The sequence below is a fragment of the Anomaloglossus baeobatrachus genome, chromosome 1 (assembly GCF_048569485.1).
Source record: "Anomaloglossus baeobatrachus isolate aAnoBae1 chromosome 1, aAnoBae1.hap1, whole genome shotgun sequence".
NCBI lineage: Eukaryota > Metazoa > Chordata > Amphibia > Anura > Aromobatidae > Anomaloglossus > Anomaloglossus baeobatrachus.
This window is the reverse complement of record NC_134353.1, coordinates 887,219,454-887,363,632: the sequence shown is the minus strand read 5'-3', so window position 1 is coordinate 887,363,632 and position 144,179 is coordinate 887,219,454.

The following is a 144,179-nucleotide window of genomic DNA, read 5'->3' as shown; positions in this document are numbered from 1 at the left end:
TGGAAGGATGATGGGAGGCCCAATGCATATTACTGCTCTAGTAAGACAAGCGAGTGAGGTGGCCAAGGTTTAGTTTAGTCTGTAGAGACATTAAAGTATAACCTTAAATTAAGACTAAATTCTCAAGTTTGAAAAGATTTTTTTACAGGTTCTAATTAAAGATATAGATTTCACCATGTTTTCATTATAGTGGTTTATTCATTGGTCAGTGTATTAAATTATTATTCAATGATGAAATACCAGAATAAGTAGTCATAGCACCTAAGTATGCTCAATTATGCAATGATTAAAAGCAGGAGCCTGAAACGCGTTTGCTAATCATAGCTGGTACTGGAGTTGCGATATTTTACTATTAAACAGTGTTTTTATTGAAGATTTGGATGCTTGATTTCCTTCCTTCTATTTCCGATATTTGACATATGTCTCCTATCCACAGAATAAATCAAAAAAGTCTGATTGTTAGAAGTCCCAACATTAAGGATCCTCACTGATCCTTACATCAAGGGTTCTTAACAACCGGTTCTTGCTTACTGTAGGACTGCAGTGAGAAACAGCTTGAAGGAAATTGTGGTCAAGCAATTAGTAATATTGCTGCTACATTTCATGTCTATTGATATGAACATATAACGCATATATGGGAAACAGAAAGGAGAATGTGCAACTGCACCCTACTGGCCTCTTTATAAACTATAAGACCATATCCCCATAAGTAACAGCACCACCTCAGACCTGGCTCCCTGAATGGCCATTAAAGGGTTTCTCATGCCTCCTCAGGAACCAAAGAGGAAGCTGCAGACACTGCCTACAAGGGGGGGACAAAGGTGTGCATGAGCAAACAGAACCCCAGTGTTAGGCAAACTCAAACTAGTTGAAATAAAGTGCAAGGATGCATGGCAGGGTAGAAAACACATTAGCAGCAGAATCAAAACTTATGCTTTCTTCAGAGATAAATCAGTATGAAGAAGGGCTGGATATCCTTGGAACATGTCCAAATGGAATTGTAGACAGCAAAGAAACATATATATCCCCACCCAGTTTGTGATAGATCAAACCAAAACAGGACAATGAAAACACCTGAAAAAGATAAAGCGCAGAAAGGAAAAACAAAGGTTATAGCAACCAGTAGCATTAGAACGAAGAGTAAAGGCCCAGTCACACACAACGACTTACCAGCGATCCCGAAAACGATGCGACCTGATAGAGATCGCAGGTAAGTCGCTGGGAGGTCGCAGGTGAGATGTCACACAGTCAGATCTTACCAGCGATGCAGGAACAATACAGGTTGCAGTAGCGACCTGTATAACGATCTCAGCAGTCACTGTGACCCTGTCACACAGTGTCAAACACAGCGATGTGTCCTGCCCAGCAGGACGTCGCCTTTGAAGAAAATGACCTGGACCATTCAGTAACGACTAGCGATCTCACAGCAGGGGCCTGATCGCTGGTAAGTGTCACACATAACGAGATCGCTAACGGGATCGCTACTGCGTCACCAAAACGGTGACTCAGCTGCGATCTCGCTAGCGATCTCGTTATGTGTGACAGTACCTTAAAAGACCATTATGAAATAAGAGGTCAATGGATTGAATACCCAAATCAAGCCATGATATCTATAAAGAGGAAACAGTTTAGCTCTGTAATCAGATGTAGAGATGAGTGGTTTCATTGAAGCCTAGTTTGCCGGCAGCAAGCAAACCTAGCTCGACAGGCTCAAGCTTGACCCTGGATCAAGTCACAGATTGGTAGATTGAGTCTCCACACACATACAGCCACCCATAAGCAGATAACTTTCGGGGGAAGGTGGGCAGGCTTTTCAAGCTGTTGTTGCCCCCAGTGTTTATCATTCAAACACTGCAAGCGTCTTGCACAGGGTTGAGCACCAAGCGTACCTAAGAACAACTTTACTCATGTGAGTTTTGTTCGCATGTAAAGCATCAAAACCCCAAACCTTGATTTTTAAGTTTGGTTTTCAGTTCAAAAACCGAACCTCAGGTTATCTCATGTTTATTCAGATGTCTCCATGAGTCTTAGGGGTTTTGAAGAGTGGCATGGCTTAACCATTGGTCTATTTGTCATTCTCATTGTGTTCATGAATTTTAAGGTGGCTCAGGATTACCCATTCTGGAGTTATAATGAAGAGCTCAGACATTTATCATATATCTGTAGGATAGGTGATACATTTCCATTGTATTATTGAATACTTACAGAAAAACCCCACTGTTCCAATTGTTCTTTCCTAGGCATCAGCTGGAATCTATGGTGGTCAAAATGACACCTCTATGCTAATCTTGAGAAAGCTTTGATTTGGTAAATTATAGGACTTGGTAATATATTTGCAAGAATTAAAAGTGACATAAGTGAAAAAGTTGAAATGTACTGTACACATATAATCATACTTGTCAACTTTCCCGGGAAAATGCTTCTAGAGAAAGGAGTGGCCTCCTAGACTCTAAACAGAGATAAAACTGATTTATCTTGACAGTCAGCATGGCTACGGCATTTACTTGGGTGCCAACTGTAAAAAAAAGAAAAGCACTTGCTACCCACAGTAAAATTTGGTGGAGGTTCCATCATGCTTTGGGGCTGTGTGGCCAATGCCGGCACCGGGAATCTTGTTAAAGTTGAGGGTCACATGGATTCAACTCAGTATCAGCAGATTCTTGACAATAATGTGCAAGAATCAGTGACGAAGTTGAAGTTACGCAGGGGATGGATATTTCAGCAAGACAATGATCCAAAACACCGCTCCAAATCTACTCAGGCATTCATGCAGAGGAACAATTACAATGTTCTGGAATGGCCATCCCAGTTCCCAGACCTGAATATCATTGAACATCAGTGGAATAATTTGAAGCGGCTGTCCATGCTCGGCGACCATCAAACTTAACTGAACTGGATTTGTTTTGTAAACAGGAATGGTCAAATATACCTTCATCCAGGATCCAGGAACTCATTAAAAGCTACTGGAAGCGACTAGAGGCTGTTATTTTTGCAAAAGGAGGATCTACAAAATATTAATGTCCCTTTTATGTTGAGATGCCCATACTTTTGCACCGGTCAAATTTTGTTTAAATGCGGATTGCACATTTTCTGTTAGTACAATAAACCTCATTTCAATCTAGAAATATTACTCAGTCCATCAGTTATTAGTAGTGATGAGCGAGCATGCTTGTCACTACTCGGTACTCGCACGAGTATCACTGTACTCGGGCTGCTCGGCGGGGACCGAGTAATCTCGCGATACTCGTGCTTTACTCGTGGTCTTCATTTCTGCATGTTGGCGCTCTTTTGAGAGCCAGCCCTCATGCAGGGATTGGCTGGCAGACCACTGCAATGCCACAGCCCTGTTAGTTGTGGAATTGCAGTGATTGGCCGGCCTGCACAGCGTCACCGAGCCTTTATATAGGCCGGCGCGCTGTGCTCTGCTCACAGCTATTCTGACAGTGAGTGTAGGGAGAGTGTCGCTGATTCAGGGAAAGCTTTGCGGCCCTTTATAGTTAGTTCCGGAGCAGGGCTGCAAACAGTGTGACCAGAAGTCCTTCTCAGGACTATTCTAGTTGTATACAGGCAGGCAGGGTATAGCCAGGTCGGAGTACAGTAGCAGAGTCCTTCTCAGGACTATTGTTGCTATATACAGGCAGGGTATAGCCAGGTCGGAATACAGGCTAGTGACCAGAAGAGTCCTTGTCAGGACTATTGTAGCAGTATACAGGCAGGCAGGCAGGGTATATATAGCCATTCCTAGTGGTGACCGTATACCAGCCTTCATCATATCTGGGGCTGGTGTACACAGTGTAAAACAGTCCAGATAGTGTCAGACTTCTCAGTAATTGTCGCTCCTAAAAACCAGTTATGTTCTTATTGCGTCCGTGCTTGCATTTAAAAACAGCACGTGTGTGGCAGTCGGTGGCAGGGTACAGGTGCGCGTTTTGCACAAACTATTATATAACGCACAAGTCTAGTGTATAATACACGTCAGTCAGCAGTGTCTGATAGTGTCAGACTTCTCAGTAATTGTCGCTCCTAAAAACCAGTTAGGTTCTTATTGCGTCCGTGCTTGCATTTAAAAACAGCACGTGTGTGGCAGTCGGTGGCAGGGTACAGGTGCGCGTTTTGCACAAACTATTATATAACGCACAAGTCTAGTGTATAATACACGTCAGTCAGCAGTGTCTGATAGTGTCAGACTTCTCAGTAATTGTCGCTCCTAAAAACCAGTTATGTTCTTATTGCGTCCGTGCTTGCATTTAAAAACAGCACGTGTGTGGCAGTCGGTGGCAGGGTACAGGTGCGCGTTTTGCACAAACTATTATATAACGCACAAGTCTAGTGTATAATACACGTCAGTCAGCAGTGTCTGATAGTGTCAGACTTCTCAGTAATTGTCGCTCCTAAAAACCAGTTAGGTTCTTATTGCGTCCGTGCTTGCATTTAAAAACAGCACGTGTGTGGCAGTCGGTGGCAGGGTACAGGTGCGCGTTTTGCACAAACTATTATATAACGCACAAGTCTAGTGTATAATACACGTCAGTCAGCAGTGTCTGATAGTGTCAGACTTCTCAGTAATTGTCGCTCCTAAAAACCAGTTATGTTCTTATTGCGTCCGTGCTTGCATTTAAAAACAGCACGTGTGTGGCAGTCGGTGGCAGGGTACAGGTGCGCGTTTTGCACAAACTATTATATAACGCACAAGTCTAGTGTATAATACACGTCAGTCAGCAGTGTCTGATAGTGTCAGACTTCTCAGTAATTGTCGCTCCTAAAAACCAGTTATGTTCTTATTGCGTCCGTGCTTGCATTTAAAAACAGCACGTGTGTGGCAGTCGGTGGCAGGGTACAGGTGCGCGTTTTGCACAAACTATTATATAACGCACAAGTCTAGTGTATAATACACGTCAGTCAGCAGTGTCTGATAGTGTCAGACTTCTCAGTAATTGTCGCTCCTAAAAACCAGTTATGTTCTTATTGCGTCCGTGCTTGCATTTAAAAACAGCACGTGTGTGGCAGTCGGTGGCAGGGTACAGGTGCGCGTTTTGCACAAACTATTATATAACGCACAAGTCTAGTGTATAATACACGTCAGTCAGCAGTGTCTGATAGTGTCAGACTTCTCAGTAATTGTCGCTCCTAAAAACCAGTTAGGTTCTTATTGCGTCCGTGCTTGCATTTAAAAACAGCACGTGTGTGGCAGTCGGTGGCAGGGTACAGGTGCGCGTTTTGCACAAACTATTATATAACGCACAAGTCTAGTGTATAATACACGTCAGTCAGCAGTGTCTGATAGTGTCAGACTTCTCAGTAATTGTCGCTCCTAAAAACCAGTTATGTTCTTATTGCGTCCGTGCTTGCATTTAAAAACAGCACGTGTGTGGCAGTCGGTGGCAGGGTACAGGTGCGCGTTTTGCACAAACTATTATATAACGCACAAGTCTAGTGTATAATACACGTCAGTCAGCAGTGTCTGATAGTGTCAGACTTCTCAGTAATTGTCGCTCCTAAAAACCAGTTAGGTTCTTATTGCGTCCGTGCTTGCATTTAAAAACAGCACGTGTGTGGCAGTCGGTGGCAGGGTACAGGTGCGCGTTTTGCACAAACTATTATATAACGCACAAGTCTAGTGTATAATACACGTCAGTCAGCAGTGTCTGATAGTGTCAGACTTCTCAGTAATTGTCGCTCCTAAAAACCAGTTATGTTCTTATTGCGTCCGTGCTTGCATTTAAAAACAGCACGTGTGTGGCAGTCGGTGGCAGGGTACAGGTGCGCGTTTTGCACAAACTATTATATAACGCACAAGTCTAGTGTATAATACACGTCAGTCAGCAGTGTCTGATAGTGTCAGACTTCTCAGTAATTGTCGCTCCTAAAAACCAGTTAGGTTCTTATTGCGTCCGTGCTTGCATTTAAAAACAGCACGTGTGTGGCAGTCGGTGGCAGGGTACAGGTGCGCGTTTTGCACAAACTATTATATAACGCACAAGTCTAGTGTATAATACACGTCAGTCAGCAGTGTCTGATAGTGTCAGACTTCTCAGTAATTGTCGCTCCTAAAAACCAGTTAGGTTCTTATTGCGTCCGTGCTTGCATTTAAAAACAGCACGTGTGTGGCAGTCGGTGGCAGGGTACAGGTGCGCGTTTTGCACAAACTATTATATAACGCACAAGTCTAGTGTATAATACACGTCAGTCAGCAGTGTCTGATAGTGTCAGACTTCTCAGTAATTGTCGCTCCTAAAAACCAGTTAGGTTCTTATTGCGTCCGTGCTTGCATTTAAAAACAGCACGTGTGTGGCAGTCGGTGGCAGCGTCAGGCTCCACGTTGTCCCTGGATAGAGACGTGCATGAGGGCCTCAAAACATTGTTCCCATTGCAAAGGAGTGGGTCTCCTGTCGTTGTAATGTCCATTCTGCAAAGAATGGGCGAAAAAATTTACCACTGGGGGTATACCTGAAACAAAGGCCTAAGTATTGCAATTTGTAACGGTCATCATCATGGTGGCGCATGAGGAGAAGGAGGAGCAGTCCAGCGATTAGCCAAACTCCAGAAGTGTGTACCCATGGGTGAGTGGAGGTACATGGCAAACTTTAAATTCCGCTCTCATTTGCTGGTGGTGTGGTGAAGTCTGGCCCAATCCAACCCTTGTTCATCTTGATCAGAGTCAGCTTGTCAGCATTTTCAGTTGACAGGCGGGTGCGTTTATCTGTAATGATTCCACCTGCGGCACTAAAAACACGCTCTGACAAAACGCTAGCAGCAGGGCAGGCCAGGCCTTCCAAGGCGTAGAGAGCCAATTCATGCCACGTGTCCAGCTTGGATACCCAATAATTGTAAGGCACAGAGGAATGTCGGAGTACAGTTGTTCGATCTGCAAGGTACTCCTTCAGCATCTGGGCAAACTTAGGATTTCTTGTGGCACTACCCCGCACCTCAGGGGCTGTGGTACGTGAGGGGCTGAGAAAACTGTCACACATCTTAAAGACTGTTCCCCTACCTCTGGCGGATTGGACTTGTGCCTCTCTCGGCTGTACGCCTCGGTTGTCCACTGATTCATGACCTATGCCGCTAGCGTTTTGTGAGGGGAATGCTTTGCCTACTTCCGTGACTATGGCCTTCTGGAACTGCTGCATTTTGCCTGACCTCTCCGCCTCGGGAATAAGAGACATAAAGTTCTCCTTTTAGCGTGGGTCTAACAGTGTTACCAACCAGTAATGATTGTCGGCCAAGATGTTCTTAACGCGAGGGTCACGAGACAGGCAGCTTACCATAAAGTCAGCCATGTGTGCCAGACTCTTAACAGCCATCACTTCAGTATCCTGACCGACACGATGACTGAACATGCTGTCCTCCTCCTCCTCATCATCTACCCTGTCCTCTGGCCAGCCACGCTGAACCGAGGATATGACTGCATGTCATATCCTCAATTTGGCCAGAGAGTTGCTCCATGTCTTCATCCTCCTCCTCGTCATAGTCCTCCACTGCACGTTGTGATGAGACGAGGCTGGGCTGTGTGTTATCATCACCCACACCCACTACTGTTTCTTGCTGAAACTCATCGCGCTCCGCCTGCAATGCATCATGTTTGTTTTCTGAGCAGAGACCATTTTAGAAGGCAGAGAAGCGGTATGGTGACGCTAATAATGTCGTCATCGCCGCTCACCATCTTGTTGTAGTCCTCAAAGTTTTGGCGGATGGTGCATAGGTCGGACATCCATCTCCACTCCTCAGGTGTTATGTGTGGAGTTTGACCCATTTCCCGACGGCTTAGGTGATGCAGGTACTCAACAACTGCCCTCTTCTGCTCACATATCCTGACCAACATGTGCAGAGTTGAATTCCAACGCGTGGGGACATCACACACCAGTCTGTGTGCCGGAAGATGCAAACGGCGTCTTAAGGCGGCAAGGCCGGCTGAAGCAGTAGGTGACTTTCGAAAATGTGCAGACAGGCGGCGAACTTTTACCAGCAGATCAGACAGCTCTGACTATGACTTTAGAAACCGCTGAACCTCGAGGTTGAGCACATGGGCCAAGCATGGAACATGTGTCAGCTGGCCTCGCCTCAAAGCCGCCACCAGGTTCCGGCCATTGTCACACACCACCTTTCCTGGCTTTAGGTTCAGAGTTGTGAGCCAGTGATCTGCCTGCTGTTTCAGAGCTGTCCACACCTCTTCTGCATTGTGGGGTTTGTCACCTATGCAGATTAGCTTCAGCACTGCCTGTTGCCGCTTCGCCGAGGCAGTGCTGCAGTGCTTCTGTGTCGCCCTGGACAAGCCAGGGGCCACAGAGCACAACACTTAAACACCCCACACTCCCTGCAGGCATATCATAGTCAAAACACAAAATCCTTGTTGCCTTCCCCAGGGGCTGTTGTCCACACCAGGGTGTGGAGCCAGGCGGTTGGTCTCCACCCACCGAGGAGGAGGGAAAACACAGGCAGTGAGAGTTAAGCTAAGGAAGTGGAAGGAGGAAAGTAGTAGAGAGGAGAAAAGTGACAGCAAAGAGCCTGAAGTTGGTCCGGGTGTGTGGCCTGGACAGGACAGCAAGGTTGGCAGGATGTGCTGACCGTCTGCAGTGGAGGCCGATTGGAGTCTGCCGTAAGGACCGTGGACGGGTGGTGACCCGGCCGTACCGGACCGGTATACAAAGCGAAGCCAGCACCATTGGCAGAGGACTTTCGGATCCCGGCAAGGCTTGGTGTCGCCGTGAATTTGCCAAATCCGTTATTGAAGGGGACCTCAGGGTTTCCAAACAGCCAAGTCCAGATAGAAGGCAACCGTACAACCGTGAAGGGGAGACACAGCCACCGGCAAGGGCAACCGTCTCCCAGGGCCAGCGCCTGTGGGCAAAAGGGGCTCCTCCGGCCCATATCCAGGTCAGGGAGCGGGTTACCGTTGGGAAACCATCACTACCAACACTTAACTTCGGTGCAGGGAGAGACAGTCATCACTAACCTGCAGGGAGGAACAACCGCAGCCGTCCGAGTGACCTGTCCATCCAGCCACTTGTTTTACCCTGAACTGTGTCATCATCATTGGGCTGAGTGAGTACCTCCGTGCCATGCGGCACAGCGCTGCCCCTGCGACCATGCACTTCATCAGGCCCCGCAACCCGCCTGTCATCCATCTCTACCCCATCACCAGGCCCCGGGACAACCAACCCCCCTACCCACGTAGGGGAGAAATAACAACAAAGCTGCTCCCTGTCACAGGCTCCCGGGATCCCCGTCCAGAGCAGCGGTGGTGTCCACACAATCACCACAACCGTGGGTGGCGTCACGGACAATATCCCCAAAACCCAAACCACCCCTTTTCACTCACGGGCGAGTAGCGCCGCTCGAGTCCCCGGGATCCGGCCATCGCTCGAGCCAACGAGCAGCAGCAGCCGTAGAGCTGCGTCAGCCGGACCCGAGCAGTGGGAGAGCGCACCGTCCCCTCCTCCGCCAGCGACACTTACAGCTTGGGACTGGTGTGGAGGGTAAAGTGGATCAGGATGCGCAGGAGGAGGAGGAGGCTGAGGAGCATGACATTCCGGAGCTGTAGAGTGTGTGTGAAACCCTGACTGAGGTAGGGCCTGCAAAACTTGGTGTGTGAAGGACGTATTCCGTCCCTCGCTCAGACTGGGTCCCAGCTTGCACAATATTAACCCAGTGTGACGTCAACGAGATGTAGCGGCCTTGCCCACATGCACTTGTCCACGTGTCTGTGGTTAGGTGGACTTTGGCTGAAACAGCGTTGTTCCGGGCACGTGTGATGTTTTGTGACACGTGGTTAGTTATGCAATGCGGGGACGGCACACAGGGAGAAATAGTGGCGGCTGTGGACCGAGTAACGTGGGACAGCTGCCACCATCAGTTCGCGGAATGCTTCTGTCTCAACCAGCCTAAAAGGCAACATTTCCAGCGCAAGCAGTCGCGAAATGTTAGCATTTAGAACTGTGGCATGTGGGGTGTTGGCAGTGTATTTGCGCCTGCGCTCAAAGGTTTCCTGAATGGATAACTGAACGTTGCGCTGGGACAAGGACGTGCTTGATGATGGTGTTCTTTCTGCGTAGGCAACTGCAGGTGCAGGAGTGGAGGAGGCTTGTTCGCAGGCAGCATGGACAGGGGATTGGCTCGCATGCACAACCAGCGAAGACGTAGCAGTGACATCAGCAAGCACTGCTCCTCGACTCTGTTGTACTTCCCACAAAGTCGGGTGCTTGGCTGACATGTGCCTGATCATGCTGGTGGTGGTCAGGCTGCTAGTTTTGGTACCCCTGGTGATGCTGGCATGGCAGGTGTTGCAAATGGCCTTTTTAGAATCATCTGGAGCCAACTTAAAAAACTGCCAGTGTCAGAGTTCCTGGTTTTCCAGTTTTCTTTTGAAAGAGCTTGCCCTTTGTTAACATGGAGTTTTCTGTTATGTTGCCCTACTTCCTGTCCATCTGTTTAAAAGCCGCCCCTAAAGCTTAGTCCAGTGCCTGAGTATACTGCTTCCTGTGTGCTCCTGCCCTGCTGCTTTTGGTTCCTGATTGTTATTCGGATCCTCTTGGAAAACAACCGACACCGACTCTGGACTTCATCTGGTATCATCTAGCTGTACCTGGACTCCGTTTGCCGTCTTTGGTCGGAACTTCTGCCCGGTTCCTTCCGTTTAATACCACTCTGGACTCACATCACGTACAGACATTTTTCGACTTACCTATTGCCCTTTTGTGTCCCGGCTGCTGCGCATTTAGGGCTTCTGGGGTGATTGCCAGACAGTCCCTGTATAGGGGTTTGCTGTTGGTGGTCTCCCTGGGGGAGTCCGGTGCGCGGTACCGGGAATTCCCTTTCGCTCAGTCCCTGGAAGGTATTTCCTGTATTTATGTTCTACTGTGTTTTTGTTCCGTTTATGTACATATTTGCTGGTTGCATATTATAAATGTCTTGCACCAAGAACTCGTCTCTGGTTGTCATTGCCCTAACGCAATCGAAATCCTCAATACATACAATAGTATTACAGCCAGACTCGGGAAGACCTAACATTTGTACAGGCACCTTGTGTCGTGTTGTTCCGGGGAACAGTTGACTGACGTCTGCCTGGGGCCACCACTCTGCTTCTTACTGCCTGTTGTGATGCTACGCCTCCCTCCCCCTGTGCACTGCTGTCCTCGCTCTGCATATCCTCCTGCCAGGTTGGGTCAGTTACTGGATCATCCACCACGTCGTCTTCCTCTTCCGCACCCTGCTCCTCCTCCTGACTTCCTGACAATTGTGTCTCATCATCGGCCACCCCTTGTTGAGACACGTTGCCAACTTCGTGAGAACGTGGCTGCTCAAATATTTGTGCATCTGTACATACAATCTCGTCATGGCCCACTTCAACAGGAGCTGGCGAGAGGCCAGAATTTGTGAATGGAAACGTGAACGAACAGCTATTCCGAGTGTCCAAGTGTGGGATCAGTAATGTCCGTGGACGTGTACTCGGCCTGGTGGTAGGAAGGAGGATCAGGTTCTGAAATGTGCGGTGCAGTATCACGGCTACTGACACTTGACCGTGTGGAAGACAGAGTGTTTGTGGTGGTGCCAATCTGACTGGAAGCATTATCCGCTATCCAACTAACAACCTGTTGACACTGGTCTTGGTTCAAGAGGGGTGTACTGCTGCGGTCCCCAAGAATTTGGGACAGGACGTGCGAGCGACTAGATGTGGCCCTTTGTTGTGGCGAAATTAGAGCTTGCACACAACCTCGGTGTCTGCCTGCACCACCATCACGTCCACTTCCTTGTTCGTTGACAACGCCCTTGCGCATTTTGCAATGCTGTGCTGATGTGTATTCACTAGACTTGTGTGTTATATCCAAGTTTGTGCAAAACTCACACAAATGCAGCGGAAAGCTGCCACCAACAGGCACACACGTGCAATTTTTAAATGCAAGCACGGAGGCACTAAGAACCTAACAGGTCTCTATCCAGGGACAACGTAGAGCCTCCCAATGTTTGGCTTCCCTGCCTAAGGGCTATACTATAATACACCCACTTCCTTCCAATGGGCACTTCAGGTTTACAGGCCTTCATGCACGTCTCTATCCAGGGACAACGTGGAGCCTCCCAATGTTTGGCTTCCCTGCCTAAGGGCTATACTATAATACACCCACTTCCTTCCAATGGGCACTTCAGGTTTACAGGCCTTCATGCACGTCTCTATCCAGGGACAACGTGGAGCCTCCCAATGTTTGGCTTCCCTGCCTAAGGGCTATACTATAATACACCCACTTCCTTCCAATGGGCACTTCAGGTTTACAGGCCTTCATGCACGTCTCTATCCAGGGACAACGTGGAGCCTCCCAATGTTTGGCTTCCCTGCCTAAGGGCTATACTATAATACACCCACTTCCTTCCAATGGGCACTTCAGGTTTACAGGCCTTCATGCACGTCTCTATCCAGGGACAACGTGGAGCCTCCCAATGTTTGGCTTCCCTGCCTAAGGGCTATACTATAATACACCCACTTCCTTCCAATGGGCACTTCAGGTTTACAGGCCTTCATGCACGTCTCTATCCAGGGACAACGTGGAGCCTCCCAATGTTTGGCTTCCCTGCCTAAGGGCTATACTATAATACACCCACTTCCTTCCAATGGGCACTTCAGGTTTACAGGCCTTCATGCACGTCTCTATCCAGGGACAACGTGGAGCCTCCCAATGTTTGGCTTCCCTGCCTAAGGGCTATACTATAATACACCCACTTCCTTCCAATGGGCACTTCAGGTTTACAGGCCTTCATGCACGTCTCTATCCAGGGACAACGTGGAGCCTCCCAATGTTTGGCTTCCCTGCCTAAGGGCTATACTATAATACACCCACTTCCTTCCAATGGGCACTTCAGGTTTACAGGCCTTCATGCACGTCTCTATCCAGGGACAACGTGGAGCCTCCCAATGTTTGGCTTCCCTGCCTAAGGGCTATACTATAATACACCCACTTCCTTCCAATGGGCACTTCAGGTTTACAGGCCTTCATGCACGTCTCTATCCAGGGACAACGTGGAGCCTCCCAATGTTTGGCTTCCCTGCCTAAGGGCTATACTATAATACACCCACTTCCTTCCAATGGGCACTTCAGGTTTACAGGCCCTCATGCACGTCTGTATGCAGGGGCATTGGTGAACCTCACAATTTAGGACTGCCCTGGCAAAGGAAAATACTACAAAGACTCACTTCCTCAAAATGGGCACATTAGACTCAAGAGGCCTTCATGTACGTCTCTTCTCAGGGACATCGGAGTGCCACACAATGTTTTCACGTAAAATCTTTCATGTATTGATCTCAAAAAGTAACATACACCAGCTCTATCTCACTATTGGGTATGTGCCCTTAACATTTCCGCCATGAAAAATCATTTTGGGGTCATTTTGGAAGGTTTTCTGGTGAGTCCGTAAAAATGGCGTAAAACGCGGACAAAATTGTTCACAGCTGTGACTTTTGAGTGATAAATGCTTCAAGGGGTCTTCCCCATGCTGTTGCCATGTCATTTGAGCACTCTTCTGAGACTTTTGTGACATTTTTAGGGTTTCTCCATGCTGCCGGGAGGTCATTTCACAAAAATACTCGGGTCTCCCATAGGATAACATTGGGCTCGTTGCTCGGGCCGAGTACACGAGTATCTTGGGAGGCTCGGCCCGAGCTTCGAGCACCCGAGCTTTTTAGTACTCGCTCATCACTAGTTATTAGATATATGAAACTGAAAAAGCTGTTGCAAAACCCCAAATTGTTATAAAGAAAAAAGGTTAACATTAATAGGGGTTGTGACGGGGTGTACAGCAGAGCAAGGAGAGAAAACAGGCCGAGGATGATCCAACAGGTTTACTAACAGGAATACAGGAACAGCACATGACAAGTCCAAATAAAACAGATTCGGGGGCATCTCCCGATAATCCAAAGTGCCAGATCACGACGTAATAGTCCTTTTCAGAGTCCCAGAAATCCCACACAATCCACTGGACGGTGAGATCTGTCCGCAGAATCAGATCTCGCTCCCTTCCTCTTCAAAGCTCAGCTCCCAACTGCACTTAGAAACAGGAGTGTATTGTCTGAGCTTGTGGGCCCGCCCCTCAAGGGTAGGGGTCTATGCAATGGTTGGGCCCACTAGAAGATTCTAGAAGGTTGGCTCCGAGATGTCTACAGGTTTGTGTATTTGGCGTTATCCACTGCTTACGAAACAATGGGAAGTTCCCCTGGCTGTGTGGACAAGAGATAATTGCATTATGGGCCCAGAGACACAAGAGATGGGGGGAAGGTATGGTTACTTACATCCCAAGACATTTCAAAGTGTTCAGTAAGTACAACCAAAGGAAAGTTACATCACATCCTGACATAGTATTACAGCAAATACAGTGAGAAGGTAAAATACATTACATGGCATCTACAAAAAATATGGGATGGAGAAAAGCACATACATCATGACAGGGGTGCCCAAACTTTTTCATATGACTGTAAAATTATCCTAAGTTTTATGTTGGCACTGTCTGTCTGTACAATATTATCATTGAGCTAGAAGCTTAATTGTAGGCTTCGGAGAAATGTCATCTGCATATGGAAAGATTAGAGGGAACCTGTCACTAGATTTGGCGACTATAAGCTGCAGCTACCACCAGTGGGCTCTTATATACAGCATTCTAATATGCTGTATATAAGAGCCCAGGCCGCTTTGTAGAACGTAAAAATCACTTTATAATACTCACCTAACAGGCTGTGTCGTGCAGACCAGTCAGATGTGTGTCTCTATTCTCCGGTATTGGTGCCTCCTCTTTCGGCCATCTTTGTCCTTCTTCTTCTAAAGCCTGAGTGCATGACAGCTCCTACGTCATGCACACTATCCAGTCCTGTACAGGCGCACTCTAATACTTTGATCTGCCCTGCCCTGCGCAAGACCTCAATGTTGGCTAGTGTGCTTGACGTAGGATGTGTCATGCACCCAGGCTTCAGAAGGAGGACAAAGATGGTCGAAAGAGGAAGAACTGTATCCGAAGAACGGAGACACCCATCCAACTAGTCTGCACTGCACTGCCTGTTAGGTGAGTAATATAAAGTGATTTTTGCGTTATACAGCGTGGCCTGGGTTCTTATATACAGCATGTTAGAATGTGACTTGGTGACTATAAGCTGCGGCCACCACCACTGGGCTCTTATATACAGCACGTTAGAATGCTGTATATAAGAGCCCAGTGGTGGTGGCCGCAGCTTATAGTCACCAAATCTGGTGACAGGTTCCCTTTAACAGATCACATAATTATCGACCTTAAAAAAAACAGAAACCGTAAAGAGATCAGCCCATTGATAAAACAGAGTAAAAAATCTGCAGTACATTTAATATTTATCATTTATCAGTTTATATTAAAAATCATTTTGTATCTTCCCATCTTAACTATGAACCATATGAAATATAGATTCACAAGCAGATAACATTTCTGAAATGTATTTGATCACAATGAGCAAAATCCTTGTGCATCCCTCTTAGTGCTATTTCAAGGCCACCCCACGTAATTTCAGGTCATTCATTACATGGTTAGTAGGGAAGGACCTCACTGCTGGGTAGATGTATATAATGAAATGGCCACTTTTTGCTATGGAATTAAAAGGTGTACACTCTAAGTAGATTTGTTCCTGGAATGCTAAAAGCATAGTAGTATGTGCTCAGATTCAACTTTGTTTTTATTAAGTCAGCATAATGAATTGACTTTAGAGTAGGTATGTGGCATATTTTTTTCGAGTGCATCAATATTGTAGTGATGCACTTTAGCAAGTGAACTTTTTTCCCCTCTATTCTCTGTGCAGAGATATAGTTTTATGAGACCGAGAAATAAGTGCAGGCTGCTGCCATTTGTTCGGAGAGCAAAAATCAATAGGTGCTCCACAGCTGTTATTGATAGTTGCATTAGGAGCACTATGTGTTATTACATTTATACGGCTCTTCACTTTACAAATGCTATCTCTAGAAAGCTGCATTTATTTATTGAGGTAACTTTACATTTGTCACCCAAAATAATGTATGATAACTGCCAATTCATTAATGTAGCTCTGGTATCACAAGCACTTTAGGAGTTAAATTATGGTAAAATGACATTTTCTCCTTCAACATATAACAGTGAAATCATTTTATGCTTCCATAATTTCCTTGTAGGTGTTCAGTATTTTTAATGGGGTTGTCTCACCGGCTAAAATCATGTCCACTTTGGCATATACATTGAGGACATTACATAGATTTACATTACCTAGACGTATGCCAAAACAGGGTTTATTTGGTGACTCCTTGCCTCAGTGGAATCAATTACTGTAATTGTTTGGCACAAAAAAAATTATTATTTTTACAATATATTTATTTTACTCGTCTATATAGCACCATTGATTTCTGCAGCACTTTACAGACGTGATCATCACTCTACACATTGGGGCTGACAATCTAAATTCCCAACTACTATACTTTTGCCACTGCACCAGGGCAATCGGGAAGAGTTGGGCAAAGTGCCAGAAATGGCGCATCTAATGGATGTTCCACTACTGGGGCAGCTACATTGTTTTTCTGTGTTAGTAATGGAGTTACTAACTCATGGGCTTGACGCCAGCTGACATTACACAGCTGTCATCAACCACATTTACCTATTGCCACCGCACCAAGAAAATCAGGAAGAGCTGGGCAAAAGTGCCAGAATTGGCGCATCTGATGTGATATGCGAATTCTTGGGCAGCTGCTATTTTTAGGCTGGGAAGGGCCCAATAACCATGGGCCTTCCCACCCTGGTAATATCAGCCCCCAGCTGTCTGCTTTACCTTGGCTGGTTAACAAACATAGGGGGGGCCCTATGACATTTTTTTATATAATTTAAATAAATAAAAAAATGGTTTGGGATCCCCTCTATTTAAGGATAACCAGTCAAGGTAAAGCTGACAGCTGAGAACTGCAGGCCGCAGTTGACTCTCTTACCTGTGCTGATTATGAAAAATAGGCAGGAGCAAATGCCATTTTTTTCCACAGCAGTGTACAGTCATCTTCCCCATGTAATAAAGCCTTTCAGCAAACAGTATGAACAGTACTAGAACACCAAACTCGAACACTTTTTTTTAAAAGTCCATGTTCAAGTCTGAGCTCGGTGTCCGATATGAACCTCAAAATTTACATTTTTGGTTTGCTCATCTCTACCCAGGACACCAGCACTACAATGCTAATTTAAACACTACAACAACTCTTAAGAAAGGGCTGGATGATTTTCTCATTACACACAACATTGTCAGTTATAGATAATTTAGTGGCACAAATACAGAATTGGTGGAGGAACGTTGAACTTGATGACCTAGGTCTTTTTCTAACCTAAGTAACTATGTAACCACTGAGTCACCATACTGCCCAATGGAAGTAAATGCAGGGTTGCCAACCTTCTGGACAGTCAGAAAAATAGAGGACTTTTTCGCCCTGTCTGTAAAAAATGTTTAAGGCATTTGTGATTTTTTTTTGGAGCTAAAGAAACAATTTCATAGGACAACAGGCAGAAGGATCAAGCATGAAACATGGAATCCCAGATAAGTAAAATTTAACTTTTAATAATCATTTAAAAGCTCCAGGAATGATACTGGCAAAATGGTAAATGCAGGACACAGATAATGGATTTACGCGTTTCCTCACGCAGCTTTACTCAAGACCTCGAATGCACATCCACCTCAAATAGCTGCTGGCGTTGGTGGGTGCCCTCCTTGACTGTGATCATTACGCCTCTGACTAGGAAACAAGTAAGGACATGGACCACTTAAGTGTATCCTATTTATACAGAACCTGGGATAATGATTGTACTTTGTCAATGTTGGATTCTCCTATTGCTTGTAACAAAGAAGCCTTTTAGTGTAGGCCTTTTGCTTTGAGAAGACCATCCATTTAGAAGACAATTCTAAGCAGCTGTTTTTGGTTATCATCTATAAAATGTTGAACTTTAATTAATATTACCTTCTACTTTATCGAGTTTTAAAGTGAATGAAATGGATAAACTTTGTTCCTCATCTAAGGAGAGGAAAATCGAACTAATAGTGAAATATGTAATTTTCAGACCATACATTTAGGTGAATGGAACGAACCTAAATCAACAATAATATTTTTCTTCTGTTTGCAGAGTACTATTAAATGTGAAGGTTTAAAGGAGTAAATTATATATGGGGACGCCCATGAAATCTTGACTTGACAGCCATTGTAGAACAATAAATTGCAGAGCTTTTGGTTGCACATAAAATATTATTTTAATAAAAGTAAAACACTTGGCCTTCTTTGACATATTTAACCAGAAGAAAATGGAAGTGTGGTAGCATTGTTACAACTTTCTCTTTTTATCATGCACGAAACCTCTTTTGACAACCAGTGTCAATGAAACAGTCTCATAGAGTGGGTCCCCTACAAGACGAGCGTCTATATACAAAGGAAATAAGGGAGCACAAATTTCTAACATAAGGATGCAATCTAGATCTCGGGTAGTCTTTCAATGGGGTGGCCATTTGGGAAGGTTTAAATCAAGGGTTGGGAACATATGGCTCGTGAGCCAGATGTGGCTCTTCTGATGACTTTATTTGGCTCGCAGACAAATCTTTAGTAAAAAATTTTGTATTTTTTGGTTTGTAATATGCTCTTTTTCCCCAAAAACTGAGGAGAAATAGTGGTGCATCTTACAAACCGCATATGGCTTACCAGGGCATCAGTGGTGGCGCAGGGTCGGTGATACTGCAGGCTTGTGGGATGTCATAGTGGCAAGCTGCGTTATATCTCCCACAATTGACAAGATCGACTTCAAGAAAATGGCCGCAGAGGCGGCATGTACGCAGATAGGACTCCGCTGCTATTTTCTTGAAGTTCATTTCGTCAACTGCGGTTGAGTCAAAGCAACCAGCTGGCAGATAAATGATGCCCACCACCATGACACTACACGAGCCCACAACAGTATCGACCCTCCACACACTGACCCTCTTGATCCACAGTATCTCTTCCTCCATGCCCGCAGCATCACCTACCCCGCCTCCTGGGACCTTCTGAGCCACTCAACGATTGCCACTCCCCAATGGTGAGCATGGCTCTCAATGAATTATATTTTAAAATATGTGGCGTTCATGGCTCTCTTAGCAAAAAAGGTTCCTGACTCCTGGTTTAAATGTATGTGTTAAGATTGTCTCTTGAGCATTTTTTAGATTGCAATCAACTCTGAGACAAGGATATCTAAAGGTGGTGTCACACACATCGACAACGACAATGACGTCGCTGCTACGTCACCATTTTCTGTGACGTTGCAGCGACGTCCCGTCGCTGTCGCTGTGTGTGACATCCAGCAATGAGCTGGCCCCTGCTGTGAGGTCGTTGCTCATTGCTGAATGTCCTGCTTCATTTTTTCGTCGTCGCTCTCCCGCTGTGAAGCACACATCGCTGTGTGTGACAGCGAGAGAGCGACGAAATGAAGCGAGCAGGGAGCAGGAGCCGGCGTCTGGCAGCTGCGGAAAGCTGTAACCACTGTAAACATCGGGTAACCAAGGGAAGACCTTTCCCTGGTTACCCGATATTTACCTTCGTTACCAGCCTCCGCCGCTCTTGCTGCTAGTGCCTGCTCCTGCTCTGTGCACATGTAGCTGCAGTACACATCGGGTAATTAACCCGATGTGTACTGTAGCTAGGAGAGCAAGGAGCCAGCGCTAAGCAGTGATCCGAAAAATACGGTATATCTTTGTTTAATAACAGAAGTATCCTTTTAGTATTTGCCTATGAGCAAGCCATAAACTTGGCTCTGGTGGCCATTTTTGTACTTTCAATATGGAGCATAAGTCACATTACATCAAGTACAGAAGGACAGAAGAAGCCTCCTGAAAGGTGTCCTTTGAAAACAACTCTCAATTAGCTAAAATAATTTATCCCTCTTCTCAACCTGAAATATCAATTTGTTAGATATGTCTAATAATTACAGTATTGAGAACAATTAAAACAATAGCTTCCAGTAATATCGGCCGTGTCTGGTCCAATATTTAGTACTCCACTCCAATAAAATGATATAAAAGTGTGACTGCTTTTATTTCAACAGCTTTAAAATCCTCACTAAGTTATTTTAATCAATATACTTCTTTTAAGTAAAAGCCATTTAATCTTATGACTTTTACATTAACCTTCCATTAAGTATTAGTGAAGAAGTTTAATGTACCTTAGTCAATAATGCTAATGCAGAAACTGTGGCATTACCTATGGAGAAATGCGTATTCATATTATGTTAAAGTGCCTATCCTTAACGATTAGCCATTATACGTCAGGAAACTGATAATAAATTTGAAATATTCCTCTAGAAAATGAATTATAATGTTAAAACTGAGTTCTTGGTACTATAATAATTTTGAAATTAGGTCATCTGCTTATTCTGGTCAGTGCCTTTTAAGGCAATGATATTGAAGTGATGAAGCTACCCCTGGTGACATTTTCACCTCTCTCTACAGTTCCACATCTTACTGTCTGATAAATGAGTCTGGTAATTGAACCATATTGCACTGAAATAGATTAATCTTTTCAATGTAGAGATGGAAGGAGATTTTTTTTAACTGCGCGCTATATATTTATAAATTTGGTTTGTTCTTTTTTTTGTACAAACTTAGAACTATACTTTGTTAAAGACGACCTGTCACCCAATAAAAAGTGACCAGTTTTGGATGTTTTAATATACTGCTCAAAAAAGGAAACACTAAAATACCATTGTGTTGCTTAAGTGTTCCCATTATTTTTTGAGCAGTATACTATATTTTTGTTGTTCCTTTGAGTATTCAGTTGTTTGTTTTTTATAAAAGCACAAAAACATTTTTTTTTTCTGTGCAATTTTTATGGTCTTTACTGGAGTTGAGCAAGTACCTAACTATTCATACTCGCTATACTCAAAACGAGTACTGTCTAATACTTGCGTATTCATTCCGAATAGCGTGTGCAATGCAAGTGAGTGGGGAAAACTCGAAATGTAACGAGTAACCTGAATTCCGCACTTTTCACTACTCACACGAATAGTATGGCATTCGGATTACTTGTTACTTTGCGAGTTTTTCCCAATTGACTTGCATTGGATACGCTATTCAGAATGAATACGCAAGTATTAGACAGTACTCGTTATGAGTATAGCGAGTACGAATAGTTAGGTACTCGCTCAACTCTAATATTTACCAAAGTGGGTATGACTTAAAGAGTCATTCTACAGAGCAGAAGACAAGACAAGCTTCTCCCCCAGAATCCTGTGCATAATACCTCCATATTAAACATGTCTCACATAACCAAAAAACAATAAACCTTATTGATATTAATTAAAAAGAACCAACCATCAGGATTTTTTATATGAACTAAAGGCAGTGCCATACTGGCACAAAGATGCTGAATGCAGGCATGCCTGTTGTAGAAAGATCCAATGCTTGGTTGATGAAATATCTTGAATCAAAGTTGCAAAAATGCACTGTACTTTGATAATGGGGTGGACCTTTGTGGGTTAGATCCTTGGCATTTATTCCTCCTCCAACAACCTCCTGGCCTCCTCCATCTTCTTTATTTGAATAACGTGCCATGCTGCCATTGCTGTTGTTGGCAGCATGTGTGCATTGTCACAGTAAGTCTGTCTTCATTAACATGGTGCCGGAGTCCGCACATGCGCATACCACAATCTTCGGTGCCATTTTATTGCAGACACTGTGGTGAAGACTATGAGAGGCATCGTCGTGTGTGCAGATTTTTTTTTTTACATCTCCACACACTCCCCTGCCTTTTATAGTCTTCACTGCAGTGTCTTCAATAAAATTGAGCCGGACATGCGCGGACTCTTGCGCCATTTTAATGAAGACAGAATTACAGTGGCAATGCGCACAAACTGCCAACAGCAATGGCGGCGAGGCGCAATATTCAAATAAAGAAAAGGTGGTAAGTCAGGAGGATGCAGGAGGAAGAATTAATTCCAAGGACCTGAATCACAAAGGCCTGCACCCGTTGCACCCGTCAATCAAAGTGCAATGCATTTCTGCAACTTTGGTTAAAGATATTTTATCAACCAAGCAACCGATCTTTCTATAACAGCTATGCCAGAATTCAGCATCTCCTGCCTGTATGGCACTGCCTTTACTTCCTATAGCAAAATCCTGGTGGTTGGTTCTCTTTAAAAGGAAAAAAACCCTATAGAGTTCCAAAAAGAAAAAGTATAAAATTGGCACCATACAATTACAGGACCGTTGGGTTGAGGAGGCAAAGGACAAAAAAAAATTGTAATTCTCAGTGGCTTGGCGGAAATAAAATAAGAAAAATCTGACTGCTTGTGACCTGATGAAAGGTCTTCATTAAATACATACATAAAATATTCCAAAGTCAAATATATATAAAAATGCTTCACATACTTAGCATTTCTGGTGTCTCTATCACCATTACTTTTTGTCCAAAAAATATTTATTGTAGAAGTAGACCAATAAAAGTTTTTGGAGGACAAAAAATTTATGATGACTCATGTGTAATCTTACTTTAAGATCAACAAATTTATTGGATAATTTAGGTTTTTTTTTTATCCCAAATGACGTGAACATGTATTTAATTATGAGTATCTCCAAGGGTATAACTAGTAATGAGCAAGCATTGTTATGCTCCTGTGCTCAGTACTCATGATGAGCAATCACATTCTTGGATAGGCAAGACTTGAGTATCTGAGTATATTGAAAGTCAATCGGAAACTCGAAAATTTTCTTGTATGATCTTCGGGAAAAATGTTCGATTTCCCCATTGACTTGCATTATACTTGGTCCTTGAGTTGAACCACTCTGAGTGTACGACTGCTCACTATGAGTATCGAGCACCTGAGCATGGTAGGGCTCACTCACCACTAGTTATAAGTAATGATAGGTGAGCACTAAAATGCTCGAATGCTCGCTACTCAATTAGAGCTGGTCAGACACTCCGATGAACTTGAAGTGAGTAACAAGCATTATGGAAAGTCAATGAATGGCCTGAGAAAGAAAAAAACACTGGTGACCTCAACAATGCAAAAAGTCCTGGACACCCACAGAAGAGAACAGTGCTGGATAATCGGACAATAATTACCATGGTGAAGAGAAACCCCTTCTCAACATCCACCCAAGTGAACAACACTCTCCAAGATGTAGGAGTATCAATATCCAAATCTACCATAAAGAGAAGACTGCATCATCTGTAAAACACGGTGGCGGCAGTGTAATGGCCAGACTGGCATGGCTGCCGGTGGCACTGGGTCCCTAATGTTTATTGATGATGTGACACAGGGCAGAAGCAACCGGATGAATTCTGGGGTTTTCAGAGATATTGTGTGCTCAAATCCAGCCAAATGCAGCCAAAATGTCGGTGTTTCATAATACAGATGGACACTGACCCAAAACATAAAGTCAAAGCAGGAGGTTATTAAAGCAAAGAAGTGGAATATTCTTGAATGGCCAAGTCGTCACCTGATATCAATCCAATAGAGCCGCATTTCACTTGTTAAAGACAAAATTAAGACTGAAAGGTGCAGAAACAAACAGCAACTGAAAACCGCTGAAGGAAAGGCCAGCAAAGCATTATCAAGGAGAAAACACAGCGTCTGGTGATGGGCATGAGGTTAAGACTTCAGGCCGTCATTGCCAACAAAGGGTTTTCAACCAAGTATTAGAAATTAACATTTTATTTCCAAATATTTAATTTGTTCAATTACTTTTGAGCCCCTGAAATGAAGGTATTGAGATTAAAAAATGCTTTAGTTCCTCACATTTTTATGCAATCATTTTGTTCGACCCAATGATCTAAAGCTGAAAGTCTGAACTTCAACGGCAGCTGAATTGTTCAAAATCCATTATGGGACTACCTAAATTCCTATATATAAAAGCACATCTTTATTTCGTATTCTTTTAAAAACAAAGTCACAAACAATCCCACACCGTGAACACATAACCCGATAGGACCAGGACCACAAAGAGCGTTAGTCAAATATAGATACTTGAATAAAGATATTTCATTGGGATAATAAACCAATATTCATTAATAATAGATTCTAGGAAGACCCTTGCTAGTTCTCTCCGCTACCTAGCAATGGAGATATAACTGATGTTACACGCACCCTAAATGAAAATTGGTGCCCCCATTCCTCGGCGGCTGTCCCTCGGTATCTATCGCTATATCTTCTTCCTTATTGATCAGGATACATAGGATGATAAATATGATAACAGAAAAAAATGGTACTTATCTCAGACGTTTTCAAGAGAACACCTCCATTCTACTTATTCTCTCCAATATTCAAAAATTCCCACGCTCTCCATAGTCCTTATCCAAATCAGTAATACATATCAAAGTCTCAGTCTCGACACGTTTCTCCCTACTTATATATAGGGTTCATCAGGAGACAGTTACGGCTCAATCGCCTGTGGAACAGATAGTTAACTTAAGAACCCAATTCACAGAAAAAAGTGTGACCAACATCATATATCAAAATCCATACATACTACAATAAAAATTCAGCTGCACATGTAGCAGCACATGCCTCTCTGGGACGTCCCAGAGAGGCATGTGCTGCTACATGTGCAGCTGAAATTTTGTTGTGGTATGTATGGATTTTGATATATGACGTTGGTCACACTTTTTTCTGTGAATTGGGTTCTTAAGTTAACTATCTGTTCCACAGGTGATTGAGCCGTAACTGTCTCCTAATGAACCCTATATATAAGTAGGGAGAAACGCGTCGAGACTCAGACTTTGATTTGTATTACTGATTTGGATAAGGACTATGGAGAGAGTGGGAATTTTTGAATATTGGAGAGAATAAGTAGAATGGAGGTGTTCTCTTGAAAACGTCTGAGATAAGTACCATTTTTTTCTGTTATCATATTTATCATCCTATGTATCCTGATCAATAAGGAAGGAGATATAGGGATAGATACCGAGGGACAGCCGCCGAGGAATGGGGGCACCAATTTACATTTAGGGTGCGTGTAACATCAGTTATATCTCCATTGCTAGGTAGCGGAGAGAACTAGCAAGGGTCTTCCTAGAATCTATTATTAATGAATATTGGTTTATTATCCCAATGAAATATCTTTATTCAAGTATCTATTTTTGACTAGCGCTCTTTGTGGTCCTGGTCCTATCGGGCTATGTATTCACGGTGTGGGATAGTTTGTGACTTTGTTTTTAAAAGAATATGAAATAAAGATGTGCTTTTATATATAGGAATTTAGGTAGTCCCTGGATAAAAACTGATTTAACTGATTTTCCTGGTTTGGTAGAATTAATCTGATAAAAATGATAATTCTACCCAAAGCTCTTTACCTTTTACAAACCCTCCCAATAGATATCACTCAACATTTTTTTAAAAAAATGAATGCTATAATATCAAAGTTTGTATGCGCAGGGAAAAGTCATAGGATTAAACACAAAATTCTAGTAAATCCGAGACATAGAGGAGGTCTTGACCTTCCAGATTTCGAAAAATATAGGACCGCAGCACATATAGCAAGTGGTTGAGCTTCAATCCCACACATCAACAAAACTTTGGACGATACTTGAACTGAGCAATTTACATAGAGGATTTCTACATTACTTGTGGCCTACTTCTTTTAATAAATTCAAATACAACAGTATCACAAATCCTTATACCATAACAACTCTCAAACTTTGGCATAAAACAAATAAAAAAATGAATCTGATACCAAAGATTTGCAAAGCCACTCCTATTCTTCACCTAAGTCCCAATAGCTACAGATCACTCAAAAAAATACTCAGCCACCTGGATCAATATAAAACCATGCCAATACAGTCATTAATAGACAAAAAGGACTCACTGAATAAAGGTAAAATTAATGCACTTATTTCCACACTAAAGCTGGAGAAAGTAGATATTCAGATCCTACAAGATACGATAAATCTATACCTTCCAGATATCTCTTCCTCAACTACGGACCCACCATTACTCAAACTCTTTCTAAACACAACAAAGAATGAAAAAATAATATCCAAAATACATAAAAACTTATCCCAAGATGTTGATGTTCCAGACTTTTTGAACAAATGGGAAAACAGAATTATATACAAAATTCCTCCAAGAAGAAATCCAAATAATTCTAGGGAACATTAACTCCCTCACTATTTCGGTGAGGTATCAAGAATTAAACTACAAAATAATCTCAAGATGGTATAAAACTCCAATTATATCAAATAAAATAAACAGCTCAATTTCCCCACTCTGCTGGAGATGTGGATCTGAACTAGGTACCATGTCACATATCTGGGTGAAATGCTCAAAAATCCAAAATTACTGGGAAAAAATTAGAAACCATATTAAAAAGTTGACCAATGCGGAAATACCCTTATCCTCCGAATTCATTCTCCTCAACTTAGATCCCTCAAAGTCACTGCTTAGGAAAAATTCTCTGTTACCACAAATACTTAATGCTGCTAAAATAGTCATAACAAGACATTGGAAGAGTGAAGTGCCACCCTAATTTAAAGAATGGATCAGAGAGACAGTCCAGACAGGTACACTTGAAAAAATCAGACTGTCAAAAATCAAACATGGAAAAGATTTAAATGACTGGGAGGTTTGGCTAAATGCATCGTTATCATACTAAGAACTTAATTAAAAAGTTGTGTTTCATCAGCATGCAATGAGAGATCTCATTTTGATAAAAAAAACCATAAACTTGGCAGGTTTTCTTTTTTCTTTTCGTCTTTGCTCCTGTTGCTCCCCCTTTCTTATCATACTCTCTCACGTATTATACCCCTATATTCTTCCTCATAATTCCCCCCCATCCCCTTCCACCTTCTTCTTCTTAGTAGGTAGTAGAAGGTGATCCCCAAATGTTCCCTAATTTACAAAACCCTCCACCAGGCTTCAATCTACCAAGGAAAACATGGGTTACTCTAAATCGTATCAGAACAAACTTTGGCGTCTGTGCAGATTTTATGTATAAGTGGGGAAAATATGACTCTCCGACCTGTGACTGTGGAGCAGATCGTCAAACTATCCAGCACATTGTTGAGGAGTGCCCCCTGAGATCCTACCATGGTGACAAGAAGGATTTCTATATTGTAAATGATAACGCTATTGCATATATAGAAAATCTTGATATTCAAATTTGATTTTTATCCTTTTGATATTTTTCAATCACTGTCTATTATCTGGTGTTTATTTTTATATGATGGTAAGATATACGTTCATACGATTAAATAAAATTCTTCTTCTTCTTACATCCCCTTTTCTTTATTCCTGAAACCACCTGACAGTTTTATAAGTTGTTAATATACTTAATGTTTTTTCTGAATCCACATTGTCAGAATTTGTAAGAAAGTGTCATGATGGTTCCCTACCCATGTATGTTGTATCTAAAATGTTAAATAAAGAATTATAAAAAAAAACTAATTTAACTACCTTACAGTATATGATTTTCTTTTTCTGGTTGTCAAAATCCATTATGGTAATGTACAGAAGAAAAAGGTGAAAAATGTTGTATCTGTCCAAATATATATGTGGACCTAACCGTGTATACACAACAAAGCGTCTGATATGAGGCTTACAGGTTGGACTTTTCTCGGCCATCTATTACTTATAAGCCCATATTAATAGTTACCCTTTAAACTATAAATTACTAGAGTTGCAAGCAGAGGGTATAATGAGCGGGGATTTTTAATTCATTTTGTGGTGGGAAATGTAGCCTGACTTCTTTCCATGGTTTACGGATGGTCTACTAATTTTTATCATTTACACCCCTTTGTTCATGTTTCTTATTATAAACCAGTCCTATTGGTGGTGAAAGCATGTGAAGAGTAAACTGCAGCATTCATCTAGTTTACTGTGGACACAGATAAAATATCCTGTTATTATATTCATTATCAGGCTCTCTGAGAATAGTCAATAACACTCGGTTCCAAGGAGAAAAGTCACACAGAGGTGATAATAACCTTTAACAATACTGTAGTCATTCATTCAGGAACTATTGCTTCCTTTAAGAAAATTCAATAAACATTATGGGTAATAAAGTCATTGAAAATAAGCACAGAAGGGATGCTGATGTTTACACTGCTTTGGTAATTGTGCATTGTTCCTCTCTGCATTAGGCTCATTTGTCCAATTTTTACATAGTCAATATGTTGTGTTTTTTTTTCTTTCTCCACAGCTAACTCGTGTTGTTATGTAGTTTCTATCATCCAAGTAATCTATACAAATTTATCTTCACACTAACAATAACGTCAACATATAGGAAGGAATGCGCAAAGGTAATCTGCGCTTTGGAAAAATCCTCGCTTCAGTGAAGATTTCTTTATGAATGCCTTTGTTAGTGGCATTTTTTGGTCCAAAGCCAAGGTTTTTTTTTTTTTACTTATTGTGTTTTAGCACCTGATATTTTTTCTGGCTTTTTTTTGTTTTGTTTTTCATGAGTCATGTAATTTATAAATTATAAAATTCCAAGATAACTTCTTTAACCAAGGCGATTTTCCGTTTTTCATTTTTGTTTTTTGCTCCCCTTCTTCCGAGAGCCATAACTTTTTTTTTTTATTTTTGAATCTTGCCATATAAGGGCTTGTTTTTTGTGGGACAAGTTGTACTTGTAAGTGAAACCATAAGTTTTACCATATAGCGTGCTTGAAAAGGGGAAAAAAATTTCAAGCGCGGAAAAATTGCAAAAAGAAGAGCGATTACATAATAGTTCTTGGGATATTTATTCACCGTATTCATTATATAGTAAAACTAATGTGTTGGTGTGATGCCTTAGGTTGATACAAGTTCGTAGACACCAAACATGTATAGGTCTACTTTTACCTAAGGGATTAAAAAAAAAAACAATTTTGTCCAAAAAAGTGGCACCCTTTTTGTGCCATTTTCCGTGACCATAGCATTCTCATTTTTGAGGATATGTGGCTCAGTGATGGCTTATTTTTGGTCTCAAGCTGAAGTTTTTATTGGTATCCTTTTTGCGCAGATGCTACCTTTTGATTGCCTGTTATTGCATTTTGCGCAAAATTTGCGTCAACGAAAAAGCTTAGTTTTGACGTTTGGAATTTTCTGCCTCTACGCCGGTTACCTATCAGATTAGTTAATTTTAGATTTTGATAGATCGGGCATTTTTGAATGCTGTGGTAACAAATGTGTGTATATTTTTATTTTGTTTAACCCTTTAATTTTTAATGGAGCGAATGGGGGTGATTTGATCTTTTTTTGTACAAATCAGCAGACATGTGCGGGGATCCCCACCGCCACCCCGCAGCAGCCGGTGGTGATCATCCCTTCATGAGTTACTATGTACCGTTACGTCCTCTGTCGTGAAGGGGTTAATCATGATTTTTATTGTTACACAAACATGAAAAAAAGCCATACAATACACAAGACACATTAATACATCAGTCTAAAAAAACTTGCTATGGGATTTAAACACCAATAGTTTAATAAAAAAAAACCTCCATTTAGGAAGGTGGTGAAGTAGGAATGACAAAAACAAAAGAAAATCCACAAGACAACTAAAGTGAAGGAATATGCTAATTATGCAAATATTCTACATGAGCTAGAGTTCTAGTGCATGTTTTACCAATAACGTTTAAGCTTATATTTCTTAAACTTCATTTATTATGTGTTTTGGACACTTTTTATTCTTTTTTTTTTAAACTGTTTATTTCTAAAATGGTTTTTATCTTTTCACAAAAGCAGGGTGCAATACTAGTCACTACTTACAGACAGTATAGACGGAAGCAGTATCGGACTGGCTATCGGAGACACCTCCAGTAATACCAGGCCTGGCAGCGGTTACCTGGATTTAACTCTGGAGCTCTCACCTGAGCTCCGGAGTTCAGCCTGGATGGAACTCAGGGTTTGCAGGACTGAACCGCGAGTGCCGACTGATGCCCCGGCGATTGCGGATAAGTTCATGACAGCTGCGGACAGGCCGAGCTGCACTCTGGAGCTCTCACCTGAACTCCGGAGTTCAGCTCGGCCTGTCCACAGCTGTGAAATGAACTGAACCGCAATCACTGGGGAATCAGTCGGCGCTCACGGTTCAGTCCTGCAAACCCAACTTCAGTCCAGGCTGCGCACCGGAGCTCAAGTGAGAGTTCCGGAGTTCAACGCAGGTAACCGCAGCCAGGCCTGGCATTACTACTCTGGTAGCCAGTCCGATTCTAGATTGAAGGGTAATCAGACAATGCAGAATCAGAAAACAGGAGGACACAACAGGACTCAGTGAGTAAGCAGAAATGCAGTCAAGAAACAGACTGAGGGTCAGAATTCCAGAAAAGTACGTAAGGTTCAGGAGCAGGCAGACATGGGGTCAGGTAATGAACCGAGGTCAGAAGCCAGGAGGTAACAACAAGAGCAGGGAGCGAGCAGAGAGGGATCAATAAACAGTCCGGGGTCAAGAAGCCTAGATTAGAACACAAGCACAAACAGGAGCTAAGGCCACAACTGCAGAACCAGAGAGTATGACAGGCGAAGTTTTGGGAGAGCATGCCTAGTAATGAAACAGAGCAATTACCAGGAACGTGGAACACCTGAGTAAGCATCTCCCAGAACCAGTATGGAAACCTGTGCTGTCAAACAACCATGCTAAATGCTCTGCACAAAGGAAACATGTAACTGCTGGCTCTGTAGTTCAGGAGAGTGTGGCTGAGCATCACCAATGTGCAAGATGCTCTGCACAGCGGAACTGTGACACAGGGTTGGCATAGAATCAAATACAAAAGTCAATCAAAGTTTTTGACAGATTACGACATAAAGGAGGAGACACACAACACAAACACACGTGGAGGGGAGGAAATATGGTAAGTCAAGCAATTCAGTGTATCAAGGTGTCTCTGTCAACCATCCGCATCTTTCAGGCAGCGGTATATATGTCCCAAGAGGTCAATATCTTCTGAAAGGAGTTGATTATTAATAGAGGCAGGGAGGCATTCCATCCTTCTTGTGCCACAGATCCTATTCTCCAAGTCTTGAAGGGTAGGCAGGAGAGTCGTTTTTCAATGTGCAGTTATAACACATTTCTCCAAGGTACAAATATGTAAAAATAACCTGGCTGCATCCCTAGCAATTCCCACTGGAGGATCATTGAATAGATAATTAAGGGGATCTAGATAAACCCTAAGGCTATTCTATTTCTTATCAGACAAGGGTGAGCCCAAAAATATGCCAACATTTTGACATAAATTTCTGTAACAAAATAAGAAAACTAATAGGTTGTGTTAACTTAGACTTAGGGTGGCTTTACATGCTGCGATATCCGGCCCGATATCGCTATGCATGCGACCCACCCCCATCGTTTGTGCGAAACGGGCATATCGCTGCCCGTCGCGCACAAAATCCGGCACCCCCGTCACACATACTTACCTGCATAGCGACATCGCTGTGACCGGCGTACCGCCTCCTTTCGAAGGGGGCGGTCCGTTCGGCGTCACAGCGACATCACTAAGCGACCGCCCAATGAAAGCGGAGGGGTGGAGATGAGCGGGACATAACATCCCGCCCACCTCCTTCCTTCCGCATTGTGGCCGGAGGCAGGTAAGGAGATGATCTTCGTTCCTGCGGCGTCACACACAGCGATGTGCACTGCCGCAGGAACGAGGAACAACTTCGCCCCTGCGACAGCAGCGATAATTGGGAGTGGACCCCCATGTCAACGAGGAGCGATTTTGGACGTTTTTGCAACGATCCAAAATCACTCCTAGGAGTCACACACTACGACATTGCTACAGCGGCCGGATGTGAGTCACAAAATCCGTGACACCAATGAGATCGCTGTAGCGAAATCGTAGCGTGTAAAGCCCGCTTTATGGGAGGCAGTGGGCACCAGAAAATACACCCAATTGATTGACAGAGGAGTTTAATACCTTTAATGGATAACCTGCAACAGGCACAGCCACCACTTACAGTGCATGGATTTGAGCTATATTTTTGAGCCCATGCTATACAATCGTCCTATTAAAGGAAGAGGGTAAAGATTAATTAAAATTATGTTCCAATTTCAGTAAAATATTTCATCACCTTTATATGTCTACGCTGTCATATTCTGAAGAAGTGTTAATCAGTATAAACCTCTTGTATATTGCTTTGTTATAAATCATTCAATTTTAACATAAAAGAAAGTCAAGAACATTAACTCATTAGTTCCCATTCAAAGGGTTTGGTCCTATTTAGAAAATCTTTGTTTTCTGTCTGCAACATTTTATAAAATAACCAGTGATGGGCAAGCACTTGAATGCTTGAATGCTTGTTACTCAATTCAAGCTGGTCAGACGCTCGGAAAAGCTTGACATTAGTAACAAGCATTATGGAAAGTCAGTGATTGGCCTGATCGGTACTCTACTCACTTATAGCTCGCCCATAAACAGAGTATTTCCCTGGTGCGAGGTAAGGCCGAGGTTTTTTTGAGGGATCACACCACCTCCAAGGACATTGGTTTATCTGGTTGAGCCATTTAGAGACTGCAGTCAAATTATGTCCAGTGTTTCAATATTTTGTATGGCCACTATTATGTTCAAGCACTGCCTTAACTTTCTTGGGCATGAAGCTCACTAGAGCTTCACATGAGCCACTGGATCGTCTTCCATCCTCCATGACAACATCCTGGAGCTGGTGGAGGTTAGAGATCAGAGATCTTGAGCTTCTCCGCCTTCCATTTGAGGATGCCCCACAAATACTCAATATGGTTAAGGTCTGGAGACATGCTTGGCCAGTCCAGCACCTTAACCCTCAGTTTCTACGGCAAGGGATTTATCATCTTGGAGGTGTGTTTGTAGTTATTATCATGTTGGAATTTTGCCCTGTGGCCCAATTTGCAGAGGGAGGGGATCATGCTGTGCTTCAGCAGGTTTAGTCAATGAACTGTAGTTCCCTATAGCTGGAACCATGTAGCCTGAACCATGTAGCCTCAAACCATGACACAACACCCTGCTTGACTTTAGGCAAGACACCGTTGTTTTTGTACTCCTCACCTGGTTGCCACCGCACATGCTTGACAACATTGGAACTAAATAAGTTTATCTTGGTCTTATCAGACCACAGGACATGGTTCTAGGAATACATGTCCTAGTCTGCTTGTACTCAGCAAACTCTTTGTGAGCTTCCTTGTGCATCAACTTTAGAAGAGGCTTTCTTCTGGGATGACAGCCATGCAGACCATTGTGATACAATATGTGGCATATGATCTCAGCACTGACAGGTTAACCCCCCCGACCCCTTTAACCTCTGCAGCTATGCTGGCGGCACTCAAATGTCTAACTTGAAACGACAACCTCTGGATGTGACTCTGACTACGTGCACTCAACTTCTTTGGTCAACCATGGTGAGGCCTGTTCTGAGTAGAAACTATCCTGTTAAACTGCCGTGTGGTCTTGCACGCTCCACATTCACACATGAGGACATGTAACACTAATGAGTCACATGACATCTGAGAGGGAAAGTGTCTAATTGGGCAATTTTTGGTCATTTTCACTTAGGGATGTATTCACTTTTTTTGCCAGTGGTTTTGATATTAATGGCTGTGTTGAGTTTTTTAGAAAACACACCAAATTTACACTGTTATATAAGCTATACACTGACTACTTTATCTCGTATCAAAGTGTCAAATCTTTATTGTTGCTCCATAAAAACAAATAAAATGTTTACAAAAATGTGAGGGGTGTACTCACTTTTGTGATATGCTGTACATGCGTGTGTGCATGTTTGTGTATATATGTCTGTGTAGTGTGTACAGTTGATACCAGACGTTTACATACACTATCTAAAAATACACATACGCATATTTTTCTCACGATCTGACATGAAATCGGAATAAACCTTTTCCGTTTTAGGTCATTACTAGGAACCAAAATTATTCCCCTTTAGCCACGTGCGTCCGCCCGTTGGAGATTTTCTCTATGTGGGACGCTATTGTAAATGTATGCTAGATGACGTGTTGAGGTGACGCACTATGGAAAAAGGGGGGGAGGCGTTCCTCCCCTCCTATCATCTCTGTCTACTGACAGCCATGGGCGGTTCCTGGATGAAACGCACGCTGAGCAGCTTTGGACGCTGCTCTACAGGTGCTGAGCACTAATGGGATTATATCATTATCTACACAACACTAATGGAATTAAACATCAGGTGAGTTGTCCCTCCTGATTAGAGGAGCCACATTAACGCCATGTTTAAAAGACCCCACTTTATATGAGCCAGACTCTTTTGACATCTGAGGCATGTGAGGGCTGGCAGTGAGGACCTGGTATATTTCTAATATGTCCCCTGAGGAGTCGATGTGGACGAAACGCGTCGGGACACTAACAGGGTCAGCTTAGGGGTCCAACCTTGCATTAGATGTGGACCATCCTTGTTAGGACGGGAGTCTGGGGTGGCAGGTAATTTGTTATTTTATGGTCTCCTGATTGGACAGGGAGAGTGAATGCTGGATCAGTATGCTGAACCCAGGAATCCAAAGGAGAGACTGCCTGCCCCCTATCTGTGGAAGGAGTTGGTGAGACCATTCCTGTTATATGCCTAATATATGTCTATAATTGTGGTATCTGACCGCTGTCAGTATCATATAATAATTGATGAATTTTTGTTAGGTATATTTCGTTTTTTATGCTTAAGTTTTTCTATCAAATTGGACTAACGCCCGTTGATCTGGCATAATCACCTTTGTGTTTGTATATTATGTTGGTTTGTTTATTTGTTTTTGAACTAGTGGCCTCCACCATGATGTTCTAAATGCAGGAGGAATTGCCTTAGGTTATCTGGGCACGCATATGATTATACATGGTGAAGGCTTTGTGAGTTGACGATATTTGAATCAGAGGAATTGGGTTCCCTTTTTAGAATATATTAATAAAGGATTAATTTTAATGCTGTCATATATATCTATCAATTGGGATTGCTGTATTACATATTTGACAAATGCCAGAATAATGATAGAGAATGTTTAAGGCATTTTTATTACTTTCGTACCATTGCTCTTAAACTGAATGATTTGGGTGAAACATTTTGGATATACTTCAACAAGCTTCTCAAAATAGTTGGTAAGAATTTGAGCCAATTTTCTCCTGACAACTGGTGTAACTGAGCCATGTTTGCAGGTCACCTTGTTTGGAGCAGCCTTTTCAGCTTTGCCCATGAATTTTCAATAGGATTGAGATCAGGGTTTTGTGATGGCCACTCCAAAACATTGACTTTGTTATCCTTAAGCCACTTTGCAACCAGTTTGTCAGTATGCTTCAGGTCATTGTCCATTTGGAAGACCCATTTCCACCCAAGTTTTAAGTTTCTGGCTGATAATAATAATATAATTAATAATTTTATTCATTTATATAGCGCTATTAATTCCACAGCGCTTTACATACATTGGCAACACTGTCCCCATTGGGAGTCCCTATATGTATGTTTTTGGAGTGTGGGAGGAAACCAGAGTACCTGGAGGAAACCCACGGAAACACAGGGAAAACATACAAACTCCTTGCAGATGTTGTCCTTGGTGGGATTTAAACCCAGGACCCCAGCGCTGCAAGACTGCAATGCTAACCACTGAGCCACCGTGCCACCCGCTGATGTCTTGACATGTTGCTTCAGTAATTCCCTTCACTCCCTCTTTTGCCATCAATTCATAGACTTCTTATTTATGATTCTGAATTCCTATTTGCCTTCCCCCTTGTCCTCTTACACATGGTCTCAGTTCTTAATGCAGCGTTATATGGACACCTAGCTATATATTTCTGTGGGGTATCTTTTTTGTCTCATTGTACTTGAACAGCAGTATCAGTAGACACAGCACCCACTCGTGCATGTATTTTAATGCACCCCTGAAACACACTGTTTCTTTGTGTACCATCAATGGACATGATAGACATGCTAAACATGCTAAACATGCTAGAAATAGGAGGAAACCCCTATGGCTAAATAGAGCTGTAAGGGAAGCAATAAAAGAAAAAAAGAAAGCCTTAAAAGAATTAAAGAGGGTAGGTAGTGATGAGGCATTATATAATTATAGAAAATTAAATAAAATATGTAAAAAGCAAATTAAGTTAGCTAAGTTTGAGACAGAGAGACTCATTGCGAGAGAAAGTAAAAATAATCCTAAAATATTCTTTAACTACATAAACAGTAAAAAACTGAAAAGCAATAGTGTTGGCCCCCTTAAAAATAGTCTTGGTGAAATGGTGGAAGGGGATGAGGGTAAAGCAAACCTGCTGAATGACTTTTTTTCTACGGTTTTTATACAAGAAAATGCCATGGCAGATGACATGACCAGTGATGCCATAAATTCACCCTTGAATATTACCTGCTTAACCCAGCAGGAAGTACGCCGCCGCCTCGAAATCACTAAGGTTGACAAATCTCCGGGCCCGGATGGCATACACCCCAGAGTACTACAGGAATTGAGTTCTGTGATAGATAGACCATTATTTTTAATCTTCTCAGATTCCTTAATAACAGGGTCGGTACTGCAGGACTGGCGCATAGCAAATGTGGTGCCAATATTCAAAAAGGGGACAAAAACTGAGCCGGGAAATTATAGGCCGGTAAGTTTAACCTCTACGGTTGGTAAAATCCTTGAGGGTTTCTTGAGAGATGCTATACTGGAGTATCTCAAGAAAAATAACCTTATGACAGAGTATCAACATGGGTTTATAAGGGATCGATCCTGTCAAACTAATTTGATCAGCTTCTATGAAGAGGTAAGTTCAAGCCTGGACCAGGGAAATGCAGTGGCTGTTGTGTATATGGACTTTTCAAAAGCTTTTGATACAGTGCCACACAAAAGGTTGGTACATAAAATTAGAATAATGGGGATAGAGGAAAATATGTGTAACTGGGTTAAAAACTGGCTCAGTGATAGGAAACAAAGGGTGGTTATTAATGGTACGTACTCGGACTGGGTCTCAGTTCATAGTGGGGTACCACAGGGGTCAGTATTGGGCCCGCTTCTTTTCAACATATTTATAAATGACCTTGTTGGGGGCATGCGGAGTAGAATTTCAATATTTGCAGATGATACTAAACTCTGCAGGGTAATCAATACAGAGGAGGATAATTTTATATTACAGGGAGATTTATGTAAATTGGAGGATTGGGCTGAGAAGTGGCAATTGAAGTTTAATGTAGATAAATGTAAGGTCATGCACTTGGGTAGAGGAAATAACATTTATGATTATGTACTTAATTGTAGAACACTGGGTAAAACAGACACAGAAAAAGACTTGGGTGTATGGGTGGATGGTAAACTTCACTTTAGTGGACAGTGTCAGGCAGCTGCTGCCAGGGCTAATAAAATAATGGGATGTATTAAAAGAGGTATAAGTGTTCATGAAAAAAATATAGTTCTACCTCTGTACAAGTCACTAGTGCGACCGCACTTAGAATACTGTGTACAATTCTGGTCACCGATATATAAGAAGGACATAGCTGAACTGGAGAGGGTGCAGAGAAGAGCGACCAAGATTATTAGAGGAATGGGTGGGCTGCAATACCAAGACAGGTTATTAAACTTGGGGTTATTTAGTCTGGAAAAACGAAGGCTTAGGGGGGATCTAATCACAATGTATAAATATATGAGGGGACAGTACAGAGACCTTTCCAAAGATCTTTTTACACCTAGGCCTGCGACTGGAACACGGGGGCATCCGCTACGTCTTGAGGAAAGAAGGTTTAATCATAATCACAGACGAGGATTCTTTACTGTACGAGCAGTGAGACTATGGAACTCTCTGCCGCATGATGTTGTAATGAGTGATTCACTACTAACATTTAAGCAGAGCCTGGATGCCTTTCTTGAAAAATGTAATATTACCAGTTATGTATATTAGATTTTATGACAGGGTATTGATCCAGGGAACTAGTCTGATTGCCGGATGTGGAGTCAGGAAGGAAATTTTTTCCCCATTGGAACTTGTTTGCCACATTGGGGTTTTTTTTTGCCTTCCTCTGGATCAACATGTTAGGCTACGGGTTGAACTAGATGGACTTAGAGTCTCCCTTCAACCTTAAAAACTATGATACTATGAATGGAAAGTCAAAAGAAATCAGCCAAGATCTCAGGAGGAGAATTGTGGACTTGCACAAGTTTAGTTCATCCTTGGGTGCAATTTCGAGATGCCTGAAGGTGTGTTGTTCCTATGTACAAACAATTATATGCAATAACAAACAAGATGGGAATGTCCAGCCATCATGCCGCTCAGGAGGTGGACTTGCTTTAGTCAGACATGTGCCTATCGACCCAAGAACAAAAGTAAAAGACCTTGTGAAGATGCTGTCAGAAGCTGGCAAGATTGTGTCATTATCTACAGTGAAACGTGTACTGTATCAACATGGACTGAAAGGCCACTCTGACAGGTGGAAGCCATTTCTTCAAAAGAAAAATAAAAAAGGCAGATTAATGTTTGCAAATGCCCACAGGAACAATGACCTTAATTTTTGGAGACATGTCCTGTGTTCTGACAAAACTAAAATTTAACTGTTTGGCAATAATAAGCATCGTTACGTTTAGAGTAAAAACGATGAAACTTTAAAGCCTAAGCACACCATCCCAACTGTGAAACACGGGGGTGGCAGCATCATATTGTGGGGTTGTTTTGCTGCAGGAGGGACTGGTGCACTTAACAAAATAGATGGCATCGTGAGGAAAGAAGAGTATGTGGCCATACTGAAGCAACATCTCAAGACATCAGCCAGGAACTTAAAGCTTGGGCGGAAATAGGTCTTCTAAATGGACAATAATCTGAAGCATACTGCCAAACCGGTTACAAAGTGGCTTAAGGATAGCAAAGTCAATGTTTTGGAGTGGCCATCACAAAACCCTGATGTTAATCCTACTGAAGATTTATGGACAAAGCTGAAATGGCCAGTACAAACAAGGCAACCTACAAACATGGCTCAGTTACACTAGTTCTGTCAATAGGAATGGGCCCAAATTCTTAACAACTATTGTGAGAAGGTTGTTGAAGGATATCCAAAACGTTTCACCCAAATCATACAGATTAAGAGCAATGGTACCAATTACTAATGAAATGTTTGTAAATTTTTGACTTTGCAGAAAGAAATAAAAATTCCTTGCAACATTCTCTCTCTTATTATTCTAGCATTTAGCAAATATAAATAATTTTGGTTCCTAATTGACCTAAAACGGGAAAGGTTTATTCTGATGTCATGTCAGATAGTGAGAAAAACCTTCAAATGTGTCTTTAAAGAGAGTGGAGGGAAAAACCTTTAGAATTGTCTTTATACAGAGCGGATGTACACTTCTGGCTTCTACTGTATGTATGTTTGCTTGTGTGTGTGCAGTGTGTATATGCGTATGTGTAATGTGTCTAACCCTTGTTTTGTTGAACCTTGAAAACCTTTAAATGTGTTTCCCCAAATCAATACAATAAAAGACTATTTCTGCTTTTAGAAATGTCACTATATGTATTGCTTCACCCTAAGTGAATTATTCTTCTCTTTAATATCAATTATTCTCATACAGAACAATTTAATGACACCATGGCTGTGCCACCATCATTTGTCCTTGGATAGTTTGACCCTTTTAACTTAGAAGTTCCTTGCCTCCATCCATTTTACAATAAATTTCCCTCTGTATGAGCTAACTAATTGCACTCCTTTATTATATCTTATCGAGAGCATAGTCTATCACTTTCCTTTCACCCCCATTTAAGCATACATGTCATATGTATTGATTGGCATCGCATAACACAACCAGAACATGGTTCTTTTCTTAGCAGATAGGAGCGAGTGCAAAGCATGTATAAAGGCAAATGGCTCTGAAACCTGTGAATTAACATGCTAAAAACGTCATTAAGTCTGGAGGATTTGTCCTTACAGATAAAAGAACTGCTAAAAGGATGCTATTAAAAGAGCGTTATAAAGAACTGTAATTGTGAATTCTTCAATAGTGATTTCTATGAAGTTGTGTTCACTTTACATTAAGCGACCAGGTCCATTTGCGTCTTCAGGAATGTAGTAACATCATAAGACCTTCTGCAGTAATTTATTATATGGTAAATGGTATTGTAACACTTATGCATATAAACCTCGAAAAGGACGTAAACAGCAATTCAATTTTACGTCCACAGTGAAAAAGTAAAATAAATAAATAACTTGTAGGTTTTGTAGGAAATCTATATGTGGAGCATTATGATCATGGCACTCATAATTTGGATTAATCTATAAAACTAATTACTATATTTTCCAGATTGTAAGACACGCTTTTACTTCCCCAAAGCTGGAGATACCGGGGTGGAGGTGGTGGAGAGGGGTCATAGGAGACAGGGTCAGAGAACGCGGTTTTGGGTATAGCGGCGGATGCCACTGATTTGCGGATGGGCTGTGGCGGTGTCACAGGATGGGGAGTCTCAGTGGCGGGCTCTATTGAATCGCCCGCAGTTGGCACAATGAACTTTAAGAAAAGGGCCGTGGAGGCAGCATGTGCGCAGATTGATGAGATGGACTTCCATAAAATGGCCACAGAGTCCTATCTGCACACACACCACCTCCACAGCCATTTTCTTGAAGTCTATCTCGTCAAACTTGGGCTATTCAATGGAGCCCACAGTCAGCTCAATGCATCCGCCGCCGAGAGACCCCGTCCTGTAAAACCCCTGCAGCCCGCCCGCAGATCAATGGTGCCCGTCATGACAAGCCCGAGCACGTCCTGTGACTCTGCCTCCTATGACCCCACTCCGCCAACGCTGTCCTGGTAACCATATTTGGGGTATTTAACAGAGCCCGCAGTCAGATAAATGGCACCCGCCACCGACATACCCCATCCTGTGTCCCTCGATCCTGTGACCCTCCTGAGTCGCTCCACTGCAGTTTCACCCCTGCAGTCTGCCTGCAGATAAATGACTCCCACTGCCGTGACACCCCCGCAGCCTGCCAGCAGATAAATGGCGCCTACTACTGCCACAACGCCCCCAAGCCCACAATAACGCCAACCCTTCTGAGCTGCGACACCCCCTCCTCTGAGTCCACAGCATAGTACTGCCTCCTGTGACTTTCCTGAGCTGCTTTTCCAACACTGCTCCCCTGTGGAGAGCATTAGGATTAAGACGCACCAGGATTATAAGACAGACCCTCATTTTAACATAATAATTATTTTTTCCTATTTTCTTCCTCTAAATTTGGGGACGCGTCTTACAAAATGAAAAATACAGTATATTAAAAAAAAATTGTTCATTTGCTTAGAAGAGGTTGACATATCAAATAATAATGAAGTCTATCTCGGCTATCTAACTATCTATCTCGACGATCTATCTATCCATTTGAAATGGATCCACTAAGCAAGAAAAATAATAAAGATCCGTTTCAAATGGAAGTAAAATGGATGGCTAATCTATATCATCTGTCTTTTACACAGACTACAATGTTAAAAAAAGATCTATCCAGTTTCAATCCAATTTTTTTCATCTTCACAACTTTTTTGTCCTCTTATGATTTGTGTTCTTATGATTTGTCCTCTTATAATTCCTAATGGATCCGATTCAAATAGATGATTATAAGACATGTGAGCTCCGCCTAATCGAATTATCATATCCTACCCCACTATAGAGGTTATCACAAATCTACAGGAATTGTTCAATATAAGTGAATATTTGGAAATTCAACTTGACCATCTTTCTAGAATTTTCCAAGGAGATTTGATTCACAGTGAATCGATTCACAGCAAATTAAAAATACACCAAAACTACCAATTGTTTAATAAAGACATGTATGACACAATTTTCTATTCCTCATTAGAGATAAAGGAATCTTTTCAAATTTGTATACTCCTACTTTGCCGAATTTTCACCCAAAATTTGATTCACATTGAAAAGATGTGCGTGAATCTCAAAGACTGGAAAGCTTGTAATTGCTTGAAAAATAGACATGGGGGAGAAAAAAGACAGACCACTTGTCCATTATTATTATTTATTATTATAGCGCCATTTATTCCATGGCACTTTACAAGTGAAAGAGGGTATACATACAACAATCATTAACAGTACAAAACAGACTGGTATAGGAGGAGAAGGACCCTGCCCGCGAGGGCTCACAGTCTACAGGGGATGGGTGATGGTACAATAGGTGAGGACAGATCTGGTTGTGCAGTGGTGTACTGGACTGAGGGTCATTGTAGGTGTAGGTTTGTTGGAAGAGGTGGGTCTTGAGGTTCCTCTTGAAGCTTTCCACGGTAGGGGAGAGTCTGATATGCTGAGGGAGAGCATTCCAGAGTATGGGGGAGGCACGGGAGAACTCCCTAATACTGACAGACCTGACAATTTACAGGTGAGAGAATCGACCCTGCTGCCCAAAAGAGCTTACACTCTACAGGACACAGTGATAGAGAGAGACAGAGAGAGAGAGGACCACACTGGCCATAAGCGCTTACACTCTACAGGACAGAGAGACAAAGAGAGAGGACCACACTGACCATAAGAGCATACACTCTACAGGAGAGAAAGAGAGTATCTTGCTGATCTTAAAGCCCGCTTTACAAGCTGAAATGTATCTTACGATGTGTCGGCAGGGTCACGTCGTAAGTGACGAACATCCGGCATTGTAAGTTACATTGCAGTGTGTGACAGGTACTTGCGATTTCGATTGAACGTTAAAACGTTCATCGCATACACATCGTACCTTTCTCTAGAATTGCACGTCAGATTGTTCATCGTACCCGGGGTAGCACACATCGCAGTGTGTGACACCCCGGGAATGATGAACAGATCTTACCTACGTCCTGTGGCTCCCGGCCCACAATGCGGAAGGAAGGAGGTGGGCGGGATGTTTACGTCCCATTCAGCTCCGCCCCTCCGCTTCTATTGGCCAGCTGCCGCGTGACGTCGATGTGACGCCGAGCGTCCCTCCCACTCCAGGAAGTGGATGTTCGCCGCCCACATCGAGGTCGTATGAACGGGTAAGTATGTGTGTTGGGTGTTAATCGTTTCTGCGGCACATTCAACAAATTGAACGTGCCACACATACAATGGGGTTGTTGCAAATCGCATACGATATTGTATGCGAAATTGCAACGTGTAAAGCAGGCTTAAGAGCTTGCTCTCTACACGCTACAATATGAGCCGGAGACCCGGCAGTGATTCCAGGGGTACAGCGCAGGATACCCCACGGTCAACATGACTTCAAAGCACAAAAAGAAGCATAGACAAAAGCATGTAAAAAAAATGCACAAACGCAATAAAAAATGCGTGTTTTTTTCAGTTGCTTTTTTTCCTGCCAAAACAAGCGTTTTTATGTTCAGATTTTCTACACATAAAAACGCAATGTGTGCACAGAGCCTAATACTCAATGTGTGCATGGGACCGAACAAATGGCCAAGGATCTATCATAGTCAAACTTTATGTTTACTTCTACTTTCTTTATACATAGAAAAATGTTCTGCTCTTTTTCCTGATTTTTAGTGAATTGTAGATTCTGATTGCCACGTATTAGTCCAGCATTATAAAGACTTCACCGCGGCTTAAAGATAACACTAACACAAATAAGGATAAAAGTATATTATTTTACAGAGTTTCAGGAGAGTATACTGATCTTCCAATTATAATTACACCCGCTGATCTGCAGCCAGTTTTATGCTGTTATACAGCTCTAACAATAAAAATGGCAAATAATGAGACAGAAAATATCCAATCATATAAAGTAACAATGCTCAAAATTGGTCTCTGATAGCTACAACCCCTATGGCTACATAGCAACTGTCACAATAAGTCTCCATGCAGACAGACCTCTTGTGTAGCATACATGAGTGATTTATACCCTAGAAAGACTCAAATAAACACTAAATCACATTTTCAAGGAAAACTATTATAAACCCATACATTTTACTTCTGGAAACACAAGAAATATATATAATGTGTATTATTGAATTGCACAATTAGTACCTGAAATGTGCCATAGCCTCTATAGAAGTCATTCTTGTGTGCAGCATAGATTACAATGTTTAAGTGGCTGAGAAAAAATAATTTATTTCATATACAAATGAGAGTATTTTGGTGCACCTTTGAATTGTCCAAGTAGTAGAAGGATTGAAACTCCCCATTAATTTGCATTCTTGGAACATCTTATCATGATTGACAGTGCTTGTGTAATATCTGCCCTTGACCACAGACTCAGGATGACTGTCACGGACAGACTGGGGCTAGCCACCAAGTCGTCAGGATCTCAAGAACCCTGAAACCCTTTAACCCCTGTACAGGGATTTGGATTTACACAAGGTCCAGGAGATCACTGACTTTGGATGGCTGAAATCTGGGAAAGAATGGTTGTCAGGCAAGGTTCATACCAGGAGACAATAAAAGGGACAAAATTGCAGGCAGAAGCGTAGTCAGGAAATCAGGCAGAGGTCAAAACTGGAGATGCCAGTGAGGTACAAAAACGGTTGGCAGGAGAGTTGTCAAAGAGTAGGCAAAGGTCAAAACACAGGGATCAATAGTCAGAATAGAACAGGAACCAGACACTAGCAGGAATACAAAACTATATCTGGCAGTGACCAGCAGACAAGAGGGGGAATTAGAAGGGTGTGGTGTCTTTCCATTGGCTGTAGCTGAATGGTGGCAACTTCAGCTGGAAGAAACATGCCACCTACAGTCAGCCAGTGGTACTGCAGGTCCCAGGGGAACCCAGCTTAGTGGATGAGCGGAACCTGCACCCACTAGAGCCACTGGCACCAACTCCTCTCCTATTACCAGCACAGTACATGGCGGGAATACTGCAGCACCTGGTGACCAAAGCAGACGTCACAAGAGCGGACTTCGGTGAGAACATGCCAGCTTGCTTGCCAAGAAGGTGCACTGCTTAAACTCATTCTGAGGAACACCAACACTAAAGGATCCCAGCAGCACACACATATTGTGGATGTGGGTGCTCTCTAATTACTAATTCTTGTCTATAACTGTAAGAAGGCAATTGAACAGGTCCTCGAAGGGAGATGTATCACAGAGTTGGTTATCCTCTGTGATGTAAGCAAGTTCCAATTTGATATAAGATTAAGGCTACTTTCACACATCAGTTTTTTGCCATCAGCTTCAATCCGGAAAAAAACGGGTAAAACGGATCCGGTACCGCATCCGTTTTTTCCCCATAGACTTGCATTGTTACCGGATTGTACCGGATGGCTTTGCGTTGCATCCGTTTTTTTCCGGATGCGGCAAAATTAGTTAAAGCGGCGGCCGGAGGCAACGTAGCTTGCAACGTTTTTTTGTCCGGCAAAAAAACCGCATCGCGCCGGATCCGGCGCGATACGACGTGTTTTACAATAGAAGCCTATGGACGTTGGATCCGGCGTAATGCGGTAAAAAACGGATGCGGCTGCCGGATCCGTTTTTCTAAACTGAGCATGCTCCAATGTAATTAACAAAACGGATCCAGCCAAAAAAACGGACGAAAAGGATGCAAAAACGGATGCAAACCGTATCCACCGGATCCGTTTTTTAACGGATCCGGCATAACGGATCCGTTAAAAAACGGATCCGGTGGATACGGTTTTCACTTTTTTTTCAGGATCCGTTGGATCAGGAAAAAAAAGGACTGTGCCTGAATACAGAAAACTGATGTGTGAAAGTAGCCTAAGAGGGTAATAGGACTAACAAGAGCCATGTTTAAGAGCAATGAGACAGATAAGTGGGATTGACTGCTCACATATCCCCATCCTGGGGTATGGTACTCAAAGTAAAATTTAGACTTGTAGTCTCAGAGTTTGCCTGTGTGTGGAGGTGTGAAGACCTCCAGTGCAGAGTCGGACACTATCCTGAATAGGCAGATTTTGCATTACCCTAAAAACTTGTTATTTTTTGCTCCTGTCCATTACTTTGTATCTGGAAAAGGTTATTTATGGTCATTCTATGGCGCGGTTTATGAAGATTGAATAAACCAGACGATATTTAAATAAATATGGTTCCTTTATCTTCCTTAACGAGCAGCCAAATGAGTTGTATTATTACAGGCTGTTACTTGATATTCTGATACACATGTGAATGTAGCGAGAGGGAGTTGCAGAAAGGACTTAGGAATGAAAGCACGCCTACACCCAAATTGTGCTTGCACCCGAATTGACACTAACTGGGTTCCTTTAGTGTCATTGTGCCATGGATTGAGTTGAGGAAACACTCACCTGCTCAGAACGAGAGTTGTCAATCAGGATAAGGGGAAGTGCTCAAAATGCAGGTTGTGGGGGCATAATGGTGCACTGAACCTTTGGTCACACCAAGATTGCATCAAGGGACCCTCATTTATATATGAAATAAAAAGCTTTTTTCTCAGTCTCTAATACACTGTGTGCACAATTATTAGGTAAATGAGTGTTTTGATGACATGATACTTTTTGTACATGCTGTCCTACTCCAAGCTGTATAGGCTGAGAGCCAACTTCCAATTAAGTAAATCAAGTGATGTGCATCTCTGTAGTGAGGAGGGGTGCGGTGTAATGACATCAACACCCTATATAAGGTGTGCTTAATTATTAGGCAACTTCCTTTCCTTTTCAAAATGGGTGAGAAGAGAGATTTGACTGGCTCTGAAAAAGTCCAAAATTGTGAGATGTCTTGCAGAGGGATGCAACAGTCTTGAAATTGCCAAACTGTTGAAGCGTGATCACCTAACAATCAAGCGTTTCATGGCAAATAGCCAACAGGGTTGAAATAAGTGTGTTGGGCAAAAAAGGCACAAAATAACTGCCCATGAATTGAGGAAAATCAAGCGTAAGGCTGCCAAAATGCCATTTGCTACCAGTTTGGCCATATTTGAGAGCTGCAACTTTACTGGAGTATCAAAAAGCACAAGGTGTGCCATACTCAGGGACATGGCCAAGATAAGGAAGGCTGAAAAATGACCACCTTTGAACAAGAAACATAAGATAAAACTTCAAGACTGGGCCAAGAAATATCTTAAGACTGATTATAAAAAGGTTTTATGGACTGATGAAATGAGAGTGACTCTTGATGGGCCAGATGGATGGGCCAGAGGCTGGATCAGTAAAGGGCAGAGAGCTCCACTTCGACTCAAACGCCAGCAAGGTGGAGGTGGGGTACTGGTATGGGCTGGTATCATCAAAGATGAACTTGTGGGACCTTTTCAGGTTGAGGATGGAGTAAAGCTCAACTCCCAGACCTACTGCCAGTTTCTGGAAGACAACTTTTCAAGCAGTGGTACAGGAAAAAGTCGGTTTCGTTCAAGAAAAACATGATTTTATTTTCATGCAGGACAATTCTCCATCACATGCATCCAACTACTCCACAGAGTGGCAGGCCAGTAAAGGTCTAAAAGATGAAAAAATAATGACATTGCCCCCTTGTTCACCTGATCTGAACCCCATAGAGAACTTGTGGTCCCTCATAAAATGTGAGATCTACAGGGAGGAAAACAGTACACCTCTCGGAAGAGTGTCTGGGAATCTGTGATGGCTGCTGTACGCAATGTTGATCGTGAACAGATCATGCAACTGACAGAACCTATGGATGGTAGGCTGTTGAGTGTCGTCATAAAGAAAGGTGGCTATATTGGTTACTATTTTTTGGGGGTTTTGCTTTGGCATGTCAGAAATGTATATTTCTAAATTTTGTGCAGTTACAGTATATTGGTTTACCTGGTGAAAATAATCAAGTGAGATGGGAATATATTTGGGTTTTTATTAAGTTGCCTAATAATTCTGCACAGTAATAGTTACCTGCACAAACATATATCCTCCTAAGATAGCCAAATCTAGAAAAAAAACCACTCCAACTTCCAAAAATATTAAGCTTTGATATTTATGAGTCTTTTGGGTTGATTGAGAACATAGTTGTTGATCAATAATAAAAAAAAATCCGCCTAAATACAACTTGCCTAATAATTCTGCACACGGTGTACACTGTAATTTACACTGCAAGTAAAGGGGTTAATTCCACTATAACAGTATAAGTACTTTAATTTGCATTTTGGGGGTTACAGACGCTTAATGTTCACATACCTCAGTTAATGTTCATATCTCTCCGATTTTAAGCTTCAGAATTTTACATGTGAAGTCATTTTAACAAGAACAGCATGACATGATAATAGGAAAGAGGCGAGAATTAGTTAAAAAACATTTCTAAAATTCTTATACCACCATTAGAGACATATTAAAATTCCCGTAGTAGTTTAGCCGCAAGCAAACTAGGAAGTCAGAAAACATCATAGATGATTTATACAACTTTCTAGTCTCATGATGTCCTTATCTTAAATACTTTAAAGGAGACTCAGCAAAACAGAAGTTTCGACAAAATGCTTGAAAAAAGCAATTATTATTCAAAAAAGTAACAGTAACACATAAATGATAATATATAAAATATAAAGCACCAAGGATGAGCGAATTTGCTAAATTTGCATTTTTTCAATGCAAATATAATGTGCCTTAATATGTTCTGAGGTTTCTCGAGATTCAAGGCCATAATAAAAGATGAAGAATTAAGAAAGTAGAGAAAAACGTCCGGCACTCATCAAAGGTGAATCTAGGTTTGCTGGCACCTGGGGCAAGAATTTAATTAGGAGGCCTCTCACATTCGGGTCAAGCCATATTAGTAGTCATCATATGACCGCTTAAATGTGATTTGAATACTTACAGTCACATGCCAACTGGTTACTCTTTCTAATTCTCTCAATGTTCAGTGAAATACTAAAGCCTCTGATTCACTGAGAGAAACAAGAAGATAAGCTAGTTCTCACATGACTCTAAGGGGCACTTTGCACACTACGACATCGCAGGTGCGATGTCGGTGGGGTCAAATTGAAAGTGACGCACATCCTTCGTCGCAGGCGATATCGTAGTGTGTAAAGCCTTTTTGATATGATTAACGAGCGCAAAATCGTCGTAATCGTATCATCGGTGTAGCGTCGGTCGGTTCCATAATTTTTAAATGACCGATGTTACGATGTTGTTCCTCGTTCCAGCGGCATCACACATCGCTGTGTGTGAAGTCGCAGGAGCGAGGAACATCAGCTTACCTGCGTCCTGCGGCTCACACCAGCTATGCGGAAGGAAGGAGGGGGGCGGGATGTTTACGTCCCGCTCATCTTCGCCCCTCCGCTTCTATTGGCTGCCTGCCGCTGATGTCGCTATCATTAAGGAATAACGTTTGGAACTCCATTCTATGTCTGAACTGGGTGCAAAAAACCTAAAAAAACATCACTATGGGGAGATAAGGTATGCACACCAGTGACTATGGAAGGGGAATACATGGAATAGCAGAAACTGCTGTGTGAATACTGACATGAAAAATTCAATAGCTATTTGTAAGAATGAAATGTGAAAAATGGAACCTGCATTACTGCCATGAATATATGAATAAAGAGAAATTTAGCTACTGAATTGATCAATGCAATAGAGCCCCAACACTACGCCAAAGTATTTCTCTACGTTGGGGTCCCTAGCTTGTGTGTGTCCTCTCATGCAGTTAAAAAACTTACCGTGTATGGGAGGCTGAGACCCAGGCTATATATACGATGTGGATTGGCAATAGGTGTGTATGGGGAGGGTTCACAAACGAAAAACTACTAACATTAAGGAATAACGTTTGGAACTCCATTCTATGTCTGAACTGGGTGCAAAAAACCTAAAAAAACATCACTATGGGGAGATAAGGTATGCACACCAGTGACTATGGAAGGGGAATACATGGAATAGCAGAAACTGCTGTGTGAATACTGACATGAAAAATTCAATAGCTATTTGTAAGAATGAAATGTGAAAAATGGAACCTGCATTACTGCCATGAATATATGAATAAAGAGAAATTTAGCTACTGAATTGATCAATGCAATAGAGCCCCAACACTACGCCAAAGTATTTCTCTACGTTGGGGTCCCTAGCTTGTGTGTGTCCTCTCATGCAGTTAAAAAACTTACCGTGTATGGGAGGCTGAGACCCAGGCTATATATACGATGTGGATTGGCAATAGGTGTGTATGGGGAGGGTTCACAAACGAAAAACTACTAACATTAAGGAATAACGTTTGGAACTCCATTCTATGTCTGAACTGGGTGCAAAAAACCTAAAAAAAACATCACTATGGGGAGATAAGGTATGCACACCAGTGACTATGGAAGGGGAATACATGGAATAGCAGAAACTGCTGGTAAGTTTTTTAACTGCATGAGAGGACACACACAAGCTAGGGACCCCAACGTAGAGAAATACTTTGGCGTAGTGTTGGGGCTCTATTGCATTGATCAATTCAGTAGCTAAATTTCTCTTTATTCATATATTCATGGCAGTAATGCAGGTTCCATTTTTCACATTTCATTCTTACAAATAGCTATTGAATTTTTCATGTCAGTATTCACACAGCAGTTTCTGCTATTCCATGTATTCCCCTTCCATAGTCACTGGTGTGCATACCTTATCTCCCCATAGTGATGTTTTTTTAGGTTTTTTGCACCCAGTTCAGACATAGAATGGAGTTCCAAACGTTATTCCTTAATGTTAGTAGTTTTTCGTTTGTGAACCCTCCCCATACACACCTATTGCCAATCCACATCGTATATATAGCCTGGGTCTCAGCCTCCCATACACGGTAAGTTTTTTAACTGCATGAGAGGACATACACAAGCTAGGGACCCCAACGTAGAGAAATACTTTGGCGTAGTGTTGGGGCTCTATTGCATTGATCAATTCAGTAGCTAAATTTCTCTTTATTCATATATTCATGGCAGTAATGCAGGTTCCATTTTTCACATTTCATTCTTACAAATAGCTATTGAATTTTTCATGTCAGTATTCACACAGCAGTTTCTGCTATTCCATGTATTCCCCTTCCATAGTCACTGGTGTGCATACCTTATCTCCCCATAGTGATGTTTTTTTAGGTTTTTTGCACCCAGTTCAGACATAGAATGGAGTTCCAAACGTTATTCCTTAATGTTAGTAGTTTTTCGTTTGTGAACCCTCCCCATACACACCTATTGCCAATCCACATCGTATATATAGCCTGGGTCTCAGCCTCCCATACACGGTAAGTTTTTTAACTGCATGAGAGGACACACACAAGCTAGGGACCCCAACGTAGAGAAATACTTTGGCGTAGTGTTGGGGCTCTATTGCATTGATCAATTCAGTAGCTAAATTTCTCTTTATTCATATATTCATGGCAGTAATGCAGGTTCCATTTTTCACATTTCATTCTTACAAATAGCTATTGAATTTTTCATGTCAGTATTCACACAGCAGTTTCTGCTATTCCATGTATTCCCCTTCCATAGTCACTGGTGTGCATACCTTATCTCCCCATGCTGATGTCGCTATGACGCCGCACAACCCGCCCCCTTAATAAGGAGGCGGGTCGCCAGCCAGAGCGAAGTCACAGGGCAGGTGAGTACATGTGAAGCTGGCGTAGTGATAATGTTCGCTACGCCAGCTATCACCATGATATCGCAGCTGCGACGGGGGCAGGGACTATCGCGTTCGGCATCGCAAGCATCGGCTTGCGATGTCGTAGTGTGCAAAGTGCCCCTAAGTATGAAGATCATATATGGGTGGTCATGTGATGGCTGCTGAAACTAGCAAAAAGAGCTGAATCTGGACAGTTAGTATATTACACACTGTTAGAATTTGGCAGGCTAAAGTGCTTAATGTTATATTTAAAAAGGTTGTCAGGGTTTGTGATGAAAGTCTACAGTCACTATAGTTGACTATAGGTCACTATATTCTCACAGCGCCCGCACTGCACATTAATATGGTTCTCCAATGCTGACGGCAAGTGTGGATCGGCATGTGACTTCCAGTATGTGATTTGCATACTTCTGGCCACAATCCGACTAGATGTGTCTGGTTTTGCTCAATTCACTTGTATTAAATGAGGCCATGCATGTCTGGTCGGCATGTGTTCGCATGTGTGCAAATTGCATACTTGCGGCTTTCTGACCTCCAACTCTAATTGCCAGCACCAGAGAATCCTAACAGTGTGGAGTATGCAAGCTGCGAGAATTCAGAGTGACTGCAGAATTTCATCACAAACTTAGACAATCCCCTTAATGTTGCTAACATAAATACAATCATAGAAACCTTTAACTTTTCAGATGACACAACACTTTATTAATATAGTCATGTATTAGATAATCTTATAAGTTATGGATTGTTACATATTGATAGGATGAGACTCAATAACAGCACAGGAATACATCACTAGAACCCACTTTAGTAAAGAAATTCATAATCAAAACTACTAGTAGTACAAAAATACATCACCAGAACCACCATCGGTGCATGAATAAATCAACAGAATCAATAGAATCACAATTAGCGGATTAATACATCACCTAAATCACCATTAATACATGAATTCAGCACCAAAACCCCCATCAGTTCATGGTACATCAATTGTAATATCAGATCAGCACCATAAACATTTGCATTGGATAAACCTTTAACTCCAAATATGTCTTTAAGAATGGTAAGGTGATCCTGGGAGCTGTGGTTATCAGTCATCATGAGACTAAGGACCATTCAGGTGCAATAGTAGTAAGGAGACACAGGCAGGATCACACTTAAACATTTACATCTAGGTGCTATATAGATAGATGACATTCTCTGATTGGATTATTTTCTTTATTTTCTTCTTCCCCTCGTCCTGACTGCATGATGACTTTTCACATCCACAGCTTGTCTGCACACTTGAAATTTCCAGGATTTCTGCAGCAAATCCTGACAAGGTGCCCTTAAATATAGCGGCATGATTAGCAATGTGCAAAATAAAAATATCTGCCCTGTACTGTACTCGTGAATAAATAATAGCTCCTTACAGTGTTCCCTGCACCAAATATGACTCACATACTGTCTCTTATCATAGAAGCCCATCACACTGCCCTCTCCATTTCATATCCTCTCACACTTTGTCCCCCTATACTGCTCATTCTCTACACTTTGTCCATTCATCTCATTCTTCCTATTCAGGACACTGTCACTCCATTCTGCCCCCTCTCTATACCACCGCCCAAACTACTCAATCTCTATTAAATGTTACCTAACACTTTTCTCCCCCCATAGTGTGTCTTCTCACAAGTCCAATCAATAGTCTCCTCACACATTTTCCCCTGCCTTCATACTATCTCCTCACACTCCTCTCCATTCACAATAGTACCTCCTGAAATATTTTCTCCCCCTCCATATTGTCTCGTTACACAACCCTTCTCCCTTCTTCTCCTCTTACTGTTTATTCACCCCTTACCCTAGCTCCTCATACTGTTTCCTCATGCATCCCCCACTCTCTCCACATAAAATCTCACACATTTCCCAACTCCCCCAATTCACCATACTGTCTCCTCATACATCAACTTACCACATATTGTTTCTATCTGCATCCATTCCCCTCTACTCATACTGTTTCCTCACAATTATGCGGGCTTCACATGGTACGATCTATCGAGCGATCGTATCTGCCCCCCGTCGTTTGTGCGTCAAGGGCAATTAGTTGCCCGTGGCGCACAAAGTCGTTTAACCCCCGTCACACGTACTTACCTGCTGAGTGACCTCGCTGTGGGCGGCGAACATCCACTTCCTGAAGGGGAGGGACGTTTGGCGTCACAGCGATGTCACACAGCGGCCGGCCAATAGAAGCGGAGGGGCGGAGATGAGCGGGACGTAAACATCCCGCCCACCTCCTTTCTTCCGCGTTACCGGTGGGAGCAACGGGACACAGGTAAGCTGTGTTCATCGTTCCTGGGGTGTCACACGGAGCAATGTGTGCTGCCTCGGGTACGATGAACAACCGGCACCATTAAAAATAAACAATTTTTTAAAAATAAGCGATGACTACACGACTCACGATTTGTGAGCGATTCTGCGTCGCTCAGAGATATCACATGAAACGACGTCGCAAGCGATACCGGATGTGCGTCACAAAAACCGTGACCCCGACGATGCATCGCGCGATAGCTCGTCTCGTGTGACGCCCGCATTACATTCTCCAATTTTTGTCTCCACATTTCACCACCTCAATATCTATATTTTATCTCTATGCACACCTCTCCTTTGCTCCCATGCTGTTAAACAGCCATTCCCCTCTCAAATCCATAACAATTCCTCCCTGTTCCTCATATTGATTTCCTAGCCATTACTCCCCTTGCACTCCCCATCGTGTCTTCAGTCATTCCCCCTTATATTGTTTTCACAGCAATTCCTCACCACCAATTTATAGTTTCCACACCCATTTTTTCTCTCTCTCCTCTCCCTCTCTCCACATTTATACTGTTATTATTTCCCCTCTCGCATCATATTGTTTCCACAGCCATTATTCACCCCGTTTCCCATATTGTTTTCATAGCCATTATTTTTCCTCCACCCAGCATCCATATTGTTTCCAAGCCACTATGCACCCCCTTATCTCCATATTATTTCTACATTATTCCCCCCTGATCCCAATATTGTTTCCACAGTCATTATGCCCCCCTGCTCTTTATATTATTTTATTATTTTCACAGCCATTATTCCAACTCCCCCCCATTTATAATACATCTTTGGTACTTTCAGCTAACCAGATTGGTGTTCTTCATGCCTCTGAGGTGGCAGAAAGTAAAAACAGCAGCATGACCAAGATGACCTGATCATGGTAGTGATGTTACCGTGACCTGAAAGTGATGGCAATAAGGGCTTAATTTATACTCATGTCTTACAGACCCGAGTACAATTGATTGCTGGGAGCCAGCATGTTACACCTTCCCTGTTCCGGCTGTCAGTTTGTCAACTGGCTCAAAAAATGGTGGAATCCCAGTACAGGGAGCAGCAAAATGCAGCCAATGGAGAGACACCTCCGAACACTGCATTAGGCGGCCCGACAGCGCCTCCTGCCGGCTGTGCAAATGTTATGCAAATTTTCCTCTTTTTGACATTTTTTGACAAATCACAGCTGTCGTTAACCCCTTTTATTACTCCCATTGCTACCACACCAGGGTAATCAGGATTAGAAGGGTAAAGTGCCAGAATTGGGGCATCCAATGTGATGCACCAATTCCATGGCAGCTGCAGGTTGCTATTTTTAGGGCCCAATAACCATGGATTTCCCCAGTCTGAGATTACCAGCCACCACCTGTCCACCAAAAGTGACAGCGGACCTCATAACTTATTTTTTTTTAATTATTTATTTAAATAATTAAAAAAAATGTATTGGTCCCTCATATTTTGATACACAGCCAGGAAAATGCACACAGCTTGGGGCTGCAGCCTCCAGCTGTCTGTTCTATATGTGCTGGGTATACATTTTTTCAAATTAATTATTTTTCCATTCCACTATGGGGACCCAGTTAGCTAGTCTGAGGGCAACCAATCACACATGTTGGCACAGAGGGTGGGTGGGGGAAGCAGGACTGCAACCAATCACAGACACTGTTACAGAGGGTGGTGGGTGGGGAAGCAGTGCATATTCATGAACTTTAACGATCGGATCAGGAAGCCGTGTGACAGCCATGGGGAAGCTGAATAAGTATAATTCTCCTGCTTTAATCCCCGTTATACTCTGACATCATTATTCCCAGAAACCAACTGAATCAGAAACATATCCAGGCATCCTCTTCATGCTGTTCCCATTCAGTTTCAACATTTTTCCATCCATTGCAGCATTTTTACAGCCCTCCCAGACTTACTTTCAAGGAAAATTATTTAAATTCCCATTTACTTGTATTAAGTTCGTTATTTGGTACAAATATACAAGTAATAAAAATTATTTGGCATGAAGAATTCATATCAAATGGTCCTCACATTCTCTGTGCAACTGCCCATCGGAGTCACATAGTAAAGCTTCTCTATACGGTCTTTGGTCTTCATCCTCACCGTTCCAGCCCAATCGTTGTGCTTCTGGCACTGACTAGACCTTATGATGTCAGTAAGTCAAGTGAAACCTGTTTAGCACTGACATCATTGAAGATTGACATGAAACTGTGAAATGAAGACTGAAATCCTGTGAAAAATAGGCTGGATGGGAACTGTTAGGAGCAGGCATTGAGCTGAATAGACAAGTTGAGAGCCGTAGATTGATGAGTATAACTTTTTAATTTTTTTTTGTTACCCTGCCCTGTTAAATTAAGCAAAATACCAATCTCTGTATTCGCAAGAATGATTAGCAAAAATTTCAGATTCTGGGAAATCTGAATATTGGGGGGGATTCGAGGGGATTTCGATCACGTCTAATTGATTTGCTTATCTTAATTACAAAGCCATTTGGACAGAGCTATCTAGATCATGCTAAATCTAAATAATATTTAAAAGGGTTTTCCCACAAAGTTAATTTTAATCAATAGATCTTGGAATAATAATATTTTTCTACAATAAACTTTAAAATTAATTTAGTGGGAAAAACCCTTTAAGGCCTGTCAGTGGAGTTGCTCATTACCAAATGAGTGATCATCCAGCCTTTCATCTGCCCAATGGATGGTTTGATGGAGTGCAGTAAACAGTACTCAGAAAACAATATTGCAACTAAGGGGTACTTTGCACGTTGCAACATTGCTACTGCGATATCGTCGGGGTCAAATCGAAAGTGATGCACACCCGTTGCCGGTAAGGACGTCGCAACGTGTAAAGCCTCGGACAGAAGTTGAACAAGCGTGAAACAGTCAAAAATAGCTGATCTGTGTCACGTCGTTCATTTTCATAATGTCGGTGCGTCCGCAGGTACGATGTTGTTTGTCGTTCCTGCAGCTCCACACATCGCTGTGTGTGAAGCCACAGGACCGACAAACATCTCCTTACCTGTGCCCGCCGTCCACCGGCAATGCGGGAGGGAGAAGGTGGGCGGGATGTTTACATCCCACTCATCTTCGCCCCTCCGCTTCTATTGGCCATCTACCGTGTGACGTCGCTGTGACGCCGCACGACCCGCCCCTTTAGGAAGGAGGCGGGTCGCCGGCCAGAGCGACGTCGCAGGGCAGGTAAGTGCGTGTGAAGCTGCCGTAGCGATAATGTTCGCTACGGCAGCTATCACAAGATATCGCATGTGTGACGGGGGCGGGTACTATCGCGCTCGGCATCGCTATCATCGGCCAGTGATGTCGCAGCATGCAAAGTACCCCAAGCCTGTTCAGATGAATTTTGAAGAAGATGGTGGGCTGCAGTATAGATAGAACCACAAATGTATCGACATCGCCGAGCTTTTTTCCTGCTGATTGCTGTTTTTTATTTAACAGGCAGGAAAGTTCAATGGAACTATTACAATTTTGCAATTGTAAAACATTGTGTTTAGAATCATTTTCAATGCACACACACGTTTCCACCCCACTTTTTTAATAATTACTATATCAGGTAATACACCAGTAACATAAACAAAACAATCAGTTTTACATATCTTTATAACCATTGAATGTAACTTATCATCATCACCCATCAGGAATAATTTGCCATGTTAATGAAGTTTTTTTGGAATGCAGCATAAAGGACATTTATCTCAAAATAATATTTAATACACACTATAATGTACAAATCAAATAGCACGAAAGACGTATTCTGTTTATATAATATTGTTTAGTTTAGTTGAAAAATACAGTTAGGTCCAGAAATATTTGGACAGTGACACAATTTTGGCGAGTTGGGCTCTGCATGCCACCACATTGGATTTGAAATGAAACCTCTACAACAGAATTCAAGTGCAGATTGTAACGTTTAATTTGAAGGTTTGAACAAAAATATCTGATAGAAATTGTAGGAATTGTACACATTTCTTTACAAACACTCCACATTTTAGGAGGTCAAAGGTAATTGGACAAATAAGCCAAACCCAAACAAAATATTTTTATTTTCAATATTTTGTTGCAAATCCTTTGGAGGCAATCACTGCCTTAAGTCTGGAACCCATGGACATCACCAAACGCTGGGTTTCCTCCTTCTTAATGCTTTGCCAGGCCTTTACAGCCGCAGCCTTCAGGTCTTGCTTGTTTGTGGGTCTTTCCGTCTTAAGTCTGGATTTGAGCAAGTGAAATGCATGCTCAATTGGGTTAAGATCTGGTGATTGACTTGGCCATTGCAGAATGTTCCACTTTTTTGCACTCATGAACTCCTGGGTAGCTTTGGCTGTATGCTTGGGGTCATTGTCCATCTGTACTATGAAGCGCCGTCTGATCAACTTTGCGGCATTTGGCTGAATCTTGGCTGAAAGTATATCCCTGTACACTTCAGAATTCATCCGGCTACTCTTGTCTGCTGTTATGTCATCAATAAACACAAGTGACCCAGTGCCATTGAAAGCCATTCATGCCCATGCCATCACGTTGCCTCCACCATGTTTTACAGAGGATGTGGTGTGCCTTGGATCATGTGCCGTTCCCTTTCTTCTCCAAACTTTTTTCTTCCCATCATTCTGGTACAGGTTGATCTTTGTCTCATCTGTCCATAGAATACTTTTCCAGAACTGAGCTGGCTTCATAAGGTGTTTTTCAGCAAATTTAACTCTGGCCTGTCTATTTTTGGAATTGATGAATGGTTTGCATCTAGATGTGAACCCTTTGTATTTACTTTCATGGAGTCTTCTCTTTACTGTTGACTTAGAGACAGATACACCTACTTCACTGAGAGTGTTCTGGACTTCAGTTGATGTTGTGAACGGGTTCTTCTTCACCAAAGAAAGTATGCGGCGATCATCCACCACTGTTGTCATCCGTGGACGCCCAGGCCTTTTTGAGTTCCCAAGCTCACCAGTCAATTCCTTTTTTCTCAGAATGTACCCGACTGTTGATTTTGCTACTCCAAGCATGTCTGCTATCTCTCTGATGGATTTTTTCTTTTTTTTCAGCCTCAGGATGTTCTGCTTCACCTCAATTGAGAGTTCCTCAGACCGCATGTTGTCTGGTCACAGCAACAGCTTCCAAATGCAAAACCACACACCTGTAATCAACCCCAGACCTTTTAACTACTTCATTGATTACAGGTTAACGAGGGAGATGCCTTCAGAGTTAATTGCAGCCCTTAGAGTCCCTTGTCCAATTACTTTGGTCCCTTGAAAAAGAGGAGGCTATGCATTACAGAGCTATGAATCCTAAACCCTTTCTCCGATTTGGATGTGAAAACTCTCATATTGCAGCTGGGAGTGTGCACTTTCAGCCCATATTATATATATAATTGTATTTCTGAACATGTTTTTGTAAACAGCTAAAATAACAAAACTTGTGTCACTGTCCAAATATTTCTGGCCCTGACTGTATATGCTTTATATGCATGGGACGCAGACAATGCAAGCATTTACCTATGCATAAAATTATAAACTCAGCAGAGAAAAGTCGAGCATAGTGCCATTTGTGCCATTAATAAATATTAACTATTATTTAAGAAGATGATATACAAGCAAATTATATACAAAGTAACATTACACATCTGCACCTTCAAAATTCTGGATCTTTGTACAAGTTTACCAGGGACGGACACTAAGGGGTACTTTACACGTTGCGACATAGCTACTGAAATATCGTCGGGGTCGCTGTTGTTGTGACGCACATCTGGCGCCGGTAGCGACATCGCAGCATGTAAATCCTAGTAGCGAGGATGAACGACCGCAAAACAGTCAAAAATCGCTGATCTGTGCCACGTCGTTCATTTTCATAATGTCGTTCCAGCTGCAGGTACGATGTTGTTTGTTGCTCCAGCGGCGTTACACATCGCTGTGTGTGAAGTCGCAGGAACGACAAACATCTCCTTACCTGCATCCACCATCAATGCGAAAGGAAGGAGGTGGGCGGGATGTTATGTCCCGCTCATCTCCGCCCCTCCGCTTCTATTGGCCGGCCGCTTAGTGACTTCGCGTTGATGTCGCTGTGACGCCGAATGCACCTTCCCCTTGAATGAGGGATTGTTCGGCGGTCACAGCGACGTCGCCGACCAGGTATGTGCGTGTGATGCTGCCGTAACGATAATGTTCGCTACGGCAGCAATCACAAGATATCGCACGTGCAACGGGGGTGGGTGCTATCGCACTGGACATCGCTAGCCGATGCAAGGGATGTCGCAATGTGTAAAGTATCCCTAACAGCTTGGGGGCCCTGTGCAAGAAATAGTGCCTGGGCTCCCCTCCTGGATAAGCAAGCTACAAATATAGGTATATATGTAAATATATTGTATAGTGCCCTCTCTTGTTATGTACAATACTTTCCTTTATATATCGCCTTCTCTTGTTATTTATGCCATTTATTGACTCTGTCTTTATTTCATAGCGTCTTCTCTTGTTAGATATAAAATTACAGGACTGCTGATGGAGGAGCTGATGGACTGGTCTTCTGGTCTGATGTTGCTCCATGTACAGTAATTTTATATGTAACAAGAGAGGATTGTATAATGAAGAGTACAATAAACAATAAAGAGAGGGGGCTGTGAATAACAAAAATATATATTGAGTTCTGGGGTGGTGAGGATGCTATGAAGCCCAAATAATGAATTGTGGGGTTGGAAGGATGCAAGGAGGCCAAATAATAAATTGTGGGGTGAGGAAGACACTATTAGTGTCTTATTATAACATATGGGGTGGGGAGGATGTTATGAGGGTCATATAATGAATTGTGGAGTGGGGAAGACACTATCAGGGTCATATGATAAACTGTGGGATGGGGAGTATACTATGTGGGCCATATAATGAATTGTGGAGTCATGAGGATGTTATCAAGACCATATAATGAATTGTGGGGTCAGGAGGGTGCTATTAGTGGAATATAATTAATTGTGAGGTGGGAGAACACTATCAGGACCAAATAAAGAATTGTGGGGTGGTAAGGATGCTATCAGGGGCATTATAATGAATTTTGGGGTGGGGAAAACACTAAAAGGGTCATATAATAAACTGTGGGGAAGTCCCTATGAGGAGGGCGTATGGCACTCCTGGTCTTAAGTAGGTGCTCGGATAGGATCCAACTCCTTATTTAGCTCAAATAGAAAAATCCAGCACTCAAGATATGATGCAAGGTGAGTATTTATTTTCTAGACAGGTGTAGTGTCTAGAAAATTATCTTCACAATTATTTTGGTGATTGGGATCATCCTTTGGTAAATATTATTCTAGGGTAAGGTAGGGAACAGCCGACGAGGAGATGGGGGGCACCCTAAACATTATAGTGCAACTCCGCTGGTAGGCAGGTGACAGTGAGGGATAATTGACAGACATAGTGCCCCTGATTACTAGTACAATCTATGTAAGTGTCGGTGAACACTGTCACCCCTTTTCCCACTTTATTGTACCCTATCTTACGTCTTGCACCTCACCCCCTTCACTTGACTACGGTCTGATAGAATTATATTGATGGTTCTAAGGTATACCGTTTTAATTAATAGAAATAAAGTACTGTTTTAGGGGATTTTTTCTTTGGTCTTTATATGATTCACTCAAGTGAACAGTACTGTGCTTGGGTATGAGTGATGCACAGCCCTGTGCGAGCCACGTGTAGTATTTGATTGGCTCACATTTGGGGTAAAATCAACGTGATCAGATGTAGTGTACACACAACCCCCCCAAAAAAAAGAAAAATAAACCCCGCCCCGGAAGTGTTTTGCAAAACACTTCTGGGCCAGAGTGGGCGGTGTTTAATTTTTGTTTTTTGTGTGTACACTGCATCTAATCATGCTAATTTTACCCCAAATATGAGCCAATCAAACACTGCACATGGCTTGCACAGGGTTGGGCTCATACCCAACCACAGCACTTGGGTAGATCATACTCATCACGGTTTCCGAACCTAAACCTTAAACCTCGAGCCTCAGGTTCGCTCATCTCTACTCCAGGGGCACAGTGCATAAAGTGAAAAATGTTTTTTATTTCGAATCAGGTAAAAAAACCTCTAAAATGTCTACTAATGGTATTGTACTATATATGAATAACAAATATAGGCCATTATTAGGATGTTATTTAACACTGTTTTGTGCATTTGAAACACATAAAAAATGCAAGTAAAAAGATGAGTATCATATTAACATTCCCGGGCGCAAAATTGTATATTATATAGAATATTATTGAGGTTTTATAAAAAGATATTTTTAATTCTTCATTTCTTTTCACGAAACACATAACAGCCCTTAGCAAAGAAAGCCCCTTTTTTGATAGTGTAAATATTTGCTTTGGAAATGCTGGATGAAGGATTAGTTATTTTATACTACAAAAGCAAAATTGCTAATAATGATTGGTTTCGAGTAATTAAATGCTTTTATGCAAATTCATGAACCGTAAATATGACCTGGGAACAAAAGACTGCTTAACACTTAGTATTAAGCAACACATTAGTGTATCAATTAAACAGAACGCCGTTTGGATAAAAAGGATGTGTAGATGTGTTACCATGGAAACCTGAATGGTGTAAGGCGTGACACCCAAATTGAAATGGAGATACGCAACAAAATGTTTGCAAATATGTCTTCAAACTTATGTTCATTTACAAATTACTAATTGAATGTAATTTTCACAGCAGGAAACACAAACATTTCTTGATTTTTTCTGTTTACTGGTTACTAAAGTGGAGAAAAAAGTTTCAATGTTCAATGTAATTCAAGTACAAATCTTACTGATATAAGTAAAGTTTTGAGTTTAAGAATCTGATTTATACAAAAGAGAGAGAAAGAAAGGAAGATGTAAGGAGATTTGTAGCAGGGCTGAATTTGTCATGTCTCTCTCCTGGGGAGCAGCGTCGGACTGGTTACTGGAGGAATCTCCAGTAATACCAGGCCTGGCCGCGGTTACCTGCACTGAACTCCGGAGCGCTCACCTGAGCTCCAGAGTGCAGCCTGAAATGAACTCGGGGTTTGCAGGACTGAACCACGAGCGCCGAGTGATTGATTCCCCGGCGATTGCGGTTCAATTCATGACAGCTGCAGGCAGGCCGGGCTGCAAACCGGAGCTCAGGTGACAGTTCTCTCTCTCCTGGTTGCGAGCAGGTGATGTCACTTAGTTCACCGGAAGTCACATTCGATCTCCCCTGCTGCGCTCAGTAAAAGGGAGACTGGATTGGATCATGACCTGCAATCCAACAACCAGCATCACTTTCACGGACTTATGTGGTGTTTGATGTTGGGGTAAAGTTCAGCGTCATGTTTTCTCACCAATCTCAATTTTTTTTTTTTCCCGTGTGGGGTCAGCGAACCCAATTAGCCCCATATTCGCTCATCACTAGTCAAATGTTTTCCCTGAAATTTATGTGTGATGATTCAATTCACAACAAATTTCCAAGTCACCTCAACCTATATAGCTATGGGTATATGGGTAAATGCTGTTTTTATCTAGTGTCCCTTCACACACACTATTTGTAAAGCTGGGTTCACACATAGCGACAGCGACAACGAAGTCGCTGTTGCGTCACCATTTTCTGTAACGTAACAGCGACCTTGTAAGTCACTGTTATGATCGCTGCTTAGCTGTCAAACACAGCAGAAGCCGCAGCGATCATAATGACGCTGTGCTACATGTGCAGAGAGCCGCGCTTAGCGCTGGCTCCCTGCACTCCTAGCTACAGTACACATCGGGTTAATTACCCGATGTGTACTGCAGCTACATGTGCAGAGAGCAGGAGCCGGCACTGGCAGCGAGGGCGGACGCTGGTAACGAAGGTAAATATCAGGTAACCAGGGAAAGGTCTTCCCTTGGTTACCCGAAGTTCACCCTGGTTACAGCTTACCGAAGCTGCCAGACGCCGGCTCCTGCTCCCTGCTCGCTTCATTTCGTCGCTCTCTCGCTATCACACACAGCGATGTGTGCGTCACAGCGGGAGAGCGACGACCAAAAAATTAAGCTGGACATTCAGGAACGACCGGCGACCTCACAGCAGGGGCCAGGTCGTTGCTGGATGTCACACACAGCGACGGGATGTTGCTGCAACGTCACAGAAAATGGTGACGTAGCAGCGACTTCGTTGTCGTTGTCGCTGTGTGTGACACCACCTTAAGGTTTATTCAGTGTTTGTTAGATTTCTATCCCTACCTGTATAGCTAAGCTTTAAACAAGATGTGACATCACCTTTCTAACCAGATTGAGCACAAAATAAAATGGCTGTTGCTTTCCCTCCCTCTGCTTTTATACATGCAATGATAGTACCTTTTGATTGGCTGTGGTTTGTGCATCTTCTGCACTTAGCTTATCTTTTACGAGAACTTATTACCTGTAAAACCTGTTTGCTATTGAATCCATACCCTGTGTTTGTGCATGCTCAGAAAAGAACTGTTCTCTTTCATCTGCTGAGATTTGTAATGTTTGGGGTCTATTGAGTGAATGATGGGATTCTCAGGGCTTGCATTCTCACTGATCTCCAGACAGTTAAAGAGCCTGCCTAAAATGAAAAATCATATTTAAAATTCAAAGTTGAATTAATTTTTAAAGCGCCTGGGGACTGATCAGTTCCTGAACTGCTTTTGAAAAAAAAAAAATTGGAGAAAACTGGGGCGTGATTTTGCTCCAAACCAAAACAAGCAGAAGCCTGTTCAACCTGGCAAATGATTGGTGTCCTGATTCTTAGACCTCTGTTATTCAGCATGTGATTAAATATCTTAGAAAAATGACCTTACTAGAGATGAGTAAATGTTTCTAAATTCAAATTTGCCAGTTTCGCTGAATTTTCAAAAAAAAATGTTATTTGCTGCAAATAAATTGACCTACATTTTAATACTGCAAAGCTTTAAAGTCCTCAGAAAATACATAGAGGGGAGAGAACCCCACTGATCGTAAGAGGTCACACTTTACAAGTGAGTGAGAGAGAGGCTACCACCGAACATAGGAGCTTACACTCTACAGGAGTAAAGAGACCCCACTGACCATAAGAGCTTACACTCTACAGTAGTGAGGAGACCCCACCGAACATAAAAGCTTACACTCTACAGGAGTGAGGAGACCTCACTGACCACATAAGAGCTTACACTCTACGGTAGTGAGGAGACCCCACCAACCATAAAAGCTTACACTCTAGAGGAGTGAGGAGACCTCACCGACCATAAAAGCTTACACTCTACAGCAATGTTCCCTAACTCCAGTCGTCAAAGCCCACCAACAATCCATGTTTTCAGGATTTCCTTACTATTGCACATATGATAATTCAATTATCTGCAAAAGTGATGCTTCTAACAGCAGAGCAACGCCAAGGATCCATAAAAACATGCACTGTAGGTGGGTTTTAAGGACTATAGTTGAGTAACACTGCTCAACAGGTGTGAGGAAATCCCACCAAGCTTACATTTTACAGGAACGAGAGAGAGAAGACCTTGTTGACCATAAGAGCTTACACTCTATAGAAGAGAGACTTACCCAGTGACTATTGGAGTTAAAAACAACACTGCCCTAAAATTATTGCTCCACTTTGAACTGCTGATCTCACATGGCCCAGGTTCACAGACTGTATTACAATCCATAAGGTGTCCTAACTGCAAAGCGTTATGGGGAGGCCAGCACAGCAATGAAAAATGGCATTTGCCGTCAAGCACCACTCCAGCATTTAGTTTTCCAGTGCAGGAGTGGCACTTTAAATCTAAGTCCCTACCCCTGGTATTATACTCACCCTTCGGCATTTTAATACTTTTTAGCATCACCCCGATCCCGTGCTGCCATTTTGCGACTGCAGCTTCTTATTGGCCATAAATCAGAAGTTGCATCCCAAGCTGGCAATGCAAGTCTGAGAGTCAAAAAGGGGCCAGAACGAGATTCTCATAGTGATGCATTGCGTTTTGACCTCAGGGAAGATCCATGAAACACTGAAGCTGATGGTAGGTAACAAATTGCCAGAGATCAACAGAAGCTGCAGTGATAATGTGACGCCCTAGCCGGGCTAGGTAGTCACAAATAGGGCCCTGCATTACACCTGTCCCTCATAGGTAACATACAGCCAAACATTTAAATCCTAGCAACCCCCCTCAGAGCTTGATGGACATACCAGGGGGCGTAACCAGGCAGTTGGAAGACGCCCACCGAGGAGTTCAGATAGCCTGAGGCGGGAAAGTAAACAGATCGAGTCTGGAGTTCAAATTGGAGAGGTGTGTGGGCTGGAGCTGTGTGCAGCTCCAGCAGAGGAGAGAAAACCCAATTTGAGCAGGTGCCAGGGTAGGAGCCCTGGTACCTTTGGCTAGGAGGCAGACGGAGGCCTCTGTCTGCAGGAGTCGGGAAGACGGCTTGGTGGAACCGAGGTGGACCGGGACAGGGTTGTAACCCGCCGGTACTGACCCGGGGAACTGACTCGGAAACCGGAGCACAAAGGGGGGTACTCAGACCCTGAAGCTAGGTCCAGAAGCTACTGGGGGCTAGCTAGTTAACTGATTGCGGCCAGGACTAGAGGTCCTGTCCCACCCAAAGTCCCGACTGAAGGCAACAGCCCAACGAGGGGGATAGAAAGCCACCGCTACGGCTCGGAGATCCCACAGGCCAGCGTGTGCAGACAAAGAGCTCCTCAGGCAACCACAAGCCAGGAGCGGACTCCTGAAGTTGCAAGCGCAGGTAGTCCACCATTACAAACAGGTGCGGGAGAAAGACAGAGACCACCAGCCGGGTGGGGGACCAGACTGCAGCCACCACCTCCGACCACCATCACCTTGGTTTACCAGAGACTCGTGTGTTTACTAATTGTGAGTACATCAGTGCCCTCCGGCCGCCCATCTCCCTGCACCGCCAAACATCCCCCCAACGGGTCCGGGGGCCACTATCCCTGCCCACGGAGGGGTTAACAGCTTGCTGCGCAACATCTCCCCGTAACTGCAGTGGTGGTGTCCATCTTCACCACATCCTGTGGGTGGCGTCACAAACGTAACACGGCTCCGGCCGTACAACTACGTCCCCAAACCACAAACCCCATTTTGATTGGAGTGACCGCAGGACCCTCGGGTCCGGAAACTGAGAATGGGGTGGTACAATAACATAAGAACAGAAGGAGACGGGGGCATGAGAGTATAAGAAAAGGGGCAGGGGACTTGGATTTCAAATGCTACTCCAGCAGTGCAATAAAAATCTGCTGGAGTGGTGCTTTTGGATGGTGTACAGGCTCAGCCACCCCCACAGAGGTGACAGAACTATGTATAATTATGTTTAATAGAATCATTACATGTTGTTGTGGGGCTACTGAGTGCCAGCCTGGCTTGATGACTGCTTCCCTGGGCTCTTTGGTTAATAAGGGGTTCGTTATGGGAGGGTCGGCAGGATATAAAAGGGCTAGACAGGAGGAACAGGGTAGGAGAGTCCCGAGGAAGGAGCAAGTGCGAGATAGCCCCAAAGACATTGATTAGTGCTGGTCCTCAGGATCAATCCCTCAGCATGTCCGAAGAATAAGTGCAAACCCCTCTGGGGTAGCAGTCTGGATGACGGGAGTGGCGGCTGTACCTTAGAAAAGCTTTCCCAACAATTCCCCTTGCTGCAAGTGTGCCCCTTTAATAGGGTGAGGGTCAATGTGGGAGCAGAGAAAAAGCTCACTGCGAATGTCAAAGTTAGCGCAGAGGATTTGGGATCTAGTGGAGCTTGCTGAGTCCCAAGTGCCAGGAGAGCAGTTGGCCAGGAAATTACAAGAAGTAGTGAAGTCCAAAGGGAACCCCAGTGGGGTCCAAAGTGGCGCTCTCATGGTGTGAGATAGAGATGGAGAAGTTGCCCAGTAAAGAATCAACTTTGGAAAAGAAATCCCGTGTCCAGTTTATTGACTCAGAGGATGGATGAGCAGGTGAATGAACTGTGTTGTACTTGAGTGGTGACCGGAGCTCGAGAGGGTAATATCCGGCTGCACTGTGACCTAGTAATTCCTTTGAAGATGACTACCGCAGCCACCACTAGCCACCCTTACACTTTCTGTAGTGTTGGAAATTTCAATACATTCCTCAATCCACTTATCTCTTGTCCTTAGTTTCAACCACTGGAAAGTCCCTGAGAACTTCAGTTTTCGGCTTCAAGTTCTAAACAACTTTGTATCATTTTGTTTTACATGAAATCTAAAAAGATATCCGTTTTGAGAACTTGCCCAAAAATGAGTACTACATAAAGTCCAAAAGAAAATGACTAGTGCAAGAAACAATTAAAACAATTTTCACTCTACAAGGACACATTATTGCAAAAATATTAAGCCAGGTTTTCTGAAAAATTCCTAAGGCTTCCTAATTTCACAAAAATGGCTGCTGGCAGTGTTTTCTCCGGCTGGTCTCCCCGAGATCAGTGATTGTTTTGTCTTGTTGGTCTACTAGGCATTGCTTCCACCTGGCCAGAATCCTACTCCACACTGATGAGGGGCAATACCCCGAAACAGCTGTCTGTGGATGGATACCTGGCCTTGGTATTTCCCTTGTCATATCTTTAAACTTGTCAAAGAGTTGGATATTGACTAAAAGGGCCACTTAATATGGAGGTTATGGTGGTCTCCTAAAAAGAGCCACTCCTTGGCTAGGTCCTTCCCGGAGGGATATTTGGCTAGTTTCTGTGTCGAGACTCCTAACAGAGGCTCCACGGACTTTTTTGATTTGAAGAAACAATTAAAACAATTTTCACTCTACAAGGACACATTATTGCAAAAATATTAAGCCAGGTTTTCTGAAAAATTCCTAAGGCTTCCTAATTTCACAAAAAAACAACATCATAAAAGAGCCATTCAATTGCCAAGGATTTCCGAAATACAAAACAAAAAATTAATAGTCTTCTTTAGAAAACACCTCCATTGAAACTTGGATTTCCAATTTAAAGATGGACCAAAATGCATAGTGTGCATATATAAAATGTGAATGTCAAACGATTTTAATAAGTTTCACAATATTTATTGAATCGTAATTGGTTTTCTTTTGATAATCTCCATCATTCAATTTGGATTTAGGAAAATGTTATACTATACCAGATTATTTAACAATGGAATCCAAAATAACAAAAGGGAGGCTCTTCACATTGTATAACACAATGGAATTGGAGAAGCACTCGACATTTAAGAAGAAAACAAAATCAGAGGTTTTATGCTACATGTCCCGTCCTTGATAAAAATTTTATATGAACTGAGGATTTATGGTATCAAATATGTCTTTTGTTCTGAGGGTGTCTAAAAGAAAATCACTAAAGCAACAGTTTCGATTCTGTAGATCTATCTGAGCCGAAGACCGAAAGGACACACATCACAGAACAATAAAATGTTAATTAGTAATGGTACTATCCAAGATATAAACATGTTTTTGTAAAATAAATTAATGCTTTAAATTAGAAAATAAATAACATAAATAAATAAAAATTACGCACTCTTAATCCACTGTTGCGCTGGTCATTCCCATCAGTCTCAGTTTAGTTATCTAAAGCTAATCACATGCCATCTAGCCACATAACTCTTGCATCACTAAACTCATTGATCTTTTCTGTACATACAGTAATCATTCTTGAGGTCAGTGACTGGCTGCAGCAGTCACATAGTACGACAGCACATGATCTGCCATTGATAATAAACAGTGACCAATGGAGATCACTCATGCTGTTCTTGTTTTGATTTCAAAGTATTCATGAATTTTATTTTAAATCTTAAAAGAGGGTTTTCCAAAACCGATAAGAAATAATTTTTGGATTGTTTTGGGGAGAGTGCAACGGTTGGTACACCCAACAATACTACGAATGTGGCTCCAAAGACTCATTTTGAATGGAGCAGTGCTGCACGAGCTCAACTTTTGGATTATTGTCCATTAGCCTGCTGGAGAAAGTCGAGTTCAGCACTAACCTTTTCGCAGTAGTCCTATTGAGAAGATGGATTTGCGTAGAGCCCCATTTTCAAAGTTTCAAAATCTGTTTCATTCTCGGGATCCCTGCGTAGACCAGCTGTCATACCCCTAGTGATCACCAAGCTGATTTACTAGCATTAATTTAGGAGATAACTTATGAGTTTGGTAAAATCCCTGTAAGAATACAATGTTCTTTTTAGAAAGCTGTTTTATACTTCCTTAACTTGGTGCCCTAAAATTCAAATCCAGGCTGCAAAATAAAGAAAAATAGTACAGCCTTATCCTATTTCAGCAGATCCGAGACATCAACTTGGAAGTATCATATTTTATAGAATCAGAATATAAGACACACTCTTTCTCCCAAACATTTGTGAAGAAAATGAGGGGTGCATCTTATAATCCAAGTGTAGTTTACTGGGAGGTAGTGGAAAGGGGTAGCAGGAGGTAGGGGCAATGATGACGGCGCTGTGCTGCGGGTGCTGTGCTGGGGCTCTGGTGCTGCTGTTTTTCTGTGGGCTATGATGCTTCTGTGTTGTGGATTGCAGTGCTGCTGTGCTGTGGTAGTGAGGCAGGGGTCATTCTGAAAATGTCAGCGGTGCGGTCTTCAAATAATGGCGCTCAGATTCGCCACATGCGGAGATGGCGCTCTCAACTCAAGAGCTTATGTGTGCTTTGCTGCCTCTGGCCTATTGATCTCTCAACAGCAGACTTAAGGAAAATTGCGCTTTGAGGTGGCGCGTACGCATATCAGATCTCGGCTTGTCATTGAGCCGATATCGCAATCTGCTCATGTGCTGATTCCGGGCACCATTTCTTTGAAGACTGCACCACCGACAGTTTCTGAATGTTGCATAGCTCACAGAGCCCACAGCGAGCATCTTTTGACAATCGCTGCACCACCCGCAGCATTGCCCTACTCCACCACCGTCCCTGCCTTCTGTTACAACACTTCACCACCGCTGCCGTCCTACCCAGTAAGACACCACTGGATTGTAATACAGATCCCATTTTTTTACCTTTCTTTTCTCTAAATTTGGGTGCGTCTTATAAAACAAAAGTACAGCATATTAAAAGGAAATCGTATTCACCCTACCAAATTCTATCTACGTACATAAATTGAGCTTTGAAAAGTAACCCCCTATGTATCGTTCTTTCACTGTTGTCAATATCCTTAGATATAATTTCAATTTGATGCCTCGGATCTTCTGTAATTGTATGAGACCATTTTGCTTTACTTTGCAACCTGAATTTGTTAATATAGATGACAAAGCTGAAGTATATAAATGACCCAGCCGTTTCTTGTATTAAAATTCATCAATAAATCTTAATTGCAAACGTTGGATACAAATTAGCAATAGCAGTACATCCAAGAAGAATATAATTTATTCTGTTCAGTCTATGTTAAAGGGAATCTGTCAGCAGGTTTTTGCCACCTCATCTGAAAGCAGCATGATATAGGCAAAAGGATCTTAAATTCAATGATATATCACTTAGATTACTGGCTGCAGCCATTCTGATAAATCCAAAGGTTTTAGTTTTAGCATGTAGTAGAGCTTAACAAGCTGCCCCTGCCCATCCCAAGGTTTCAGCATACATTTCCATAGACAGAAGATGCTGACCACAGAAGGGGCCGGAGTCGGACTTGAGCTCACATGCTCCTGAGTCCACTAATGATAAAGCAAGGAAGATTAATCTAACATTACAGGTAAACAAAAACACGCTTTGTAATAAGAGACACATGGATGAAAACTTTGTGTTAACCCTTACAGCATTTATTACTATTATTATTATTTCTTATTATTATAGCTCCATTTATTCCATGGTTATTTATTTGTGAAAAGGGGTTTACATAATAGGGACAAGTACAATAATCATAAACAAAACAAGGCACAGACTGGTACAGGAGGATAGATGACCCTGCCCGCGAGTGCTCACAGTGTACAAGAGATGGGTGAAGATACAGTAGGTGAGGGTGGAGATGGTCATGCAGCAGTATGGATGACTGAGGGCTACTGCAGACTGCAGGTTGTAGGCTTGTCGGAAGATGTGGCTTTTCAGGTTAATTTTGAAGCATTTCAAGGCAGACGAGAGTCTGATGTGCTGAGGCAGAGAGTTCCAGAGTATGGGGGATACATGGGACAGCATGCTGTCTTAAGATTACATAGCAAAAACCTGCTAATAGATTCTCTTCAAGTCTCTATTCATAGATAAGAAACTTGAATAGTTAACTTCCACTGTAGTCTAAATCATCCCTTATTACAATAAACTGCCACATGTACATCTGAGAGGTAGTACCTCTAAAGCCATATGACGATCAACAGTAAAAAAAAATAATAATAATTGTTCATGTACCCAATACTACAAGTCCAAAAATCTCTGTGTTACAGATGATTTTTTTGAGACCTGGGAGATTAGAGCACTGGCAAAAAAACATTAGTGGATTGGTCTAGTGAACTCGGATTCTGGTCATATAGTCTGGTTAGACATAAAAATAACAGAACCTCCTTCTCCATCTCTCCTGCACCCTTATCTCCTCTTCCCACAATCGCATACAAGATTTCTCCTGTGCCACCCCCATACTCTGGAATGTTCTACCACAGCACATCAGACTCTCGCCTACCGTGGAAACCTGCCAAAGGAACCTGAAGACCCACCTATTCAGGTAAGCCGACAACCTGCAGTAACCCTCAGTTCACTGTACCACCGCACGACCAGCTCTACCTTTACTTATTGTACCCTCACCCATCGATAGCAGACTTTCAGCCCTCGCGGGCAGGGTCCTCTCTCCTCCTGTACCTGTCTGTGCCTTGTATTGTTCATAATTATCGTACATGTCTATGTATGCCCCTTTCACATGTAAAGTGCCATGGATTAAATGGCACTATAAACTAATATATAAAGCTGAATGTGTGTATGTGTGTGTGTATGTCCGGGATTGGCATCCGCACCGTCGCAGCTACAGCCACAAAATTTTGCACACTCACACTTTTGGACCCCAAGAGCGTCATAGGCTATGTTTTGAGGGGAAATTTTAACCCCGCGCTTTACAGTTATTCGCCAAAAAACCTGCCTCCATTAAAGCAAATGGAGCTGGGAGTCACAGTGCAGCCAGAACTTCAGAAGAATGCGCAGCCACGCCCTTATATGGAATGTTGGCGTGTTACAATGCAACCAGGGAAAGAGACAGACACAGACAGGGAAAGAAACAGACATAGACAGGGTAAGAGACAGACAGAAAGAGACAGACAAAGAGACAGACTGACAGGGAAAGAGAGGGAAAGCAAGAGACAGGTTAAGAGATAGACACAGACAGGTAAAGAGACAGACACAGACAAAGAGATAGACACAGTGAAACAGACAGACAGGGAAAGAGAGGGAAAGAGACACAGGGTAAGAGACAGACAAAGACAGGTAAAGAGACAGACAAAGAGACATACACAGGGAAAGAGACAGAGGAAAAGAGGGAAAGAGACAGGCAGGGAAAGAGAGGGAAAGAGACAGACAGAGAAAGAGACAGACAGGGAAAGTGACAGAGATAGATAGACAGACAGGGAAAGAGATAGATAGACAGGGACAGAGATTGAGACAGACGGAGAAAGAGACAGACAGTCAGAGACAGACAGGGAAAGAGACAGACAGACAAAGAGATAGAAAGAGAGACAGAGATATATACAGAGGGGGAGACAGACATTATAATTACATTTATATCTATTTGTTTTGTGGTTTTTGTGTGCAGAATACATTTTTGTTAATACATTCTATTTTGTTAACAGCAGTTATTAACCCGGGCGAAGCCGGGTAGTACAGCTATAATAAATTATTTTAACATCCTTTTTGATATGACACCATGGGGAACCTTTCTAAAAATTCATATACCAGCCGGATGCAGAAGAGTAATGGAATACATTGCATCAAATGAATTAATAAGTACATATTTCTTAATAAATGTGCCACATCCTTGTCTGACTAGTAAAGCAATTCAAGCTATAAGCTAATAATGTACATTTGTGCTATAAATGGCTCCAATTTTTGGCCAAGTTTTTGAGCCATAGTACACCCCTCCCCCTACTCACTATATCCTGACCAATTTTTGCTTCCCTTTTCCAAAAGTGACTAGAAAAATGTAAAACAGCAAAAAAGTTTAACCTTTCTTTGCACCAGAAAAGTGGTCTACAGACCTTGATAAGTCGACGCGGCCTCCCCCCATATTTCCTGTTGCAATATGAAATAATGACAGAAGTAAGAACTTTGTAAACAATGTACTCAAGATCTTTCCATCTACTGTAATAGATAAACTCATTACCAATCCAGGCACTTATCCACTTCACAATGTGAAATTCTACTAAATATTATTGTAAATAAGCATGTCATGAATATTTTCTAGATATTATCGTATTAGTTTCAGAGGTTTACAAGTGTATATTACCATTACAGAACAGTAAGCTCAAGATAAGTGATTAATAATATACACATTGCCCTAGTAGAAAAATGTTAATGGATTATAGCGCACGGCAGAGTACAATTACTGGAACAAAGAACCATGTCAGTCATTGTCTCATTTCTCCTTCATTTGCATTGTTTTCAACCTGAACGATTCTGTTGTTCACTTCTACAGCAGAATTAGCTTCACTGCTTCATTAATTTACTCTCTAGTAAGTGGTATGATGCTGAATAATACCTTATTTTAGTATATTTAAGCTATAGTTGAGATTTTTTTTGAACTTTTGATTTCTAAGAAAATATTGATAATAGAGAAAACTGAATAATAAATAACCCCATATATCTCCTAACAAATCTCCCAATATCTTCCCACATGGAATCTCTAGTCCTCCCAAGACCTTCTTCTCTCCTCCACACTTGTACGTTCCTCAACCAATCGAGAATTTAAAATGTAGACATATGAACAACAAACACCTTAAGGCTATACATATAAAAAGTAGCAAATAGCATACAACCAAAATAACAAAAGACTCCAGCTGGTTATATAGTAGAAAGACAGGTGATATGCCCAAAATAGGGGTAGATATATCACTCCGTCAATCAACTCACTATATCTTTATATCGAAAAATAAATAGTGTAAATTTGGTCCAGGTACTTTTACATTCCAGAGCTCCCCATCAAATCTAATAGTAATAATGTAATCTGGATATCAAAATATGAGTATAAATACAGACACCTGATTGATAATATTGGGTGATATTATCAATCAGGTGTCTGTATTTATGCCATAATAATTAATGTCATAGTATATTTGCACTAGGATTCCAGAGATATATGGTCAGGATATATACATTCTATGTACTCTCATATTTCTACATTTTAAATTTTGTATAATAAAGATTTGGTATTTTAAAAGTGACTTTTTTTCTGTGAAAAATTTACCCTTTTTGTTGATTTGGCACATTTCTCTTCTGTGAATTGTCCTCAACCATTCGACTTCAAAACTTCTCCCAGAATCCACCATCCTCTGGATTTTTGTGCCCAATTTTCTCCAACATTTTTAACATTCAGATAGAACTTAAAACCCATCTATAAAAAAAGAATGCTTCAAGCCTGCAATGACTTCGCTGCCGCCTCTTTACCACCACTGGAACTGCCACAACCCACTGACCTACTGTCTCCTCCCCATTACCTTGTAAGCCCGCAAGGGCAGTGCAGTCTTCCCTCTGTACCAGTCTGTTGTTGTTAGTTTGTTCATTATAATTTTCTTTTTGTATTTAGTATGTAAACCCCTTGTTAAGCTCGCACTGCGAGCAGGTGGTTAGCGGACCCACTAGGCTATAACACACAGAAAACCCAGAGGGCTTTGACTGCGGAATCACATCTTGTTTTCACCAGAGCCTCTAATAATGAAGATGTTACACTGAAGGTGTGAGACCGGGGGCCACTCAGGAAGAATGATGCTGTGATGGCTGGCCCCAGGGGTAAGGGAAGAACAGTCTCTGGATGGATGGGTGCGGTAGCAGCGACCAGAGAAAATATTTGTGGCAGCGGGTATTGGGGTAGGCCGCCAGCGTGACAGCTTGTAGCAGCAGCAGACTAGGGATAACAGCAGCACACTAAAACATAGACTCAGTTCAGCAGCAGAATATAACATACTACAGCAGCAGCAACAGTGCAATAGGACCTGAGAACTAGCAACATAACTGACTCATTGTCCAGGCACCTCCTTTAGGGGAAAGGTGCCTTAAGTACCTGCAGCCTTTTAGCTGACCTGAGAGGCACTTCCAGGTTAGGATATGCTGGCCCTTTAAGAAAAGAGGTGTAGCTGTGCTCTCATCCTTCGAGCAGAACCAGGAAGGCTATGAGATGTGGACAGCCTCTGGGAGACAGCAGCATGGACTGGGGAGAGGGAAGCCACCGAAGGATGTCCAGATGGGTTAGAGAGCTGATGGCCTTCTCGGAGGAGTGGGCAGGACAATGCAGGGATGCCGGTATGGGTGTTACACCCTTTTTACATCTACATCACTATGGAACCAATAGAGCTCTAATAATCATAATAATAATAATAAAAAAAAAAATAGATGGATAGATAGTTTATAGATAGGTAAAACTTTATTCTTTAAGGCTATGTGCCCACGTGGAGTATTTTCATGCAGTTACGCTGCGATCTGCACTGCAGCGTAACTGCATGCGTCCTGCGTCCTCAGCACAATCTATGAAGATTGTGCCAAATTCATGCCCACGTGGCGTATTAGAAAGCAGCGATTTGGCTGCTGCCGAAGCGCTGCATTCTAATAAGTGACATGTCACTTCTTTCATGCGCTTTGCCTGCATCCCCCGCTCTGTCTATGGGAGAGGCTGCACTCAGAGCGCATGAAATCGGCTTTTTATTACGGACTGTTTCTGCAGCGATTTGAAGCGCACTTGTGCTGTTCAAATTGCTGCAGAAATTTCTGCAGGGACAAAACGCAACGTGGGCACATAGCCTAAGACAGCTTATATTGTAGCTATATAAATGGTGCAGAGGTAAAACCCATTCCCTTGTATTCGTGACACACACCGAAACGTCTCTCTGCTACATGGGAAAACAGCAGTAGGAATATGTATTTAGGATAAAGTAATATAGACAATGAATATCTGTAATAAAACAGTATATGGAAAAGCAATTTCAGGCAATAAACTTGTATTGGATTTTGGATACATTTTAAACAATTAGCCTTGTGTAGTCGCTATCCAAGTAAACCGCTGGGAATCACGTCTACCGTCATTACTCATTAGAAAGTCTTATCTCTGTCATGACAGAACATCAGGGAATAGATCATCATAAATTCAGAAGGCCTAATGGACCACATAGGTGTTTCCTACATAAAATGCTCTACAGCCCTTGGTCATATATATGAAATATAAATCAGTTCATGAAATAATCGCATAGTAGACCAACAGAACAGTTGCAGCGGTATATCAAGGGATAAACACTTTTATTACTATAGGAAAGAACTGCAGTGAAATCTTTCACATGAACATCCAAAACAGGGGCATTAATTCAAACTATGAAACTGCTGGATCATATAGAAGAGATACAGGAGGAAGTGAGATGACAAAAGAAAATACAAAAATTAAAAAGATGGACCTGAAATAATTGGAGTAGTTTTACACACTTCCATAATGCATCCAAAATTATGATCCTGTCGGAGTGTAAAGACTTAGAAGATCTATCGTGCGATAGATCGTCGGTGTCACGGTTTTTGTGACGCACATCCAGCATCGCTGGCGATGCCGGCCTGTGTGACACCTCCTAGCGACGCAGTATCGCTCACAAACCGTGAGTCGTGTACTGCTCGTTAGGTTTCAAAATATCGTTTAATTTAATTGTTCATCGTTCCCGGGGTAGCACACGCCGCTCCGTGTGACACCCCGGGAACGATGTACATCGCTTACCTGCGACCCGCGGCTCTCGCCGGCTATGTGGAAGGAAGGAAGTGGGTGGGATGTTTACGTCCCGCTCATCTCCACCACTCCGCTTCTATTGGCCGGCGGCCGTGTGGCGTCGCTGTGACGCCGAATGTCCCACCCACTCCAGGAAGTGGACGTTCGCCGCCCACAGCGAGGTCGGACGAGAGGTAAGTACGAGTGATGGAGGGTTACCGACTTTGTGCGTCACGGGCAGCGATTTGCCCGTGACGCCAAAAGGACGGGGCCAGGTACGATCGATTGTGAAATTGCACAATCGGTCGTACCGTGTAAAGCAGCTTTTACTGATAACCAATTTGGAAATCAATATCACAAACCTTAAGAAGTGCTAAAATTTATCAAATTGGTGTAAATACAAATTGGATGTTGTCATTCAAAATCTTTCCAATAATGTGCACCATGTTGTCTTCTCTCCTTGCTTCTCTTGTAACCATCTTACCTCCAGTTGTAGGACATCTATCAACATAACATAGGAAGCTAGGAGATATAAGCTCACAAACATCTGAATGGCTGAATCCTTTTTTATTATGGAGAGTTGTATTTAAAACGATCATGAAAAACAACTTAGCAGAAAGGAATGGTATCAAGTCGTTGTTCCATGTTCCTTTACAGTCTGTAGGAAACAAATGTCAATGCCAAGATTAGTCATCTGACTCGTTACCATAAAAGCAGTGAACATGGCGAATAGTCACCATTTCTGGAATGGAAGAGGAGGCAGATTAAGAAACAAAGAAAGGTAAAAAGAGTGATGATACTCATTTATACAAGAGAAGCAACTAAAATGTGGGAATCTCAAAAATGTCATATGAGTCCCAGGAGAGGCAGTGCCTACGCCGCTGGAATGGCTCTGGGCCTGGAGATGGGTATAAGTATTATTTTTTTACAAGGGGGATATATAGGGATGGGGAAGGGGTTATCCAAGTAGCTGACAACCTTTTTAAGCAACCACAAACTTGGCAACCCATGTGATGTTCTGGACACCAGCTGCGCTCTGCTCCCTTCTATGGCCACTACCATTTGTTTTGCTTCACATTGGGTCTTACAAAAGCCCAGTGTTCCTCAGGGACATGATCTCCCAACCTTTTTTAAGGTCCACTTGAACACACCACTGTTTCTTAGAATTGCGACTATAATGTGTTTGGTTGCTGTTTGGAATTTGCCACTATTCAGTGTCTTGTGTTACTGAGATATCTTCACACTCCTGTTCTGATGCTTACATGCCCATTGTAGACACTACATTGAACAACGACCAGCATGGCCTTAGGCACCAGTGTGATGCTTTTTGTGTTTTGAAATTGTACTTTTCTATGGTAGCCAGTAGTTACTGTGTGTTATACTATCATTTCCTTAGGATTTGACCAGAAATGCTAGCCTTTGTGACCTATGTGCATCAAAGAAACTTCTGAGTCCTTCCTTAATTCACTTTTGGTACGTACAAACCAGCACATGCCAGGCACATCCTATAAGACTGGGTTAGAGATCTTCTAACCCAGTTATATAGCTTTCAGAATTTGGCTCATCATTGTTTCTCCTTACCTTAAGGCCCCTTTACACACTGCAACATCGCTAACGACATCGCTGTAACGTCAACAGTTTTGTGACATAATAGCGACCTCCCCAGCGACATTGCAGTGTGTGAAACGCATCAGCGACCTGGCCCCCGCTGTGAGGTCGCTGATCGCTACAAATCTTTCAGGACCATTTTTTGGTCATTTGTTTCCCACTGTGCAGCATGTATCAGTGTGTTTGACACCGTTACAACGACTTCGTTAGCGACTTCCCTTTCAAATAGCTGCTTTGACACGTCCCCAATGACTAGCTAGGTTGTTCTGCAGGTCCGGGATTGCTAGAAAGTCTCTAAACACTGCTGCGTCGTTGGCCAGGTATGCCTGTTTGACAGCTCACCAGCGACTCACCAGAGACTTTGTAGCGATCCCGGCCAGGTTGGGATCGCTGGTGGGATCGCTAGAAAGTCTCAGTGTGTAAAGGCCCCTTTACACAAAAAAATGGTCCTGAAGGATTTGTAGCGATCAGCGACCTCACAGCGAGGGCTAGGTCACTGATGCGTTTCACACACTGCAATGTCGCTGGGGAGGTCGCTATTATGTCACAAAACCGGTGACGTTACAGCAATGTTGTTAGCGATGTTGCAATGTGTAAAGGGGCCTTAAAGGGGCCTTTTCTCTTGCCTTTTTTGTTGCTTCCAACACATCAGTTTTAAGAACTGATTGGTCACGTCCTGCCTGTAGACTTGTTGGTTTACTCATTGTTTGCAGAAAACAATAAAAACTGTATGCTGCATTGATCTTAGCAAACACCTATTTGTTCTACAAACCCTCTCTGCTGGGAAAAACATGAGCAGCAAGAATTGACTGTTTACATTTAGCTGTTATCTGCTGGAAATTGTGGCATCTACAGCTGGGTGCTGCTTCAGACCTGTTGTTTTTCTTTGTCATATGACTCCCTCATTCTGTGGCTTTCAGTGTGTCTTGCCCACCTTCCTTACCCATTGTCAGGTGTCATTGAAATGAAAAAATGATATCATTGACTTCTGGTTTTCTCTTGTCCAGATTTACCATTGTCACTAGAGCTGAGCAGACTAGCAAAAAAAATGGGACTGGCGGGTCCCTGCTAAATTTAAAAAAAATCCAGATCTGGTCAAAAAATTGGTACCCATATACCGTAGGTTTATTGCAACCAGAATCCGGAGATTAAAGATGTTGGTATAAGGGATAGGGAGGTAGGAGCGCGCGTGGTGTATTCACCAAAGATCCGTCATGGCGGGAAGCTGCTTCCAAGTCACGTATTCTATTCCGGAGCCGACAATTAACCCTCATTGAAAATTTACTGCTTTCCCCGCCCACCGGTGTGTGTAATTGGTTGCAGTCAGATGTGTCCCCACCCTGAGTGACACCCGGCAGCTGACTGCAACACATCACAGATGCCAGGATGGCCGGTGGGCGGGGAAAGCAGTGCAAATGTATGTGGGTCAGTATTGGGGTATAAAAATAAATTAATAAATAAAGCAATCGGCATAGGGCCCCCGTATTCTGATACTGTGAGGCCCCTCCAGTGTTGTGTCGGTGTCGGTGCATTACCTTCAGGGACTCCACGTTGCTGGATCTCCGTCACTGGTAGGAAATCTTCTTGTTTGATCGTGACGCCACTCTCAGTATTGCGGTCAGTGGGGACCGCCACTGCAGGTTAGGGGACGCCTGGGGCTGATGGTGGGTGCAGTCGGATGTAGTAGCCTCCTGAGAGTGAGGCAAGCCCCAGGGCCCGGTGTAGGTTTGTAGTACTACAAGTCGCAGAATGACCACACAGGCAGAGTGTCTTTCAGGGTTTTTACTCACATTTGATGGCAGGGTGAGTAACCCGGGCGTAGCTGGGACGAACCAGGTGGAACCAGGTATCCTTCAGGCTGACTTTATGAGGGTGACTACTGACTCGCCTTCCTTAGCCCTTGGTGGTTTGGGGTAACCCCGACTTTGAGTCCCTATGGGGGTCACCCAGGGAAGATGCTCCAAGCCTCTCTCCCCTTCTTGTTTAGCCGTGTGCTTGTTCCCCGGACCAGGCCACTCCAGCCTCTTGCCTCCTATGACCTATGGGCCCTAACTTGCGGTTACGTGGCTGCGGCTTTTGTAGTGTTGTGGTGTGGGCTTTAAGGGCCCCACACCGGCAGGTTTAGCAGAAGAAAGTTGAATCTATCCCCGCTTCGGGATCTGCCGCCCGGTTGGGCCTGGTGCTCTCTAGCAGTCTCCTTACTTCCCACTCCATTGCACTCGCTAGCTGAAGCTGGCTTTCAGGCAGCACTCCTAGTTGACCGTTCTCCCCCGTCTGTAGCCACTGCGCGGACGCTGTCAGATTGCACAGCTCCAGGGATCTGCTCCTCACTTGAGCTCCCTGGACTCTACACTGAACTGGCTCACTGCTCCTCCTCTCCTGTTCTTGCCTACGCCACCTAGCAACCAGACTCTCCACCACACCCCTTGAGAGGAGATGGAGGCTCTACCCCCTCCACTATTCCAGTGAAGGTGAAGGCTTGCCCCCTCCTGGGATCCCCAGGGGTCCTCTCATGGGTACATGTGTGAGACCTGATCACTATGCGCCTGTGTTCCACACCCCAGTCAGCCTTCTGGATTACCTGTATTGTACTGTCCCCAGCATGGGTGCAGTACTCAGTGGTGCCTGACCAGGTCAGGGGCGCCACATTCCCCCTTAGTTATCACCAGCACGTCCTCGGGCTGCAAGACAACATTTTAAAATGCATAAAACATTAAAACATGTAAAACATTTTTAAAACCACCAGGTATCAGACATCACCACCCTCCACCCACAAGTCCGTTAACCCACCCAAAACCCTCTCAGGAGGCAGGTCACCGGTCCTGTTGGTAACCAGGTCTGGGCCATCCGTTTCCCCAGACCTTTCCTCCAATCTTCCTCTCCCGTTGGCCGCGACTTCAGCCACTTCTGGCAGGATGTAGAGGCGGCTTTCATGGGCTGGTGGTTTCAGGGTATACCTGGCCTGGTGGATCCGCGCCGTCAGCCTCTTCTGGCAGGATGCAGAGGCGGCCTCCACAGTTGGTGCTGACCAGGTACCCTCTTTGTGGTGGTGAGCCAAGGCCCCATAAACAGGCGTGCTCTCTGGTCGCAGGTGAGCCAAGGCCCTTTTCTACGGACGGGCCCCCCTGGTTGCAGACGAGCCAAGCCCCTAAACAGGCTGGCCCTGGTGGTGGTGCCACTGGTGTAACTATTTACACTGCGAGAGTTTGTGGCTATAGCAAGTTCATAGCCTTAAAGTTTATTTCTCACAATAGTTTTTGTGGGCACATGCTTAAACGTTGCAAAACAAAACTTTTCAAAACTTTAACTTCTCTTCTTACTTTACTTTACTTTTCTCTACTCTACTCCTCCATTTCACCAGGGCGTGGGCATGTAGGGCACCGGCACCTGTGACTTTCTTGCTCCTTGTCATCCTCTGAGGTAGTTTCATCTGTAGGATCTTTATCTTTCCGTTCTTGGTCTTCATCTGTTTCTACATCTGGTTCTTTATCTCTGTCTTTTCTTTCTTGTCTTGCTTGTCTTTCTTGTCTTTCTTGTCTTTCTTGTCTTTCTTGTCTTTCTTGTCTTTCTTGTCTTTCTTGCCTTTCTTGTCTTTCTTGTCTTTCTTGTCTTTCTTGTCTTTCTTGTCTTTCTTGTCTTTCTTGTAGCATGGGATGGCTGTAAGGTTTGGTGGGACATAACGCTACGTCCAGGGCATACAATCCCCTTTCGCCTTGATGCTTGGTGAACTGAACTGAGTCTCCCATCTTTAGATTTCTGCCAGGGTGTCCTCTAGGCAGATGAGCGCTTACATCTCTCCTGTTAACAAATATCCCCTCCTTGATGCCAGGGGCTACAATGAATCCATAACCACTTTTCAAGTTGAAATCTTCCACTACGCCATAACACAGGGGTCCTCTGGCCTGGGCTTTGGACCTTCTTAGGCACCTTTTCTCCTCCAGGTCTCTGACCGTGACCTCTCTCTGCTCTGGAGACTGTGGTGTTGGAGGATACTTTGTTCTGCTGCGCCGTGTCTTGCGGGCTGGGTTCATGTCTGCGGGCTCCCAGGTGAGGTCTTTGGGCTGATCTTCGTCTGCAGACGGTGTCAAATCTTCCTCATCCCAGCGAGAATAGGGCAGCATCTCCGGCTCTAAGTATAGATCCACTGCTGGTGGCTCCGGAGTCAGCTCCTCAGCTTCCTGGCCTCCTCTCCCCCTTAGTTCTTCGCTGCACTCCTTTGGTGGCAGTGCTGGGGATGGGCTTTCTTCAGCTGGTCTGGGCGGTGGACTCTCTGGCGCAGCTGCAGGGGTTGTCTGAATCTCCTTGGGGGTATACGGAGGGAGCAGGTACCGATCCACCATCTCTTGTGGGAACTGGGCCTCTAGGTCAGCCTTCAGCTTCCAGTATTCGGGGTCCTCTCCTATCAGGGTCTTCCTAGCAGGGACCTCTGTGGACTGGGGAGCGGTGTCTGCTCTGGCCTTGCAGGCCGGGGTAAATGGCGAGGTAATCTCTTCTTGGCGGGCCGCGCCTGGCATGGCGGCGGCCTGGTCTTGGCGGGCCGCGCCTGGCATGGCGGCGGCCTGGTCTTGGCGGGCCGCGCCTGGCATGGCGGCGGCCTGGGTTGGCGTTTCTGTCGCGGCCGGTTCCTGGCGGGCCGGACTGGACACTGCAGCCGCGGTCTCACTTGGCGTCGCAGCCTCGATGGGGTCCGTGCAGGCTGAGCCGGGCGTCGCTGCAGTGATCGGAGCTTGGCGGGCCGCACCCGGCGGGGCTGCGGCCTGGTTCAGCATATCACTTGCGGCGCGGACGAGCGTCGCTGCTGCGTTGGGGTCTTGGCGGACCGGGTTTAGCAGGGTGGCAGCCTGGGTCAGCGTCACACCTGCAGCACGGATGAGCACTGCCGTGGTGGTCGGAGCCCTGCGGGACAGGCGGGGCATCGCTGCAGCGGCCTGGGCTTGGCGGGCCGCACCTAGCGTGGCTGCGGCCTCACTCAGCGTCGCCGCACCGGGCGCCTCCTCTGGGACCGCGGTCGTAGCAGCTAGGGTCGGGGCTCTTGTTCTAGCCGGGGCAACACCGGACTCACCCATCGGGGTCTGAATCGTCGTCGCCGCTCGATCCGGCAGGCTCCGCGCGGCTCTCTCCTCATAGGTCCGGACCGCTGCAGCCATCTCCAGGAGCTCCTTGCGTTCTTCCCTAAGCTGTCGCACAATCCCGGCCTCCAGCCGGTCACAGAAGAGGGCAAGCTCCCGGCACCACCAGGCAGCAGAGCCTGGTTCTGGGTATCCGCGTCTGGATTCCATTTCTGCTCTCCGCAGCAGCAGGTTTGTGGCTTCCCTTCTCTCCCGCCGTTTCTGGACGCTTCCGCTCTCATAGCCGGCAAGGTCAGAACTCTGCAGGGGATCTCTGGGTAGCCACACCTCTTCGTGGGCGGTAACTTCTCCCAGCGCGGGCTGCTGTTGTTTTTCAGCGCGCTTTTCATGGTGGCAATATGGCGGCGCTTCCAATCTTTCAAGCGAACCGCCCAGGCACATGGTCACCTGTCTCAACAGGTCTAGTCCTTATCCTGTTCGTGACGCCAGATGTGAGGCCCCTCCAGTGTTGTGTCGGTGTCGGTGCATTACCTTCAGGGACTCCACGTTGCTGGATCTCCGTCACTGGTAGGAAATCTTCTTGTTTGATCGTGACGCCACTCTCAGTATTGCGGTCAGTGGGGACCGCCACTGCAGGTTAGGGGACGCCTGGGGCTGATGGTGGGTGCAGTCGGATGTAGTAGCCTCCTGAGAGTGAGGCAAGCCCCAGGGCCCGGTGTAGGTTTGTAGTACTACAAGTCGCAGAATGACCACACAGGCAGAGTGTCTTTCAGGGTTTTTACTCACATTTGATGGCAGGGTGAGTAACCCGGGCGTAGCTGGGACGAACCAGGTGGAACCAGGTATCCTTCAGGCTGACTTTATGAGGGTGACTACTGACTCGCCTTCCTTAGCCCTTGGTGGTTTGGGGTAACCCCGACTTTGAGTCCCTATGGGGGTCACCCAGGGAAGATGCTCCAAGCCTCTCTCCCCTTCTTGTTTCGCCGTGTGCTTGTTCCCCGGACCAGGCCACTCCAGCCTCTTGCCTCCTATGACCTATGGGCCCTAACTTGCGGTTACGTGGCTGCGGCTTTTGTAGTGTTGTGGTGTGGGCTTTAAGGGCCCCACACCGGCAGGTTTAGCAGAAGAAAGTTGAATCTATCCCCGCTTCGGGATCTGCCGCCCGGTTGGGCCTGGTGCTCTCTAGCAGTCTCCTTACTTCCCACTCCGTTGCACTCGCTAGCTGAAGCTGGCTTTCAGGCAGCACTCCTAGTTGACCGTTCTCCCCCGTCTGTAGCCACTGCGCGGACGCTGTCAGATTGCACAGCTCCAGGGATCTGCTCCTCACTTGAGCTCCCTGGACTCTACACTGAACTGGCTCACTGCTCCTCCTCTCCTGTTCTTGCCTACGCCACCTAGCAACCAGACTCTCCACCACACCCCTTGAGAGGAGATGGAGGCTCTACCCCCTCCACTATTCCAGTGAAGGTGAAGGCTTGCCCCCTCCTGGGATCCCCAGGGGTCCTCTCATGGGTACATGTGTGAGACCTGATCACTATGCGCCTGTGTTCCACACCCCAGTCAGCCTTCTGGATTACCTGTATTGTACTGTCCCCAGCATGGGTGCAGTACTCAGTGGTGCCTGACCAGGTCAGGGGCGCCACAATACCAGCATAGAAAAAGCCCACGGTTACAGTCTGCAGATGTCAGGCTTTATCTTAGCTATGTCTAAAAATAAGGCCAGTGTCACACTTACAAGGGTCTCTCACGAGTCTGGCATCACATCACCCGGCACGGCCTGATGCTCTCCGGACACTAGCGTATAGCTGCATAGAAATACATGCAGCTGACCCACTCCTGTCGCTGGGTGAAGTGAAGTGAAGTGAGACTCGTGAGAGTCCCTTGCAAGTGTGACTCCGACCTAAGAGGAACCGCATGCGGCTTTTTAAAAAAATATTTAAATAAATATTTTTAAAAAATGACGTGCGGTTCTCTCGAATTTTTGATACCCAGCCAAGATAAAGCCTGACAGCTGGAGGCTGGTATTTTCAGGCTGGTATCTGCTTACAAGTACATTTGGCCCCCTTTTTTGCTAATTAACTCATTTTTTTTTTTAATTGTTTTTGTCAGTAATGCATATTCATATTCCAATATTCAACATCTACAGTCTTGTTTTTTTCTCCTTCCCTTTACTTGAGTACAACTGCTATTTTGGATACTGAGATCAATGAGGTCACCTGAGGTCAGTTTACCTGCGGTTATAGGTGGAGTACTTTGAGAACCTTCAACTGTGACTGCAGATAAACTGAGTGACATCATCGCTCATAGCTGAGGCTCAGTCAGTGTCTGCCTGAAGCCACAGCGTGCAGTCATGTATTCTAATGTGCCTGCTCTCTATGACTTTAGTATGACTTTAGTATAAAGCAGAACCGGGATTTTTGTGAGACTTTGTGTAGATTACATTGGACCTGCAAGGGTATTTTGGGGGTTAATACATTGGATAAAGAGGGTGTATTTTACTTCAAATAAAGGATTTTTCTAGTGTTTGTGTTTATTTCTTTTCACTTACAGTATTAGTAATAGGGGGGTCTGATAGACCCTCCCCAATACTAATCTATGGCTTTATGGCAGCTGTGAGCTATTATTAACCCCTTATATTAACCCGATTGCCACTGTACCAGGGCAATTGAGATGAGCCAGGGTAATTGGGATGTGACAATTCTGAGTGTCTGCAGGCTGCTATGTGTAGGCTGGGGGGTGCAATAATTATGGGTCTCCACAGCTTGAGAATAACAGCCACCAGTTGTCAGCTTTATCATGTCTGGGTATCAAAATTGTGGGGGACTGCACGCCATTTTTTTAAATGAGTTACTTAAATATTAATTTTAAAACTGCATGGGTCCCTCTTATTTTGATACACAGTCAAGATAAGCACATGACTGGGGGCTGCAGCCTCTAGCCATTTGCTTTATCTGCACTGGGTATCACAATATGGAGTGACCGTCCTCCAATTTAATTTATTTATTTTTACAACACTATAGAAGCACACACAGAGTTGGTAATTCCAAGCAGTGCAGACTGCAACGAATTAGAGAAACCGGGAATGCAGGTGGGTGAGGGAAGTAGTGAATATGTATGAGGGTAATAAGTGGCCCTGAAAGTAGTATTATCATCACGCAGGAGACTCAGTAAGTATAGCGTGCCTGCTCTAATCCCCCTAACTTTCAACCACCATTTTAAAGCACACTATTCAAGTCCCCATAGATTTATATGGGGATTGGCTTCTGGAAAGATATCCAGAATTAATTCTGGTCCCTTTTTTTCTTTTTTTTTAAGATCTGGTTGGACCCAACGATTCCAGATCTGCGTTTCACCCATCACTATTCATAAGATTTGGAGTTGCATAAAATATTATTCGCCTCCCAGATGTAGTCCTCCATATCTTGTATCACGATCACCCCCTTTATCCGCTTGTCTGATCACTAAATTGTTTTTTGTGTTCGAGGCTGTTTAGTGCTTCTCCTTCTGATTTTGTGAGGTTGTTTTCCTGACCCTGTTTATTTGAATTCAGATGTCCTTTACAATACCTATGCCGAATAGGGAAGAAGTTTGAAGGAGCCTTTACACCCTGATGTAAATATGCATCAATGTTGTCACTTGATAAGGTTTCTAATTTTTATTGCTTGATGTAATATTTCATTCCTTTTACTCTTTTTTTTTTTTGATTTGTTAAAGTCTATGTAGTGTTAGTTTGCGCACAAACTAATTTAGATCTAAAAAGAGTTGAAAATGATTGCTTTTCTGTGTGAGATAGAAATTCAGAGCTTTATTCGGCAGGTTCATTTTGCCTGCGTTTAAATTGTGTTTAGACACATTGAATACTTTTACTATTTGTGTACTTTGCGCTGGGGACTTCTGCATGCCCTTATTCCTTCTTGTGCCCCCCCCCCTTCCTGCATCCCCTAGTCTTCCTTTTCTTTTGGGATGAGAAGTAAAGGGGTGCAAAATATTTCTATATCATATTGGTCTGCTTGATCTCTGATGATTGCATTTGTAGGCCCGTCTTTACAAGAGTTGATAGATGAACTAGAATGCTGTTGAGAAATTATGTTCTTGTGGGGCACAGCTCTAAAAAATATATATGGGAGAAGGTACTCGCAGGTGAGGGTTCAGGTGTAGGCTTTTGGATAACTGTATTGTACAAGAAGGATGTACATGCTTCTTCGTGTAAGGTAAGATCACTGAGATTGAGACTTGATCAGAATCTTCAGAGGAAATGAGTGAATGAAGAGGATTGAGAGGTGGAAAGCATGGATTTAAAGCTGGAACCGGCAGGTGGGACAAGATAGAACCCGAAAGTGGAGAGGAGGGGGTGGGGGTTAGTTCCCTCTGCAGGAGCAGTGGAGGATAATTGTGTGGAAGTGCCCAAGGATTGGTGTGTAGAGATGGTAATTTTGAATTGGTCCACAACATCCATGTCCTTGATTTCCTACTCAAAAGGAAAACAGAGCTCTCAGTGTCAGATTGGGGTCAAGTTCTGGATGTGTAGTTGACTTACCTCCTAGGTGAGCCAGAAGAATCTATGATGGATGTTTGTTCCCTTTGAAATGTTCAGACTTTTTGGCAGTGATGTCCTTTTTAAAGTCTCTTAACCGCATTGTAAGATCGGTGTTTAAATGCTCAAATAATAGTGTGGAATTTTTTCTATTAATAATTTCATAAGGCCAAAGTAACAGGTCTACAATAGACTGTCCCATTTTTCAATGAACGGAAGATCCTCAGGAAAAAATTAATTGTGCCTCATACATAACTCCAAGAAGTCCACATCTAATTAATGCCTAATTTCCAATCTTATGTTTTAGTCAAAGCAACTAAATAGTTGGAATATCATTTTCTTCTCCAAAATGTTGCTCATGCGACCCTTTGGACTTTCATTAGACAAAGTTTAGCCCATTAGAGATCTGATTAGACCATTCATTGTTTGAAGTCTTGATGAGAAATAATCCATCCAATTTTTTACATATGGAAAAAAAATCAACATATGGAGTTTTTTATATTTTCAATCATTTATTAATTTTTCATTAGTTACCATATTTTAACTTTTATTGGAATTTTTTCCTTTCTGGTTTTAATATTTTTATTTAAATGACTATTAATTATGCCATTGGTGATATAGGTGGAATTCATGGTTCTTGCTGGTTAAGGTTTAATCTGAAATCTCTAACGCTATATATTTTAATGTTGACTGGTTGTATTTCCCCTTCATCGTTAAAATTCAAAGGGATAGGGTGTATTCCCAGTGGATTCTAATAGTCTAGGATTAATTGTATTTAATTACACCTAAACCACCCCTGTTGGTGGGGTTTCTGGGAAAGGAGTGCATATTTTCGTAACCCACATTTGGATTAGAAACATGCATCTGTGCCTGAAAAAGGCATCTGCAGAAACACGTTGTACAGTTTACTAAATCTTCATTTAATAAATATTTTTTTTTTATTTGAGATTTCTTCACACCCACCTTGTGTTAATGCAAGTTCCAGCCACAAGTGGTGCACACCGTCTTCATTACGTTTACTTTGTTTTTTGTCGGAGTCTACTGGAGGACCCCTATTTAGCAAGCTGCCATTGTCATATTGGTTCCCCCAAGCGATATATGGTCAACCCTGCAACGTTTAGGGGAGTGCATTAACCTACGAGCACTCTCCCTTGGAATTTAACTACTAAACCTAGAAAGCGACATATCACTCTCCATTACAGGTCTTCACCCAGACATTTTCTCTCTTTCTTCCGTAATCTTTCCCTTCTCATTTCAAACATGCAGATATAACCCTTTTCCTAAAAAATACATCCCTTGATCAGAAGTGCTCTGCTAATTACTAGAGTTGAGCGCGGTTCGCGGTTCGAGGTTCTCCAGTTCTAGGCTCGAGTGATTTTGGGGCCTGTTCTAGATCGAACTAGAACTCGAGCTTTTTGCAAAAGCTCGATAGTTCTAGAAACGTTCGAGAACGGTTCTAGCAGCAAAAAAACAGCTAATTCCTAGCTTGGTTTCCGCTGTAATAGTGTAAGTCACTCTGTGAATCACACTATTATGACATTTTAGTGTATAGTGTGCGGGAACAGCGCCTTCAGATCACTGCTGTTTCTATAATGGCGATCGCCATTTTTTTTTTTTTTTTTCCTTGTCTTCCTTCCCTAAGCGCGCGCGTCTTGTGGGGCGGGCCAGCATGCCAGCCAATCCCAGACACACACACAGCTAAGTGGACTTTTAGCCAGAGAAGCAACGGCATGTGTGATAGGATGTCCATGTCACATGTCCCTGCATTATAAAACCGGACATTTTCCTCCAGGACGCCATTATCTCTTCTGCGTCTTTGGTGTCAGACATCACTGTCGCAGCTCCGTCCTTTGTCCTATCGCCGATACAGCTGTATGCGCTCCATACACAGCGCTGGACAGCTTAGGGAGAGCACTTTCTATCAGTCCTTTTAAGGGCTCAAACCGGTAGGGTCAGAGCCATAGGTGACAGGTCCTGAAAACAGAGACAGCGTCTGTGTAGCCAAGGTCAGGGATTTCGTCGCTGCATTTCACCATTAGGAGGGAATAGAAAGGCAGGCTTCCATTCCTCTACCCAGAGCCCCACAATCCTGGCACTATACCCTCCTGTCCTCTGCACACTCCAACTCTTTTAACTAAGCCATTATGCTAGCAAAAAGTCAGTGTACCTAGTGGCATCCTAAACGTGGCTATTGTACTTTTGTGTAGTCACACTAGTGGAAAGATATTTGCAGCACGTCTGCCTGCATTGCACACTCAAACTCTTTTTAACTAAGCCATTATACTAGCAAACAGTCAGTGTACCTAGTGGCATCCTAAACGTGGCTATTGGACTTTCGTCTAGTCACACTAGTGCAAAGATATTTGCAGCACCTCTGCCTGCATTGCACACTCAAACTCTTTTTAACTAAGCCATTATACTAGCAAACAGTCAGTGTACCTAGTGGCATCCTAAACGTGGCTATTGGACTTTCGTCTAGTCACACTAGTGCAAAGATATTTGCAGCACCTCTGCCTGCATTGCACACTCAAACTCTTTTTAACTAAGCCATTATACTAGCAAACACTCAGTGTACCTAGTGGCATCCTAAACGTGGCTATTGTACTTTTGTCTAGTCACACTATTGCGAAGATATTTGCAGCACCTCTGCCTGCATTGCACACTCAAACTCTTTTTAACTAAGCCATTATACTAGCAAACAGTCAGTGTACCTAGTGGCATCCTAAACGTGGCTATTGGACTTTTGTGTAGTCAAACTAGTGGAAAGATATTTGCAGCATGTCTGCTTGCATTGCACACTCCAACTCTTTTTAACTAAGCCATTATCCTAGCAAACAGTCAGTGTACCTAGTGGCATCCTAAACGTGGCTATTGGACTTTTGTGTAGTCACACTAGTGCAAAGATATTTGCAGCACGTCTGCCTGCATTGCACACTCAAACTCTTTTTAACTAAGCCATTATACTAGCAAACAGTCAGTGTACCTAGTGGCATCCTAAACGTGGCTATTGTACTTTTGTGTAGTCACACTAGTGGAAAGATATTTGCAGCACCTCTGCATGCATTGCACACTCAAACTCTTTTTAACTAAGCCATTATACTAGCAGTCAGTGTACCTAGTGGCATCCTAAACGTGGCTATTGTACTTTTGTCTAGTCACACTAGTGCAAAGATATTTGCAGCACGTCTGCCTGCATTGCACACTCCAACTTTTTTTAACTAAGCCATTATACTAGCAAACAGTCAGTGTACCTAGTGGCATCCTAAACGTGGCTATTGTACTTTTGTCTAGTCACACTATTGCAAAGATATTTGCAGCACCTCTGCCTGCATTGCACACTCAAACTCTTTTTAACTAAGCCATTATACTAGCAAACAGTCAGTGTACCTAGTGGCATCCTAAACGTGGCTATTGTACTTTTGTCTAGTCACACTATTGCAAAGATATTTGCAGCACCTCTGCCTGCATTGCACACTCAAACTTTTTTTAACTAAGCCATTATACTAGCAAACAGTCAGTGTACCTAGTGGCATCCTAAACGTGGCTATTGGACTTTTGTGTAGTCACACTAGTGCAAAGATATTTGCAGCACGTCTGCCTGCATTGCACACTCAAACTCTTTTTAACTAAGCCATTATACTAGCAAACAGTCAGTGTACCTAGTGGCATCCTAAACGTGGCTATTGTACTTTTGTGTAGTCACACTAGTGGAAAGATAATTGCAGCACCTCTGCCTGCATTGCACACTCAAACTCTTTTTAACTAAGCCATTATACTAGCAAACAGTCAGTGTACCTAGTGGCATCCTAAACGTGGCTATTGTACTTTTGTCTAGTCACACTAGTGCAAAGATATTTGCAGCACGTCTGCCTGCATTGCACACTCAAACTTTTTGTAACTAAGCCATTATACTAGCAAACAGTCAGTGTACCTAGTGGCATCCTAAACGTGGCTATTGTACTTTTGTCTAGTCACACTATTGCAAAGATATTTGCAGCATGTCTGCCTGCATTGCACACTCCAACTCTTTTTAACTAAGCCATTATACTAGCAAACAGTCAGTGTACCTAGTGGCATCCTAAACGTGGCTATTGGACTTTTGTGTAGTCAAACTAGTGGAAATATATTTGCAGCATGTCTGCCTGCATTGCACACTCCAACTCTTTTTAACTAAGCCATTATACTAGCAAACAGTCAGTGTACCTAGTGGCATCCTAAACGTGGCTATTGTACTTTTGTGTAGTCACACTAGTGCAAAGATATTTGCAGCACGTCTGCCTGCATTGCACACTCAAACTCTTTTTAACTAAGCCATTATACTAGCAAACAGTCAGTGTACTTAGTGGCATACAAGAAGTGGCTGTTGTACTCCATTAGTGCCCCACTGGTGCAAATCTATGTGCAGCACCTGTGCAGGACACCCTCCTGCTCTGTTTTTAATAAGCTATAATGATAGCAAAAAATACTGCCATTTAGTGGCATCATAGAACTGGCTGTTGTATTCCATTAGTGCCCCACTGGTGCCAAGCTATTTCTAGCACCTGTGCAGGACACCCTCCTGCTCTGTTTTTAATAAGCTATAATGATAGCAAAAAATACTGCCATTTAGTGGCATCATAGAACTGGCTGTTGTATTCCATTAGTGCCCCACTGGTGCCAAGCTATTTCTAGCACCTGTGCAGGACACCCTCCTGCTCTGTTTTTAATAAGCTATAATGATAGCAAAAAATACTGCCATTTAGTGGCATCATAGAACTGGCTGTTGTATTCCATTAGTGCCCCACTGGTGCCAAGCTATTTCTAGCACCTGTGCAGGACACCCTCCTGCTCTGTTTTTAATAAGCTATAATGATAGCAAAAAATACTGCCATTTAGTGGCATCATAGAACTGGCTGTTGTATTCCATTAGTGCCCCACTGGTGCCAAGCTATTTCTAGCACCTGTGCAGGACACCCTCCTGCTCTGTTTTTAATAAGCTATAATGATAGCAAAAAATACTGCCATTTAGTGGCATCATAGAACTGGCTGTTGTATTCCATTAGTGCCCCACTGGTGCCAAGCTATTTCTAGCACCTGTGCAGGACACCCTCCTGCTCTGTTTTTAATAAGCTATAATGATAGCAAAAAATACTGCCATTTAGTGGCATCATAGAACTGGCTGTTGTATTCCATTAGTGCCCCACTGGTGCCAAGCTATTTCTAGCACCTGTGCAGGACACCCTCCTGCTCTGTTTTTAATAAGCTATAATGATAGCAAAAAATACTGCCATTTATTGGCATCATAGAACTGGCTGTTGTATTCCATTAGTGCCCCACTGGTGCCAAGCTATTTCTAGCACCTGTGCAGGACACCCTCCTGCTCTGTTTTTAATAAGCTATAATGATAGCAAAAAATACTGCCATTTAGTGGCATCATAGAACTGGCTGTTGTATTCCATTAGTGCTCCACTGGTGCCAAGCTATTTCTAGCACCTCTACATGACACCCTCATGCACATTTTGCTACGCTAATGTTATAGCAAACTCAGGGAATTCATTGCTGCATTTGATAATTCGGAGGGATAGAAAGTCAGGCTTCCTTTAGCTTTTCCTTCTGTTCATAGACAGCATCTCCAAGAGCAATTTCCCCTCCACGTCTAAGTGTGGAGAGGCAGCTAGTGTGCATGCGTGTGCCGATTTACCCCAGCTGCAACCTAATTACAGTGTTTCGCCTAGTGAGTATGCTCAGCCTGACTGTGCCATTCCTGACGCTAAGTCTTCATTTCGGGATACAGCGCATGCTCCCACACTAAGTGTGAAAAGCCTCTTTGCACAGGTGCTTGCATTCCGTGCCGGGTCTAAGTCCTGTTTTGTGCCTAGACACCATGCTAAAGCTGATAGTCTTTTTTCAGAGACTGTATTTCATGCTACTGAGCATGCTCAGGCACTTACTGCATCAGAGACTAGGTCCGGTAATGAACTCTTTGGCCCTGCCCCTGATGTGGGGGTCCCATATAGACCACAGGGCATCAGGTGTCCTCCCAAATGGCTTGCAGAGGCCCACCCCTATGACTTGTCACCGCATTATTGATGGTCAGACGATGACTGGTGAGGTGTTTGGGTCATGGCAGCCATGAGGTCATCATTGAAGTTGCGGTTCCAAATAGGACGCTAGTTATGCCACTCATGACGTGTCACTCTACTTTTGTCTCCAGGAGGTGCATTGTGGTTCACCCTGGTTTGGGGCGGACCCAGGTTATAAAAGGGGCTGGAGTCAACAAGGAGGTGCGCAGTCTTCTATTATGCTCCGAAAGAGCACACCTCCATGTGTTGAACCCATTGCGGCTTTAGGCCAGAGGTAGGCAGGGATAGGGTGTCGATGCAGGCCACCACCACAGTTGGTAACGCAGAACGGTTAAGACCAGCTCCTGTCCTACCAGTCCTGCCTGTGCAGCCCAGTGGCATTAACAGGCCTGCTGCTGCTGATGCGCCTGCTGTCCACAGGTGTGCCCCTACGCACACGGTCAGCGTACTCAATGGCCCCTGTGTTGTTAACAGGGAGTTCCTGGGCTGGGTGGGCATGTGGACCCTGTGACGCTAACAGGGCTCCCAGTCTCCAGATCCGAATGGCGTCTAACTCGGTTCAGGCTACTATTAGTTTCATAGCCACACAGCTCTGTATCCTCCACCAAACCTTCCAGTTGCCAACCTCTCCTTTTCCAACTGGGAGCACGGTGGACACTGACTGCTGATGGGGATATATACCTTTCTCTTTCTTTTCTTATTAATTTTCGTTATATAGCGGTAACATAGTATATACCACTTTATCCAAATCTGCCAGTCCCACTGTAACAGATCGTGTTTCTTCAGCAAATGTTACTGTTGCTTAACCACCAAATCCACGGACCAAAACTTTTTTACCCTTTCCAACACACCTGTTCCCCTTTCCACCAGCATCTGTCCTTTTTCAACTCATTTTGGTATATGACTAGTGATGAGCGAGCATGCTTGTCACTACTCGGTACTCGCACGAGTATCACTGTACTCGGGCTGCTCGGCGGGGACCGAGTAATCTCGCGATACTCGTGCTTTACTCGTGGTCTTCATTTCTGCATGTTGGCGCTCTTTTGAGAGCCAGCCCTCATGCAGGGATTGGTTGGCAGACCACTGCAATGCCACAGCCCTGTTAGTTGTGGAATTGCAGTGATTGGCCGGCCTGCACAGCGTCACCGAGCCTTTATATAGGCCGGCGCGCTGTGCTCTGCTCACAGCTATTCTGACAGTGAGTGTAGGGAGAGTGTCGCTGATTCAGGGAAAGCTTTGCGGCCCTTTATAGCTTTTTCAGTTGCAGGGCTGCAAACAGTGTGACCAAAAGTCCTTCTCAGGACTATTCTAGTTGTATACAGGCAGGCAGGGTATAGCCAGGTCGGCGTACAGTAGCAGAGTCCTTCTCAGGACTATTGTTGCTATATACAGGCAGGGTATAGCCAGGTCTGAATACAGGCTAGTGACCAAAAGAGTCCTTGTCAGGACTATTGTAGCAGTATACAGGCAGGCAGGCAGGCAGGGTAGTGGTGACCGTATACCAGCCTTCATATCTGGGGCTGGTGTACACAGTGTAAAACAGTCCAGATAGTGTCTGACTTGTCTGTACTGTAATTGTCGCTCCCCAAAAAAACCTGTTAGGTTATTATTGCGTCCGTGCTTGGTTTTTAAAACCGCACGTGTGTGCCTGTTGGTGGCAGCGTACAGGTGCACTGGTGTGCGTTTACCAAACTATTATATAACGCACAAGTGTAGTGTATAATACACGTCAGTCAGCAGTGGCTGATAGTGTCAGAGTTCTTAATTTTTGCTCCTAAAACCTGTGTTAGGTTATTATTGCGTCCGTGCTTGGTTTTTAAAACCGCACGTGTGTGCCTGTTGGTGGCAGCGTACAGGTGCACTGGTGTGCGTTTACCAAACTATTATATAACGCACAAGTGTAGTGTATAATACACGTCAGTCAGCAGTGGCTGATAGTGTCAGAGTTCTTAATTTTTGCTCCTAAAACCTGTGTTAGGTTATTATTGCGTCCGTGCTTGGTTTTTAAAACCGCACGTGTGTGCCTGTTGGTGGCAGCGTACAGGTGCACTGGTGTGCGTTTACCAAACTATTATATAACGCACAAGTGTAGTGTATAATACACGTCAGTCAGCAGTGGCTGATAGTGTCAGAGTTCTTAATTTTTGCTCCTAAAACCTGTGTTAGGTTATTATTGCGTCCTTGCTTGGTTTTTAAAACCGCACGTGTGTGCCTGTTGGTGGCAGCGTACAGGTGCACTGGTGTGCGTTTACCAAACTATTATATAACGCACAAGTGTAGTGTATAATACACGTCAGTCAGCAGTGGCTGATAGTGTCAGAGTTCTTAATTTTTGCTCCTAAAACCTGTGTTAGGTTATTATTGCGTCCGTGCTTGCATTTAAAAACCGCACGTGTGTGCCTGTCGGTGGCAGAGTACAGGTGCACTTGTGTGCAATTTCCAGAAACTTTGATATAACGCACAAGTAGTGAATATACACGTCAGCAGTGCACAGCATTGCAAAATGCGCAAGGGCATTGGCAAGGAACAAGGAAGTGGACGTGATGGTGGTGCAGGCAGAGGCCGAGGTCGTGGGCAAGCTCTAATTTCGCCACAACAAAGGGCCACATCTAGTCGCTCGCACGTCCTGTCCCAAATTCTTGGGGACCGCAGCAGTACACCGCTCTTGAACCAAGACCAGTGTCAACAGGTTGTTAGTTGGATAGCGGATAATGCTTCCAGTCAGATTGGCACCACCACAAACACTCTGTCTTCCACACGGTCAAGTGTCAGTAGCCGTGATACTGCACCGCACATTTCTGAACCTGATCCTCCTTCCTACCACCAGGCTGAGTACACGTCCTCCTCGGACATTAATGATCCCACACTTGGACACTCGGAAGAGCTGTTCACGTTTCCATTCACACATTCTGGCCTCTCGCCAGCTCATATTGAAGTGGGTCATGAGGAGATCGTCTGTACAGATGGCCAAATATTTGAGCAGCCACGTTCTCACGAAGTTGGCAACGTGTCTCAACAAGTGGTGGACGATGATGAGACACAATTGTCAGCAAGTCAGGAGGAGGAGCAGGGTGCGGAAGAGGAAGACGACGTGGTGGATGATCCAGTAACTGACCCAACCTGGCAGGAGGATATGCAGAGCGAGGACAGCAGTGCACAGGGGGAGGGAGGCGTAGCATCACAACAGGCAGTAAGAAGCAGGGTGGTGGCCCCAGGCAGAAGTCAGGCAACCGTTCCCCGGAACAACACGACGACACAAGGTGCCTGTACAAATGTTAGGTCTTCACGAGTCTGGCAGTTTTTTAAGTTGGATCCAGATGATTCAAAAAAGGCCATTTGCAACACCTGCCGTGCCAGCATCAGCAGGGGTACCAAAACTAGCAGCCTGACCACCACCAGCATGATCAGGCACATGTCAGCCAAGCACCCGACTTTGTGGGAAGTACAACAGAGTCGAGGAGCAGTGCTTGCTGATGTCACTGCTACGTCTTCGCTGGTTGTGCATGCGAGCCAATCCTCTGTCCATGCTCCCTGCGAACAAGCCTCCTCCACTCCTGCACCTGCAGTTGCCTACGCAGAAAGAACACCATCATCAAGCACGTCCTTGTCCCAGCGCAGCGTTCAGTTATCCATTCAGCAAACCTTTGAACGCAGGCGCAAATACACTGCCAACACCCCACATGCCACAGTTCTAAATGCTAACATTTCGCGACTGCTTGCGCTGGAAATGTTGCCTTTTAGGCTGGTGGAGACAGAAGCATTCCATGACCTGATGGCGGCAGCTGTCCCACGTTACTCGGTCCCCAGCCGCCACTATTTCTCCCGGTGTGCCGTCCCCGCGTTGCATAACCACGTGTCACAAAACATCACACGTGCCCTGAACAACGCTGTTTCACCCAAGGTCCACCTAACCACAGACACGTGGACAAGTGCTTGTGGGCAAGGCCGCTACATCTCGTTGACGGCACACTGGGTTAATATTGTGGAAGCTGGGACCCAGTCTGAGCGAGGGACGCAACACGTCCTTCCCACACCAAGGTTTGCAGGCCCTACCTCAGTCAGTGTTTCACCCACACTCTACAGCTCCGGAATGTCATGCTCTTCAGCCTCCTCCTCCTCCTGCGCATCCTCATCCACTGTGCCCTCCACACCAGTCACAAGCTGGAAGCACTGCAGCACTGCCTCGGCGAAGCGGCAACAGGCTGTGCTGAAGCTAATCTGCATAGGTGACAAACCCCACAATGCAGAAGAGCTGTGGACAGCTCTGAAACAGCAGGCAGATCACTGGCTCACACCTCTGAACCTAAAGCCAGGAAAGGTCGTTTGTGACAATGGCCGGAACCTGGTGGCGGCTTTGAGTCGAGGCCAGCTGACACATGTTCCATGCGTGGCCCATGTGCTCAACCTCGTGGTTCAGCGGTTTATAAAGTCATACCCAGAGCTGTCTGATCTGCTGGTAAAAGTTCGCCGCCTGTCTGCACATTTTCGAAAGTCACCTACTGCTTCAGCCGGCCTTGCCGGCTTTCAGCGCCGTTTGCATCTTCCGGCTCACAGACTGGTGTGTGATGTCCCCACGCGTTGGAATTCAACTCTGCACATGTTGGTCAGGATATGTGAGCAGAAGAGGGCAGTTGTTGAGTACCTGCATCACCTAAGCCGTCGGGAAATGGGTCAAACTCCACACATAACACCTGAGGAGTGGAGATGGATGTCAGACCTATGTACCATCCTCCAAAACTTTGAGGACTCCACCAAGATGGTGAGTGGTGATGACGCCATTATTAGCGTCACCATACCGCTACTCTGCCTTCTAAAACGGTCCCTGCTGAAAAACAAACATGATGCATTGCAGGCGGAGCGCGATGAGTTGCAGCAAGAAACAGTAGTGGGTGTGGGTGATAACACACAGCCCAGCCTCGTCTCATCACAACGTGCAGTGGAGGACTATGACGAGGAGGAGGATGAAGACATGGAGCAACTCTCCGGCCAAATTGAGGATATGACATGCACACCAGTCATATCCTCGATTCAGCGTGGCTGGCCAGAGGACAGGGTAGATGAGGAGGAGGAGGAGGAGGAGGAGGAGGAGGAGGAGGACAGCATGTTCAGTCATCTTGTTGGTCAGGCTACTGAAGTCCTGGCTGTTAAGAGTCTGGCGCACATGGCTGACTTTATGGTAAGCTGCCTGTCTCGTGACCCTCGCGTTAAGAACATCTTGGCCGACAATCATTACTGGTTGGTAACACTGTTAGACCCACGCTACAAGGAGAACTTTTTGTCTCTTATTCCCGTGGAGGAGAGGTCAACCAAAATGCAGCAGTTTCGGAAGGCCATACTCACGGAAGTAGGCAAAGCATTCCCCTCACAAAACGCTAGCGGCATAGGTCAGGAATCAGTGGACAACCGAGGCGTACAGCCGAGAGAGGCACAAGTCCAATCCGCCAGAGGTAGGGGAACAGTCTTTAAGATGTGGGACAGTTTTCTCAGCCCCTCACGTACCACAGCCCCTGAGGTGCGGGGTAGTGCCACAAGAAATCCTAAGTTTGCCCAGATGCTGAAGGAGTACCTTGCAGATCGAACAACTGTACTCCGACATTCCTCTGTGCCTTACAATTATTGGGTATCCAAGCTGGACACGTGGCATGAATTGGCTCTCTACGCCTTGGAAGTCCTGGCCTGCCCTGCTGCTAGCGTTTTGTCAGAGCGTGTTTTTAGTGCCGCAGGTGGAATCATTACAGATAAACGCACCCGCCTGTCAACTGAAAATGCTGACAGGCTGACTCTGATAAAGATGAACAAGGGTTGGATTGGGCCAGACTTCACCACACCACCAGCAAATGAGAGCGGAGTTTAAAGTTTGCCATGTACCTCCACTCACCCATGGGTACACTTCTCGACTTTGGATAATCGCTGGACTGCTCCTCCTTCTCCTCATGCGCCATCATGATGACCGTTACAATAGTTAGGTCTTTGTTTCAGGTATACCCCCAGTGGTAAATTTTTTCGCCCATTCTTTGCAGAATGGACATTACAACGACAGGAGACCCGCTCCTTTGCAATGGGAACAATGTTTTGAGGCCCTCATGCACGTCTCTACCCAGGGACAACGTGGAGCCTCCCAATTTTTGGCTGCCCTGCCTAAGGGCTATACTGAAATACACCCACTTCCTTACAATGGGCACTTCAGGTTTACAGGCCATCATGCACGTCTCTATCCAGGGACAATGTGGAGCCTCCCAATTTTTGGCTGCCCTGGCAAAGGGCTATACTGAAATAGACCCACTTCCTTAAAATGGACACTTAATGTTTTGAGGCCATCATGCACGTCTCTACCCAGGGACAATGTGGAGCCTCCCAATTTTTGGCTGCCCTGGCAAAGGGCTATACTGAAATACACCCACTTCCTTACAATGGGCACTTCAGGTTTACAGGCCATCATGCACGTCTCTATCCAGGGACAATGTGGAGCCTCCCAATTTTTGGCTGCCCTGGCAAAGGGCTATACTAAAATAGACCCACTTCCTTACAATGGGCACTTCAGGTTTACAGGCCATCATGCACGTCTCTATCCAGGGACAATGTGGAGCCTCCCAATTTTTGGCTGCCCTGGCAAAGGGCTATACTGAAATAGACCCACTTCCTTACAATGGGCACTTCAGGTTTACAGGCCATCATGCACGTCTCTATCCAGGGACAATGTGGAGCCTCCCAATTTTTGGCTGCCCTGGCAAAGGGCTATACTGAAATAGACCCACTTCCTTACAATGGGCACTTCAGGTTTACAGGCCATCATGCACGTCTCTATCCAGGGACAATGTGGAGCCTCCCAATTTTTGGCTGCCCTGGCAAAGGGCTATACTGAAATAGACCCACTTCCTTAAAATGGACACTTAATGTTTTGAGGCCATCATGCACGTCTCTACCCAGGGACAATGTGGAGCCTCCCAATTTTTGGCTGCCCTGGCAAAGGGCTATACTGAAATACACCCACTTCCTTACAATGGGCACTTCAGGTTTACAGGCCATCATGCACGTCTCTATCCAGGGACAATGTGGAGCCTCCCAATTTTTGGCTGCCCTGGCAAAGGGCTATACTAAAATAGACCCACTTCCTTACAATGGGCACTTCAGGTTTACAGGCCATCATGCACGTCTCTATCCAGGGACAATGTGGAGCCTCCCAATTTTTGGCTGCCCTGGCAAAGGGCTATACTGAAATAGACCCACTTCCTTACAATGGGCACTTCAGGTTTACAGGCCATCATGCACGTCTCTATCCAGGGACAATGTGGAGCCTCCCAATTTTTGGCTGCCCTGGCAAAGGGCTATACTGAAATAGACCCACTTCCTTACAATGGGCACTTCAGGTTTACAGGCCATCATGCACGTCTCTATCCAGGGACAATGTGGAGCCTCCCAATTTTTGGCTGCCCTGGCAAAGGGCTATACTGAAATAGACCCACTTCCTTAAAATGGACACTTAATGTTTTGAGGCCATCATGCACGTCTCTACCCAGGGACAATGTGGAGCCTCCCAATTTTTGGCTGCCCTGGCAAAGGGCTATACTGAAATACACCCACTTCCTTACAATGGGCACTTCAGGTTTACAGGCCATCATGCACGTCTCTATCCAGGGACAATGTGGAGCCTCCCAATTTTTGGCTGCCCTGGCAAAGGGCTATACTAAAATAGACCCACTTCCTTACAATGGGCACTTCAGGTTTACAGGCCATCATGCACGTCTCTATCCAGGGACAATGTGGAGCCTCCCAATTTTTGGCTGCCCTGGCAAAGGGCTATACTAAAATAGACCCACTTCCTTACAATGGGCACTTCAGGTTTACAGGCCATCATGCACGTCTCTATCCAGGGACAATGTGGAGCCTCCCAATTTTTGGCTGCCCTGGCAAAGGGCTATACTGAAATAGACCCACTTCCTTACAATGGGCACTTCAGGTTTACAGGCCATCATGCACGTCTCTATCCAGGGACAATGTGGAGCCTCCCAATTTTTGGCTGCCCTGGCAAAGGGCTATACTAAAATAGACCCACTTCCTTACAATGGGCACTTCAGGTTTACAGGCCATCATGCACGTCTCTATCCAGGGACATTGGTGAACCTCACAATTTTGGACTGCCCTGGCAAAGGAAAATACTACAAAGACTCACTTCCTCAAAATGGGCACATTAGACTCAAGAGGCCTTCATGTACGTCTCTTCTCAGGGACATCGGAGTGCCACACAATGTTTTCACGTAAAATCTTTCATGTATTAATCTCAAAAAGTAACATACACCAGCTCTATCTCACTATTGGGTATGTGCCCTTAACATTTCTGCCATGAAAAATCATTTTGGGGTCATTTTGGAAGGTTTTCTGGTGAGTCCGTAAAAATGGCGTAAAACGCGGACAAAATTGTTCACAGCTGTGACTTTTGAGTGATAAATGCTTCAAGGGGTCTTCCCCATGCTGTTGCCATGTCATTTGAGCACTCTTCTGAGACTTTTGTGCCATTTTTAGGGTTTCTCCATGCTGCCGGGAGGTCATTTCACAAAAATACTCGGGTCTCCCATAGGATAACATTGGGCTCGTTGCTCGGGCCGAGTACACGAGTATCTTGGGAGGCTCGGCCCGAGCTTCGAGCACCCGAGCTTTTTAGTACTCGCTCATCACTATATATGACCAAAAGTGCAACTCTGCAGGGACACCGTACTCAACGCCATCTCAGCACAGCAGCCAGCCCTCGGTCCCTCAGATGTGGACAAGTAAAAGACCATTTCCCCCTATCCATGACAAAGCGTTGAGATTCACTCTGTGCAGCACTGGTGTTTAGTGGAAAAGTAGATCTAAGATTGCGTACCACCTTCTGCAGATACTCCTGTATACGTGCGTCCATTTCTATGGCAGGAATTATTTTGCCAAATTTTGTCTTGTACCGGGGATCTAACAGTGTGGCAACCCAGTATTCTGGATTACTTTGAATTCGTACAATCCGAGGGTCATGTTGTAGGTAGTGCAGCAAGAAGGCGCTCATGTGTCTTGTGCATCCAGGAGGACCAAGTCCTTGGTGTGTTGGTGGCAGAGAGGTGAGAATCGTGCCTCCTTCCTCTGCCCTCTCCCCACAACCTCGCACAACCGAAATGTGAGCAAGCTCTCACTCATCTGCTGAGTCTTACATGCCCATCGCCAGTTCGTCCTCCATTTCTTCATGGGCTCCTGCACCTTCCTCAACACTTTTTGCTGATACTATGCGCCCTTGTTAATCCCTCTCCCTCACCATGACTGCCGCATAGGTGCCGCTGACCATCTGGACCTCGTAGATCTTGTTATCCCTTCCGCATATGACTCCTCCTGTACTTCCTCCCCTTCCTCTTGTCCCAACACCTGACTCCGAATAATAATTACAGTGTGCTCCATGATGTAGATGACCAGAATTGTCACGCTGAGAATGACATTGCCAGTGCTAAACATCTTCGTCGACATTTGTAAACTGTGTAGCAGGGTGCATAGGTCCTTGATCTGACACCACTCCAGCAGCGTGATCTGCACCACCTCTGGATCAAGTTATCCCAGGCTATATGTCATAACGTAAAAACAAAAAAACATAAAAACAAAAAAACAAAAAACAAAAAACAAAAAAGTGAGCCGGAGTATGAGATGGTATACATGGTACTTGTGAGACCATGTTCACACTGGCCATGAGACAAAGAGAAACCAAGGAAAAAATTGTGAAAAAATATCCTGCTGTAACTAAATAAAAGCATAGTGCATATAAACATAGGGTACTTAGTAAACACTGTTTTTGATCAAAAAAAGCATAAAGCTATCCCACCAACGCCAAGGTGTACCCAGTTGGGATAGTACCTACACTCTCTAATATTAAAACCTTACCATGGGTCTAAAATAGGCCTCAATGTGGCTAAGGGCTGAGAGCGACCGGGTCCCAACAGGACACACACAGTCACGGGGATTCACAGAATGAAATGTCCAGCTCGCTGAGAAGGGGGCCACTCCCTGTTTGTACTGAATACAAAAAAACTACATAAAAACAAAAAAGTGACTCCGAATAATAATTACAGTGTGCTCCATCATGTAGATGACCAGAATTGTCACGCTGAGAATGACATTGCCAGTGCTAAACATCTTCGTCGACATTTGTAAACTGTGTAGCAGGGTGCATAGGTCCTTGATCTGACACCACTCCAGCAGCGTGATCTGCACCACCTCTGGATCAAGTTATCCCAGGCTATATGTCATAACGTATTGCAGCAGGGTTCGGCGGTGCTGCTACAAACGCTGCAACATGTGCAGATTCAAATTCCTGCGTGTGGGCACATCGCATTTCAGGCGTTTAACCACCAGACCTAAAGACTTCTGTAGCGACGAAAGTTGTTGAGCTGCTGTGTGCGCACGATGGAAGTGAGCACATAGCGAGCGTGCACGCTGCACAAGGCCATGTAGGCCGTGATGGTGTTTTAAAAATTGCTGGAGAATTAGGTTCAACACGTGAGCCATACAAGGCACGTGTGTCACATTGCCCTGACGATGGCCCGCAGCCAGGTTTGCATCATTGCCGCACACGGCTGTTAAGTCACCAACGGAGTCCGCTCCGTCAATTTGTACTCCGGTCGCCAGGTGACAACGTGTTCCTTTCATGAATAGTGCTGATGATGGGAGAGGAGTCGATGCCAGCGGCGCAGGTGGACGCAGGTTATGCTCACCCACTGGGCTGCATTACCTTGACAGATGCAGAATCTCTGGCTGAATGTAGCTGGTGGGTATCTCACAGATGAAATACCATCATTCAGCTACAACCAATGGGAAGACACCACACCCTTTTTTATGCCCATCCTGTCTGCAGACCACTGCCAGACATAGCTCTGCTTTTACCCCCAGTTCAGTTTTATGATTTTGTGTGCTTGTTACCTGACTACTTTTCCTGCTTGCTGTTTATGTACCTTGTTGGCCGATCCGCATTTCACCTCTGCTTGTTTTCTGATTAAGTCCTGGCCGTCCCATTCTGTTCCTGTTCCTCAATTAATGTTTTGACCCTGCCTGACTACTATTCTCTGGAACTGCAGCCTTCCACAGGTATTAATCACCTTGGGCTATGTGCAATTCCTAATCCCTGTATAGGGGTTAAAGGGTTTCAGGGTTCTAGGGGTCCTGCTTGGTGAGTGGCTTCCCTCTAGCCTATCATTAACAGCCCATCTGAGTGTGTGGATCAAGGAAGGCGTTACACCGTGCTCTCTGCAGAAGGCCATGTGGGCCAGGATAGTGCTTTAAAAATTGCTGGACAACCAGGTTCAACACGTGAACCACACAAGGCACGTGTGTCACATTGTCACAGCGAAGGGCCGCACCCATGTTTGCATCATTGTCGCACCCGGCCTTCCCTGGCTGCTGGTTGAGTGGAGACAACCATTGATGAAACTCGGTCTCCAGAGCTAACCGTCCACAACTTCTCAGCGGTGTGACTCACATTTCCCATACATTTCAAAGTAAAACTTTGATCGCCTGATGGCATTGAGCTCTGCTGCCAGCATAGTAAGGAGGTGTGTGGTAGTCCTTGTGCGCAGTTACAAGGAAGGGTGGCCTGACCACACAGGGTTTGCGCCAAGGTGGAGGACCCACACGAGGTTGAAGAGGCAGAAGCAGTGTATTAACTTCTACATACAGAAGAAGGATTGAAACAACTCGTGGGGACGGCAAGACTTGTACAGCAGACCCTTCTCCATCTCTCCCCACAGTAACCCATTGCCCAGTCAGCGACATGTAACGCCCCTGTCCATGCTTACTGGGCCAATTATCTGTGGTGAAATGCACCCTGTCACACAGAGTTTCTCAAGGAATCAGTGATGTTTAGTGCGACATGCTGGTGTAGCGCGTGCACGCCTTTGTTGGAGAAGGAGTGGCGCCTGGGCATCGGCTCTTGGGGCACTGCGATGGGCATAAGGTCTCGAAAATCCTCGGTTAAAAAGGTTGGAAAGGCAGCATTTTGGTAGCCAACAGTTTCCAGATGCTGAAAGTCAACCTCTAAGCCATGTCATGCCCTTCTAAAAGCATGTAAAACACAGCGAGGGGACTCCAACCACAGTCTCCCTCGTTGCCACTAATTGGGCCACACACACCCCACTTGACTGGCATCACTTGATCCCCTTTTCAAAATGAAACAGATGCTTTGCATGAAGCACTCTCAAAAATACGCGTGCCTTTCCCGTCCCCTGGCTGACCCAGGGGAAGAAAAGTCCTCTGAGAGCCATGACTTGTTCATCTTGGTTCTTTTAGAAACACAGCGAGGGGACTCCAACCACAGTCTCCCTCGTTTCCACTAACTGGGCCACACACACCCCACTTGACTGGCATCGGTTGAGCCCCCTTTTGAAAAAGAAAAAGATGCTTTGCATGAAGCACTCTCAAAAATACGCGTGCCTTTCCCGTCCCCTGGCTGACCCAGGGGAAGAAAAGTCCTCTGAGAGCCATGACTTGTTCATCTTGGTTCTTTTAGAAACACAGCGAGGGGACTCCAACCACAGTCTCTCTCGTTTCCACTAACTGGGCCACACACACCCCACTTGACTGGCATCGGTTGAGCCCCCTTTTGAAAAAGAAAAAGATGCTTTGCATGAAGCACTCTCAAAAATACGCGTGCCTTTCCCGTCCCCTGGCTGACCCAGGGGAAGAAAAGTCCTCTGAGAGCCATGTCCACATTGTCAGTGGACAGACACGTGTGCTTATCTGCCAGCAGACCCCCAGCAGCACTGAAGACAGGTTCCGAGAGAACGCTGGCTGCAGGACACGACAAGATCCCCAAGGCGTACGTGGCGAGCTCAGGCAATTTATCAAGATTGGAAGCCTAAAATGAGCAGGGCTCAAGTTGCACAATAATGGAATCGATGTTTCCTTGCATATACTCATATACAGTTAGGTCCAGAAATATTTGGACAGTGACACAAGTTTTGTTACTTTAGCTGTTTACAAAAACATGTTCAGAAATACAATTATATATATAATATGGGCTGAAAGTGCACACTCGCAGCTGCAATATGAGAGTTTTCACATCCAAATCGGAGAAAGGGTTTAGGAATCATAGCTCTGTAATGCATAGCCTCCTCTTTTTCAAGGGACCAAAAGTAATTGGACAAGGGACTCTAAGGGCTGCAATTAACTCTGAAGGCGTCTCCCTCGTTAACCTGTAATCAATGAAGTAGTTAAAAGGTCTGGGGTTGATTACAGGTGTGTGGTTTTGCATTTGGAAGCTGTTGCTGTGACCAGACAACATGCGGTCTAAGGAACTCTCAATTGAGGTGAAGCAGAACATCCTGAGGCTGAAAAAAAAGAAAAAATCCATCAGAGAGATAGCAGACATGCTTGGAGTAGCAAAATCAACAGTTGGGTACATTCTGAGAAAAAAGGAATTGACTGGTGAGCTTGGGAACTCAAAAAGGCCTGGGCGTCCACGGATGACAACAGTGGTGGATGATCGCCGCATACTTTCTTTGGTGAAGAAGAACCCGTTCACAACATCAACTGAAGTCCAGAACACTCTCAGTGAAGTAGGTGTATCTGTCTCTAAGTCAACAGTAAAGAGAAGACTCCATGAAAGTAAATACAAAGGGTTCACATCTAGATGCAAACCATTCATCAATTCCAAAAATAGACAGGCCAGAGTTACATTTGCTGAAAAACACCTCATGAAGCCAGCTCAGTTCTGGAAAAGTATTCTATGGACAGATGAGACAAAGATCAACCTGTACCAGAATGATGGGAAGAAAAAAGTTTGGAGAAGAAAGGGAACGGCACATGATCCAAGGCACACCACATCCTCTGTAAAACATGGTGGAGGCAATATGATGGCATGGGCATGCATGGCTTTCAATGGCACTGGGTCACTTGTGTTTATTGATGACATAACAGCAGACAAGAGTAGCCGGATGAATTCTGAAGTGTACCGGGATATACTTTCAGCCCAGATTCAGCCAAATGCCGCAAAGTTGATCGGACGGCGCTTCATAGTACAGATGGACAATGACCCCAAGCATACAGCCAATGCTACCCAGGAGTTCATGAGTGCAAAAAAGTGGAACATTCTGCAATGGCCAAGTCAATCACCAGATCTTAACCCAATTGAGCATGCATTTCACTTGCTCAAATCCAGACTTAAGACGGAAAGACCCACAAACAAGCAAGACCTGAAGGCTGCGGCTGTAAAGGCCTGGCAAAGCATTAAGAAGGAGGAAACCCAGCGTTTGGTGATGTCCATGGGTTCCAGACTTAAGGCAGTGATTGCCTCCAAAGGATTCGCAACAAAATATTGAAAATAAAAATATTTTGTTTGGGTTTGGTTTATTTGTCCAATTACTTTTGACCTCCTAAAAAGTGGAGTGTTTGTAAAGAAATGTGTACAATTCCTACAATTTCTATCCGATATTTTTGTTCAAACCTTCAAATTAAACGTTACAATCTGCACTTGAATTCTGTTGTAGAGGTTTCATTTCAAATCCAATGTGGTGGCATGCAGAGCCCAACTCGCGAAAATTGTGTCACTGTCCAAATATTTCTGGACCTAACTGTATCTGTGTGTCCTCCTCTTTTTTCTTGTCCAGCTGTTTTGTTTTCGCATGAGTATATGTCCTTGTCACTTTCCCATGTGTTTGTGTTGTGTTGTGAGTTGTTTGTCACCTTTTGGACACCTTTGAGGGTGTTTTCTAGGTGTTTTTCTGTGTTTGTGATTGCCTGCCATTGTTTCCTATGCAGTTCGAGTTCGGTTCGTCGAACGTTCGACGAGCCGAACTCGAACGGGACCTCCGTTCGGCGAACCGACCTCGAGCCGAACCGGGACCGGTTCGCTCATCTCTACTAATTACAGATCTGCCTCTAATCTTCCCATTGTCTCTCCAGTAAAGGAGACAAACTCTAGCACAGCGCCACCTATTGGAAGTAGCGATCCTAAAAGTCACAAGTGGATTTTTGACAATCCTTTGCAATATGACTCAGGATATATAAGCCAGATCAGAATCCCAATTTGCAGACACGGTGTTTCGGGGTGCTTGCCCCTCGTCAGTGCAAAGTATGGGGGTGTCTGATCTGGCTCATGAGAAAGCTATGTGGGGACCACGGGGGAACACTATTCTCCTTAAGGAGACTTTGCAAGCCAGTCTGGCTGCCAGGTAAGGGGACTTATAGCTGCAATGCCCCTAAAATTCCACGGGGGAACACTATTCTCCTTAAGGAGACTTTGCAAGCCAGTCTGGCTGCCAGGTAAGGGGACTTATAGCTGCAATGCCCCTCTGGGAAATATTCAAATTGTCTCTCCAGTAAAGGAGACAAACTCTAGCACAGCGCCACCTATTGGAAGTAGCGATCCTAAAAGTCACAAGTGGATTTTTGACAATCCTTTGCAATATGACTCAGGATATATAAGCCAGATCAGAATCCCAATTTGCAGACACGGTGTTTCGGGGTGCTTGCCCCTCGTCAGTGCAAAGTATGGGGGTGTCTGATCTGGCTCATGAGAAAGCTATGTGGGGACCACGGGGGAACACTATTCTCCTTAAGGAGACTTTGCAAGCCAGTCTGGCTGCCAGGTAAGGGGACTTATAGCTGCAATGCCCCTAAAATTCCACGGGGGAACACTATTCTCCTTAAGGAGACTTTGCAAGCCAGTCTGGCTGCCAGGTAAGGGGACTTATAGCTGCAATGCCCCTCTGGGAAATATTCAAATTGTCTCTCCAGTAAAGGAGACAAACTCTAGCACAGCGCCACCTATTGGAAGTAGCGATCCTAAAAGTCACAAGTGGATTTTTGACAATCCTTTGCAATATGACTCAGGATATATAAGCCAGATCAGAATCCCAATTTGCAGACACGGTGTTTCGGGGTGCTTGCCCCTCGTCAGTGCAAAGTATGGGGGTGTCTGATCTGGCTCATGAGAAAGCTATGTGGGGACCACGGGGGAACACTATTCTCCTTAAGGAGACTTTGCAAGCCAGTCTGGCTGCCAGGTAAGGGGACTTATAGCTGCAATGCCCCTAAAATTCCACGGGGGAACACTATTCTCCTTAAGGAGACTTTGCAAGCCAGTCTGGCTGCCAGGTAAGGGGACTTATAGCTGCAATGCCCCTCTGGGAAATATTCAAATTGTCTCTCCAGTAAAGGAGACAAACTCTAGCACAGCGCCACCTATTGGAAGTAGCGATCCTAAAAGTCACAAGTGGATTTTTGACAATCCTTTGCAATATGACTCAGGATATATAAGCCAGATCAGAATCCCAATTTGCAGACACGGTGTTTCGGGGTGCTTGCCCCTCGTCAGTGCAAAGTATGGGGGTGTCTGATCTGGCTCATGAGAAAGCTATGTGGGGACCACGGGGGAACACTATTCTCCTTAAGGAGACTTTGCAAGCCAGTCTGGCTGCCAGGTAAGGGGACTTATAGCTGCAATGCCCCTAAAATTCCACGGGGGAACACTATTCTCCTTAAGGAGACTTTGCAAGCCAGTCTGGCTGCCAGGTAAGGGGACTTATAGCTGCAATGCCCCTCTGGGAAATATTCAAATTGTCTCTCCAGTAAAGGAGACAAACTCTAGCACAGCGCCACCTATTGGAAGTAGCGATCCTAAAAGTCACAAGTGGATTTTTGACAATCCTTTGCAATATGACTCAGGATATATAAGCCAGATCAGAATCCCAATTTGCAGACACGGTGTTTCGGGGTGCTTGCCCCTCGTCAGTGCAAAGTATGGGGGTGTCTGATCTGGCTCATGAGAAAGCTATGTGGGGACCACGGGGGAACACTATTCTCCTTAAGGAGACTTTGCAAGCCAGTCTGGCTGCCAGGTAAGGGGACTTATAGCTGCAATGCCCCTAAAATTCCACGGGGGAACACTATTCTCCTTAAGGAGACTTTGCAAGCCAGTCTGGCTGCCAGGTAAGGGGACTTATAGCTGCAATGCCCCTCTGGGAAATATTCAAATTGTCTCTCCAGTAAAGGAGACAAACTCTAGCACAGCGCCACCTATTGGAAGTAGCGATCCTAAAAGTCACAAGTGGATTTTTGACAATCCTTTGCAATATGACTCAGGATATATAAGCCAGATCAGAATCCCAATTTGCAGACACGGTGTTTCGGGGTGCTTGCCCCTCGTCAGTGCAAAGTATGGGGGTGTCTGATCTGGCTCATGAGAAAGCTATGTGGGGACCACGGGGGAACACTATTCTCCTTAAGGAGACTTTGCAAGCCAGTCTGGCTGCCAGGTAAGGGGACTTATAGCTGCAATGCCCCTAAAATTCCACGGGGGAACACTATTCTCCTTAAGGAGACTTTGCAAGCCAGTCTGGCTGCCAGGTAAGGGGACTTATAGCTGCAATGCCCCTCTGGGAAATATTCAAATTGTCTCTCCAGTAAAGGAGACAAACTCTAGCACAGCGCCACCTATTGGAAGTAGCGATCCTAAAAGTCACAAGTGGATTTTTGACAATCCTTTGCAATATGACTCAGGATATATAAGCCAGATCAGAATCCCAATTTGCAGACACGGTGTTTCGGGGTGCTTGCCCCTCGTCAGTGCAAAGTATGGGGGTGTCTGATCTGGCTCATGAGAAAGCTATGTGGGGACCACGGGGGAACACTATTCTCCTTAAGGAGACTTTGCAAGCCAGTCTGGCTGCCAGGTAAGGGGACTTATAGCTGCAATGCCCCTAAAATTCCACGGGGGAACACTATTCTCCTTAAGGAGACTTTGCAAGCCAGTCTGGCTGCCAGGTAAGGGGACTTATAGCTGCAATGCCCCTCTGGGAAATATTCAAATTGTCTCTCCAGTAAAGGAGACAAACTCTAGCACAGCGCCACCTATTGGAAGTAGCGATCCTAAAAGTCACAAGTGGATTTTTGACAATCCTTTGCAATATGACTCAGGATATATAAGCCAGATCAGAATCCCAATTTGCAGACACGGTGTTTCGGGGTGCTTGCCCCTCGTCAGTGCAAAGTATGGGGGTGTCTGATCTGGCTCATGAGAAAGCTATGTGGGGACCACGGGGGAACACTATTCTCCTTAAGGAGACTTTGCAAGCCAGTCTGGCTGCCAGGTAAGGGGACTTATAGCTGCAATGCCCCTAAAATTCCACGGGGGAACACTATTCTCCTTAAGGAGACTTTGCAAGCCAGTCTGGCTGCCAGGTAAGGGGACTTATAGCTGCAATGCCCCTCTGGGAAATATTCAAATTGTCTCTCCAGTAAAGGAGACAAACTCTAGCACAGCGCCACCTATTGGAAGTAGCGATCCTAAAAGTCACAAGTGGATTTTTGACAATCCTTTGCAATATGACTCAGGATATATAAGCCAGATCAGAATCCCAATTTGCAGACACGGTGTTTCGGGGTGCTTGCCCCTCGTCAGTGCAAAGTATGGGGGTGTCTGATCTGGCTCATGAGAAAGCTATGTGGGGACCACGGGGGAACACTATTCTCCTTAAGGAGACTTTGCAAGCCAGTCTGGCTGCCAGGTAAGGGGACTTATAGCTGCAATGCCCCTAAAATTCCACGGGGGAACACTATTCTCCTTAAGGAGACTTTGCAAGCCAGTCTGGCTGCCAGGTAAGGGGACTTATAGCTGCAATGCCCCTCTGGGAAATATTCAAATTGTCTCTCCAGTAAAGGAGACAAACTCTAGCACAGCGCCACCTATTGGAAGTAGCGATCCTAAAAGTCACAAGTGGATTTTTGACAATCCTTTGCAATATGACTCAGGATATATAAGCCAGATCAGAATCCCAATTTGCAGACACGGTGTTTCGGGGTGCTTGCCCCTCGTCAGTGCAAAGTATGGGGGTGTCTGATCTGGCTCATGAGAAAGCTATGTGGGGACCACGGGGGAACACTATTCTCCTTAAGGAGACTTTGCAAGCCAGTCTGGCTGCCAGGTAAGGGGACTTATAGCTGCAATGCCCCTAAAATTCCACGGGGGAACACTATTCTCCTTAAGGAGACTTTGCAAGCCAGTCTGGCTGCCAGGTAAGGGGACTTATAGCTGCAATGCCCCTCTGGGAAATATTCAAATTGTCTCTCCAGTAAAGGAGACAAACTCTAGCACAGCGCCACCTATTGGAAGTAGCGATCCTAAAAGTCACAAGTGGATTTTTGACAATCCTTTGCAATATGACTCAGGATATATAAGCCAGATCAGAATCCCAATTTGCAGACACGGTGTTTCGGGGTGCTTGCCCCTCGTCAGTGCAAAGTATGGGGGTGTCTGATCTGGCTCATGAGAAAGCTATGTGGGGACCACGGGGGAACACTATTCTCCTTAAGGAGACTTTGCAAGCCAGTCTGGCTGCCAGGTAAGGGGACTTATAGCTGCAATGCCCCTAAAATTCCACGGGGGAACACTATTCTCCTTAAGGAGACTTTGCAAGCCAGTCTGGCTGCCAGGTAAGGGGACTTATAGCTGCAATGCCCCTCTGGGAAATATTCAAATTGTCTCTCCAGTAAAGGAGACAAACTCTAGCACAGCGCCACCTATTGGAAGTAGCGATCCTAAAAGTCACAAGTGGATTTTTGACAATCCTTTGCAATATGACTCAGGATATATAAGCCAGATCAGAATCCCAATTTGCAGACACGGTGTTTCGGGGTGCTTGCCCCTCGTCAGTGCAAAGTATGGGGGGTGTCTGATCTGGCTCATGAGAAAGCTATGTGGGGACCACGGGGGAACACTATTCTCCTTAAGGAGACTTTGCAAGCCAGTCTGGCTGCCAGGTAAGGGGACTTATAGCTGCAATGCCCCTAAAATTCCACGGGGGAACACTATTCTCCTTAAGGAGACTTTGCAAGCCAGTCTGGCTGCCAGGTAAGGGGACTTATAGCTGCAATGCCCCTCTGGGAAATATTCAAATTGTCTCTCCAGTAAAGGAGACAAACTCTAGCACAGCGCCACCTATTGGAAGTAGCGATCCTAAAAGTCACAAGTGGATTTTTGACAATCCTTTGCAATATGACTCAGGATATATAAGCCAGATCAGAATCCCAATTTGCAGACACGGTGTTTCGGGGTGCTTGCCCCTCGTCAGTGCAAAGTATGGGGGTGTCTGATCTGGCTCATGAGAAAGCTATGTGGGGACCACGGGGGAACACTATTCTCCTTAAGGAGACTTTGCAAGCCAGTCTGGCTGGCAGGTAAGGGGACTTATAGCTGCAATGCCCCTAAAATTCCACGGGGGAACACTATTCTCCTTAAGGAGACTTTGCAAGCCAGTCTGGCTGCCAGGTAAGGGGACTTATAGCTGCAATGCCCCTCTGGGAAATATTCAAATTGTCTCTCCAGTAAAGGAGACAAACTCTAGCACAGCGCCACCTATTGGAAGTAGCGATCCTAAAAGTCACAAGTGGATTTTTGACAATCCTTTGCAATATGACTCAGGATATATAAGCCAGATCAGAATCCCAATTTGCAGACACGGTGTTTCGGGGTGCTTGCCCCTCGTCAGTGCAAAGTATGGGGGTGTCTGATCTGGCTCATGAGAAAGCTATGTGGGGACCACGGGGGAACACTATTCTCCTTAAGGAGACTTTGCAAGCCAGTCTGGCTGCCAGGTAAGGGGACTTATAGCTGCAATGCCCCTAAAATTCCACGGGGGAACACTATTCTCCTTAAGGAGACTTTGCAAGCCAGTCTGGCTGCCAGGTAAGGGGACTTATAGCTGCAATGTCCCTCTGGGAAATATTCAAATTGTCTCTCCAGTAAAGGAGACAAACTCTAGCACAGCGCCACCTATTGGAAGTAGCGATCCTAAAAGTCACAAGTGGATTTTTGACAATCCTTTGCAATATGACTCAGGATATATAAGCCAGATCAGAATCCCAATTTGCAGACACGGTGTTTCGGGGTGCTTGCCCCTCGTCAGTGCAAAGTATGGGGGTGTCTGATCTGGCTCATGAGAAAGCTATGTGGGGACCACGGGGGAACACTATTCTCCTTAAGGAGACTTTGCAAGCCAGTCTGGCTGCCAGGTAAGGGGACTTATAGCTGCAATGCCCCTAAAATTCCACGGGGGAACACTATTCTCCTTAAGGAGACTTTGCAAGCCAGTCTGGCTGCCAGGTAAGGGGACTTATAGCTGCAATGCCCCTCTGGGAAATATTCAAATTGTCTCTCCAGTAAAGGAGACAAACTCTAGCACAGCGCCACCTATTGGAAGTAGCGATCCTAAAAGTCACAAGTGGATTTTTGACAATCCTTTGCAATATGACTCAGGATATATAAGCCAGATCAGAATCCCAATTTGCAGACACGGTGTTTCGGGGTGCTTGCCCCTCGTCAGTGCAAAGTATGGGGGTGTCTGATCTGGCTCATGAGAAAGCTATGTGGGGACCACGGGGGAACACTATTCTCCTTAAGGAGACTTTGCAAGCCAGTCTGGCTGCCAGGTAAGGGGACTTATAGCTGCAATGCCCCTAAAATTCCACGGGGGAACACTATTCTCCTTAAGGAGACTTTGCAAGCCAGTCTGGCTGCCAGGTAAGGGGACTTATAGCTGCAATGCCCCTCTGGGAAATATTCAAATTGTCTCTCCAGTAAAGGAGACAAACTCTAGCACAGCGCCACCTATTGGAAGTAGCGATCCTAAAAGTCACAAGTGGATTTTTGACAATCCTTTGCAATATGACTCAGGATATATAAGCCAGATCAGAATCCCAATTTGCAGACACGGTGTTTCGGGGTGCTTGCCCCTCGTCAGTGCAAAGTATGGGGGTGTCTGATCTGGCTCATGAGAAAGCTATGTGGGGACCACGGGGGAACACTATTCTCCTTAAGGAGACTTTGCAAGCCAGTCTGGCTGCCAGGTAAGGGGACTTATAGCTGCAATGCCCCTAAAATTCCACGGGGGAACACTATTCTCCTTAAGGAGACTTTGCAAGCCAGTCTGGCTGCCAGGTAAGGGGACTTATAGCTGCAATGCCCCTCTGGGAAATATTCAAATTGTCTCTCCAGTAAAGGAGACAAACTCTAGCACAGCGCCACCTATTGGAAGTAGCGATCCTAAAAGTCACAAGTGGATTTTTGACAATCCTTTGCAATATGACTCAGGATATATAAGCCAGATCAGAATCCCAATTTGCAGACACGGTGTTTCGGGGTGCTTGCCCCTCGTCAGTGCAAAGTATGGGGGTGTCTGATCTGGCTCATGAGAAAGCTATGTGGGGACCACGGGGGAACACTATTCTCCTTAAGGAGACTTTGCAAGCCAGTCTGGCTGCCAGGTAAGGGGACTTATAGCTGCAATGCCCCTAAAATTCCACGGGGGAACACTATTCTCCTTAAGGAGACTTTGCAAGCCAGTCTGGCTGCCAGGTAAGGGGACTTATAGCTGCAATGCCCCTCTGGGAAATATTCAAATTGTCTCTCCAGTAAAGGAGACAAACTCTAGCACAGCGCCACCTATTGGAAGTAGCGATCCTAAAAGTCACAAGTGGATTTTTGACAATCCTTTGCAATATGACTCAGGATATATAAGCCAGATCAGAATCCCAATTTGCAGACACGGTGTTTCGGGGTGCTTGCCCCTCGTCAGTGCAAAGTATGGGGGTGTCTGATCTGGCTCATGAGAAAGCTATGTGGGGACCACGGGGGAACACTATTCTCCTTAAGGAGACTTTGCAAGCCAGTCTGGCTGCCAGGTAAGGGGACTTATAGCTGCAATGCCCCTAAAATTCCACGGGGGAACACTATTCTCCTTAAGGAGACTTTGCAAGCCAGTCTGGCTGCCAGGTAAGGGGACTTATAGCTGCAATGCCCCTCTGGGAAATATTCAAATTGTCTCTCCAGTAAAGGAGACAAACTCTAGCACAGCGCCACCTATTGGAAGTAGCGATCCTAAAAGTCACAAGTGGATTTTTGACAATCCTTTGCAATATGACTCAGGATATATAAGCCAGATCAGAATCCCAATTTGCAGACACGGTGTTTCGGGGTGCTTGCCCCTCGTCAGTGCAAAGTATGGGGGTGTCTGATCTGGCTCATGAGAAAGCTATGTGGGGACCACGGGGGAACACTATTCTCCTTAAGGAGACTTTGCAAGCCAGTCTGGCTGCCAGGTAAGGGGACTTATAGCTGCAATGCCCCTAAAATTCCACGGGGGAACACTATTCTCCTTAAGGAGACTTTGCAAGCCAGTCTGGCTGCCAGGTAAGGGGACTTATAGCTGCAATGCCCCTCTGGGAAATATTCAAATTGTCTCTCCAGTAAAGGAGACAAACTCTAGCACAGCGCCACCTATTGGAAGTAGCGATCCTAAAAGTCACAAGTGGATTTTTGACAATCCTTTGCAATATGACTCAGGATATATAAGCCAGATCAGAATCCCAATTTGCAGACACGGTGTTTCGGGGTGCTTGCCCCTCGTCAGTGCAAAGTATGGGGGTGTCTGATCTGGCTCATGAGAAAGCTATGTGGGGACCACGGGGGAACACTATTCTCCTTAAGGAGACTTTGCAAGCCAGTCTGGCTGCCAGGTAAGGGGACTTATAGCTGCAATGCCCCTAAAATTCCACGGGGGAACACTATTCTCCTTAAGGAGACTTTGCAAGCCAGTCTGGCTGCCAGGTAAGGGGACTTATAGCTGCAATGCCCCTCTGGGAAATATTCAAATTGTCTCTCCAGTAAAGGAGACAAACTCTAGCACAGCGCCACCTATTGGAAGTAGCGATCCTAAAAGTCACAAGTGGATTTTTGACAATCCTTTGCAATATGACTCAGGATATATAAGCCAGATCAGAATCCCAATTTGCAGACACGGTGTTTCGGGGTGCTTGCCCCTCGTCAGTGCAAAGTATGGGGGTGTCTGATCTGGCTCATGAGAAAGCTATGTGGGGACCACGGGGGAACACTATTCTCCTTAAGGAGACTTTGCAAGCCAGTCTGGCTGCCAGGTAAGGGGACTTATAGCTGCAATGCCCCTAAAATTCCACGGGGGAACACTATTCTCCTTAAGGAGACTTTGCAAGCCAGTCTGGCTGCCAGGTAAGGGGACTTATAGCTGCAATGCCCCTCTGGGAAATATTCAAATTGTCTCTCCAGTAAAGGAGACAAACTCTAGCACAGCGCCACCTATTGGAAGTAGCGATCCTAAAAGTCACAAGTGGATTTTTGACAATCCTTTGCAATATGACTCAGGATATATAAGCCAGATCAGAATCCCAATTTGCAGACACGGTGTTTCGGGGTGCTTGCCCCTCGTCAGTGCAAAGTATGGGGGTGTCTGATCTGGCTCATGAGAAAGCTATGTGGGGACCACGGGGGAACACTATTCTCCTTAAGGAGACTTTGCAAGCCAGTCTGGCTGCCAGGTAAGGGGACTTATAGCTGCAATGCCCCTAAAATTCCACGGGGGAACACTATTCTCCTTAAGGAGACTTTGCAAGCCAGTCTGGCTGCCAGGTAAGGGGACTTATAGCTGCAATGCCCCTCTGGGAAATATTCAAATTGTCTCTCCAGTAAAGGAGACAAACTCTAGCACAGCGCCACCTATTGGAAGTAGCGATCCTAAAAGTCACAAGTGGATTTTTGACAATCCTTTGCAATATGACTCAGGATATATAAGCCAGATCAGAATCCCAATTTGCAGACACGGTGTTTCGGGGTGCTTGCCCCTCGTCAGTGCAAAGTATGGGGGTGTCTGATCTGGCTCATGAGAAAGCTATGTGGGGACCACGGGGGAACACTATTCTCCTTAAGGAGACTTTGCAAGCCAGTCTGGCTGCCAGGTAAGGGGACTTATAGCTGCAATGCCCCTAAAATTCCACGGGGGAACACTATTCTCCTTAAGGAGACTTTGCAAGCCAGTCTGGCTGCCAGGTAAGGGGACTTATAGCTGCAATGCCCCTCTGGGAAATATTCAAATTGTCTCTCCAGTAAAGGAGACAAACTCTAGCACAGCGCCACCTATTGGAAGTAGCGATCCTAAAAGTCACAAGTGGATTTTTGACAATCCTTTGCAATATGACTCAGGATATATAAGCCAGATCAGAATCCCAATTTGCAGACACGGTGTTTCGGGGTGCTTGCCCCTCGTCAGTGCAAAGTATGGGGGTGTCTGATCTGGCTCATGAGAAAGCTATGTGGGGACCACGGGGGAACACTATTCTCCTTAAGGAGACTTTGCAAGCCAGTCTGGCTGCCAGGTAAGGGGACTTATAGCTGCAATGCCCCTAAAATTCCACGGGGGAACACTATTCTCCTTAAGGAGACTTTGCAAGCCAGTCTGGCTGCCAGGTAAGGGGACTTATAGCTGCAATGCCCCTCTGGGAAATATTCAAATTGTCTCTCCAGTAAAGGAGACAAACTCTAGCACAGCGCCACCTATTGGAAGTAGCGATCCTAAAAGTCACAAGTGGATTTTTGACAATCCTTTGCAATATGACTCAGGATATATAAGCCAGATCAGAATCCCAATTTGCAGACACGGTGTTTCGGGGTGCTTGCCCCTCGTCAGTGCAAAGTATGGGGGTGTCTGATCTGGCTCATGAGAAAGCTATGTTCAATGGGCGTAATGGAAAAGGCAAGAGTCTTGTTATGGGACAAAGTGCAGTGTCTGGAAAGTCCATGAAGCATGTAACCGATCCTGATGTTATATCTGTGTGAATTCAGGCGATTGTGGAGAGCTTGACAAGTCCTACCTATGTATTGTTTGCCACAATTACAATCAATGAGGTATACCACGAAATTGGATTGGCAGGTAAGATGGGCTTTGATGGGGAACTCTTCTGTGCCATTAGAAGATTTGAAGCTTGTACGCTTGTGACAAATTGTTTTGCAACAGAGGCAATTCTTTAAACCGCATCGGTAAGACCCTGAGGGAACAATGGGGTTAATCACTCTCGGAAAGGAAGTTCTGAGGCGGCTGGGGGCTAAAACATTCTTTATACTAGGGGCTCTTCTGAATGTAATACCAGGGATGGGGGGAAGGATGGTTTTTAGGAAAGGATCATTCAATAAAATATTCCAATGCTTGGAGAAAATATTCCTGATTTTAAGGTTATCACTGCTATAAGTGGTCAAAAAATTGAGGTGGAAAGAACCCTCATTATTACCAGAAACAGGGGTGATGGAGGTTTTAGGGGTGATCAAGTCCTTTTGCTCCAAAGTGGCGGCATTGTGGTATGCTCTTTGGATGAGAGTTTTGGGGTATTCTTTTTCCAAAAAACGATCCCTAAGTATTTTTACCTGATGGTTAAAGTCCTCCAGACGGGAACAGTTCTTTCTAATACGTTTATATTGGTTCCCTGGAATGTTTTCAAGCCATTTGGAGTAGTGCTCACTGTTAAAGTGGATGTATCCGTTAGTGTCCACTTGTTTAAAAAATGTTTTCGTCAATATTTTATTATCAGAATGAAATATGGTGAGATCCAAAAAATTGATTTCAGATTTGTGGTAGGTGGAAGTGAAAGTGAGACCCCAATCATTCCGATCCAGATGCTGCAGAAAAAATTCGATATTGCAGTGCTTATTGTCCCAAATGAAGATCAAATCGTCTATATAGCGTTTATACAGAATTATCTCACCCATAAACATGTCATTCTGGATAAATAATTGTTCAAAAATCCCCATAAAAAGATTAGCGTAAGCGCATGCTGCTCTAGAGCCCATTGCTGTGCCGAGCTTCTGATGATAGAGCTTATCCTCAAATGTGAAGAAATTGTTATCCAGCACAAATTCCATTGCTTCCAAAATAAAATTTTTTTGGGCAAACGGGATATTAATGTCATTCTCAAGAAATATAGACAAACATAGTAGGCCAAGATGATGTGCTATGTTGGAGTATAACGCAGACACATCTATGGTGAGAAATAAGAAGGATTCTTCCCACTCGATGCTACACAAGGAATTGATAAGGTGAGTGGAATCTCTCAGATGGCTATCCAAATTGAGTACATATGGTTGCATAAGTTGATCCAAATAAGCGGCCAGATTGGCACTGAGGGAATTAATGCCAGATATTATCGGTCTCCCGGGAGGATTAGAAAGACTCTTATGGATTTTTGGTAAATGATAAAAGAAGGCCATGCTGGGGTTTTTTATTGAAAGGAATTTTTCTTCTTGGGAATTAAAAATTTTTTGTGCTATTCCTTTCTGGATCAAGGCATGATAGGCTTGAACCGCGGTACACGCGTTCACCTCATTTCACCCCTTGCGCAGGCGCATATCACATTTTCCCACGCTGTCAAATCCTTTATGTCTCCACAGCGGGTGTTACCGCTCCCGCCCTGGTTTTTCAATGCTCCTTTTGTTGCAACACACATTTTTACCATCTTTTGAGTTTCCCACGCCCTTCCCCATTTTTATGAACTTTTTCATATATAATTTTGCCTCATACATTTACATTTTATGCACATTTAGACACTAACCATATGGATAACAGCAAAACATCTGCACACACTTTTTTTGTATTCACTTTAATTCAATTTATATATTCACATCAATGGTTATTCACATCTCCATTTTTTCTCCCCTTTTTGATTTTTTCGGCTTTTATTCCCCCTTTCCTTTCCTTCTCTTTTTTCTCCCTTTTTTTCTTTTTTTCTTTTTTTCCTTTTTTCCCCTTTTTTTTTCTCTCTCTTTTTTTCTCTTTTTTTCCCCCCTCTTGACAACAATCTGAGCTTTATTCACTCCTCCACGTGCTTTTGAACCATGAGGAGGTTGATGACGTAATCACTGCATACGTGGCTTTTTTTCAATGTATATATGGGAGCCTGCAGCCTTCCTGCTCGCTATGGTGTTCTCTGCATTTGTCCTGAGGAAGAGGACGGATATGTCCTTGAAACGCGTAGACCTGTGAAAATAAAGAAAAGAGAATTACTTCTTCATCTTGATTCCTGTGGTTTGGCGCGGTATTTAACCTGCTTTTCTCCTATCATCCGAAACTACTCTACTATTGCAGGACTGCTGCCTTCCACGTTTGTTTTATGCGATTAAGGGTGTTGTGACTCACACAACCCCACCAGGTGAGTGCTTCCATTGCACATTCCTTATTCCATTTGTTATACCGGATAAGACCCTATTTTGCGCCTTTTTTCCCACAGTTTATTTCAAACACTGTGGTGGGAATGGGGAGGGCAGGTCTTGCATTAGGGAATATCGAACTCCAGTTATGCCACTGTATGGGGGCTCCTAATGCAGTGTGGGGGGGTCTTATACAGTGTAGGAGCTAAAGTGAGGGCCATTCTACAACGTGGGAGCTAATGTGGGTGCAGTTATACAGTGTGGGAGCTCATGTGCAAGGCATAATACAATGTGGGAGATAATGTGGGGGTCATTATATGGCATGGCAGCTAATGTGAAGGTCATTATGCAGTGTGGGAGCTAATAGGGAGGGCCATTATACAGTAAGGGAGCTAATGTGGGGGCCATTATACAGTGAGGGAGCTAAAGTTGGGATCATTATACAGTGTTGGAGCTAATGTGGGTCCTATTATATAGCATGGGACCTAAAGTGGGGGCCCTTATATTGTGTGAGAGCTAATGTGGGGACCATTACACAGTAAGAAAGCTAATTTCGTAGCCATTACACAATGTATGAGCTAATGTAGAGGTCATTGAACAGAGTGGGATCTAATGAAAATCTGTATCTCCTGGCAAAACCCCCTACAGTTTTGGTGTGGTTTTTGCCAGGAAATGCAAATTTAGTGCTGAAATTTCTGAACCAAATTTGCACCTCCTGGCAGAAAACCATACTGAAACTACGTCAAAACCGCAGTTTTTGTGCAGTTTTCTGCCAGGAAATGCAGATTTAGTGCTGGAATTTATACACCAAACTCCTGCACAAAATCTACATCTCCTTACAAAAAAACACATCAATAGTGCAATGCGTTTTCATGCGTTTGTTTCCCAGGAGATGGAATATAAGGACACAGACTGTATATGATTCCAACCAATCACAGACACCATCACAGAGAATGGGGGCACAGTCTGAGTATACCCAATCACAGACGCCGGGAATGAAGGTGGGCAGCGGAAGCAAAAAATATGCATGAGACCTATGATCGGAGCTGGTTGGTTAGTAGAACTGTGGTGTTTTATTCCTTATTTTCCTTTCTTTAGTTTTTTATAAAAAATTCCGATCATTATTCGGGTGGCCAAACCCAAACAAAAACATGGACTTCCCTGAGAAGTCCCTGTTTGGGGCTCATGCACGGACCCTGAACTCAATATTTCGGGTTTGCTCATCCCTACTCTGTACCCATGATTAGGGTGCACACCGTATTTAATACCATGGTTACCTGATTAGAAGCCCACTCAGATGTTTCGCCTCAACTGAGCTGAACCCCTAACTACACCTCTGCCTTAGACCCCCTTCACACGTCCGTGAAAATCACGCATGTGTTTCACGGACGTGTCAAAGGTGCGTTTTCCCCTCCGTGTGCCGTTTTTATGGCCCTACGTGTGTTCTCCGTGTGTTATCCGTGATAACACACGGAGAACGGAACTTTCTGCTCACCTGTCCCTGGCGTCGCTGTCCATGGTGCTGATCTTCGGTCTCCGGTCCTGCCGACTCCCCACTGCTGCTGCTGCCGGCCGCAGTGAAGTGAATATTAAATGAGCATAATGAGCGGCGGTCAGCAGCAAGTGACAGCAGCGGCAGAGACAGCAGAGCAGGAGAAGGTAAGTAATGTTTTGGGTTTTTTTTCTCTGACACGTGTGTTTCTCCGGCTAATGTCACATGGAACCGCATCCACACTACATCCGTGTGGTACGTGTGCGGGCCGTGTGACACCCGTGCTGCCGGAGAAAAACGAACATGCATCCATGTGGAACACACGGACACACGTATGCTCTACACGGGCGTACGGGCAAATGGCTGCACACGTGCGTGCACATAAACCCATTGATTTTAATGGGTTTACGTGTGCCCATGTCTCCGGTACATGCGGGCAAAGACCTAGTGTGGCGCCCCAGGACCTGGTCGCCACAACAGCATTGCCCTTCCAAAGGGTTAATGCTGAGCCTGGAGGTAATTGGGAGGTCCATTGGCCAGCAAGTTTAACACCCAACGCAGTTCTCCCTCCGGCCAGCAGGGGGAGCTCTGAACCTGGAATTCCAGGGAGCCTTCCTCAAGTCTGGCCTGGGGGAGGAAGTAGTGTTCAGTCTGTAGAGAGCAGTAGAAGTGAACAGACGCAGAGTGAGCTGTCCTGTGGATCTGGGGCCTAGAGCTAGAGTAGCTTGGCCCAGAGAAGCAGGAGTAGCTGAGAGGCACAGAAGAGACTCGGACATCGGAGTCTGTGGCCACCAGGGCTTAAACATACTCCCTGGTAGTCGAATACGAAGGGCAGGAGCGCTGCAAGCACCTGGCCCAAAAACATCCCAAAGGTACAGCTGCAGCATCAGGGCCTGGTATGGACTCCAGCAGAGAAGCACCAGAGAGGGCCTGCGCAGCCTGCTACAGAGGGAAAGGGACGTGCCATCAGTCCCAGCAGCAAAGAGGGCCATTGCTGGATTCAGAGAAGCAGGGTCCTATCATAACAAAGAAAAGTACAGGAGTAGGCCTCATACTCAGCTGGCCAGAAAGATCACCCCAAGTACTTCCAGGCCGACCGGATCCCCATCACCACCTGTAACGGTCTCCCAGGACTGGACTGTTCCCAAAGTAAAAGAGGAAAAGGTAAAGAGACTGTTGTTTGTGCCTGGTTCTTTCATTGCCTGTCGGCCCTGCACCGTGTTAGCCACACAACCCCATAGACTTTCACGAGCACTAACAGTGTCCCCGGGGCTCCGCTCCACCTGTGGGGAGCAGTACCACCATTGCTGCCATAACATCACCCCGGAGGCCTCACACAGCAGCGGCAGCTTAATAACCGCAGACCACAGGTGGCGTCACGAACACAAACTTTATTCATCAAGCCACATATTCTACTGACACCCGCCAGGGCCACGGAGCCGGGCCCAGCCACCACTGACTACCACCGGACTAGTCCGGCCCGGCACCGGGTGTCCCATAGCCCTGGGGTGGACGAGTCACTAGCACGTACCGGAGACACGTGCGTGTGAAGGGGGCCTTAGCAGCATAATTAACTGTTTCCTTGGTCTAAGTATCTTGAGTTTCTACAATTGAGCCAGGTACATAACCAAGAAGAAATTTACACAAGTTTCATTTTGACAAGGATATCATATTGACAAGTATCATCCAAAGAGCAATGTATTAACTATAGTAGATCTCTGTAGCATTTAATCATACATTTGTGGAAGACAGAACAGAGCATGGAAGGGGCAAGGAAAGTGTACCGCCGCGGGGCTCGGCCAGCTGCTGAGCCACTCGGGTCCGTGCTGGTCGGTGGGTGGCTCGAGCTCCTCCCGGACCTGGGGGTCACGTCGCTCTGAAAGGGAGTTGGCGCTACGTGTAGGGATTTCGGTGGGGAAGGTTCACGGCCGAGGCTGTGGAGTTTAAAGGTGTAAGTTTGTGATGCCACCCACGAGTTGTGGTGAATGTGGACACCACCGCTGCTATTAACTAGGCTCCCGGGGACGGTGTTATGCAGCCTGGTGTTGACCCCTCTGTGAACGGGGGGGATGGTCCCGGGACCCGGTGGTTGTGAGGTGCGGGCAGGATGGTGTGGTGCGGTGCGTGGCCCGAGGGCACTGTTGTACTCACTATGACAGATATACCGGAGTCTCTGGTAAACCAAAAGGATGGTGGTCGGTGCCCGCAGCCGGCTGTGCTTTGCCCCTTTCTCTGGTTGGTGGTTCCCACCTTTCTCCTGCACCTCTGTGGTAGAACATGACTGCCTATGATTCAGCAATGGTAGTCCGTTTCCCGGCTTGATGTGTGTCGGGAAACCTGTTTGCCTGCAGGCGCTGGCCCATGGGATCTCTCTGCCTGTGCGGTGGCTTTCTATCCCCCTCGGTGGGCTGTTGCCGTCTTTTGGGTCTTGGAACGGGAAAGAACCTAAGGTCCAGACCTCAATCAGTGAATTAAACGTGGTCCAGTGGCTTCTGGACCTTGTTCTGGGTCTGAGTACCCCTCCTGGTGCTCCGGTTTCCAGTTGGCTTTCCGGTTCGGTACCGGCGGGCCACTACCCTATCCCGGTCCCTTACGGTTCCACCAGCCAATTACCCAGCTCCTGCAGGCGGCAACCACTGTCTGCCTCCTTGCCACGGTACCAGGGATACAAACACGGCACCGGTCAGTGTTGTCGCTGCAGATCTGACGCCACAGGCCTGCTGCACTTGAACTCCACTCCACTTCACTGTACTGACTTGAACTTACTGACTGTTTGTTTCCTGTCTCAGGCCTTCTGGACTCCTCGGTAGGCGTGGACAACCACCTGGCTCCGCCCCCTGGTGTGACCATTGAACACTGAGAGAGGTGACAAGGTTTTGTAGGTTGGCTGCTGTCACCTTATTAGGGACTGGTGTTTGTGCAGGGGGGCTACCTGTGACCACCTGGCTAGTCCAGGGCGTCACAAAAGTGTGACACCAAAGGAAGCTGCGGCTATTGCCAAAACAAAGATTTACTAAGCACATTGCAATTTTTGGTCCCCTGGAAATATGTGATAAAGGGAGAGCAGTTATCAGCAGTTAGTTGTGGTGCTATGATAGTTGCCGCATACTACAATACTATCAACTAACCCCTCCCATTATGGGCTAGTCCCAACATGTAAAAGGTTATTTCCATCTCCAAGATCCTATCCCAATAGGTGTAGGTGTAATAATAATAATATTAGCAAATACCTCTAATTAGAAATGCAGTGTAGTTCTCCTGATTATCTATGTCACTCCTCTCATGCAGCTTAGGTATCCATGGTTATGCACGTAACACAACTAACTATCATATATGAGTGGATGCAGTAGCGTAGCTAGCAGGGGGGCAGAGGTGGTGGTTGCCCTGGGCCCCGTGCTCAGAGGGGCTCACTTGGCGCTTCAGCTACTTCCACACATCCGGCTGTAGCAGTGCGGCACAATCCGGCGCTCTGCTGAAAAATCAAAAGCATATTTTTTTCCAGCATTGACTTGCATTGGCGCCACATTGTGCCGCATGGGCTTGCGTTCCATCCGGTTTTTGCCGCATCCGGCACATTTGGCCAATGCGGCGGCCGGATGGAACGTTCCCTGGCACGTTTTTTGCTCCGGCAAAAAAAAACGCATCGCGCCGCATCCGGCCGCTGCGGCGCATTTTTCAATGCATGCCTATGGTTGCCGGATGCAGAGCGATGCAACAAAAACGCATCCGGCCGCCGCATGCGGTTTCTTCCACTGCGCATGCTCAGTAGCGTGCCGCAACCATAAAAAACGGACGGGTCGCATGTAAAAAGTTATGCAAAGGATGCGGTGTTTTTGCGCTGTTTTCGCATTTTGCATAGGTTTCACAGCTGGATTTAGCCGCACTGCTCAAACCGGATGTGTGAAATAGCCTATACTCTGCAGGAGTAGAGCAGGGTAATAAATCGGCATTTGCTGGAGGGGGCGGGGTGACCCAAGGGCACAGAGCTCAGGCTGCAGTGAGAGCAGGAGAAAATGAAAGCAAAGTGCTGATAGGTGAACCAGCGGTCAGCAGGGGGCTGCTGTGGAAGGCTCCTCCAATCAAAATGCAGATTGCTCTCAGACAGGAAACTGACAGAAGAATGGCAGTGCTGAGGAGGATGAAGCTCTGCATGTACACTCACTATCTGCGGACCGGTGACGTGCTGCTACCAGATAGAAGAGTGAGGATGGCAGCTCTGCACACACACTGCAGGCTGTGCTTCTGGTCTGGTGAGTGGAGGGCAGGAGACTCAGGACAGCACTTCTGTGGGGTGGGGGAGGGCAGGACACTCATCACTTCTGTGCGGTGGGGGAGGGGAGGGCAGGACACTTATCACTAGAGATGAGCGAACCGGTCGCGGTTCGGCTCGAGTTCGGTTCGCCGAACGGAGGTCTCGTTCGAGTTCAGTTTGGCGAACCTGTTCGGCGAACCACTCGAACCGCATAGGAAACAATGGAAGGCAATCACAAACACATAAAAACACCTAAAAAACACCCTCAAAGGTGTCTAAAAGGTGACAAACAACTCACAACACAACACAAACACATGGGAAAGTGACAAGGACATATACTCATGCGAAAACAAAAGAGCTGGACAAGGAAAAAGTAGAGGAGACACAGATATAGGCATGGCATGCCCTTCTAAAATCATGTAAAACACCGCAAGGTTACTCCAAGCGGAGTCTCCCTTTTTTCCAAAAATTGGGCCCCACACACACCCACCCCTTCAGTGGCAGCACTTGTGCCCCAGTTGTACACTTCACAGGTAGATTTGCATCAAGCACATTCAAAAATACGCCATCCTTAACCGTCCCCAGGATGACACCGGGGAAGGTAGCAAAGTCTTTGCTGAACCATGACTTGTTCATCTTGGCTCCTTTTAAAAAACACAGCAAGCAAGGGTTACTCCAAGCAGAGTCTCCCTTTTTTCCAAAAATTGGGCCCCACACACACCCACCCTTTCAGTGGCAGCACTTGTGCCCCCGTTGTACACTTCACAGATAGATTTGCATCAAGCACATTCAAAAATACGCCATCCTTAACCGTCCCCAGGATGACACCGGGGTAGGTAGCAAAGTCTTTCCTGATCCCAGCTCTGTTCATCTTGGATCATTTTTAAAAACACTGTAAGCAAGGGTTACTCCAAGCGGAGTCTCCCTTTTTTCCAAAAATTGGGCCCCACACACCCACCTCTTCAGTGGCAGCACTTGTGCTCCAGTTGTACACTTCACAGGTAGATTTGCATCAAGCACATTCAAAAATACTTCATCCTTAACAGTCCCAGGATGACACCGGGGTAGGTAGCTAAGTCTTTCTTGATCCCAGCTCTGTTCATCTTGGCTCCTTTTTAAAAACAATGTAAGCAAGGGTTACTCCAAGCGGAGTCTCCCTTTTTTCCAAAAATTGGGCCCCACACACCCACCCCTTCAGTGGCAGCACTTGTGCTCCAGTTGTACACTTCACAGGTAGATTTGCATCAAGCACATTCAAAAATACGCCATCCTTAACCGTCCCCAGGATGACACCGGGGTAGGTAGCTAAGTCTTTCTTGATCCCAGCTCTGTTCATCTTGGCTCCTTTTTAAAAACACTGTAAGCAAGGGTTACTCCAAGCAGAGTCTCCCTTTTTTTCCAAAAATTGGGCCCCACACACCCACCCCTTCAGTGGCAGCACTTGTGCCCCAGTTCTACACTTCACAGGTAGATTTGCATCAAACACATTCAAAAATACGCCATCCTTAACCGTCCCCAGGATGACACCGGGGTAGGTAGCTAAGTCTTTCCTGATCCCAGCTCTGTTCATCTTGGCTCCTTTTAAAAACAATGTAAGCAAGGGTTACTCCAAGCGGAGTCTCCCTTTTTTCCAAAAATTGGGCCACACACACACCCCCCCCTACAGTGGCAGCACTTGTGCCCCAGTTGTACACTTCACAGGTAGATTTGCATCAAGCACATTCAAAAATACGCCATCTTTAACCGTCCCCAGGATGACACCGGGGTAGGTAGCTAAGTCTTTCTTGATCCCAGCTCTGTTCATCTTGGCTCCTTTTTAAAAACACTGTAAGCAAGGGTTACTCCAAGCGGAGTCTCCCTTTTTTCCAAAAATTGGGCCCCACACACCCACCCCTTCAGTGGCAGCACTTGTGCCCCAGTTGTACACTCCACAGGTAGATTTGCATCAAACACATTCAAAAATACGCCATCCTTCACAGTCCCCAGGATGACACCGGGGTAGGTAGCTAAGTCTTTCCTGATCCCAGCTATGTTCATCTTGGCTCCTTTTAAAAAACACAGCAAGCAAGGGTTACTCCAAGCGGAGTCTCCCTTTTTTCCAAAAATTGGGCCCCACACACACCCACCCCTGCAGTGGCAGCACTTGTGCCCCAGTTGTACATTTCACAGGTAGATTTGCATCAAGCACATTCAAAATCCACAAGCATTTACTCTCCACAGGATGACACAGGGGTAGTAAATTCCTTGTGGATCCATGACTTGTTCATGTTGATGAACGTTAGTCTGTCCACATTGTCACTGGACAGACGCGTGCGCTTATCTGTCAGCACACACCCAGCAGCACTGAAGACATGTTCAGAGACAACGCTGGCAGCTGGACACGACAAAATCTCCAAGGCGTAAGTGGAGAGCTCTGGCCATTTTTCAAGATTTGAAGCCCAAAATGAGCAAGGCTCCATTTGCAAAGTCATGGCATCGATGTTCATTTGGAGATACTCCTGTATCATCCTCTCCAGCCGTTGACTATGTGTCAGACTTGTCGTCTCTGGTGGCCTTGCAAAGGAGGGTCTAAAAAAGTTCTGAAAAGATTCAATAAAATTTCTGTTACCAGCACCAGATACAGTGCTACTGGTATGGGTAGACTGTTGAAGATGACGAGACCGTCCCATGTTTGTCAAGTTACAACTGGGAGATTCACTCCCTGCACCTGCACGGTTGTTTGGTGGAAAAGCCGAGCTAAGATCGAGTAACAGCTTCTGCTGATACTCCTGCATACGTGCGTCCCTTTCTATGGCTGGAATTATGTCACAAAATTTGGACTTGTACCGGGGATCTAATAGTGTGGCAAGCCAGTAGTCATCATCACTTCTAAATTTTGACAATACGAGGGTCATGTTGGAGGTAGTGCAGCAAGAAGGCGCTCATGTGTCTTGCGCAGCCATGCGGACCAAGTCCACGCTGTGTTTGTGGCATAGAGGTGCTAACTGTTCTTTCTTCCTCTGACATCTCCCCCCAACCTCTTTCAACAGAAATTTGACCAAGGTCTCCCTCATCCTCTGAGTCTTCCATGTCCATGGACAGTTCGTCCTCCATTTCTTCATGTTCTCCTGCACCTTCCTCAACATTTCGCCTGCTACTATGCGCCCTTGTTGATCCCTGTCCCCCATGGTCCCATGCCTGCCGTGTTGGTGATGATGAACGTTTGGACCTTGGTGATGTTGTTGTGTCTTGCGCATATGAATCCTCCTGTAGTTCCTCCCCTTCCTGTTGTCCCACCTCCTGACTCCGAATAGTGTTTAGCGTGTGCTCCAGCATGTAAATGACTGGAATTGTCATGCTGATAATGGCATTGTCAGCGCTAAACATATTCGTCGCCATGTCGAAACTGTGTAGAAGGGTGCATAGGTCCTTGATCTGAGACCACTCCATCAGGGTGATCTGCCCCACCTCTGCATCTCATTGGCCCAGGCTATACGTGATGACGTATTGCACCAGGGCTCGACGGTGCAGCCACAGTCGCTGTAACATGTGGAGAGTCGAATTCCAGCGTGTCGGCACATCGCATTTCAGGCGATGAACCGGCAGGTCGAAAGACTTCTGGAGCGATGCAAGTCGCTCAGCAGCGGTGGTTGAACGGCGGAAGTGAGCAGACAGTTTTCGTGCCCTGTTCAGAAGGCCATCTAGGCCGGGAGAGTGTGTTAAAAATTGCTGGACAACAAGGTTCAACATGTGAGCCATACAAGGCACGTGTGTCACCTTGCCCAGGCGAAGGGCCGCACCCAGGTTTGCAGCATTGTCGCACACGGCCTTACTAGGCTGCAGGTTGAGTGGAGGCAACCATTAATTAAACTCAGTCTCCAGAGCTGCCCACAACTCAGCCGCTGTGTGACTCTTATTTCCAAGACATTTCAAGCTAAAGACCGCCTGATGCCATTGCGCTCTGCTGCCAGCATAGTAATGAGGGGTGCGTGATTCCTTCTGCGCAGTTAGAACGCTGGTGGCCTGACCAGGCAGGCTTGGGGCGGAGGGGGAGGACCCAGACGAGGTGGAGGAGGCAGAAGCAGTGGCGGAACTTGGACAGACAGAGGATTGACACACAAGTCGTGGGGACAGCAAGACTTGTGCAGCAGACCCTTCACCATCTATCACCATAGTTACCCAGTGCCCAGTCAGTGACATTTAACGTCCCTGTCCATGATTACTGGTCCAAGTATCGTTCGTGAAATGCACCCGTTCACACACAGAGTTTCTCAAGGAAGCTGTGATGTTGTGTGCGACATGCTGGTGTAGCGCAGGCACACCTTTCTTAGAGAAGTAGTGGCGACTGGGCATCTGGTACTGGGGCACAGCGACAGACATAAGGTCTCTAAAATCCTGTGTATCCACCAGGCGGAAAGGCAGCATTTCGGTAGCCAAGAGCTTACAGAGGGATAAAGTCAACCTCTTAGCTTTGTCATGGGTCGCAGGAAATGGCCTTTTATTTGTCCACATCTGAGGGGCAGAGATCTGGCTGCTGTATGTAGACGGTGGTGAGTAGGGTGTCCTTGGAAAAATGCAGGTTTGTGAGGAAAGTGCAGGCGTAGACATGATGTTGCCTTCATCCAATGTTGGTGCTATCGATGTCTGAGAGGGCTGTACACACGCACTTGTTTCCCCTTCCAAACCAACTGACGACCTACCAAGCAAACTGCCTGTTGCGGTTACAGTGGTGGAAGTTGTGCGTGGAAAACCAGGTGTGACAGCTGTCCCCACAGTCCTAGAAGATGAAGAGCGCACAGATGCACTGGAAGGGGCAGGCAGTGGATGGTTCGCTCCGCTAGGCCGCATTGCAGCACGGTGAGCTTCCCACTGGGACATATGATATTTATTCATGTGACGATTCATGGAAGAAGTTGTCAAACTGCTGAGGTGTTACCCTCTACTAACAGAATCACGACAAATTTTACAGATCACATAATTTGGGCGATCTTTTGCTATGTCAAAAAAGGACCAGGCTATGCAAGGCTTAGAGGGCATGAGACCTGCTGATCCACCCCGACTAGTGCTCAGAAGCACAGTGGTGGCTGAGGATGCAGTTGTAGACGTGCTACCAGTACCCCGACACTGTCCAGGAAGGCGCAAGGTAACTTTGTCGTCAGTTGCATCCTCCTCCACCGCCTCTGTTGACCTCCTCGAGTGCCTGACTGTGGGTTGACAGTAGGTGGGATCTAGAACTTCCTCATCAATTGTTGTGTTTGCACTCCCCTCACCCTCAGACCGAGCCTCTTCTTGCCCTGACCGAATATTTAAGTTGTCATCCCAATCTGGTATCTGCGTCTCATTGTCATCAGTATGTTCCTCATTGTCTATTACAACAGGTGTTTCAGTTTGTGAATAAGGGTCAACATTATGCTCAGAAACTTGTTCATCACGGCCTGAATCTGAGTCACAAAGGTTCTGGGCATCACTGCAGACCATTTCCTGGTCTGTACTCACTGTAGCTTGGGAGCAGACCTCTGATTCCCAGGCTATAGTGTGACTGAACAGCTCTGTAGACTCAGCCATCTAAGTTCCACCATACTGTGCAGGGCGGATGGAGACTTCAGAGCTGGGAGAAAGCAAGTGTGATTGGGATGACAACTCAGAGGACTGGTGTTTTTTGGATGCCGTAGTTGAGGTGGCGGAGAAGGCACTTGTTGGACCACTTGAGATCCATTCAAGCATTTTCTTTTTTTGGCCATCATCTACCTTTGTTCCAGTTGTTCGTGTCCATAAAAAAGGGAGCACATCGGATTGTCCACGGTAAGTAGTAGACATCTTACTTTTGCTGGAAGATCGTCTATCTTCAGCAGATGTTAATGGAGCTTTGCCACCTTCCCCATGGACAAACCCTTTTTTTCCTTTTCCAACACGCCTCTTCCCCTTTCCACCAGCATCTGTCATTTTGCCACTCATTTTGATTGCGACAAGATTGTGCACATAAATGTGGTAGTAAAAATTGAGAGGTGGTGTAGATTGCAGCGGTGGTCTATCTTTATTAACAGCAGAATAAACAACAATAACTATCCCTGACAATGCAACTACGGCCCTTAAACTTGCAGCATAGTTTGCTAGTATAATGTCTTACTAACAATGAGTTTGAGTGTACAATGCAGTGGTGCTGCAAATAGCTTTGCCCCAGTGGGACACTAATGGAAGTCCAACAGCCACTTTTAGGATGCCACTAAGTTTACTCAGTGTTTGCTAGTATAATGGGTTAGTAACAATGAGTTGGAGTGTGCAATGCAGTGGTGCTGCAAATAGATTTGCACTAGTGGGACACAAATGGAAGTCCAACAGCCACTTTTAGGATGCCACTAAGTTTCCTCAGTGTTTTCTAGTATAATGGCTTAGCAACAATGAGTTTGAGTGTGCAATGCAGTGGTGCTGCAAATAGCTTTGCACCAGTGGGACACTAATGGAAGTCCAACAGCCACTTTTAGGATGCCACTAAGTTTACTCAGTGTTTGCTAGTATAATGGCTTAGTAACAATGAGCTTGAGTGTGCAAAGGGCAGGAGGGTACAGTGGCAGGGTTGTGGGTCAGTGTACAGGAAAGGAAGCCTCACTTTCTATCCCTCCTAATGGGGAAATGCAGCGAGGAAGTCCCTGACCTTAGCTGCACAGACGCTGTTATCTGTAGCTGTTAAAATCTGTTTCCACAGATCTGACTGTCACCTATGGCTCTGAGCCTGCTGTTATTAGCCCTTACAAGGGCTAATAGAAACTTCTATCCCTATTCTGTATAGCGCTGTGTGTAGAGCGTACACAGCAGTATCGGAGACAGGAGCTACTCTAGCAGTGACTGACACCCAGACGCAGAAGAGATAATGGCGTCCGGACGGGCAGATACCCATTTTTATAATGCAGGGACATGTGACATGGACATCCTATCACGCCGTTGCTTCTCTGGCTAAAAGTCCACTTAGCTGTGTGTGTGTCTGGGATTGGCTGACATGCTGGCCCGCCCCACTACACGCGCGAGCTTAGGGAAGGAAGACAAGGAAAAAAAAAAATGGCGATCGCCATTATCCCAGCAGCAGTGATCTGAATGCGCTGTTCCCGCACACTCTACACTGATGACTTACACTATTACAGCGGAAAGCCAGCTAGTAATTAGCTTGGCTTTTTGCTGCTAGAACCGTTCTCGAACGTAACTAGAACTATCGAGCTTTAGCAAAAACGTCGAGTTCTAGTTTGATCTAGAACAGCCCCCAAATCACTCGACCCGCGAACTGGAGAACCACGAACCGCGAACCGCGCTCAACTCTACTCATCACTCCTGTGGGGGAGGGGAGGGCAGGACACTTATCACTTCTGTGGGGTGGGTGAGGGGAGGGCAGGACACTCATCACTTCTGTGCAGTGTGGGAGGGGAGGGCAGGACACTCATCACTTCTGTGGGGGGAGGGGAGGGCAGGACACTCATCACTTCTGTGGGGGGAGGGGAGGGCAGGGCACTCATCACTTCTGTGGGGGAGGGGTGGGGAGGGCAGGACACTCATCACTTCTGTGGGGTGGGGGTGGGAAGGGCAGGACACTCATCACTTCTGTGGGGGGAGGGGAGGGCAGGACCCTCATCACTTCTGTGGGGGGAGGGGAGGGCAGGACACTCATCACTTCTGTGGGGGAGGGGAGGGCAGGACACTCATCACTTCTGTGGGAGGTGATTGTTTCATGAGAACACTGTTCTCCAGTCCTGTTCCTTACTTCATATCTGTGATAGTCCCCCTCCCTCCATGTGCAGTGTAAAGGGCTTCAGGGTCCTGAAGGAATAGTGTGACCCCGACCTGTGTCTGCACCTGATGGTGGGGGAGGGGGAGTTCAGGGATGTGCAGGTCTGTGACACTGCCCTGCCTCTCTGCTCTGCCACATTACCCAATTACTCCAGACCGCCACTCTGCCCTGACACTGTATACTGACACCTGCTGCACGGTGCTCCTGCCCTGCCACTGTATACTGACGCTTGCTGCACGGTGCTCCTGCCCTGCCACTGTATACTGACGCTTGCTGCACGGTGCTCCTGCCCTGCCACTCTATACTGACGCTCCTATTGGTTTTGCTGCAGAATTTCTGCATGTCACTTCTTTTCCACAGGCACCTGCGTTTTTGCCATAGATAATAGACCAACCCATGGTAAAAACCGCATACGGGTGCCGAGTAGAGATGAGCGAACCGGTCGCGGTTCGGCTCGAGGTCAGTTCGCCGAACGGAGGTCCCGTTCGAGTTCGGTTCGTCGAACGTCCGACGAACCGAACTCGAACTGCATAGGAAACAATGGCAGGCAATCACAAACACATAAAAACACCTAGAAAACACCCTCAAAGGTGTCCAAAAGGTGACAAACAACTCACAACACAAACACATGGGAAAGTGACAAGGACAAATTCTCATGTGAAAACAAAACAGCGTTACGAGGAACAAGAGGACGAGACACAGATATAGGCATGGCATGCCCTTCTAAAATCATGCAAAACACCGCAAGGTGACTCCAAGCGGAGTCTCCCTTTTTTCCAAAAATTGGGCCACACAGACACCCCTTCAGTGGCAGCACTTGTGCCCCAGTTGTACACTTCACAGCTAGATTTGCATCAAGCACATTCAAAAATACGCCATACTTAATTGTTCCCAGGATGACACCAGGGTAGGTAGCAAAGTCTTTCCTGATCCCAGCTCTGTTCATCTTGGATCATTTTTAAAAAACACAGCAAGCAAGGGTTACTCCAAGCGGAGTCTCCCTATTTTTCCAAAAATTATGCCCCACACACACCCACCCATTCAGTGGCAGCACTTGTGCCCTAGTTGTACACTTCACAGCTAGATTTGCATCAAGCACATTCAAAAATACGCCATACTTAACCGTCCCCAGGATGACACCGGGGTAGGTAGCAAACTCTTTCCTGATCCCAGCTATGTTCATCTTGGATCATTTTTAAAAAACACAGCAAGCAAGGGTTACTCCAAGCGGAGTCTCCCTTTTTTTCCAAAAATTGTGCCCCACACACACCCACCCATTCAGTGGCAGCACTTGTGCCCTAGTTGTACACTTCACAGCTAGATTGGCATCAAGCACATTGAAAAATACGCCATACTTAACCGTTCCCAGGATGACACCGGGGTAAGTAGCAAACTCTTTCCTGATCCCAGCTCTGTTCATCTTGGATCATTTTTAAAAAACACAGCAACAAGGGTTACTCCAAGCGGTTTCTCCCTTTTTTTCCAAAAATTGTGCCCCACACACACCCACCCATTCAGTGGCAGCACTTGTGCCCTAGTTGTAAACTTCACAGCTAGATTTGCATCAAGCACATTCAAAAATACGCCATACTTAACCGTCCCCAGGATGACACCGGGGTAGGTAGCAAAGTCTTTGCTGAACCATGACTTGTTCATCTTGGCTTCTTTTAAAAACAATGTAAGCAAGGGTTACTCCAAGCGGAGTCTCCCTTTTTTCCAAAAATTGGGCCCCACACACACCCACCCCTTCAGTGGCAGCAGTTGTGCCCCAGTTGTACACTTCACAGCTAGATTTGCATCAAGCACATTCAAAAATACGCCATACTTAACCGTCCCCAGGATGACACCGGGGTAGGTAGCAAAGTCTTTGCTGAACCATGACTTGTTCATCTTGGCTTCTTTTAAAAACAATGTAAGCAAGGGTTACTCCAAGCGGAGTCTCCCTTTTTTCCAAAAATTGTGCCCCACACACACCCACCCATTCAGTGGCAGCACTTGTGCCCTAGTTGTACACTTCACAGCTAGATTTGCATCAAGCACATTCAAAAATATGCCATACTTAACCGTCCCCAGGATGACACCACTGTAGGTAGCAAAGTCTTTCCCGATCCCAGCTCTGTTCATCTTGGCTTCTTTTAAAAACAATGTAAGCAAGGGTTACTCCAAGCGGAGTCTCCCTTTTTTACAAAAATTGTGCCCCACACACACCCACCTATTCAGTGGCAGCACTTGTGCCCTAGTTGTACACTTCACAGCTAAATTTGCATCAAGCACATTCCAAATCCACAAGCATTTACTCTCCCCAGGATGACACAGGGGTAGTAAATTCCTTCTGGATCCATGACTTGTTCATTTTGATGAACGTTAGTCTGCCCACATTGTCACTGGACAGACGCGTGCGCTTATCTGTCAGCACACACCCAGCAGCACTGAAGACACGTTCAGAGACAACGCTGGCAGCTGGACACGACAAAATCTCCAAGGCGTAACTGGAGAGCCATTTTTCTAGATTTGAAGCCCAAAATGAGCAAGGCTCCATTTGCAAAGTCATGGCAGTGATGTTCATTTGGAGATACTCCTGTATCATCCTCTGCAGCCATTGACTATGTGTCAGACTTGTTGTCTCTGGTGGCCTTGCAAAGGAGGGTCTAAAAAAATTATGAAAAGATTCCATAAAATTGCTGTTACCAGCACCAGATACAGTCCTACTGGTACGGGTAGACTGTTGAAGATGACGAGACCGTCCCATGTTTGTCAAGTTACAACTGGGAGAATCACTCCATGCACCTGCACGGTTGTTTGGTGGAAAAGCCGAGCTAAGATCGAGTAACAGCTTGTGCTGATACTCCTGCATACGTGCGTCCCTTTCTATGGCTGGAATTATGTCACAAAATTTGGACTTGTACCGGGGATCTAATAGTGTGGCAATCCAGTAGTCATCATCACTTCTAATTTTGACAATACGAGGGTCATGTTGGAGGTAGTGCAACAAGAAGGCACTCATGTTTCTTGCGCAGCCATGCGGACCAAGTCCAGGCTGTGTTTGTGGCATAGAGGTGCTACACGTTCTTTCTTCCTCTGACATCTCCCCCCAACCTCTTTCAACTGAAATTTGACCAAGGTCTCCCTCATCTGCTGAGTCTTCCATGTCCATGGACAGTTCGTCCTCCATTTCTTCATGTTCTCCTGCACCTTCCTCAACATTTCGCCTGCTACTATGTGCCCTTGTTGATCCCTGTCCCCCATGGTCCCATGCTTGCTGCGTTGGTGATGATGAACGTCTGGACCTTGGTGATGTTGTTGTCCCTTGCGCATTTGAATCCTCCTGTAGTTCCTCCCCTTCCTGTTGTCCCACCCCCTGACTCCGAATAGTGTTTATCGTGTGCTCCAGCATGTAAATGACTGGAATTGTCATGCTGATAATGGCATTGTCAGCGCTAAACATATTCGTCGCCATGTCGAAACTGTGCAGAAGGGTGCATAGGTCCTTGATCTGAGACCACTCCCCACCTCTGCATCTCGTTGGCCCAGGCTATACGTCATGACGTATTGCACCAGGGCTCGGCGGTGCTGCCACAGTCGCTGTAACATGTGGAGAGTCGAATTCCAGCGTGTCGCCACATCGCATTTCAGGCGATGAACCGGCAGGCCGAAAGACTTCTGGAGAGATGCAAGTCGCTCAGCTGCGGCGGTTGAACGGCGGAAGTGAGCAGACAGTTTTCGTGCCCTGGTCAGAAGGCCATCTAGGCCGGGATAGTGTGTTAAGAATTGCTGGACAACAAGGTTCAACACGTGAGCCATACAAGGCACGTGTCTCACCTTGCCCAGGCGAAGGGCCACACCCAGGTTTGCAGCATTGTCGCACACGGCCTTACCAGGCTGCAGGTTGAGTGGAAACAACTATTTATTAAACTCGGACCTCAGAGCTGACCACAACTCCTCAGCTGTGTGACTCCTATTCCCAAGACATGTCAAGCTAAAGACCGCCTGATGCTGTTGCGCTCTGCTGCCAGCATAGTAATGAGGCGTGCGTGATTCCTTCTGCGCAGTGAGAACGCTGGTGGCCTGACCAGGCAGGCTTGGGGCGGAGGTGGAGGACCCAGATGAGGTGGAGGAGGCAGAAGCAGTGGCGGAACTTGGACAGACAGAGGCTTGACACACAAGTCGTGGGGACGGCAAGACTTGTGCAGCAGACCCTTCACCATCTATCACCATAGTTACCCAGTGCCCAGTCAGCGACATGTAACGTCCCTGTCCATGCTTACTGGTCCAAGTATCGGTGGTGAAATGCACCCGTTCACACACAGAGTTTCTCAAGGAAGCGGTGATGTTGTGTGCGACATGCTGGTGTAACGCGGGCACACCTTTCTTAGAGACGTAGTGGCGACTAGGCATCTGGTACTGGGGCACAGCGACAGACATAAGGTCTCTAAAATCCTGTGTGTCCACTAGGCGGAAAGGCAGCATTTCGGTAGCCAAGAGCTTACAGAGGGATAGAGTCAACCTCTTAGCTTTGTCATGGGTCGCAGAAAATGGCCTTTTATTTGACCACATCTGAGGGACAGAGATCTGGCTGCTGTGTGTAGACAGTGTTGAGTAGGGTGTCCCTGGAAAAATGCAGGTTTGTGAGGAAAGTGCAGGCGGAGACATGATGTTGCCTTCATCCAACGTTGGTGCTATCGATGTCTGAGAGAGCTGTACACACTCACTTGTTTCCCCTTCCAAACCAACTGACAACCTACCAAGCAAACTGCCTTTTGCGGTTACAGTGGTGGAAGTTGTGCGTGGAAAACCAGGTGTGACAGCTGTCCACACAGTCCTAGAAGATGAAGAGCGCGCGGATGCACTGGAAGGGGCAGGCCGTGGATGGTTCGCTCCGCTAGGCCACATTGCAGCACGGTGAGCTTTTCACCGGGACCTTTGATATTTATTCATGTGACGATTCATGGAAGAAGTTGTCAAACTGCTGAGGTTTTGACCTCTACTAACAGAATCACGACAAATTTTACACATCACATAATTTGGGCGATCTGTTTCTATGTCAAAAAAGGACCAGGCTAGGCAAGGCTTAGAGGGCATGCTACCTGCTGAGCCCCCCCGACTATTGCTCAGAGGCAGAGTGGTGGCTGATGATGCAGTTGTAGACGTGCTACCAGTGCTCCGACTCTTTCCAGGAAGGCGCAAGGTAACTTCGTCGTCGGTTGCATCCTCCTCCACCGCCTCTGTTGACCTCCTCGAGTGCCTGACTGGGGGTTGACAGTAGGTGGGATCTAGAACTTCCTCATCAATTGTTGTGTTTGCACTCCCCTCCCCCTCAGACCGAACCTCTTCTTGCCCTGACCGAATATTTAAGTTGTCATCCCAATCTGGTATCTGGGGCTCATCGTCATCAGTATGTTCCTCATTGTCTATAACCACAGGTGTTACAGTTTGTGACAAAGGGTCAACATTACGCTCAGAAACTTGGTCCTCACGGCCTGAATCAGAGTCAAAAAGGTTCTGGGCATCACTGCAGACCATTTCCTGGTCTATACTCACTGTAGCTTGGGAGCAGACCTCTGATTCCCAGGCTATAGTGTGACTGAACAGCTCTGCAGACTCAGCCATCTCAGTTCCACCATACTGTGCAGGGCTGATGGAGACTTCAGAGCTGGGAGAAAGCAAGTTTGATTGGGATGACAACTCAGAGGACTGGTGTTTTTTGGATGCGGTACTTGAAGTGGCTGAGAGGGTACTTGTTGGACCACTTGAGATCCATTCAAGCATTTTCCTTTTTTGGCCATCATCTAGCTTTGTTCCTGTTGTTCGTGTTCGTAAAAAAGGGAGCACATCGGATTGTCCACGGTAAGTAGTAGACATCTTACTTTTGCTGGTAGATGGTCTATCTTCAGCAGATGATAATGGAGCTTTGCCACCTTCCCCACGGACAAACCCTTTTTTTCCTTTTCCACCACGCCTCTTCCCCTTTCCACCAGCATCTGTCATTTTGCCACTCATGTTGATTGCGACAAGATTGTGCACTGAAAATGTGGTAGTAAAAATTGAGAGGTGGTGTAGATTGCAGCGGTGGTCTAGCTTTATTAACAGCAGAATAAGAAAGAATAAATATCCCTGACAATGCAACTACGGCCCTTAAACTGGCAGCATAAATTGCTAGTATAATGGCTTAGTAACAATGAGTTGGAGTGTGCAATGCAGGCAGACGTGCTGCAAATATCTGTGCACTACTGGGACTATACAGAAGTCCAATAGCCACGTTTAGGATGACACTAAGTTCACTCAGTGTTTGCTAGTATAATGGCTTAGTTATAATGAGTTTGAGTGTGCAATGCAGGCAGACGTGCTGCAAATATCTTTGCACTAGTGGGACTAGACAAAAGTCCAATAGCCACGTTTAGGATGCCACTAGGTACACTGAGTGTTTGCTAGTATAATGGCTTAGTTATAATGAGTTGGAGTGTGCAATGCAGGCAGAGGTGCTGCAAATATCTGTGCACTACTCGGACTATACAGAAGTCCAATAGCCACGTTTAGGATGCCACTAAGTTCACTCAGTGTTTGCTAGTATAATGGCTTAGTTATAATGAGTTTGAGTGTGCAAAGGGCAGGAGGGTACAGTGGCAGGGTTGTGGGTCTCTGGGTAGAGGAATGGAAGCCTGCCTTTCTATCCCTCCTAATGGGGAAATGCAGCGAGGAAATCCCTGACCTTAGCTACACAGACGCTGTCTCTGTTTTCAGGACCTGTCACCTATGGCTCTGACCCTGCCCGTATGAGCCCTTAAAAGGACTGATAGAAAGTGCTATCCCTAAGCTGTCCAGCGCTGTGTATGGAGCGCATACAGCAGTATCGGCGATAGGACTCAGGACGGAGCTGCGCCAGTGATGTCTGACACCAAGGACGCAGAAGAGATAATGGCGTCCGGACGGCCAGATACTCGTTTTTATAATACAGGGACATGTGACATGGACATCCTATCACACATGCCGTTGCTTCTCTGGCTAAAAGTCCACTTAGCTGTGTGTGTGTCTGGGATTGGCTGACATGCTGGCCCGCCCCACTACACGCGCGCGCTTAGGGAAGGAAGACAAGGAAAAAAAAAAAATGGCGATCGCCATTATCCATACAGCAGTGATCTGAATGCGCTGTTCCCGCACACTATGCACTGAAATTTCATAATAGTGTGAGTCACAGAGTGACTTACACTATTACAGCGTAAAGCCAGCTAGGAATTAGCTGATTTTTTTGCTGCTAGAACCGTTCTCGAACGTATCTAGAACTATCGAGCTTTTGCAAAAAAGCTCGAGTTCTAGTTCGATCTAGAACAGCCCCCAAAATCACTCGAGCCGCGAACTAGAGAACCACGAACCTAGAACCGCGCTCAACTCTAGTGCCGAGTACCGTTTGCTGGTGCGGAATTCTGCCAAAGGGTGCAGATTTTTCTTAAGAAAAGCAATTTTCCCAGTGCGCACAGACCCTAAAGGAGTTTTTTCACTTAATCTTTGTCCAAGAGTGCACTTCAGTGTGGAAAAAAAATACAAATCATGCTGTCCCCCCCCCATCCCTGGGTCTACTGGCCAGTCTCTGCCGCTGGTATCTGGTATTGACCATTTCACTGATCACGATGACAGTGCAGCAGCCAATCAGTGAGCTCTCCAGCTCTGCCAGTGTAAACTGACCGCCCCACTCAGAACTGCTGAGCCCACTGATTGGCTGCTGCACTGTCATCGTGATGTCAGTGAAATGGTCAATACCAGACCCATCAGTTGTTTCCCTGTCTATACCTCGCATGTAAATTTACCCTTGCAGGTTTATCCATGTGTTATTAGACCTCATCATGTGGATGGTGGTCTGTATGGGGCACGGGGGGGCACTACAGCAGGGCATGCAATGATTGTGCAGCGCAATAAGTGGAACAAGATTAGACATTACACAGATCCTCACCTTACAGACCCGGCTCGGCTTCATTCTGATGTCTGTTTTTATCCGTGTTTCTCACAGATAGGG